Here is a 142,767-nt window from a genome sequence, read left to right as displayed (position 1 = left end):
TCACAATGTGAAAGAAAAGGGGAAAACAACAGCAATAGCAGACAGGAAAAGGAAAATAAATTATAAAATAAATAATAGGAAAAACGGAAAACAGTTTTACATGAGAATGATAAAATATAAGGATTACCAAATTAAATATTGATAATAAGATGCGAGTAAATTTCAGAGTAAGACAATTACAGAGAGCGTCAGTATTCAGCATTAAAATTAACTTTTTAAAATCAGTTTAATAAAAGACAACTGGGAACAACGGGGGAAATTGGTTCAATGTTGGGAGGGGAGATGTGTAGTGATTATCTGGTTTCTTGCTGCATACTTGCCAACACAAACTTGATTGGCTTTGGTCACCCAACTGTCACTTTAAAGCTATAGTCCATCATTTGCAGCCATCCGAAAAAGTAACTGGCGTATTATTGTTGAAAAACATACTTGGTTGAAAGATAGTAAGGGAACTAAACTCCCTGTGAAATTATTCTTTCTGGCAAGCTATCATTTTGAAGTAATCAACGAAAGAAGGCCTCCCCAACGGTGCGTCTTAAGACACACCGTAGGAAAATTTAAATTAGTAGTTCGTTTTGTTATTCAGCGAAGCGCGCGCAAGCATTGGCACGACGCACAGGCTATAATTCGTCGGATCAGTGCGCGACATCGCGTATAGCTGCAATTCAAAACAATTCAAAACATGATTCGGCAACTTTTGATTTAAAATTGAGATCCTAGAATGCTGTTTTTCTCGGAATATGCAGTTGAAGCTGAGCTGAAACTTCATCAGGTTAGTTGTTCAGTATCCTTCATTAGATTTTGAACACTTTTGTTGCTTCAAACGAACAAAATGCACAAATTACAAATGATGGACTATATCTTTAACTGGATGCCAAGGTTTTAGTTACTTTTTTTCTAACTGGAACAAGTTTTTGAAGAGGGATATAGGATTCCGAAAGGAGAACAGGCTAGACAGGACGACTGATTAGAAGAGTGACTTTTTCAACTGCAAAAACATTTTTGTCAACTCAGACATGTTTATCAACATACAAAACAAGGACAATACATTTGTTACAAAACAAGTTCCCACCAGCCCACATCAACAGTGCTGTATTTACGCTCACATTTTACATTTATTTTAATAATTCATCTGGGATTTGTTAGATACGGCATTTTTGTCTCGTTTTATATAATCTCTATATATCAACACCAACGCTTGATTTCTATATTAAGGATATTTAAGAACATATATTAGGGGTAAAGCCTTGGGCACACGATATATCAGTTTAATGCATGTACACTGGGCTAAAAACTGTTTACTCATTAATAAGTCCATACATACATACTTTTACAGTTATAAATTTAGGGGAAGTTAAAAAGCAAAGTAAAAAGAATTTTAACAATTGCTTGAAATTGTTCTTTTAAGTGTCCATTTTTTGTTACCTACATGTATTTTAAAAACAAACAATATTTGGTTGTTCAAAATGTATCAAATCATCATGCAATAGAAAACCTGGATGGAGAACACGTAAAGGCAGATGAAACACATTTATTCAACTGTCCTTCGAACGTCACTAATAAGCCTTAAGAAGTGTTAGATGAAATTCAGGTTGGGAGACCTATGACAGACAAGTAACACAACAGACAGTGATCCTCAAAACGTAGTTCTTGTTTTTGATTTTTCAGATGAACATGTAACTGCACCAGATCAGAGTGAATTAAGCAATGAAGAACGGTGTCTTCACTTCAGAGGCATATAATGATTAAATTAACAAGTGGTGACAGCGACAGGGCAATAAATGGGGGGGGGGGTGGGGTTAAGTCTGCAAAAAGGATTTGATAGTAATTGATAAAGATATGAGGCCCATTTCAATTCGTAACTGGGACGAGTTTCGGATAAGTTACGGGTAGAATCGTTCACTTTGTCGGGCAGAAATTCTGCATCTGTCCCGGCCATGTTCCGAAATTTTTTTGTCAGCAACTGCTTGATTCACCAATACTGATAACTTCATTGCGGGAAGATTGCGGGGAAGTTGTTCAGAATCCTGCAGCTTATACCCGATACAATGTCCGGAACTTGTTGAGAACTCGTCCCAGATATGAATTGAGACAGGCTGTCTATGTCTGCTCAGGTGGTATTTCTCAATTCATAAAAGTGTGGAGATTAGAGTGAAGAGTACAATACTGCAACCTAGGAGAGTTCCTGAATAAGTTGAAGTTGCTTTAATTATTAAAACTCAAATCCCTGCAAAAAACAAAACAATGACTGCTTATGAGCTGTGCAAATGTTTGTCACTTGACAGTTGCAAAAGCACGCTGCACAAAAAGACTTTTTAACAACGCCAAATAAAATAACTTCACTGCCATTTCGTTTCTGATTCCTCAAGTTGCACATGGCCGTTCCTGAGCATACGCAAATCTTAAAACAAAACAAACAAAACAAACAAACAACGGAAAGCACACATTTACAGCAATAACGTAAACCAAACTTATATTGCACTTTTTGGAACTTAAAACTGTTTGCGCAGCATAAAAAGTTAAGAGTATCAAAATAAAAATCATTCACTCAATAAATTTTTGAAAATTTCAAATCACAAAGTAACAAAAATTCTTAAATCTGCTGCAATATTGCTTCTCTGATTAAAATAAGTAAATTCCATTTCAAAAATTCAAATTGTGATTTAACAGAACATTGGTTTGGAAATACATCCTCAAGTTTCTTGACAAAAGCAAAATTTGCTAAAATTTGCTTTTAAAAGAATTTAGAAACTGCATTTATTGTCACCGCTGTAGTTTCCAGGGGTCAATATCAATGAGCAGCTAAGCATGGACAAATTTGCTAGGTACAGATATGTGCTTACCAAAGCAGGTCACCAGCTAAAACACCATGCAATGTACACTGCTTGTGACTGGTATTCCGCTAAGTTTGCTTAGCGTGGACATAATCTGCTTGGCAAGATTTTCTACTTGACTGATAAGCTGATGATTTTGTGGTCACAGCACCTGCGCCCTTTTCAGGATCATTGCATTTTACAAAAGGGTTCTGTTAGCGGACAAATGACACTTGTTCTGTGTGGCTTTTTACTAGTTTTTACAAGCCGTTTCACGTCTGCTTGTACCGTAGCCCAGCTTTATCAACTTCAGTTTAATCCTGTTAAACATCGGCAATGATTCAGTATCCGTTGCATTGAATGGTTTTTCAGTTTGACTGAATTTAACCATCACAAATAGCACTCCATTTGTTATACTTTACAGTTTTAAGCATTCAACTTTGTACTTTATAAGTTAACTCTGACACGCAGACACTTCTGTCGACTAAATCTAAAACACACACTGGCGCGTTTGCATACATTGTTCTTCTGCTATAGCGTAGGGTCTGGCTTACGGGCGCTGTTTAAAGAGGGGAGGTGTCCTGCCAGCATTGATATGGGACTTGTGATCCGTTGGGCTGTGGCTTGCGCGGCCGAACCTTCGTTTTGGCTCTGCCCTTCTTTCTTTTGTTCTCCGATGGGAAGCACAGACGGTCTGGATGCACCGAGTAGTGATGCTAGTCCTACACCGGGTACCAGTGATTGAGATGTTTCTGTTGATTTTGAATAAATAGGCATGACTGACGAACGTGGCCGGCTAGTCGTACTCCCCGATGGTATAAGGGAAGCGCAACCCTGTTGAGCTGATGACAATTGGGCACCAGAGCTCATTACACCTTGACCGTACGTGTGGATTCCAGAAGATCTGGGGTGACTAGAAACAGTGGACTTTTGGCCTGTGCTGCGAGGACCCTGTTGCTTGAGGAGACTAGAAACAGTCTCCGTGGAGCCGAGTGCACCGAGTAAGCCGGCACCATGGGAACCCGGTTGGCTCCTGAGCGCTGAACTGTTGGATTGACTACCCTTATTACTGTATACACTTGTTGATTTGGCCGAACTAGATAAACTTGACATGGAGTTTGAGTGAATTGAGCCTGATAGAACAGTATTAAAGCCCGGCACACTGCAGGTGGTAGAAACAGTTCCCGTGAAGGTCATTTGAAATGGGGGATTAGAAACAGTCACGGTTGGTGCGGGCATGGTGGTACCGAATCCAAGTTCAATTCCCGAGTCGTCAGATAAGAAGAGTTTTCTTGGGACTTTAGAGTCTTTAGAGTCAGTGCTGAGGCCACTGCTACGGTGGACTGTTCCAGTATGCGAGCCGAAGACCCCTGGTGGACTGTAGCCACTGACGGCTCCCTCTATACCCATGCAGGAACTCTCTACAGACAGTGCTGATGATGAGGAGCCAGGTGCGGATGACCTGGGCGTCCGAACGGGACTCATCACGACGTCCCGGGTGCGTACGCTCGGTATGCTGGGCCGGCGTTGCAGCGTCCGCGCCCGATGCTCCGAGGTCTCCTTCTCAGCACGGATCTTCCGGACCTTTTCCATTAAACGAGTCTTGGTCTCCGGGTCCAGTGCATCCGTGATGTTCTTGGAGCGCACCGGTACGGCGAAACGGGAGAAGATCCTGCTGGAGATGCGGTGCATCCGTTGCGGCTCTTCCTCCAAATTCAACGGTGATGCGCCTTCCCTTTTGGCCTCCGAGGCGCTCTTCAATGGTACGTGCGTCGAGGCACCAAACATGTTCAATCCAGCGTTGACCCCAGCTGGGTTGATGGCAGCTGCTTCGACCTTGGTCAGGACCTTGGGCTCGGTGGACTGGTCCACGTCCCGTTCCTTCAAGACCTGGGCTAGGCCCAGCGAGGTGCTGAACGTCTTGGCAGCCACAGGCTTAGGTGTCTTGCTGATGTATTCAGTGTTGGCCATCCTGGGACCTTGGGTACTGTGCAGGGAAAAAGACATAATTGATTGCGATTATCAACTGAAGTTTATGAATGTATTTTAAGGAGGAAGTTTAAATTGAATTATTGAAAAGTTGAAAAAAGAAATTGACTGGAGCGGGGCTTGAACCTGGGTATGCCTAGAATGGGAGCAATCTTACCTGGAGGTGAGCAGCGTGTTATCCAGTAGGCCGATGGTGCTTGTGGTATAGGTGTACGTACTTGAAGAATTGACAAAGCATTTACTGGGAACGCAAGTCCTTTCTGTAAATACAAACAGATTTTTATAACATTCAATATCGATTCATGTCAATTTCATTCTTATTTTCTATTCTATTCTCAATTTTTAAACTAGCTTATTAGCAGTCTTGGCCTATTCACACTCGGCGCCAAAGCACGTGAGTGTGTATTCGTAATGTCAAGTTTGCATGCTGCAAATTCTTACAAGCTACACACGTTTAAACGAGTAGATACTGACGATTTTGTGTCATCAAATGCGAGGTGTTTCGGCAAAATGAGAATTGGGCAGAGTTTGAATTAACGGTTTGTGGGTATTAGGAAAGAAAAGAACATGTTCCTTACATTACTGTTTATTGCACTTCAATTGGACATTCTGTTGACAAGTTATGACTGTTTAAAGTTCACAATTATCGACTTATCAAGAAAGAATAATACTGAGGAAAAGGCCTGTGAAGCTTCGAGTTTTGTATTAGTGAAAATGAAAAATGCCAATTTTGTGATTGATTTGTGATTAACATGTGATTGACTCGTGATTGACTTGTGATTGTCTTGTGATTGACTTGTGATCCACTTGTGATTGACTCGTGATATTTACTTAAGATAGACTTCGGACTGACTTGGGATTGAGTCACGATTGACTTGTGATTGACTCGTGATTGACTTGTGATTGACTTGTGACTGACTTATGATTGTCTTGTGATTGATTTATGATTGTCTTGTGATTGACTTAAGATTGACTTCGGATTGACTTGGGATTGAGTCGTGATTGACTTGTGATTGACTCGTGATGGACTTGTGATTGACTTGTGATTGACTTATGATTGTCTTGTGATTGATTATGATTGTCTTGTGATTGACTTATGATTGTCTTGTGACTGACTTGTGATTGATTTGTGATTGAATTGTGACTGACATGTGATTGACTTGTGACTGACTTGTGATTGACTTGCGATTGACAATTCAAGCCCTCTATGATTCTTACCGATGACTCTACCATCATCCTCCACATCATCCATGGAGTAGATGGAGTTCATGTCTCTCTCCAGCTCACGGAAGCCTTTGACCATGATACCAGGCCGGGAATCTAACATGCTGGCCATGTGAGGCTGAGCTAAACGCTGCCAGTGGTACAACGTCAAGGAACCTGAAATGGACAAGGAGAAAAGTAAGGTCAACGCACCTAGTTAAGGACTGGTTCAACTCCAGCAAATTCCACTACTTATGGTTTGTGACGTCAGATTTGCTTTTCAAACCCTTCAAGATGTAACCAGCCTTATTGGCTGGGAAAACTAGCGACTTTGGGATTTAAAAAATGTCCAATTTGCAGTACAGCACAAAATGTTTCGAATATTTCGATAACTGGGACAAATGAGTGGGAATTGTTCTTGAACTGAGTACCCTCTTTAGTATTAACTGAGAGTCTAAAACACACAGCGGCATGATTGTGAAGACCCAAAATGACACGTAGGGAAGAACCACATTCCCATATTCTGAAATGGGAGGAGAAGATCTCAATTTGCTGATTAGCATATGCTATATTAACAATTGAACAGCTTAAAAAAGTTGTTTCCACTTTTGAATGATGTTCACCTTCCATCGGTTTGACAATCTGCAGTTTCTCCGGCATGTAGGACCTGAAGCCGTGCCCACTCATCGGCGGCAACCCAGCGAAGCTCTCCGTTGACCAGATACTTCCCGGCGACGGGCAGGTAGGGGTCCGGGAGCCCCCTGTCCCCTGGTCCGACTCCTGCAAGAGACGCAGTTTCTCCTCCTCTGCGTACTTGGCTTCCGCGTCTTGGTTCTGCTTGCGGAGGTTCAGGCGACGGAGGGCGGTTTCTAAGTCGTTGGAGCCCGGGATGCCTGCCCGGCCAAGGTGATGCACAGAGCTGGGGATGTGAGATGTGAGGGTAAAAAAAAAAAGGTCAAGAAAAATTAGCAGAAAATTGTAGTTGTGGCTCTTGCGATGGATCACAAGTCTTCACAAGTCTGTTGCAAGTCCTCCAGCCCTGAATCAAGTCACAAGCTATTCAAATGAACTGTGAAAAAAAGCCACTGCTTTGTTCTTGTACATCACATTACTTGTGACTGGACTTGTGACTGGACTTGTGATTTGACTTGTGACTTTACTTGTGATCAATTGTGATTCACTACTTATTGAGTCGATTCCAACTCTGCCAAATCGCACTGCAACTCAAGCACCTATATTGTCAGTGATAATTTTCTATGCACGTTCTTAATTTGATCATGAGTAAAGAGCATGCCTGTCTGGGGCCCATGCTTAAAAGCTCTGCTTCTTAATGGGCCCTTCTGCAGTGTCTTTAAAATATCACTTTCTATGGTATCTGTAGATTGTTATTTATTGATTTGATGCTGTGGAAAATACATAAATGAACATTGAATCCCTCAACAACTACTGCAGGTTTTTCTACAGTTTTCTTTACGTCTCAGTCTACACTTGAGCGGTGTTGTAGTCTATTACACATCCTCATACATGTAAGTCCTTACAAGTCAAACAAAAATCCCTTGCATTTTGTAACCCCACTTGTGATGGACTCGACTACCAGGACTGGACTACTCACCCAGACGGGCTGTTATTAGACTCGTTATCCCCCTCATACTGTTCGCTCAGCGGTGCCTCACTCAGAGTCGACCCCGCCAAAGACATGGTCGAGCTCCCTGGTGACGTGCGACGACTGCTGTAGATGTCCTCGCTGTACTCCGACGGAGCGCGGCTATTGGAGGCACGGTTCAGGTCCTTCACCGACCGCATGATGCTCTTGTTCTGTTCTCTGGATACGGAAGAGGGTCAAAGATTGTCAAAATCTCAATCCTCCAAAAACAAGATTGTCCGATTTTCTCTAACAAATTTCAAGTTTTTGTGATTGTTCACATCATACTTTGTTTTTCCGAATTTTAAAAATATTTGCCTACCATTTTTTTTCAAGAAGTATGATCAAAATTCCAATTCCTTTTTTCGTTTCCAGATTATTCCACAAATATAGAATATCAGCATCCAAAGCAACTTAGTTCCGACTATCTGTTGGCTGATAGATCACATATGCAACTACGAAAAAGATATGCGAAAATGAATTTGCCGATGAGTCATGTACCTTTTATTGCCTCGTCTGCTGAGTTTGGAATTTGATCCGGCTAGCTCCTGCTCCACGGTGTCGATTAGCTCAGCGGCCAAGGAATCCTGGGAAACATTAACAACAACAAAATTAATTATTCATTACCTCATGTGAAACATTGCCAACTTCAGGTGTTAAAGGTAGGGTAGATAATTTGTCATTTGTGCATTTTTTTTTTTTTCGTTTGAAGCAACAAATGTGCTCAAAATCTAAAGACAGGTGCTTAACAACTAACCTGATGAAGTTGTGCCAACGCTTGTGTGCGCACCCATTCACGGATTCGCCCTATTACAAACCAACTACTAACAGAAATTTCCAAAAATGCGTCACTTGACTCATCTTTGGAAATGACCTTCTTTTATTGTTTTCTTCAAAATGACAGCATGCCAGAAGGAATAATTTCACAGGGAGTTTAGTGCCACTACTATCTTTAAAGCAAGTAAGCTTTTTAACAATAACTTGGTCAGTTACTTTTTGGATAGCTGCAAATGATCTACTGTATCTTTAAGCTAGTATTCAGGTGGTAAGCTAGCTGTTTTTCCCAAATTCCCTGAGCTTTCCGCGACTGGAAAAGTGGAAACTCATTTTCAAGGTTTTCCATGATTTCCAGAGTGGCTGGGAACCCTATCCTCCTGGCATGCGCAGCCAATCTGCCAAGGCAGTAGCGGGTTTTGTCAAATTTAACGAATCAAATTTATCCTCAGTCTTGACAATTAAGGCACTCAGACCCCAGAAAAAAATTCTGAGTATACCTCAGACACACTGTATTCATGCCAATGTGCACAACATGAAGTATGCTCAGAATCGGAAAGTGAAAGTGGCTGTGGATTCCATCTTTCTCAATACTCTGAGGGATTTCTGAAGGATCTTGGAGGGTGAAAGACTTACCGCTGGGAAGACTGGTAATGGGTTCATGCAATATTGCTGTAGGTTGCCCTTTGGTAGGGAACGTCGGTGTATCTCCTTAGCCTCGGACCTAGCCTCGTTCAGCATGGTGAAGTATTCATCAGCTTTGTCTCGGGATTCTTGTAACTACATGAAGAAGAAAATGATGGCATAGCTTGGTCGAATTTCATGGTGCCACATATATGGATTTTTGTTGTAAAGAATGTAAGCAGAAAGCACAGCACTAATTTGCTGAAACTAATTACACAAGGCATGTGCATGGGATATGTACCAAGGCCTTGAAATACGCTTGAGGTCATAACTTTTTCCGCTAAACTGACTTTTTTTTTTCTGCTGACCATTAAACATGAAATTGATCCCTGCTCACAAGAAAGGAGTCTAATATTATTGACAATATTACTAACTTTCCAAGAGGAATAGTTTTGGCATGCTTAAAATCTGCTTCGGACCTAACCATTTAACTCTGTGTCTCCCAAAATCCTCAGATAGGTGACCAATTAAACCTGACCGTACCTCTTTGGTGAGTGACTGCTGTGCCTCCCTAGATGCATGATGTTGGTGCTGTAACTCCTCATTCTCAATGGACAACTGTCAATATAGGAACAAGAATCAGACAACTTTGCTGTAAGTCTGACAGACAGAACGTTTTCCAAAGGGTTCAAGTAGCACATGAAATTATTATTTTTTTTACATTTGTAACTATTATTCTTGGTTTCTGATAATGAAACCAAGTACAAGAACGCAATAGGCAATATTGCCTGAAGAAACGTGTGAAGAAATATTTTTAAAAGTGGGAGGAAACGCCCAGATATGTATTGCAAATTTTCTTTTAAAAATGGAATCAATCCACATTTGTGGCCTTGTGATATTCTAACTCAGGTCACAACAGGTGGAAGGCAGGGACAGTACCATTACACCTAACCTCAAACACAGGATGTACTCATACGAACAACCCAATGCTGTCAATGTTTAGAATCTCTCATGCATTATTCACATAAGTGGAACACAATTTAAGTGCATGAACCTTTTTTTCCCCTGGCGGAAATTAATCACATCAACTGAGCAGCGTTTGGAAAGCAATGAGCAGCTGTAAGATTTTGAGACGCTCCCTCTGTTACTGTGGATATGACCCCATGTCAACCTTTTGATTCGGACTGACCTTTTTGACCTTCTGTTGCAGTTCCACCACCTGGGTCAGCAGGCATGTGATCTCATCTTTCTGTTGATAAGTTTCCTCCAACCTCCGGCTCAGCTCCTCAGTAAGCACCCCCTCCCGGCCCTGTGCCTCACCTGTAAATAATGAAGACAAACAAAAAGGACATTTAAGACACAAGACAAGATGACAGAATAGTAGTTGCATAGATCATAAGTCAAATAAAAGTATTTCAGAAGTGACAGGAGATGAACAATTATACAAGACTACCTTCTGTTAAAGGGTCCATGAATGACTTTTTCTTAGGAACACATTTTGTGCAAATTTCTACTCCTCTTAAATGTATGACAACTACCGTATTTTGACATCCCTTATTCGAATCCGGCTGCTGGCGATATGTTGTGTCCTTGGGCAAGCCGCTTTACCTCCACTTGCCTCTCTCCACCCAGGAGTATAAATGGGTACTGGCATTAGCTGGGGAGTAACCTACGATGGACTGGCATCCCATCCAGGGAGAAATGAGAAATATTCTCAGTCGTTTCATATCACTGAAACCGGAGATAAACGCCGGCCTGATGGGCCATATTGGTTCGTGACAGACTTTTTTGTTAGGTTTCCATAGCTGCTTATCTCTGTAGAAATGCCTGTGCATTTTATGTAAATAGTAGAGAGTTTTGGAGGGTCTAGCAGAGCAAGAGCTGGGAAAGGGTATGACTGACCTAGCTGTTTGAAAGCATCCTGGACCAACTGTGCCTCTTTCTCCTCGATGCTGACTGTCTTAGTCTTCATCTCAGCCGTTTCCATCCTGAGCTGGAAGTTCTCCTCCTCCAAGATGCGGACTTTCTTCTGCAGCGCTTCCACGTTGATAAACTTGGACTGGACAGCATGGCTTCTGTCGTGACTAAGGATAACAAGGTGGAGATTTAATAATAATAATAAAAATAATAAACAGCACTTATAAGGCGCACTTTATCTGTAAGACATTCAAAGGCACCGGTCTAGATGGAGTAGAGAAAACTCAAGTTTGTGTTTGGGGTGGAAAGTTCAGTAAGAAATGGTACGCTTGGAGCTGCCACTGAAAGTGTGTAATGCCACGTTCTTGCTTTACATAATCAGAAGTGAGTTTCATAGGCGAGGGGCAATGCTAGAAAAAGCTGTCTCCATAACTGGCGAGTCGAGTCCGAGGAATACCGAGACTATTGCTGGTAGACCTAAGACCCGACCTGACAGAGCGGGGTTGCAGCATGTTCTTGCGATTAAGAGGGGCAGAGCCATGAAGCATCTTGAATGCGAGTTGCAGGATCTTGAACTGAATTCTGTATTTAACCGGTTACCAATGTAGCTTGTTGAGGATGAGAGTGATGTGATCTGATCCTTTTACAGCCCATCATCTGATCTGATCTTTTTTAGCATTCTGTACTAGTTACAAATGATCAAGTATACTGGGATTTGATAAATCCTTAAACTTTTCTTTTAGTATGAACCTTCCTGGATCCTCACAAAAATTTTCCATGTCCCGTTAAACCAACGGCACTTTTTCTTCCTTTCAGATTTTCTCCACCTTCCAAGGAGCTTCAAGCCCAACCTTCAACAATAGATTAGATCTTCCCTTCACATCCTGCAAAGTCTTCCAAAACCGTCCGTTGGATTTTGATAGATCTGGGAGGGTTAGGGTTAATAACAAAACCTGAGCACAATTCCCCAGACAGACAGACAGACAGACAGACAGCCCGACAGACAGACAGCCCGACAGACAGACAGACAGACAGATGCCTTACCATTGAGCTGTGTCGTCTTCCGAGTCACTGTAGCTGACCTCATTTGTGTAGATCCTGAGTAACTGTTCTTTGAGCTTCATATCGTGCTTCAATTGCGTATTCTGAAGAGAAAAAAAAGAGGAATTAAAGATAACTTGACCACAGACATCAGTAAGTCTAAACTGAAGTGTGCTACTCAGGGTCAATGTCCAAATTTTATGTCTAGATGCCCTTTAACCTTTTGTGGGTTAACACAACGATGTCTAAAAAATAACAAATCTATATCTTTCACTGAAATTTCTTCTCATATCTACAAACTAAGGTTAAAAGCATTCTGGGACATCATTATTAAAAGTGTTGAAACACTTTTCTAGAATCTACCCGTGTAATAGGTAGCTGAAGAAAACTTGCACAAACATTCAAGTGTTGTTTATTGTTGTCGCTTTTATCTATCCATTAGTACCTCAGAAACAAAGACTTACATTTGCAATAAATCTGAGAATCTTACCTGGTCAGCAGCTAGCGTGAATTGTTCCTCGATGGCATCAATGCGTTTCTCCAGCTGTTTGTTCTGCTCTAGTAAGGACTGGCCAATCTTGGCGGCAAGCTCCAAGTCTTTCTCTTTCTGGAAGAAGAGAAAAGACGATAACTGAAATCCTGGGAGCGTATTGACTGTGGCTTTCTAGCCAATCAGACCGCTTCATCTGACTTACCGACCAATCAGTACAGTTGCTGACAAGTGTATACATAATGTTTACCAAATATTGGCTTGGTTGCGGGTTCAGCTTTATCAGAAGCCTTGGAAAATATCCTTAAAAATTGTGCTCCAAGGTTTGAGTTATTTGCATTTAATTTTTCATGTCAGGCCACTAACATCACAAGTCAATTGAAATTCCTATTTTGTTTTAACCTGACAACCATCATCAGGTATTTTGAAAATAATGTGCGATTTCAAAAGAGTGTCTTTTTTTAAGTACAGCAGTAATGACATACTGGGTAAACATGCCAGAATTGTGTGTATGTACACAATGTAAGTTCTATAATTTATTCCGGATATGGGACAAAAATCCACTGTCAATACTGTGCTGCATATTATACAAATATTGAGTGGCTCAGCGTGGAATGGGAGGAATATTATCGCAAGGTAAAATCTGGACTTTTCCATTTCACGAGGCGAAGCCGAGTGAACTGGAAAAGTCCAGATTTTACCGAGCGATAATATTCCTCCCATTTCACAATTTAAAGCCACTCAATATTTGTTTTATATAACTGACATATACCGGTAGATTCTTGTCATTTGATATATTTGAACTTTTTTTCAATACAAAACTGGAGGAAAATGTATTTCTCTCTTCCAAACCACCCTTTCACAAAAATGTTTGAACCCAACGCTGTATTGCTGGCTCTTTGGAACAATACACGTTACGCGCAACGCTGAACGCGCACATCAGCATGCATTTGCACACAAATACCGCGTCATGATCCTAACTGTTGAATAGTATTTCCCATTCCCCATGGGCGGATAGTACTTTCTGAGCTGTGGCATGAATGGGAGCAATAATGAATGCCACGTGATGTGAGTTCCACCAATCAAATGACAAGGATCTGTATGTTGGTTATATAATACTAACCAAGACTCCGAACACGGATGGCAATTCAACGTAAAAGTCCTGAACAAAATATCATAGGGATTTTGTTACATGTTTACATGTTAATAGGTTTACATGTAAAACATGGTAGGAGCCTGGTCACCGATAATTGCGGAAGCCCAAAATAACAAAATCCCCGCTTTTTGATAAAAGTATGACTGAAAATAAAGGTAAGAAAACAAGGGACTTTAATGTTTAACAACCCCTCAAAGTTCCTTCTTTCTTTGAGGGTGTTATTTTGGTTTTTTTCACAGGGGAGGGGGTGGGGGTGGGGTGGAAAAACGGCAATCACATTCGCCGTTCATAGAAATGGCCCCCGAACATGGATAGCAATTTAACGTAAGATTCTTGAACAAAACATCGTCGGGATTTTGTTATTTTCTACTTTTTCAAAGTTTTAGACTAAAAAGGTATTTATGAATGGGAATAATAGTATGCTGGAGCAGTATTTAATGTCTGGTTTAAAACCGGGTATGTGCCTAGTTGCCATTATTGGCCGACCAGTCTCCTAACCGATTTTAAAGCAGTTGTTTAAAACTGCCCCACCTCACTACCGTATTATTCCCTTATCAAATAGCATCCACACTCATGTACAGATGGACATCAGCCACACTACTTAGATTATATGCTCACAGAGAGGTCCATTTGTGTACACAATTCATCAGTTGAAGAGCTTGAATAAATAAACATTAACACAACTTTAAAAAAAACCTGGACGTCTATGTGCAAGTGTGCAAATATTAGGAGACATCTGTCTGCATGCATATTTTTAGACTTATCTCGTCCAATATTCAAGTGCATTTATAACAAGCCTTATTCTACATCTCATTTAGTTGAAAATCGTGCTTGATGTTTAAAACTGCAAACTTATTAAATAAAGCAATAATTATGTACCTCTTCCAGAAGTCTGGTTACTGCGTCGATGTCATTGTAGGTCTTGGTCATCTGAACGACACGATCACCACAGAGGGCTGTAAAAAAAAAAGAAACAAAGAAAAAACTAAACGAATATTTTGGTTCCACTGATCCCTTCAAACTCACACAGTCATGTCTACAGATCCATTGCATTATGTACCCGTACATTAGCTTTCAAGCTTGCGAACGTCTAAATCAACGAAGTACCGACACCTCTCGATCGCTCAGACCCTGGGAAAAGTAAATGGACCAATAAGAAGCAATGATGCATTCCTAGAATTGCCATGGCAACCAGAGTTAATTTTAACCAAGATAGGAGAGACTGTATACTGTTCATGGTTTCTTTTCATCCATGTCTTATGTACATACCGTACATGTATGCACACGCATTGCGTGTGCATATACACGTATTGAATTAAGCGTCCTTGTGCCTTTTGTGCCGTTTAAATGAATTTCCAATCAATATTACAGCACACACGTTTATATTTTGACACAACTCTCTACAGGCCAAGAATATGAGTATGCTATACTGTAAACAGTGTTTGAGAATTTTGAAAATGAAACTCTTGGGCCTATTCACCCATTGTTTTGTTTACTTTTTTATGGGGGAAAGGCTACACATTGCCAATTTCATTAAAAAAAACTCGGTATGCACATGCAAACGACTAAATGTACTGCATTAAATGCATCATAATTCACATGATAATAGTGACCGACAATTCTCAAATAATATATTTTCACTTTGGAAGGATTTGCTGCAGCTCAGATGCCATGGCAACCAGTTTATCAGTCACGGATTTGTATGGGTGGAGTCCTTTGTTTATCTTTTTGATGAATTGTGATTCATCACGCATACATGTAACTTCTAGGGGACAAACCCTGCGTTAAGTGCACGTGCCAGATTTACCGGATTTAGTTTTGAATGAAATTACATACATGTGTTTTTTTCCTTCAACTTGTCTGTTAATTAATGTTTCACTTCCAGTTTCATGAACATCTGTGAACCGTGCCAGTTAATAATAATATAATAATAATATAATAATCTGAAAAATTCATTCTGTGCAAATCATTTGCTGAAGGCAACAGTCTTGATGCAAATGTAAGGCTGCTTGTAAATAACGTAATAATTACGCATTATCAAAAATAAATCCCACCCAATTCACAGCTAAGGCCGAGAAAATAAACTGTGTGAGTAACAACCTACATGTAAATAATTACCCAGGTACACGTAGGTGTGTAGGTAGGAAAATAATTAGATATTGTAAATTCTTTTTTTGTCCGTTGGTCTTTTATACTAACTTTACTTACTTTAGAGTACATGTTATCATGTACAGTATTCTGTTTAATTAACATGTTTTGTTATTTAACTGACCAATTACACACACACAAACTTGTATGGGGAAGACTTTTTTTATTTTTGAAATACACAATGACATCATTTTATATTTGCAAAATGTGGCAATGGAAAGATTGAGGTCGGCAATTTGGCCCAAAAAAAATCCAGGCTAGTCAGGTTATACCATAAACACACAATTTTTTCACTAAAAGGGAAGCGCGATTTTAAACCAAAGAATTGGTGAAAATATTCAATGGAACCAAAACTGCAAGTATGCCAACATTTTTTTGGTTCTGTGTAGTCTATTGATCAGTTGATGTATACACTGCAAATCTGAATAGACCATTATTCTAGCATGCCGATACCGGTATATCCTCATGGCCACGCATGCAATGCCATTCATTACCACTCATCTACTCCCTGTAATTTGATTGATTTCTGGGACAAAAAGATTGTGACCCCGTTATTCAATGCAATAGTATATGAAACAGCTTCAAACAATTACAGAATTATCAAGTTAGAGCGTTTATAGATATAAATTTTGTATGGTTTAAAAAAAAATCTGACAGAACAGTGCATGTGTGTACTAAAAGACATGCAGAAAGAGTTCATTTTGAATACGTAAATTCAATGAATAGTTTGATTTCCGAGTTCTTTAATAATAAAAAACTACATAAACAAATATATGAACATGCAGGTAACCAAATGGCATCAGAATCTCAGATTCTTTTCCGTTACATTCCAAGTCAGGCAAGAGCATTTTTGATTTTTGAATTTGAACAGTTGTTGTTGTCATTAAACCGGCTGCATGTTAAAAAAATTGTGCCTTTTGTACTAGTGTAATATTGTTGTAGGCACGGATCAGAAAAAACAAGAAGAGAAGTCTATGATTCATGTAATCAATTTTTGTTTCCAGAAAAATGTGTAAAATTTAGGGCACTTCTTGAAAGGATAAGGAACTGTGTAGAACTCGATCACAGGAGAAAGGTGAGAACTTTACAAAAATAGACGACAATTGGGAATTTTGTTTCATGCGAGCAAAATCTTTTCAAATGTCTTCTGCAGTAAACAACACCACAAAACCAAAACGATACAAATCTTTAGCGGAGGGGTCCTAAATGAAGATCAGGGATATCTAATGTCCCCTCCCAAGAATTACGAGCCAAAACAATATTAAATCTACAATATCAAATGAAGAAACACTGATTCATTACCAATGAAATTTCAACCCTCCTACATGCACCTGCGCATAACAAAATAAAGAATCAGATTTACTAAACTGACACAGTACATGTCTATGCACGTGTACCATACACAGATTTAAATACATGTAAAATAAATTGCCAGGAAATAATTTGTTATTGTTATTTCAAAGACAAAAGAGCTGCAGCCACTCCATTTCCCATCAGGGATTTCTGCAATGAAACCTCTGCTATCAAACCACTGCCGGATGACACAATCCAAGGACACACTCCAATGAAATAAAAATACTGACGTCTGTTTTTAATTTTAAAAATCTGAAAGGCTGTTTCCCATGGGCAAAGATGTCTTTCAATTTGCGCAAATCAATAAACAAGAAGATGTACAGAAAAAAAAGAGTAGTGTACATGTACCGTAGTATCTGGTTAGTTGGTCAATTCGCCTAAAGCTGACAAAATTTAGAAAATGATATATTGAACTTCTTGAAATATAATAATATAACAGCTGCATTAAATTGACCATGGAGGTAAAATTGTGACAATGTTACACGTTTTTTTTTATAATATGCACGAATAAATAAGCAGTTAGTCACACGACTTTGTTGCGTGAATGTGAAAACCTCAAATATGCGCAAATTTGCAAGTAACATTGTTGCATGAGTAATTGGCCATTATATGGGGATTTTTATGAGTGCGGGACGCTGTTTTTAACAAAAAAATGTTAAAATTGGGTTCAATGGATAGTAAAAATATACTATCAAGAACGTACGGTAACGACAAAATATGCACATTTATTATTATTTTTTCATTTCATCAAGAAACCAAAACAACTGTGTTGATGGTGGCATCGTAATGGCATTAGATTCCTACGGGAAAAAAATAAATGAAAATTTGGCAAATTGATTCGGCCTATCGTTGCACATATTGACATAATGAGCCCAGGTTTGGTAACATCAAGTCCTTGCTCACCTCTCTTGACAGCCATGAGTTGACCCCATTCATCGGCCTTTTCATTTCCCATAGTTCAAAACTTTCCACCACAGATATTTTTCCTTTGCAAAATGATTTCCAAAAGAGCCAACTTCACAATGGTATTTTCACTGCTGTAAATTCATCTAAAAAAAAACACGTAGACAAAATTGACCCGAAGAATAACCATCCTTTGAGCTACCCTGATCGTTAAGTGATTGCGAAGTCTCCACTGCTGAAGCAAGAGGGTTCGAATCCCACTCAAGCTGACGTGAGGGGCGATGTGGTGTTCTCACAAATACTCAAAGAAATGAATTCAGCAGGTGTCCTTTTTGGGGTTCCAGGAAAAAAGGCCACTTCTTTAAGAACGGACGCTGAACCGAAACGTTGACGTGATGTGAGCCACGCTATGTGAACTTTGTTGAAGTTGCACCCAACTTGTGTTCCTCGGCATATACGGGGCCTATCTGCTCGCAAGTACATGTATACTACATTTGCAAGTCTCTTGACATACTGGCCAATACTGAACCATGATATCCACTTTATGTATGATATTTTTTGTGGTTCATAGTGCACTGATATGGAATTAAGATCATTACACAACAGACATCCAGAACAGGCCAGGGCCATATTATAGTCTAGCTACCCCAGCCACCACAATATTGAGGACCTCCCCTGGGAACAGACAATAAAGATGTCGACAATAGAAGCTATAACGGAGACTGGGACAACCTAGGCGTATTGTGGGAAACAATCTGGCTACCTTGCAGCGAATCACAATAACCGCTTTGCCTACGTGCGAGTTTGCCCGTACGTTCCTTCCACTGGAGCATATGTTCTAATTCACAAGCCAAGATGTAAACATTTCTTTTTCTAGAGCTATTTTTTGAAATTTCACTGCAATGTGAGCAACAGTTCATATTTCCCTAACAATTTCCCTTTGATTTACATGTATGTTTAAAAAAACTGTTATGTACGCTCTATATAAATTTCCTGCCTGGGTTGTATGGCTTCTGACTAATGCCCCTTAAACGAAAACATTGACGAGAAGGGGAAACCGCAAACATAGGACTGATAGCTCAGTTGGTAGAGCACCGGAACGGCAATCCGGAGGTCACAGGTTCAAACCTGCTCCATTCAATTTCTTAGTTCAACTTTAAAAGTAAAATACAGTGTAGACAGTACCAGTGTGTACCAGGATGCAATATTGTTGTACAATGTTCAAGTACAATCCGTCAAATGGCCGACATTTCACGACAAACATATCACATGAACTTGTCAACCCCAGTGTTAACTTGTGCTCATATGCTATCAAATGTAAACAGCCATCAAATTGAAAAAAAAAAGCCTTAAGACTCTACATCTCCAGTCGAAATACATTGTACTTTGTTTCCCTGTAGATTTGATGTGGGTTATCAAATGGATACTTTTATCATAATGGGGTCATCGTATGTCAATTTTGGTATATTTTTATGATTATGCCTAACTTATCTTATAAATGGAGACAGACATCTGGTTTGCAACATCAACAATACATCTGAGTTCAACTTTGTTAACAAAAAGTTCATGCAATGCAGTTTTTTTCTAAATTCCTCCACCTTTTCATGTGAATACTCATGAAAACCTTTTCATTCACACTGCTTGGCATCCAATTCTAAGAATTAAAAAAACACACACACAAACAAAAATGAGGTCATTTCCAAAAACTGCCTGTTAGTTTTGCAATACTCTGCTTCAGAGAAAGAGAAAAAAAAAGCCCGCAAAACGAAGTGATTTTGAGCAACCTGGGGCAAGTTCGCGCAAGGACTATAGTTAACCATTGGTCGACTAACGCTTGCCCGAACTCTGTCTAGTCGACGATGGTTAACTATGCTAGTCGACTATTTGGAACCAACCTACTGGGGCTGGTTGCATCGCTGGTAACCATAGCTGCGCGCGTTCATAACGTACAGCAGGGAGCCAGGATCCAGACGTTTTGCAATGAAATTTTGACCAGCGTTCGACTAGAGACGTTCGCACTTCGCTATTAGTGCGCAGGCGTAAGGTACGTCACAAATCAACCACTAGTCGACTAATGGTCCTTGCCCGAACTTGGCCTAAACTGATGGTTTCGTAAATTTGAAAACAAAAGGGAATTAAAGCTATGTATTACAACATTCAACCAGGGCCTGATTTTGTTGTACTAATCTTATTATATTGCTAATTTTGTGAGCAACAATCAGAGTGGGAACCAGTCGCAAGCAGTATACATTGCATGACACTTTGGCCGGTAACCCATTTTTGCTTACATTACATGTCTATACATGTATGTACAGCTATAATCGTGGAAAGATGAGCTGAAACGTACTGAACGCACACAAGGCCCTCTTCAATGGAGAAACCATTGTGCACACTATTAAAACGTATATTAACCAATTCCCTGTGAGACAGATCTTAGCAAAAGCCACAATCCTGGCCAAATCTCGCTGGGCCCCCAACCCCCCAGTCAATGTTGTCTCTCATTGCGCGGTGTGTGCTCCATCCCCTGAAGAGAACAACATTGACCAGGGGAGCGGGGGAGTTGGTGACCGTTGGAGGCTACGGTTTTTTCCAAGTGTCCCAACCATTTTGGCCGGGATTGTAGCACAATTGAAGGGGGGCCTTTGTGGTACCGTCGAATTGATAGCAATATACCCAGAATGGGTGCTAATTTTAGGAGAGATATCAGTGAGCGGTACACAGCGAGTTTTTATCAAACTATTTGTAGTCATGTGGCTCAGGCATCATCCATTGATAGACATACGCTTACTGTTAAAGATTCCATAGTCCAGGTATCGGACCATACAATCTAATCAATTTGACTACTGAAGCACAGGTCGATTTCAAGTGTCTTATCTGATGAAATTATTAGAACTCATTTTTTTGTGGTAGGCCCACCCCAAACAAAGACGGGAAAAAAAATTAGGAAAACATAAACATCTGGAGGACCCAAATGCAATACAATGTTATCGTAGATATGAGCGAAATAGAAAATGTTTCGTCATCACCTGGGTTACCTGAATACAGGTCAGAGTACCGGGCAATATGATGTGTCAATGTCTGTATCATGGTAACCATCTCAAACCTTTAGATACTGGTTGTATACTTTGTATGCAGGGACTCTTCAATGCCTGGATGAACCCCATTGTAACCAAATGTCAATTTCAAGAAGATGGCAAACCCAAATTTGGTGACCTTTTTTTTTTTGTAATTTAGTTTTGGTTTAAAGTGCATGCAGGGGTAGTTTTGGACTTCTTATCTTCATCAGTGTCAACCGTAAACATGTAAATAAACACCTGGGTTTTTTTTTCAATTCAAGTAAAATTTGAACACAACCTACGGTATATAATTTATAACTATGTACGTATGTACATGTGGTTTCAAATCCTTTACAAATCTTGTTACTTAATCAATGTGTTGTGTGATGTTCTCACTCTATGTACAATTCACCTGGAAAACTGCAGCAGTTGCATATTCCATGACCCTAGGAGAACTGAAGTACATCTACTTGACGGTTAGTTCAATTTAAAAAAGGCCACTACTGAAACTGTCAAGGTGACTACTCTCTCAGCTTCTATGAACAGCCCCCAAGCCCCGCCCCTCCCCGTCGCTCACCTGCCAGATCAGCAATGCTGAGGTCTTCATACAAATACCACTCCAACTCCTGATCACTGACGTCCTGATCGCCAAATCCGATACCGCCCCTTTTCTCCAACCGACACTTATACATGGTGGCTTCCTTGTTTCAGATCAACCCAACTATCAACAAGGATTGAAAATCCATTGTACGATTCATTGTTGCTGGCTGTCAGTTGTCGTTCAAGAACAAGCAAGTGTACCACCCATTCCTGAAGAAAGTTCTACATTTCTTCCTTCCAAATGGCAATAATTTGACGTTGCTGGCTGGCAGTTGTCATTCCAGAACATGCACATATACCGGTGCTTGTACCATTCATTTCTGAAGAAATTTCTTCCTTCAAAATCACAATTCAAAACGGAACTAAACCTCTTCAAAATTACTCCTCACAAGCATAATGGCCGAGTTAATCAATCCACAACAGTGATGAAGTACAACTGTGAAAGGGTGCTAATTTTAGAAGAGATATCAGCGAGCGGTACACAGCGAACTTTTATCAAACTATTTGTAGTCATGTGGCTCAGGCATCATCCATTGATAGACATACGCTTACTGTTAAAGATTCCATAGTCCAGGTATCGGACCATACAATCTAATCAATTTGACTACTGAAGCACAGGTCAATATCAAGTGTCTTTATCTGATGAAATTATTAGAACTCATTTTTTTTTGTGGTAGGGGTAGGCCCGCCCCAAACAAAGACGGGAAAAAATTAGGAAAACATAAACATCTGGAGGACCCAAATGCAATACAATGTTATCGTAGATATGAGCGAAATAGAAAATGTTTTGTCATCACCTGGGTTACCTGAATACAGGTCAGAGTACCGGGCAATATGATGTGTCAATGTCTGTATCATGGTAACCATCTCAAACCTTTAGAACCTGGTTGTATACTTTGTATGCAAACACTCTTCAATGGCTGGATGAACCCCATTGTAACCAAATGTCAATTTCAAAAAGATGGCAAACCCAAATATGTTGACCATTTTTTTTTTTTTTGTAATTTAGTTTTGGTTTAACGTGCATGCAGGTGTAGTTTTGGACTTCTCATCTTTATCAGTTGTCAACCGTTAACATGTAAATAAACACCTGGGTTTTTTTTTCAATTCAAGTAAAATTTGGACACAACCTACTACGGTATATACATGTATAACTACAGTATGTATGTACATCACAGTACATGTGGTTTCAAATCCTTTACAAAACTGGTTACTTAATCAGTCAATGTGTTGTGTGATGTTCTCACTCTTTGTACAATTCACCTGGAAAACTGCAGCAGCTGCATATTCCATGGACCCTAGCAGAACTGAAGTACATGTAAATTTACGACGGTTAGTTCAATTTTCAAAAGGCCACTACTAAAACTGTCAAGGTGACTACTCTCTCAGCTTCTATGAACAGCCCCCAAACCCCCGCCCCTTCCCATCGCTCACCTGCCAGATCAGCAATGCTGAGGTCGTCATACAAATACCACTCCAACTCCTGATCGCTGACGTCCTGATCGCCAAATCCGATACCGCCCCTTTTCTCCAACCGACACTTATACATGGTGGCTTCCTTGTTTCAGATCAACCCAACAATCAACAATGATTGAAAATCCATTGTACGATTCGCTGTTGCTGGCTGTCCGTTGTCGTTCAAGAACAAGCAAATATACCACCCATTCCTGAAGAAAGTTCTACATTTCTTCCTTCCAAAAGGCAATAATTTGACGTTGCTGGCTGGCAGTTGTCATTCAAGAACATGCACATATACCAGTACTTGTACTATTCATTTCTGAATCTTGAAAGTTCTTCCTTCAAAATCACAATTCAAAACGGAACTAAACCTCTTCAAAATTACTCCTTACAAGCATAATGGCCAAGTTAAACAATCCACAACAGTGACGAAGTACAACTGTGAAAGAAGGAAGCACTGACTAAAAACTGCTGCGCCAATCCCTCCGCTACAATGACAGATTCCGCTACAATGACAGATACCGGATGGGGCGGCTTGGCCAGCATTTCCTGTCAAACTTCCCACAACAACTTCACTGACCCCAAAACCTATGAAATGATGCACGACCAGTCTATTATTCTGATGACGCCCCCTGAAACAACACTTAGCTTCAGGTCACAGACGACGGATCTGAAACTCTAAAAAATTATTGATACTGAATTACAAGTCCAACCCTCACTTTTACTCGACAAACAAAGAAGACAAATGCTTCATAAGTTCTTTTGAATACATTTGTACATTTCAACTGTAAGTTCCTTTCACTTTTCCTGTTTGTTAATACACGGCACATAGTAAATCACCACCTTCCTGGCTGGTGAACTTTAGAAATCTGCGATGACCTTAAATACGATACAACATGCAGTGGTTTTGGTTTTGGGATGGTGTTATGAAAATGAAAATGTATGACTTACAAAACGATTGCCATGCTTGACAACCATGACATTACATGTACAATTTAGCATTAACAGTACAAATTGCTCAATACATTGCCACAGTTTTGGATACTGGGTCAGCAAGTTGTTCTCAAAGTTAAGTTTTAAAAAGTGAACACTGCTCTAATTCCAAAAATGCAGCAATTGAATCTTCTCAATTTTCCACGATTTGAGCGGGTACTGTTGCATGCTGTACATGATGTAGTTTGATATCGGTACCTGTATACATTGCCTAATCACATAATGTCAAACTACAGAACCTCATCTCCAGGATCTTAGTTACAATTTAAAAAGGGATTACTGAAGATTGCCCCCCCCCCCAAAAAAAAACCCAACAACAAAAACACACACAATAATTGCATATATACATGTACATCCTAAAGCCTCACCTTTCATGTTGTCCATCAACTCAGCCCACGTTTCTGCGTCTTCGTATCCCATTGTTAAACCTTGGCTAAACTTGATCAGATTCTATGTTGCAAATCAATCTGAAAATCTCTACGACAAAAATGTTGAAGCCAAGCTTTCTGTTGCAACATGAATGCCTTGTAGCAAATGTAAATCCATGAGCTGGCAAGATATTGGCAACAACCTGAAACGATATGGCGCTTGGCCTAGCAGACGACAAGATATATGCTTTTTTTATAAAGATGATGACAAGACATATGCGGGCATACTCTGTCTATCAAATAGCACTGTCCAAACCATCATTGTACATTCTGGGCATCGATCTGAAGCCTGCAATAATTTGAGGTGGAGAATATTGCGCAAAAGAAGTTCAGGTAGGTCCTTCATGAGTCGACTCCATGCTTGTAGTGACAGTGAACCGATCCCAAGAACCGATCCCCTTGTAATCTAGAAATCCAGGATTATCATCTTTCTTCTGCGCATACTTGCACACATCGTTGTACATGTAAGCACTTGGATGATGCAATCAAGAAACTGCAGCATTGTCTCACACACCTAAAATAGCCTCATAATCATCTCAGAAAACAGAGCAATGTTACGCAAGTCCACACTTTCCACAAGTTGAGACTGCAGTTTATGACGATAATCCTGTTCTCCAGCAAGACACCATCTTGTAAGTAACACACCCAGGAAATCAAGTTCTGCTCTGATTCATTCAGGCCACCTGACCTTAAAAGATCGCAGGAGTGCACTACATGTACATCCTCGCCCCGTATTTTGACTCCTACTCTGTTCACCCCTGTGCGTCCGTCCTGTACTCTGGCTACCTTATCGAGACGCCTATCTTAAAAACAGCCCGGCTCTCTTGGCACAGTGCCAAGCTGGACAAATGAATCACGGTCCCCCTCACAAATGCTCCAAGCACTTTCTGTTTTCCCCAGACAGACAGTACTTTTTAGAAGCCAAAGATTCAGCTGACGTTGAAAATTGTACATGTACCCTCATCCGAACACGTACTGCTATATATTCCCTCCGGTCATCTTGGAATATCAGTGCACTGAAAAGTAGCCGGCAGTAATCAATTTCATGGATAATCTCACTGGCTTTGTAGCATGAATCCAAATTAAAAATCGTGGAGCCGTTGGAGATTTTAAAGCAACTCATGCAGACCGAACAGATAAATGTTCCGCTACAACATTTTGAATGCAATGTCTATTCAAGACGTCTCTGCCATTGCAGACCAGGAATAAACCCGGCGAAAGAGTGACAAGAACAAAGTATGCAACCGCAAAACATGAGAAGTTCACTCATCAACGGTGAGTCAGCCTACCGGTAGTCTTCATTGCAAAACAATGTCCCAACTTCTTTGCCTTAAATACTGTTATCTGCACACTCGGGCTCGAAGACAGAACATCTCAGACTTGGGAACACTCATGTTTAGGCATGCTGATCATTCAAGAAAAGCTAGTGGCTCAATACTGCCTGAAAAAGTTTGAAAAAAAAATACTTGAAGACTGCTTCAGACAGTCCAAAATAAAAATTGGCCAATGGACATGGCTCAACAATGGACGAACTACACCCGCCGGCTAAATCTGTCGCGTCGAAGTGATCCTGAGTCACATTTATTCAATGCTAATTAACCACTTGGGGACAGGAAAGGGTGATGTCATGGAAATTGGAGACCTGTATTAGTGTGTTTTGCTCCAGGGTTAATGACTGGGTGCATTACTGACGCAACAACTTTACCCAGCATTGGAAACGTTGCAGATCCTTCAAAAATCCTTCAAAATTTGGAGGATTTTGTAGGATTGAGGACTGTCAAGCCAAAACACTATTGATAACTTTACTAAGAGCTTGATGCTTAAAAGTACTACAAAGGATATATGCCATCTGTTTCCTGCACATTCACAGACATGTAGTACCATGGAGAAGTATGGAGGATTTAGGACGTTTCTTTCAAAAAACGTCTACAGGGTTTGTGTTAAAGTTGCGGTTCGCATACTTTTTTTGAGTTTCATCCCCCCAAATAAATTCCTTTTCTAAATTGCTATTTTTCTAGCAAGTTATTCACTTTTGAAGGAAAAGGTTTTTTGTTGTTGGAATAAAACATACTGGTTGAAAAGTTATTAATAGACAAAAATCGCAATGGTTGAAGAACACGGGGAATGTAACTTCAATATACCTCAGACATTTCTACAGAGTTCTGCAAAATGACTACTGCAACTTTAACCCTGGAGGATCCCAGGAGATACACTTCTGGCTTTTTAATTGAATCAAAACATCACCAAGTGAGGATGTGCACTCGTCTCCCACCTACACTTAGTGTGCGCCATCCTGGGCTACATGTAGATGATGTTAAGGAAAGCCTTATTAACTTATAATATGAGGGCAATTACATTGAACAGCCCTGAGGTACATGTACATTCAAGCTCTACGATTCAAGAACTTTTGCAGCTGAACTCTGGTTCCTAATGTTGTTCATTGCGATAACTACCTCCCATTGTGTTATAAATAGTAGAGAGCATGTATCATGTGACCCCGTTCAGATAAGGCACATTTTCAAAGTAAACAAAATGGATTATTTTTCCATTCAACTGTTTGTCTTTTTATCAATTTATTTTTTTTAACTAAATTTTTTTGTTTTAAACATGTTCAAAATACTTAAATAGTACCAACTTTGAAAGTCAAGCTAATGTGCTTTTCACTGAGAACATCAGCATGATCAGGTACTTTGCCATACAAAAACTTACAATAATGTTCAGCGTTTATTTATGCGTTGGCAAAAGAGCAAAACCCAGTATAAAATTTTAACTAACTGGGAAAATACAAAACATCTCAGCTCGTCACATAAACCAGTAAAAAGGTTACATCATTCATCATACGATCCTCTTTGCTGAAATTTCCTTCTACATGTCAATTATTTTGTTTTAAAAATGTGGTGTTTTAGAAATGATGGTAGCATGTTGAATGTGCCAAAAAAACCTGTATTGTTTCCGAACAGATTTACAATGTAATTGGCTTTTAAATTGTCAGATTGGAATAGTGAATCAAATTACTGCATGTGCATACATGCATATTATTCCTCTTCAATTTACACAGGGTCATGACTGTTATGTACACAAAACAATTGAAATATGCAATGCAACAGTTATGATGTTAAAGGACCATGCAATGTAAATTTTGCAGTCCTTGCAAATGCACCTTTGTGACCCATTTTACCTTATTTTCAATTTTCGTTTTGCCATTTTCAAGGGCATTTTGTGGCCTTTTTTTGTTTTTATGCTAATGCCAATTTCCATATATATTTAAGAAGTGCACCTTTCAATCAAATTAACTAAGAAGGGATGTCAAATAGTTTTAAGAGGAATAGAAATTAACCCAAAATGTGTTCCTAAGAAAAAAGGGATGGCATGGACCCTTTAAATGATATGCAGGTGTTCTGACTTTTATTTATGAATGAAATGTAGAATGACCTGTTGGCATACAAAGTACCAGTATAATTGTGAACAGGAAGAATTATGAATGTGTACAGTATGCAAATTTTATCAACTGCTATTTGGATTAACATGCAACAACACTGCCAGTGCATTTCTTGATATTTTATAGCTGATTATAGTAACTCAAGGATAAGGTTGTATGTTTTCATAGCTTCATAGGTTTTGAGGTAATACCAGATAGTCACAGTATTTACATGTATTTGAATACTTAACAATACTGAGTGATGTTGCCTCAATACCAAAATATTTCAGTACCCTGGCATTCTCCAAACTGTGGTTTTGAGTTCCATTACCCGATTTTTACATCACACGTGATTTACATCAAAAAGAATAGATAAAAATTGTACAAAACCTGTTTTTTTATAGAAAGGCCTCCATTTCTTAATTTTTTTTGGAGCATACCATTTTTGTTGTCTTCGTTTTCAGAGCAAGGCATCACTTCTTTTCCATCGGTTTTGTTTGCGTTAGCATCGCACCCGCCTGCCTCTAGTTCCCCCATATCGGCGACGGACTCAAAAAACCTATTCCATGATGCACTCCTCTCAACGACGTCCTCTCCTTCCATGGTGCCTTCGGAGTCCGACGAGGGTGTGCCATTGCATAACTGGCCCTCTGTCATCGGTTTCGGCTGGTAACCCACTAGTGGGTACCGGTGATTGAGTACTCAGTCACATGGCGTGTTTCTGCAGTTGCCTCACACACAGTTGAGACACTACAACTACTATCGGCCATACACAAATACTCAGGTGTAATCAAACGGCAAATCATGTGAAATTCAATCGCAGTACTTTGGGTACTGTCGCATTCGCAAGTGTAGCGCCAGTTCCGCCCAAATTCCGTCCGAGTGAAATGCCTACACTTATCCGGATACAGATTTCAACCTTCATAACAGAGCACAACACTCCGAGTCGAAAGTCCAAACTTCATCCACTCAAAATATCTAATATTAGAATAGTCATGGACGTCATTCGGGATCCATAGAACACACAGCACAAATTGGAAATTGCTGGTTCTCTACATACCAAAGCACCACTTGTTCAATATTTGAAGCTGAGAGTAGATGTATATCTTGTCTTCAGTCAATTTTATGTATGTAATTTGAAAGCTCATTTACACACACTACCACATGCACTGGTCAGTACTTCATGTACATGTATTTACTATTTGGTAACACGTGTCAGCTTAACAATGGTATGCAGTGAACGAAAAAATCCTCATTCATAGTGTAATCCCTACACACTTGCACGGCTCTGTTCAGATGGGAATCCTCTATTGACAAGTGGCCGTTCCATGCAAATAGTAGATAACAGGGAACCTAAACACATGACCACACACATTAGTCACTGCAGAACAACAGTCAAAGACGAACATGTAGTTAATAAATGCTGTACATTATCGTGTACAATACTTCTCAACACAGAGCTGTACGTGTTCACTAATCCCAGCTGAACAGTTTTTAAAAAATCACTCTGCAGGAGACAGCCTCATCATAAAATTCCCACTCTTCTCGAATATGCCGTTCTCAACTTTTATTGCCACTCCAGCAAGCACAGAAAGGTCTAGGACGCCATTGCAGATAAAACTCTGGGTGAAATGATTGGAAATGGTAAAGGTGCTTTGTTGGTTGTGGGGTTGCTACAGCAACCACAGAACCTATGCATACACAGCTCAACTGAGGTCGTCACTTTACGCTTTATGCATTTTAGCCAAAATAGATGTACATGTACATACATGTAGAATGGAATTCTGCTGGAAACTGTTGTTGTCCAAACGCTGCCTACAAATTGAACTGAATGCGTCCTTAAAAACCAGACAATGCACAAATCAATAAATCGTAACAATAACTAAAGATTGACTCTCACAAAGGGAAAAATCCCTGAGTGGTTGCCAAATCTACTTATCATAATACATGCATGCTTTGCTGTACAGTACATGTAACTTGCAAACCTGCAAATTTAACAAAGGCAATATTGGTCTACATCAAATGTTTGTAAATTATGAACAGTAAATTGTGTTGCTCTGGAAATAATTTTACCATAATATCATACACTACAGAGATGCTAATACTACAACTTTGCCAACACCCCTATACAGTAATGGAATAGCCATGTGAATACACTAGTAATGGCTTACAATCAGAGTAAAGCCTGCCCTCACAATGCCATTGAAAACCAGGCTAGATCACCTCAACAACATTTATCCTTTGGCAAATTCAGCACAAGTGATTAGTTTTTCATTTTTTTGGAATCTTGATCATTCATTTCATGTGTAACTACCAGTAACGTTTAAAATAAAAATGATGTACTGTACATGTACATGTATGAGTGTTTTAATTTTTAGTTTTCAAATATCCTTACACAGTGGTTTTTAGTTCCCGACCCAAACACCATGAAAATGTACATGTATATATAATAAGTAAAAAAAAAATTCTTGAGTAATTAAAAAAAGTGTGCCATTATCTGTGTAACAGGTACATGTAACTTTTTTTTCACACACTTTCAGAAAACACAAAGTTATGCTGTGCTTCTAAGACATGGGCATATAAGTTATGCAAGTGTAGGGGAAATCTACTCCACAGAACCACATGACACCAACAAAATTAGGTCCTTCCAATCAACCAACCCCCCCCCCCTGTAGCTCATACAGGTAAATTATTACACAACATGGATGTACAATGTACATGTACACAAACCACCTCTACATGTGGTGAACAGAACATGTTTACCAGTATATGTACCAGTACATACATACATTGTACATGTACATGTACACCCATGCATGTGTACACAATGTATGAATGAGTGCAACGGTGCACGTAAAGCCTGCCCCCACAAGGCTATTCACAGCCAAGCTGACTATGCTAATAAGCTAAATGCATATTCATAAGTATCAATCCTGAAGCACATTTAGGGGTTTAGAACTCCCAAAAGAGTGATATTATTCACTTTCCAAAGTTTTTGACAAACAATTTCACAGAGAATGTAGTGTAGAATTAACTTTGTGCATGTAAAATGATACAATTTCTAATACATGATTGATTTGTGGAGAAAATAATATTGTACAATTTGCTACTGTGATTCAAAAAATACCTCAAGAGAACCGGATGGGGTAGGCACATTGTTCAGTACTCTGGTTTCTCTGCATTCGCATAAATCTTTCGCCTTTTACTAAAGATTTCCGTGCAGTGGAACAATTTAATGAGTCTATAGACTAATTTTTTACTGCCCAGTCGAAAGATTGGGCTAATAAACAACCAAAGATAGAACAATGGAAGTAGTAAATAACATGAGAGATAGGAAATTACATGTGTCATTCCACAATTTGGGGTCCAATTTAGAGCGAGTCCCTTTTACATCTGATATTACATTGATGTTGTAAATTCAGGACACGCTTTTTAATGCCATGTAGAGCAAAGTACCTGCCAAAACAATAAAAAAAAATCGCACTCTTGGACCCCTAATTTATGGAATGACCCATGTACAAATGCATTCCCTGTATTGTCAGTACTGTCTTAAAAATTGCAACCCACAAATGAAACAGTACTTTATATTTTAAGATAATTTTTACAAATGTTTTTATTCTTTTCTGTTATTTTTAAAGAAAGTCGTCCAAGGATTGAGACATGTCATCAAAGACTGCGTGTTGAAGACTACAATATACCAGCAAGAGGGTTGAGCTTCAACATCAACCAAGACAAGAATGTGCACATTACTGCATTCCCAATGTGAGAATGACGCTGAGATCTGCCATACCTCCCTACATTAAAATTGGGGCCGTATCACGTTATCTTATATTGCACTCCAAGTGGCATCCCTGATATGGGGACTCATCAATGTCCAACTCATGAGTCAAAGGTATCCCGTACAAGGCTAAGAGCTTAGTCAACAAACTGCTACTTTTCCAATCTGAAGTGGAGATACCGGCAGCCTTGCAGGAATGCACTTTCGCTTATTTTGCTATTTAAGTATAGATTCCTACTACACTAAACGTCAACTAGAGAAGGCCTAGGAATGGTGATCTCGAGGCTCAAACGGGAGCTGAGCCTCAATCTTCACCTAGAAAAGAAAGCGCAACCAAAAGGGCTATTCGATCGAGATGATCAAGAAACACATGCTGAAAAACGACGTAAAATCTGTTATAAGCCATGAAAATGGTGCATCACCTTCAAGAAAACAGTAGCAAAGACGACGAGAGAACTTCTGAGAATCAACGAGAAACCAGTGACAACATCAGAGGGGGAAAGAGCGTTAGCATTTTCGTACAAATCTTTCGCCTTTTACTAAAGATTTCTAAATTTCACGACTGAGTACGCCAAAGACAAAGATGGCTTTCTCGAGGCTCAACCGGGAGCTGAGCCTCAACCTACATCTTGAAGAAAAGACACAGCCGAAAGAAATTTTCGCATTGATAAAGAAGCATGTTGCAGAGAATGAAGTGAAATGCGTGCAACACGTGAATGATGCTAAGTGGTGCGTCACTTTCAAAAAAGACGTCAGCCAAGACAAAGATGACTACAGAACACCTGAAAATCAACGAAAGACCAGAAACAACTTCAGAGGCCGACATAGCGTTGGTGTACGTCAACATGCACAACGCCCCACAGGAGCTGGCGGACAGACCCATCGTCACTACCCTAGCGCAGTATGGGCAGGTGATAGGACACCGACGTGGACATTGGCCGGCAACGCCCGAATGGGAGAATGGCATCCGCCATTTTCGCATGACCCTCTGTTCGCCCATTCCTTCCTACATCAAGGTGGGGCCTTTTCAGCTGTACGTCCAGTACGACGGACAGCAAAAGACCTGCCGACGTTGCGGTAAACCAGGCCACCTGGCAGCCAACTGCGGGACACTAACATGCTTCAACTGCAGGGGGCAAGGGCACCGCAGCGCGGAGTGCCCACTGCCAAAAACGTGCACAATTTGCAGTTCAGAAAACCACACCTCATTTAACTGTCCGACATCGCTCGCTAGACCAACTTCAACCTCAGCAGCAACCAATATGAGACCAGGCACAATGGTTTTCCCGCCATCCCGTGAACTGGTAAGCAAAACCGACTTTCCTCCCCTTTCAACCGGCGACAGCGAAACAGAGGAGATGGAGATCTCTACCAAGGCCCAGGGGTTCTGGGACGAGGCCGTTAAATCTGGCGCGGCAAGCTCCAAACCAACTCCCCGCCCTCGACCTACCACCCGCTCCATAACGGCAAGCTCAGGCAAGCCATCGCCGACCCCAAGCAAGATACCAACCGCAAGCAAACCATCGGCCGAAGGCAAGCCACTGGCCGCAAACAAGCCAACAGCCGCAAGCAAGCCACCATCGACAGTAGGCAGGCCATCAGCCACAAGCAAGCCATCGCCGACAAGCAAGCCATCGCCGGCAAGCAAGCCACCGACCGCCAACAAGGTCTCATTGACCAAGGCCAAACCACCGTCAACCGCAGGCAAGCCACGGTCCGCCAGCAAGGCCCCGGCCCCATCGAAAGTTACCAGCAAGTCTGCATCGACCGCAAGCAAGTCAGCAACAACAAGCAAGGTCCCAACAACTGCGAGCAAGTCATCACTAGAGACCACCATTGAAAACGCCCAAAAAACACCGGACGAAATCATCGAGGGACCCGCAAGCCAGTCTACACAAGATACATGGGACAGTCAAGACACATTCTTCGTCAAGTACTCTTCGGGGAAACATGCCTTAGACTGGGCGGACATCAAGAAAGATAATGAAAAACTAGAGAAATGTCTGGTCCAGGACAGAGACTCAGACGAAGGTTCGACAATATCTACAAGCAGTGTTGCGTCCAAACGAAACTTATCATCCTCATCAACTGATGAGAACTTAGAGGACGAGAAACGTTTTGTTGAGGTACTTGGAAATCGAAAGAAGAAGCAGGCCAGAAAGACTTCTTCCAAATGAATTGGAACTCTTATTTTATGATGATGTTGTGTAAATATTTTGCGTGTATTATTTTTCTTACATGTATGAGTTTTTCAGTTGTAACCCTGAATGCAAATGGTCTGAGGAATTTGTGTAAACGCCGTCAGATTTTCGATTCCTGCAGGAGTCAGGGTGCAGATATCCTACTCCTGCAGGAAACCCACGCTTCTGGCTTCATGGAGGCCAGGGCAGGGAAAGAGAATTTGACGGCAAGGGCTTCTGGTCCTTTGGTTCATCTTCTAGTCGCGGAGTAGCCATCTTGCTTTCAAAATGCCATTCGTGGAAACCAACTGACTATTACCGAGACAATAACGGCCGCCTTGTTTCTGTTACAGTTACTTTACCAAACACGCATTCCAAAGTTCGCATTGTTAATTTGTTACGCCCCGAACGATCCTAAAGAGCGACAAAAGATTTTTAGAGAAAACCTAGCCAATCATTTTAGGGGAACCAGGCACGTTATTTTGGGTAGGGATTTCAATTGTTATTTGGATTAAGTCTTAGATCACAAGCAAAGTAGCGCTTTCAGGTATTACAATGGGACTTTGGGCTCAACAGAACTCGGCAGAATTCTTAAGGATCATGGCTTAATAGACTGTTGGCGAGAACAAAACCCTCGTCTTCAGTGTTTTTCTTGGCACAATAAAAGTAATGGGGGGATATCATGCAAGACAACAAAAAGCTGGAAAACTGTCTGAACAGAGACTAGGAGTAGGAAGAGGGGCACACAATATCGACAGGCAGCATCGCATCAAATTGGAACCTTTCGTCCTCATCGTCTACAGAGAGCTCCGAGGCCAAGGAACGCTATGTCAAGGTAATCCCAAAGAAAACGAAAAAGGCAAGACCAAGAGAGAGTACTTCAAAATGAAAGTGAACTCAAATTTATTTGATGATGATGATTAGTTTTATTCATGTATAATATTTTGAAGGAGCTTTCCAGTAGTCACCCTTAACGCAAATGGTCTGAAGAATGTACATGTAGGTAAATGTCGTCAGATTTTCAATTTCTGCAGGAGTCAAGGTGCAGATATCCTACTCCTGCAGGAAACCCACGATTCTGGCATCATGAAGGCCAGGGCGTGGGAGAAAGAGTTTGATGGTAAGGGCTTTTGGTCTTTTGGTTCATCCTAGTCGTGTAGTAACCATCCAGTTATCTGACTATTACCGAGACAATAATGGCCCTGTAAACTATATGTAATGTCATGTTTTATTTACATGAAAGAAACATCTTTCAAGAACCTTTTAATAAGTCCCATAAATCTTTCACCTTTTTACTAAAGATTCTTCTTGCCCTTGGGATGACTTTAATATTAAAAAACAACAGCAAAAAGATTGTGGCAGACGTCTGGAAACGTATGGAATCCCATTTTATCTGGTTCCCAGACCCGCTGTCTTGAAACTAAATATACCAGTGCTACTTATTATTAGCAACTGATGGGGTCACACTGTAACAATCAAACCTGCAAAGATACCATGTGCAGGATATCAAGTCAGTACAGGTACAATAAATAATTTTCCTTGGGTACTGGTACATGTACATGTGCACCATTAAAGGGAAAATACAACATTTGCAAACATCAAAAAATAAAGTTACTAAATTATTTTGAAATACCTTGCTGGACTGTTAGTGAATGACCGTCTAAATCATCCTGTAAAAGCATGGCACCTGGTATACTGTCATTTTCAAGAAAAGTGGTATTTTCGTATCAATTTCCAACGCTGGTCGGCCGACCAGCGTTGGAAAAAAACTTGCTTTTTTAATACTGGCTCCAATTGACCATATTTAGTTAGTCCGGTTTTGTTTGCAATCGATTACACACCAATGAACGGGTACAAGCAAGCTAGACTGGTTCCCTGACCTTACAATTCCCTAACGTCTATAAATTGCTCCGTTTCATTTTAAATGGAGTCAGGGAACCAGACAACAGGAAAATGACTGTTTTTCTTCGTTTTTATAGCATCTTCGAACCTAAAACGTCAAAAAAGTCGGTGTAACAATATTTACCATATACAGGCAACCCCCAAATCCATCCATTTCTGAAAATTACAGCAAAAGCAAATGATGTGTATTCCCTTTAAGTCCCTGCGTACACGCACACAACCCTGTGTGTACAAAGTGCATGTACATGTACATGTACATGTACATGTACTGTACCTGTACAGGTGAACATGTACTGTATGTAATGTGCTTTAGACATGCTGTATACATTGTGCAGAGTACAAGTACAAATGTATACTGTAGATAGCAGTGCCATTGTTCAGTGAATGAGTGCAACGGTGCACGTAAAGCCTGCCCCCACAAGGCTATTCAAAGCCATGCTGAATATACATTAGGCCAGCTTAATGCATATTCATGAGAAAGGGTCCTGCTGCAAAATCAGCAGTTTAGAACAAAAAGTGGGTGATTTTGTCCACTAATCCACATGTTGATAATTTATTTATTACAAAATTATGTGGGATTTTAATGGGAAATGTAGTGGGATATGTTTTAATTCATTAATTATTAGTTGGGAAGAAAATGAAATTCATGTGTTGCCTACTGTGACCGGAAATGTACCCCAAGGGAAGTGGGTGATTGTCAGTTACTGTGTGCATCACTCTGGTTTCTCTGCATTCGCATAAATCTTTCGCCTTTTACTAAAGATTTCCGTGCAGAGGAACAATTTAATGAGTCTATAGACTAATTTTTTGCTGCCCAGTCGAAAGATTGGGCTAATAAACAACCAAAGATAGAAATAGTACCATAATTACTAACAATAAACTGTGACACCATTAAATTACTGGTATATTTAATGATGACACTATAGGTAATAGCCAATCCCTTCACCCAACACATCATCTGTCTTGTAAAAAGTATGGGGAATTTACTTCCAAAATATTTCTATTTGAGAAAAAGTGAAAAATTTCCAAGATTACAAATCTTTAAAGAATAAAAACAGTAGTGGGGCCTATGACAGCTAAAATTCATTTTTATTGGCTTTATTAATTTAATTTAAAGTTGTACTGAACTACATTACATATAAACCTGTCGACACTGATTTTGGGCAGCCAACGTATTAAAATGGCATTTATCAGTTTTTTTTAAATAAACTCTTCGTACATTAATATTTTTTCCGGTGGACTGTTCAATTTATGCCAGCGGGTTTGATCCCCAATAATCCCAATTCTCTTTCTCTTGACATTTTCAAATGCACTAATATGAAGGCCTCACCTATACTGTAGTTACATTTAGAAAGGTCATATCCTGCACTTACATTTGCAATGGATAATTTCAAGTCTGTCGCCAAAAATCATGAAAAAAAATACTTGTACTTTTGAAATATTCCTATAACCTTCATGCACAGTGTACCTGCTCAGAAATACATCCACCTTAGTTTTTGTACTTTGTATGTAAATGAAATTTATTTTCTTCATTTTTTTTCATGATTTTGGCGACAGACTTTCCATTATCAGTTGCAAATTAGCAAGTGTAGGATATGACACCAATGTTGAGAACAGCTACATAATACATGTGTACTTGTATGCATGCCTGGAGGTAGGCAACGTGTTGTCATGGGTTGCATGATGTAATGTAATCTTTTTTCAGTTTTCAAAACATTGGCTCTGTTGAGTTTCAGATTCGACTCTGGCTTAAGAATAGCTTCTTGTAGAACAAGTTGAGATACTGTAACTTTTTGGCGTCACATTACATAACAAGATAAAATATTCCAAAAGGAAGACATGGACTAGTAGAATTTGGGAGTCTCTCGGAAGGTGCCCAATAATCTCCTGAATATGAAGACGAAGACAAGATTTGGAATACTGATGGCTGTTAGACTTTAGAACTGGTAATTAAACTAAGGGTGGCATGGGTGGCTAGTGGGTAAAGTGCTGCCCTCTCACCACTGTGGCCCCGGGTTCGATTCCCGGCTGCGGACCATATAGAGATTTGTTCATTGATTCTTTCCTGTGCCATGGCTCTCCGGTTTTCCTCCCTCAGCAAAAATCAACGTTTTCAATCTGGCTGTGCTCCGTGATCAGACATGGGTCGAATGGCCTCTGCCTAAGGTGCCTTAACAACTGCCTTCTGCTCAACTACCAGTACGTCGCAGCTTCCATGTACAAATGTACGTCCTTCGCAATTCAGCTTCTCAGCTGTGAGTGAGGATGATTAGCCTCCAAATTGTTATTAATTATTATTCATAAATACCTAAGACAGTTTACCCATTCCCATTGGTTGAGTTTACCCATTCCCAGTGGCCGGTCTTAAACAGATGATAAAGACATGGCTGGCTGGTCTTAAACACTTTTCCAGTGTCACATGACATTTGGACTCCCATGAAATCCAGTGCCTGTTACCGTTTTATTTGTTGAACGTTCACAATCCTCACATAGGCATGCGCAATACTAGTACCAGTGAGTCAGTATTTCATAGTCCTAAATTCACAACGCACTCACCACAGCTGCATCTGTGCGTCATCGCGCAGTACACGCGATGCGCGCGCCAATCTCCATAAAAGGAGTTATTTACATCTTACTCGCGAGCTAGACACTCCACTGTATAGCTAGCCAGGTGGTTCGAAGAACAGAATTTAATTGTTGAACAAAATCTTTGGAAATTTATAATTTTGACTAATTGTTTTGACTTTTGGACTGAAAAGTTTTGATGTCGCCTCGGGTAATTATCAGCATTCCCGATTCCAACCAGTCTTAAACATAGTGTTTAACACCTCCCAAGCACACGTTTATTCCCTTATTATACCACATGTAACTGGTCTGGTTGACAATGCCTGCACAATGTCTGCATGACTATTGCTTCCTCCATGGTGTCTGCCATCTTGGGCCACCTGAATGGGCAGTTACCAGTAGTACATGTATTGGATTTCTTCTTCAGGGCCAAGTCTCACAGGCACTTTTCGCAGGTAGCCTAGAGGCAACCAAATGCACAGTCTTACAAGCCCGGGATGAACAAAGTACACTTTCAAATAGTTTATGGAAAATCCTCCTGATATTTACAGGGAATTATGTAATTTGCCTACTATTTTCTTTTTGAACTTTTCCTTGCTTGTCAATTTCCCTGTGTGACATGGCCCTCAGAGTAAAGGAGGCGAAAATATGATCTGTAGTTTCTGACTGGCTTTTGAGAATATCCGATAAACAATGCCATTTTTAGGACTGACCAACGTCCAAAGAATAATTGATTACACCTATTAAACCTCAATTGCAGGACGTGACATAATAGAGATTCACGCTTGCAGGCGGTTTTAAGGCGCACTGGCCAAACAGAGGTCAGTGGCAAGACTGTAAATGCAGCTTGTGGAGTTTCTGTCTGCCGCCCTCTTGTGACTGAATCTGTCCAGCAGCAATTAATTATTGACATGGATTTTTCCACGCTCAGCGGGGGAGCAAAGGCCGGGTTATTCTTTAATGCAAACACCAAAGTTTCAAGTTAACGGATAACAGTCTTATTCAAAGTGTGAAAGGTTCCACATGCCACTTCGATGAGCAAATACAACAGTAACGGGTTTTAGACTTCTTATCTGATAAATCGACAATTTACACGCACATTAGCAGGACCATGTTCTTCATAACATCCGATTACCGGCAACGACTGTGTAATTGTTTTCTTTAAACCATGTTGGTTTTTGTAGGCGGTAGTTATATTGGTTTCAAGTGGAACAAAGGTTATCACAAATGCAACAACAGATTGACACTCTCTTGAAACTCGAGGATGTATTTTCTATCACGTAGCACACGTAGCAGCATTGCACACATGTTAACGGTTACTAACAACAATATCCAATTATCAAACAAGAATGGGTGTTGAGTAGGGGAAGCTGACAAAAAAATTCCAAACTTTTTTTTTGGGGGGGGGGGTATAATTTGTGAACAAACATATAATTTATTTTAAATACATCATTAAATAAAATGTGGTTTTAATTATTTTTTTTTTAACCAGTTCACATTGGATGACATGCATGTATGCAAAGGTTTTGCGGTATTCGGAACGGATGACAGATAACAGACAATGAACGAGGCCGAAAATTTCTGTCTGTGACCCGCTTGCAGCGAGCGAGGCCAGAAATATCAGGGTTTGCTACCCGCATTGTGTGTACAAAGTAGGTCATGCTGTACATGTACATTGTACTACATGTATGCACAGTATGGGTAACAGTTAAATGTCATAAAGAACTGCTCCCAGGCTTCAAGATTCCAAATTCAAGATGATTTCACACGAATTCAACTGCATCCCCAAAGTGTGAATTTAAAAAACTCTAAAAATTGCACAAATTAAAAATACAAATTTTGAAATTGTTAAATATTTTTTAAGTTACTATATGCCATGTACATGGGCATGTTAATTTAATTTTGACTATAGATTCATCAACATCTGCTCCCTTTCTCTTAACTTTCAATTACAGTTTTTCATGTGCACAATTCTTCTCAGAGTGAGAAGAGACCTTAACCACTGAAAGGTCAAGCATTGGCAAGGCCAGTAACCCCACCATATTATGTAGGGGGGGGGGGGGTACATGTGGATTGGTTCACACATTCCACAGTGTTAGTAGGTGAATGACATTGCAGTTTTCTGCAAGCCAAATTATATTGGAATACACTTATCCTTACAGATAGGATAACAACAAGTTGACTGAATCCAGTTCCGATTTATCCAGACAACATACATGTACTATACCAGCAGTTTAATTTGGTGTTCAATTATTGTGTCTTGGACTTGATCGAATATTTGAATATGCGCTGTTCAAGTTTACTGTACATGCGCCAGCCTAAACAGGCCAGCGATCGGCCAACAAAAAAACTACATCATGTACCGGTATGTATTGATGTATATTTTTTGAGGTACATGTAGCAGCACGGTTGATATTTGACAGATTTTAAAGAAGAATTTCAAGTTAACATTCCTCCTGGAAGCCCTCAAATTATGCATTCAAAGTGCCTTTTGACAAATGTTGCATCATGACAAAATTAAAGCCATGCACCACATAATTAAATTACTATTGCTGAATTTGTCCATCTTCTCCTCGAGATTGCTCACATTTTTTTAATATTTGAATGTAACAAAATGCTATTCTGATATTTGGGGAATGATTGAATATTAAGATATTTAGTATTCAGCACTGTGTTACCAGAAGTTGATATCTTGCCTTTTTTCCCCCACAGGGTACGATAACAAAAACACTTAATTAAAGAAGATTATCATTTATCATGCTTTCATTAAAACAACTTTCGATGGAAAAGAAGGGCCAAATATTGTAAGGGGTTCAGGAAAATGTACATCTAATGACAGCAGGAGATATAAATCTAATGAAGAATGAAAATGAATGAACCGTGTGAGCCAGAGCCTTTTCGAGTCAAGAGTTCATGGGTACCCCCCAAGAATCGTGTGCCAGCCATAGAAACATACGTTCAAGTTATAAATTCCCAAGTCACTAACCCGGACAACTTCCCCCACAGGACTCATGATAATCTCCCCAGAGAGGAGCGCCTGGCTCTCAACTCCTTGCGCTCTCGCACCGACATCATCATCAAGCCAGCAGATAAAGGTTCAGCTGTGGTCATCATGGATCGTCAGCAGTACATTGATGAGGCCCACCGTCAGTTGGATAATCGTACTAACTATACCCGCCTTGACTCTGACCCCACAGGCACTTTCTGTCGAGATATACAACAGGTACTTGACGATATGCGATCACGTGACCAGTTGTCCAAGAAAGCTCACAAATTTCTTTCTCCCTGTGATTGTAGGACTGCCAGATTTTACCTTCTACCCAAGATTCACAAGGCTGGCAATCCCGGTAGACCCATCATCTCCGGTAATGGCTCACCCACGGAACGCATCTCCCTGTTCATTGACAGTTTTCTCAAACCCCTTGTCCCACAGATTTCGTCATACATTCACGACACCCCAGACTTCCTACGCAAGCTTGAAGGAATCAAGGACCAGATTCCCAGCACAGCCATCATTGGGACTTTCGACGTCTCATCTCTGTACACCAACATCCCACATGAGGAGGGTGTTCGTGCTTGCTCCTTGGCTCTGGCCAAGGCAGGACACACGACTCCTCCCATCAGTGATGTTGGCACCCTCATGAGACTTATACTAACGAAGAACAATTTTTCCTTCCTTGGTGAACACTATCTACAGGTACACGGCACTGCAATGGGCACTCGCATGGCCCCATCCATGGCTTGCCTCTTCATGGGTGACCTCGAAGAACGCATTCTTGCCTCGGCCCCATGTCGCCCTTGGATCTGGTGGAGATATATTGATGATGTTTTTTTCATCTGGACCAGCGATGATGACAGTCTCTTGACCTTCACTAACCACATCAATTCCTTCCACAGAACCATCAAATTCACATCGGAGTTCTCGGCTCACCAAACCCACTTTCTGGATGTCACCGTCCGCAAGCAAGGCAACTCACTAACCACTGACCTGTATTCCAAACCCACAGACACCCACCAGTACCTCCACTCCTCCAGCTGTCACCCCAGGCACTGCAAAACTGGCATAGCATTTAGCCAGGCACTCAGACTCAGAAGAATTTGTTCTAATGATTCCGATTTCTCCCGCCATACACAGTTACTGAGGAACAACTTGGTGGCCAGGGGTCACAGCTCTCGCCAAGTTCATCGTGCCATTGCCAGAGCTAAAGCTATCCCCAGAAATCTAGCTCTCACGGGAAAGGCCCCTGATGCCATGGCCAAACCCATGATTCCCTTGGTTACCACGTTTCACCCCAATCTCCCTCCCCTTCGCAAAATCACTAATGACAATCATCATATCCTCCATACTTCAGATCGCCTTGCCCGCGCCATCCCCAACGGCCCCACATTGGCTTACAGGCGTCCTCGAAATCTACGGGACTTGATTGTTCGAGCTGAAGTCCCATCCTTAGATGCATCCCCTCCCATCCAGCATGGTACTTTCAAGTGCAGTTCCAGATGTGTTGTCTGCCAGATTCACATCCAGGAGTCTGACTCCTTTTCTGGCCACTCTTCTGTCACTACCCACAGAACCATTGGTAACATCACTTGTAACACCCCTAATGTCATATATCTCATTTCTTGCAGGGTCTGTGGAGTGCAGTATGTAGGTGAGACTAAGAATACGCTCAAGAAGCGTTTCTATGCCCACCGGTCAACGGTTAACACCAAGAAACTAGACACCCCTGTTGGTCATCACTTCAACCTGCCTAACCACTCCATTTCTGATATGATTTTGCAGGGCATTGAATTTCTTGGCCATCGCAAGGACTCAGTTCGCCTCAGCAGAGAGAAAGTGTGGATGAATCGTCTTCGAACTATTCAACCACATGGTCTCAACATCCAACTTGGAAATGATTAATCTTTTTCTTCCTCCATTGTCTTCTGTTACAGATAATCCACCTGGTCTTCATTGTTTGTGTTTACCCATCTTCCACCATCTTTCATCCCTTTCCACCTCCATACTGTTCCCCCCCCCTGGCATAATCCCCCTTCACTCCCACACTCTTTTGTCCGTTCCCACTCCCTGTGACCTTTGATCCTTCCCCTTTCTGGTCCCTCCCCTGTTCATACCAGACCCCTTGTGGTTTGCCATCTCCCTTTGTTTCTTTGTTCTCTCATCCACCCTCCCCTGCATCTTTCCACACCTTTCCCACCTAATCCTCCTTTTGTGTTTCTTCTTTCATCCCTGCATGTTTGTGTGCACCCCCTTGTTAATGTTTGTTCCTCTGTCATTTCTGTTTTAGCCTCTGAAGAAGAACTTGCTAAGTTCGCAACGTCAGGCCACATTAATTTTTAGATTCTAATGAAGAATGTTAGGAATTTGTAATTTCTACTCTGTGAATATTTTACTACATAGTATACATATACTTTGAGGACTCAATGCAACCCAAGTATGATTGTGTCAACACAAAACACAATTGCATCAGGCAACATCAAAACCATCAGTACAATATTAACATGTAATATGTTAGCAGGTCATGAAGGGTCATTGAGCCTGTACTGTGTGTGACCACATGTACACATAATGTTGCTGGTTGCAATGTTGAGAGCCAACACAATAAACATTTCGCAACCTCATCATCTCTGACTAATTATCATCACAAAGTTCAAGTTTCAAACTTTCCAAATGATACAGTAGCATGCACATGTTCTAGACATATTTTTTTTTTTCGCAACTTAGAATTTTAGTTAGAATTTGTACAGTCCTGTCTTTATACCAAATATGGATTCAGGTTTTTTAGGTTTCAGAGTTTTAGGTGAATGGCAATTTTCTGACAGTCTCGTACGGTAGCTAAGCTGAGTACATTTTCATAAGTATGAAAATAAGTATTTTCCCATGAGTACAACCAGTACAATACAGGTACTTTGCCACACTTGCAAGAATACATTGCTATGAGTACAAACATGTGTACTTTGCCATGAGTACGAGTAGTTTGCTATGAGTACGAGTAAAAGTACATGTACTTCATCATGAGTATGAGAACAAATACTCTGTCATGAGTGTGAGTACTTTGCAATAGGTACCGGTATGAGTGCATACTTTCCACAAGTATGATTGTACTAACACTGCAACATTACATTATTCACATGCATTGTATCCTCCTATTGCACACTGATGCAGACATCATTCCTTACGAAACCACTTAATTGATCTGCAATCACAGCGTTCCTGAAGGCCAGAGAGAGTTTATGCAAGGCAAGATTGTCAGCTTATGTAACTAGACAGTTATGTTAACGACATCTTCATTAACTAATGAAGCTTGAAAGTCAATTTGCACAATTATTTTCACAGCCATAAGGCCGCCATCCTTACCAAATAAATGCCTTCACAAAAGGAATTATTATTTTACAATGGGGCTGAGTGTATACAATTAATGCAAATGGCTTTCAGTACAGAGTGGCAACTTTCAAGTACTGCAATATTTTTGTAGATTCTTAAGGCGAGATATTGGTATTTGTTCAAGTTGAGCAAACGGTTTACAGATTTCAGCAGAAATTAAGATAAAATGGTTCTGAATCAACAATGAATATCTACAGGAGAAATAAAGAATTTGGAGGACTTTATGTTTCAGTAATTTATCCTGAGTAGGGGCAGAAAATATTTCCAGGTGCCACTGCCCCCACCCACAAAAATCATCCAATTCCCAATATGAGTTCAAAGGTAAACCCCCACCATTTTGTTTTAAAAACAAAAGAACGAGTTACTTGACAGATCAGTTAAAGCTGGTTCACACTCCACGCGAAAGCGAAAGCGTGCCGAACGTCATGACATCAACAACTGGAGTTTCATTGTGACATTTGCTGTTTCCCTAACAAATTTGTTTTGCACTGAAATTCACGAGAAGTATGAACTTGCATTAAAGGCACATACCGGGTAGGATCATTTGCTTTTCATGCATCTTGTCTGTTTCCAATAATAACACCACTCAAAATCCAAACAAAAACATTCAAAACAGGTCTAAACTGATGAAGTTTCAGCTCAGGGGATCTTACACTTCTCGAGAAAACAGTGAAAAAACGTGCATAATCACGAAACACAATTTTGTCAATAACACTCTTTATTTCCAAAAATCAGTCAGTTGACTGATCGTTGTAAATCACCTACATTTCCTGATTTCTTCCAAATGACAGCACACCAGATGGAATACTTCAAGGGATGTTTAGTACCAGTGTGATCTTTAATCCAAGTACGCTTTTTGATAATAATTTGGTAGCTTACTTTTGGGATGAATGCAAATGATCCTACATGACTTTACTGTACACCACATTACAACTGAAATGAACTGGAAAAAAAACTTCAAATACTTACTGAAATATTTGAGTGTTTCCTCCATCATGACAGGGGACAGTAGTTCGCAGGGTTCCTCTAACCCCACCCTTGATGATGACCTCAGCCAATCGCTGTGCTCGTAGGTCAAGGCGGACGTGGTGTCAGCTCGTAGCTTGTACATGGGGATCTTCTCCTCCAAGAGACTGAATAACTCCACCTCAGGAATGTTGGAGGAGTTGTGTAGGTCTTGGGAAGAGAACGAAAGGTAGAATAAGGGATCAGAAACTAGAGATGGTTCTAAGATGGGCTCTAAATACATTTAGGTTCAATCTTTGCTGTCTTATTTCACAGATCTATGTCACCTCATTTGGCCCTAACTCCCTGAATCAAGAAAAATCTGACTGACAAAATTTGAGCCTCAAGCTTGATCACATGGCTTAAGTTATAGTGGCAAGGCTGTGCACTTCTCAAAAATCCTTCAAAATACTTGAAAGCAAGTTGTAAGGCTTCGGATAGGATGCGGGGTCATGTTGAAAGGGTTACTGAGGGTTTTAAATGTTAGGTGAATGTCGTTAACCCTTCTGCTGTCTGAACAATCACAGACAGTCACAAAATTTAATCCTCTTCCCTGCCATGCCTTATACGCAGGCTAGTCACCACCAGTCAGATCATATTTCTAGCAAGCACTGTGGCAAGTAGTAGGCTTATCAATCACCTACAGTCAAAAGCATAGCTGTGTCAAGTTACAGAAACAGTCACAGCCAGTCAATCCTTATTTATGTAGGCTGGAAGCTCTGAAGTGTTAAAAACAGTCATTTGATTGATTTTGACTGCAATGACAACTTTGTACAGAATGTATGTTTGCATAGGAAGGTTAAGATACATGTAACTCATAATATAAATTTGTGTTCTTAAGTGAGCCCAGTTTCCAGTGGGTGTGAAGTATCTTGACATCAAAAGCAAATGTCACAAGTACTTGGACTATATGGCAAATCACTAGCTAATTTGCCTGCTGTTGTCCGACTTCCAACAATAGGGGGCTCTCTTGATTGAAAAAACATTACTGATGTAACCATAAAAAGTATAGAACCGTTACCTGTCAAAGTGCCAGCCTCACATTGCGCCTCGCATGCACCCCCCACATCGTCGACGAAGTCTCCGCCCCACTGACTGTCAGAGAACACTTCTTCCCCGGCCGTCACCGATGACGGGGATGGTTGGATCGGCAGAGCCGATGGGGGCGCTGTTGCATGAGCCAGTTTGGCTGTCGTCGCGGGGCCCCACAGCATACATACGCACTGTTGGCGTTCGGTGGGCTTCTAGTTGAGGTGTTTACAGACTATGAGTTGCGGGACGCATTACAGTGAGATAAAGAAAACCTGTAACCAAAATTTAAAAAAAAAGAAAATAAACATATAAAAAATGAAATGGGTAAATAAAAATAATTAGTTGCAGAGACTGGAAAATGAGGTTTTGAAAACCTGAGTTTGTCTCCAGCATTAATTTGAACATCTCTGCTGTAGCTTGAGAACCATTTGGAAGCCTTAGATGTCAACTGAATAAAAACAGTCTAAACTTTGGCCTTATAAGTGGTAGGATTTGTTGTTTTCGAGGCAGAACGTGGGGCATATTGAGCTGGAGTCACCCCAGACAAGGGGCCTATAAGTCTCCTGAACATGCTGAAGCCACAGCTGGAGGTGACGTCAAGGTTTCAAAAAAGTGTGAGGTCAGGAAACTGCCTCACACTCATGTGATTCCATTGGTTGGCATGTGCAGAACACATTTCCTTTCTCCAAGCCTGATTGGCCAAGGGATCTTGGATGACCGTGAATATTCAATTTTACTTGACCCCATACCAAAGGTCACCGAAACCCAAAACTGCCCTGATGTTTTGGCTGATATCCGACTCCTATACAGAGAAGAAAGACAGTGATCTGAGCCTTATTTCATGGCTCAGAAAATTCTGCACTTCTTACACAGGTTTGCATGGAGTTTCAGCTTGTGTTAATGCATACATCGCATAACTAATTGTTTACAGTATTAGCAAAAAATTTCTGCTCGTGCGGTAAGCAAACATTCGTAATAAGCGCAGAATTCTAGTGACTGGTTAACGTGCATGTACATCAGATTCAAACTTTGAAGTTGCTCAGATCATATCAGTACATGTACATGAAGAGTGTAATGCTTATTGACTGGCTAAACCAGGCACTCTGTAAAACAATTTCCTGTTAAAAATTTGAAGAGCAGTACTGAATCGTACAATGCACATGGCAAATGAGTTAAAAGTAGTTTCTAGATTATAGGGAAATGCTTGCATGCCGGTAACAGTTTGCTAACAAAAAAAAGGCTTGATATCGGTATACTTGTACAAATGCATCTTGACTGGGCAAATTTTGGGGTCCAATGAAACAGGAAATGCTAGTTAGCCACACCACAGCCGGTCCCGCCAATTGTACACATATCGGCTGATCTGACCCACATTTTTTAACCGAGCCAAACCACATTGTCCAGTCACTCTATGATTAATACCTGCAGAGGAAATGTACATGCGACGATCAAAATGGTGAGGTTTTACGCAGAATTTGTTTGGTCCATCTGTTTTCATTTAAAACTCTTTTACAAAAGGTTACAATACCTCTTTGCCAGAAATGTAGAATCAATTAAATAAAACATATGGAAATGAAATTTCTCTTTAGTTTTTTTGAACATGAAATGATGAATACATTTTCTATTGCAGCCAAATCTACATTTAGTTCCCTAATAAAGTGCCCGATGTGTCGAAAGACGGGCCCATTAAAACACGAGTTCTTGGAAGAACTTGGAAGAAATGGGTTTCAGTTCACAGAGATTTGCCCAGTTGTAAATTCTTGAAGACAGAAAGTATAACTTCTTGCAAGCTAGTGGAGACTTAAAGGGAATATACATCATTTGCTTTTGCTGTAATTTTCAGAAATGGATGGAATTGGGGGGTTGGAAATATATAGCAAATATAGTTACACTGACTTTTTTGAGGTTTTGGGTTCGAAAATGCTATAAAAAGCAAGAAAAACAATAATTTTCCTGTAGTCTAGTTCCCTGACTCCATTTAAGAAGCAACAGAGCAGTTTACATATATATTGGGGAATTGTAAGGTCAGGGAACCAGTCTAGCTGGCTTGTACCCGTTCAAAGGTGTGTAATCGATTGCAAACAAGTGCGATGGTCAACTGGGGCCAGTATTTGAAAAAAAGCCAGTTTTTGAAAAAAAGCCAGTTTTTTCCAACGCTGATCGGCCGATCAGCGTTGGAAATTGATACAAAAATACCACTTTTCTTGAAAATGACAGTATACCAGGTGCCATGATTTTACAGGATGCTTTACACTGTCATTCACTAACAGTCCAGCAAGGTATTTCAAAATGATTTGGTAGTTTTATTTTTTGATGTTTGTAAATGTTGTATTTCCCCTTTAAACAAACAAATATTTTTGCGAGCTGGAGGATAAATGCCACGAATAAGCACACCAACATGAAAAAAGTGAAAACTATAATCAATAGTCAACATGGTGGTGATATTTGCACAGGGTTATATCATGGTCATAACACTTACCGGTAATTAGCATTTGTGCCAAGCAAATTTGTCACAGCTATTTTACAATTTTCAAAGTTCAAGGTTCTAATCCTGTCAGTGAAATAAAGCAAACACGGTGAGCGTTGCATTTTGTACAATGGGCAATACATTCTATGTGGAGTCCAGAAACACTCACACACACAAAAATGCAAGTTTTTTTCTGCATACAAAATATAAGCAAGAAATTCATTCTATAGACCTTTATCATGCTGCCACCATTTTAGTCATGTTCCCTGTATCCAATAACAGTACTGAATGATAATGTTTTTGTGCAAAAAGGAACCAGACTATTTTTCCTTCCAGCCTCGCTTTGGTTACATTGGTTTGAATGGGAGAAAAGTCAAAATGGCTGCAACATGATAATCGTCTATAGGCCTATCCCATTCATTCATTCTTTCATTCATTCTGTCTCCCATGAGGCCATTGAATCCACTGTTAAAGGGAATATGTATCATTTGCTTTTGCTGTAATTTTCAGAAATGGATGGAATTGGGGGGTTGGAAATATATAGCAAATATAGTTACACTGACTTTTTTGAGGTTTTGGGTTCGAAAATGCTATAAAACCAAGAAAAACAATAATTTTCCTGTAGTCTGGTTCCCTGACTCCATTTAGGAAGAAACAGAGCAGTTTACATACATTGGGGAATTGTAAGGTCAGGGAACCAGTCTAGCTGGCTTGTACCCGTTCATAGGTGTGTAATCAATTGCAAACAAGTGCGATGGTCAACTGGGGCCAGTATTTGAAAAAAAACCCAGTTTTTTCCAACGCTGGTCGGCCGATCAGCATTGGAAATTGATACAAAAATACCACTTTTCTTGAAAATGACAGTATACCAGGTGCAATGATTTTACAGGATGCTTTACACTGTCATTCACTAACAGTCCAGCAATTTCAAAATGATTTGGTAGTTTTATTTTTTGATGTTTGCAAATGTTGTATTTTCCCTTTAAAACAGTATAGACCAATCCCGGCATGTTATCAATTCTATACGAAGGCCCCCTTCAATGGCCAAAACAGTATTGTTTACTGTTTAGATTTACCCATCACTTGGCCTTTGCTTTGTCCTAGAGTGTGCACAGTGGTTTTTTCCATTGAAGGGGGCCTCGTGAGCACCCAGTGATCACATGCGTAAGACTACACACAAGTTTCAAAACAATCCATTCAGAGACCAAAGACAAGTTCTTTTAGAACTTAAAGCAGGATTGTTCTTATCAGAACTAAAACTACTTCGAAAGATGATAATAAGCGGGCCAAGTTCTTTTCGGAACTAAATATCTTCTAAGCAGTAGTTATTACCACATGGTGTTACCGCAAACCGAAATGATAGCGATACTCCACCATGCAAAGCCTCAAATCTTAAATCCATTCATGACAATAATTCACTACTACACTGCACACTGAAATTTTGAATCATCTCATTCAGAGTTAACCAGGAATGTACAGATGATTCCAAATTTCACTGTTTACAAAATGATACTGGATTTCAGTAAACCCCACTCTCCCTACATGTCTGTCCTTCTCCCCTCCTGAACAGACAGTCCGACAAGCTTTGAAGCAGGAAATTCCACGAGGAAGGGGGAGGGGTCACACTGAGGTCACAGGACAAATAAGTCTGTACACATGTGGCAGACAGTAATCGAGTGTTTGTCAAAGGCTGTACACAAAGTGAACACAATTTAAGCTCTGCCTTGTCCAAATTTACAGATTTGACATCAGACGTTTCTTCTGCAAACACTTGTTTCAAGATGCCTAAGAAACAAATGATTTATGGTAAGATCACAAAGAGTTCCATACCTGACATCACTTTATACCCTGTGCTTGTAGTTGTACCCTACCGATATGAGACAGGTCTGAAATATTCCAAGTGTTTTCTTAGTAAATGCTTCAATATTTTCTCTACAAAATTTGACTTTTAAGGACATGTTATTGCTTTCTGATGGCTGATAGTTCGCTGCAGGGAAAAATGAGTGATGTCCATGTATGGAATTCTTCCCGCACAATGAAATTTATTGATCACATTTTTGTCAAGTTTGCACTTAATAATTGGGGCTGTGCATCGGAACCGAGTACCCAAATACCCGACCGCTGATGTCAGGAACCAATTCCATGTTTATGGAATTGAGTACCTGCAACCAACATTACATAATTTCTCATACAATGAAAAAGAAAGGGTTTGAATATTTGTGGAGAATTTTCAAAAATGAAAACCAAGCTAAAGTATGGAAGAACAAAATAGATTCACGTTCATGACGCTTGCGAAAATGCAAGTTACAACGTGAAGCTCTATGTCTTGAGCTCACTATAGGCCTATTATTGACTCACCGATGTAGTAATATTATAGTGCGGACCTTTATAAACCATCTGTACAGCAACTTCCAAGATTTAAATTTTGGGGTTGGGTTTCTTTAACATGTACCTGTGTTTTTTACAATCGGGTACCCGATTCCCACGTACTACCCATAAATGCACACCCCTACTTTAGTACTTCTGATTTGAGGCGTGCGATCGCACCCCCACGCCATCACACGCCTAAAAGCTTCCCGAGAAGTGCTAATACTCGCACGCCTGAATCCGCATACATTTACAGCATAATTATACATCTGTGAGCTCTTGAAATGGCTTTACTGAAAACCAAGATGACTATCATAAAAAAAATACCAGATTGTTCAGTCCCAGTTTGGACCACAGAATCACACGCCTAGAACAATCACACGCCTTGAAAAATCCAGGTGTGCCTTTTTCCAAACGCCTGTGATTTTCAAATCAGAAGGACTGTACTTTAGAGGCACCACTCGGCTGGTTTAAGAGTGCATTGTACATATACATGTGGAATGTACATTATTGTAGATGAGTCCATTGCGTTTACTCATGAATGCTAAAATTATAACATTCTGATTCATGTTTAGATATTGGAGGGTGGTTGGGCTTTGAATCCCCCTCAAACAAAACAAAAAAGCAAGGAAAATAGAAAATGAAAAAGAAAGGAATGTGACCCAATGGCTGTATTACAGGTAAATTCAATAGTAATACTTTACAACAAGAATGGACCTAAAATGCAGGCCTGTACATGTATGTAACTTTATATTTGATGTTCTGAGGTACACATTCTCTATGGGGAGTTGTGAAAAGTTTCTGACAATCTTGGAGATGTTTCTCAGTCATAAAGATATGGCATTTCTAAATACTTTTTTCAACATACATCATTTTTAAATGTTATGGTAAAGAAACATTTTAGTGACACAATACAAAATCAATCTCAACAGCACTCAAATGAAAACTACCAAAAAACGTCGGAAAGAATGTTGCACCTGGATCCACTTTTTTCTATCATTATCAGTCAATGAAAGTCAGTCATTGCAAAAAGTTGAACATGTTAAAAAGACATGAATCCAGGACTGAGTATTTCCTATTTTGTTAAAAAATACTTAGAAAATGCACTTGACTCTCCATAAACTCTGTACACTTGCGTCTACATACTACATTCCAAAATGTCAATGAACTTTATTGTTTGTAAATTGAAAATAGTAAAATGAAAATTTACTGAAAAGGTTCTAATGTCTTGTTTCTCCATGTTCTGACACTCTCTCCATCAAAAATTGAGTACATCCGGTTGTTTGTACTTCCAGAACTGTATATGATCGTACATGTGCAATTTTTCTGGACTAAATTTTACAACTTGAGCCCAACACAACTACTTCCAGAACTGTGAGGTTTTTTACAAACCTTACACAGAAAGACCAATTGAAAGTGCTGTAGAAAAAAATTCTGGATTTTTTTCCGACCTCCAAACTCTCCTGTCACGAAATGTTTGACCTCAATATTTCACAAGTATTATCTTGATGTGGATTAGTACCTCTAGGGTGGGTTGAAATCCCTCAAATGTAAAAAAAAAATGTGAAATTTACCAGAAATTCAGAATTGCGTTCACCAGGATCATTTGAGTCTTGCACTTGGCTGTCTGTCATCGTTTGCCATCGACTGAGGGCACTTTAATTCTCTTGAACAACTACGGCTTTCATTCCGAGAGTGTCTCCGTGCCTCACGCGATGAAATGAAAGCCGCGCTGTGGTTGGTCAAGAGAATTAAAGCGCCCTCAGTCAACAGTAAACGATGAGAGACGGCCAAGTGCGAGACTCCAATGATCCTGGTGAAGGAAATTCTGGTAAATTTCACATTTTTGTTTGACATTTGAGGGATTTCAACCCACCCTAGAGGTACAAATAGTAATGTTGTGCCCATTCTTGAAAATCACGCATTCTCGAGAATGGGCATGCACATTCTTGAGAATGTGCAACTGGATCCTTGCTCAATCTTGGCAAAAAATAACTCTTCCAGATTGAGCACACATTCTCGAGAATGCGCGACAAGATAACGGTCTTGTCGATGCCGAGCACCGGCTGCGCTTGGCAAGTCTAGCTGAATCCTCGTTCACTGATTCTCAATAATTATACTGTTGCAACGCAAGGCGCTGAAAAGTAGAGTGGATATGATAAGTAAAGGCGTATTAATATGGGGGGGGGGGGGACCGGGAAAATATAAGAGACATAATAATACTAGTGCAAAGAATTCTGATTTTTGGAATAATAAAAGGGGGGGGGGGTCGTAAAAATGAAGAATGTGAAGAATGAGAATGAATACTGCGACATCCCATAGTGCTAATGCTATTTCCCATTTAAATTGCCACCAATTTATTGTTCACATCCCACCATAACGTCGCAGAGCTGGATTCTATCTAGTCAAAAGAGCAATTTTGGCAGCTTCTGGACATCATTTTTTTTCGTGGCACGCATATGATACATGCAGGGACTTGTAACTTGTCTAGCCTAAACAAAGCACTTCCCAGACTAGTTCCCAGTCCTCCGTTATTACAAAACTTCCCATAGTGGGCAGAAAAAAGCAATAATAACAGGTTTAATTTGATTCAAATTATCGTAGTTATACGAGTACAGAAGCATAGCACATTTTCTTTCCTCTTTATATGAATTGTTTCCCTTTTAACCGCTATACAATTCATTTAACATAATTATGTCGTGCAATGTTTGTTAAGATTGGGCAAAATTCATAAATTGTGCACGTGATATTCCCACCCAATCTTAAGAATGAGCGCTCATTCTTAAGAACGCGTGCTCGTTCTTAAGAATGGGCGCTCATTCTTAAGAATGCGCGCCCATTCTCGAGAATGTGCATGCCCATTCTCGAGAATGCGTGATTTTCAAGAATGGGCACAACAGTAATACACATCAAGATAATACTTGTGAAATATTGTGGTCAAACATTTTGTGACAGGAGAGTTTGGAGGTCGGAAAAAATCGAGATTTTTTTTTCTGCAGCACTTTCAATTGGTCTTTCTGTAACTGTTTGTAAAAAAAACACAGTTCTGGAAGTAGTTGTGTTGGGCTCAAGTTACATGCAACGTGTACTGTCAGTGCAGAGACCGGTGTGGTGAACCCATACACTATCCTCCGTTGTGACGAGTGTAAAACTGAGTGACAGGTCACCACGGGGGTTTACAACAGGAAAATGTACTTTCTCCTCAAACTGTCTTACCTACTATCTGACCTCAGTAATGAGACGGTTCAAGCTTGAATAATCCAAGGGAAGTTTGAACATGCGGTTTCAGTCGCCATTTTTCCTCGCTGATGAAATCGGGAAATAAAGGGAAATCATGTTAAACTCATCAGTCATCACAGAAAATAAAGGCAGACTTTCCGTACCGTGCATGCGTGATCGGGAGCTTTGTCGATTGGTGGCGCTATACAAGGCTGCCTACAGATATAAAAGTGACCGGGGTTGACGAGTCAGAAGATTTACAAAAGAAGCTCAAAAGCGGGGGAATACTTAAGTTATCTGTTTTGGCTCAAATTATTTGGAACATTCAAATAGAGTGAGCATCATACCATCGTCCATCAAAACATCAAAGTCACGACGGTAACCATCATCCCCCATCAAGTCCTCCAAACTTACCCGGAAGGTTAAAGTTGGTGTAGGCCCTATATATGTGCTTTTTTGGGCGTGGCACCTTGGAAAATAGTTATTCAAATTGAATTGGTAAGTTTCTAGCATTACATTAGTTATGAGCTTTCCAATGAAATATCGCACGAAAAAAATCAGCCCACGACAAGGTATCAGTTAATTAATTTCAACTTCAGTGTGCGCAATTTCTGAACTGGAGCGCGCCATTTAAAATCACTTTTTAAAACTGTATAAAGGCCTAGCCTGCAAAAATAAAAAAAGCAAATTTATTTGTTGCCGGACATTATATTCCTTTAAATATCGTTCGGAAAAGAAAAACGAAATTATGAAAAAGCACGTATTTAGCAACTTTAAGTTACTCTCGCATTAAGTTCGGAGCCGATCGGCACCGTTTCTATGACTACGTCCCTTTTCTATATAATTATGGCCATCACTGGACTAAATCGCGAAGCACGGAGTTCTGTGGCCAGTGAGTGGCCATAGAAGGGGGCTACAATATGACCAGATTGAATCGGGAATCCAATAAGTAGGATGTGACAGTCAAATAGTATGCAATAATCATATTACTTGATTGTATGTATATAAAATGGGATCACACATCATTTTGTGAAACCATTCCGCTAAGCGGGCCTAGACTGTCATTTTCGAGAAAAGAGGAATTACCATCATTTCCTCGCGTTGATTAGGCTAGGACCAACCCATCGCGAGATGATTGAGGGAAAAAAGCTCCTAAATTTACAAAACGGTTCTCAAATTGCCCTAGAATGGGGGACGGGGCATTCCCGGACCCATAGGCCTAGCCTCGGCCGGCACGCCTTCACTCAAAATAGGCTATCAACTCCCGTCTCCATGCGTTTCCTGAAAGCTATTTGCCTAGAGAATAAAACTTATTTCACAAGTGCACTTGTGACATAATTTTCATTCTCTAGGCAAATCTAGGCAAATCTAGATTCCCAGTTCGTCACTTAAGGTTAAAAATATTAGTTTACATAATACTACACTTAAGTGACGAACTGGAAATCACGCCACAAGAGGCCTAAAACGTGGGCCCTGGTTAATGAACATTTTGGAAGGGTGGCAGTCAACGGAAACTTTGCTAGATTAATGTATCACAGTTTTCTTAACAGTTTTAAAAGAACCCATTTTTTAAGAGACGTCGCAATAAAGGCAGGCACTGCGTACACCACCATCTTTTCCTCCAAAAGATTTGGTTAAAGTGCTCAGAAATTGTCTCAGATCGCACCACAGAGCATCTAGAATCAGAGCCCTAGGCTCCGTAACATCAAATAGTTGGGGCGGGGCTAGCTGTTCAAAACGTTTAGCATGGCTACATTAGACGATAACTACAGCTATTCACTTTCCAAGGGACGTTAGAATAAACAGCCACTCGCGAAAAAAAAAAGAGTTTTGGTAAAAAATACGCATACAATCGCAGAAAAGGGGGCTCAAATATTATTTGAGCTAATCATGGTAACTCATATGAATATGTTTTTCCACGGATGCCAAATTTTCAGTGGGGGGGGGGGGGGGCGTCTGGGGGAATGGGGGGGGGGGGACTTTTTAGGGGGGCATGCGCTCCCCCCCCTCACGTAGCTACGCCACTGCCAAAAGGATGAAGACAGCAAATACAAACAAGCAAAAGAACTGCGTACAAAGAGTTGCAAAAAATCACAAGAAGCTAAGGTCACCAAGTCGTTATCAATTTTGCAATGAGTTAATTATCGTGTAAAATACACCTAGTTAGTTCCAAATTGAACTGCTTTTTGTCAGCATTTCGAAGTTACTAACTAAGATATAAAACCCCCATATAAAACAATATGAGACTTGTCAATAGAAGACAAGTAAAATGATCGTTAGATATTTTTAATGTCGGCGCTTTGTATTTTGTTTCGTTAAAAATATTTCCTTTATACCCATGAAATTCTGGAAATCACACAACTAACTTTTTGATATTTCTTTATACCCAAGAAATTCTGGAAATCACACAATTAACTTTTTGTGGGGCGTGGCCGTGCTGTACGTTAAGTTAGTATAGCGCCACCAATAGTTTGATAACGTCCACAAAACAAACATGGCGGCCTCCATGTCTGTTTTCTTGTATCAACCCGCGCTCGCAATCATTTGACAATTTCAAGCCATAAAATGGCTTTCTACATTAAACCTCCAGGCGGGATCGAAAAACTGCAAAACCTGGCCGTCTACGGCAAGAAGAGATTGAGATTTCTGCAGCAAGTATTGAGATGTGACAGCAGCGCAGATTTCCGCGGGTTGTTGGATTGTGCGGACACGGCAGATGATTCCGAGTGTCTTATTGAGGGTACAACGAAAGACCGTGTGTCACACTTTCTTCTGAGGTATTGTTTCAACACAGAGTTTACTTCGTAAAATTGGTCTTCTCAAACCAGGTCAAAAAGCTTCTTTCGAGGAAAGAATATTGCATCCTGACGCCCATTTTTTATCGTATTTTATCTCAATACAATGAACTTATGAAGGTCAGTTATTGTAAAAATGTTGAAAAGACATGAAACTGGGACTGAGAAACATTGCCAATTTGTTAGAAAATACTTTGAAAATGCACTCAACTCTCCATAGACTTTGTACGCAACCAACGAAGTGGCGTGTGGATACTACATTCTTTCCCTGATTTTATTTCATATGCAAGATATTAAAATAAAAATTCAGTGATAAAAACTAGCTGTTTATCAAATTTATTGTGCAAAATTTATGCTGTACTTTTCTTAACATTTTCTGCCGTTTTTGTTAATATAGACTCGCCTGCTGCCAAGACTCAGAGATGGCTTCGTTTTTTGTGAGAGCGGAAACCGAGCTGTTTTGCCATCGTTTTGCAAGCATGAACTTGACTGAACTGGTCCACCTCTTTAAATCCACTCACTGCTTTTTGTGTCGTCTGTGTCGACATCACAGCAAAAACAGTAGGCTGTTTGTCGTTCAGAGTGGACAGTCTAGTAGCAGAACTGTCTGCATTGATCTGCTTAAGATCCTGAAAGGAATGATAGCTGATGGGCTGACCTGGGAAGATGTTGTTAACAGGTACCTGGAAGGGTGTAGGTCAGAGGTCATACAAGTCCCTTTTGAATATGCTTTATCACTCGTTGCCAGTCGATCTGTTGTGCTAGAGCGTGGCGTGGCTATGGTTCCCCCTGCTGACATCCTAAAGGTTTTGGCCTCGCTGTTTGAGGAGCTGATCTCTAATGGCATGGTAGATGCACGTCATTCAGTGCATGATGTAGCTGCCAGTGATGAACGCATGGTGGAGCTGTTTCGTGAGTTAAGGCACTTGTACTACTCTGGTAGCAGATTAACGGGGGTTGATTGGACATTGGACAGTGGCTCTGTGGCCTTGGAGGATATTGATAATTTGTCAGGGTGTTTCCCGCCGTGTATGCAACACTTACATCGAATGCTGAGGCAAAAGCATCGGCTAAGACATTTCTCAAGGGTAAGTTGGGACTTGGCATCTTCCACTGACTTGCTCTTGTTTCTGTCTCTTCTTTGGGGGAAGGGGAAGCTTAGGATGAATAGATTGGCTAACACTATTACAAGTTTGACAATTTGGGCAATAGTAGTCACTTTTTGAATGGTTGATTTCATTAGTGAAAGAAAATATCCTTTATTTCTCGTGACAGATCCAGTACACTCTCTTCCTAAAAGTGGTAGGTCTGCCTGTTTCCGAGGCGGTAAAGTTCTGGCGAAGAGAGTACTCCCAACCAAGCTGTCACCATGGCGACAGTGCCGGATGCACTCACACCTGGCAACGGGACGGAAGGAGATACACATACAGCATTAGGCATCTGTATGGGTTGGAAGGGTCAAGGGTCAACTATAAGGCACACAGTTGCCGCTCAATACAGGTGATGAAATGAAGACTGTTCTGAGCTTAGGCTGCTCCGTAAATACACACAGAATTAGATGAGGAATACTCTAAATTTTAAATGCTCAGTTTCTTTACTCTTAACATATACAGACCATCAAATAAATGGATCGAATCTCCCTTTTTTCAGTATTTGTTTTAGATGAAATCAATAATAGACACAAACAAGAGTAAAAGCAAAAGACAGTTTGTCTGGGATAGTTCAAACTCCAAAGACAATCACATAGGCTTCGTTCCACCGGGGTCCCCTTAAAAAAATACGTTTTTTAAAAAGTTGGGTTCTACTCTGAATACCCATAAGTTTTAAATACAGAAAATACACCTTATCACAGTATGAACATGATTCAGTCATGCATTAAATGAATATCGTCTTTGATAAATTCACCATTTTCACCCAATGAATAAAACAAAACCTTGGATCAATACGATTTTTGTCGACTCTCGTTAATACAAATGCCAGCCGGACCTAGCAAAAATGTTTGTCATATCAGAATTTTGTGTTAAGCTGAGTTCCGGTCTCATTCATTGTGCACATAATATGCACAGTCGGGACCAAGGCTTTGTTTGCTATGACCAGAATTTGTACAAACAGGGTTTGTATTAACGAGAGTCGATATTAATGTCAGCTGACAGTCACATAGAAACTTGGGAGTTCCTTTTCAAGTTAGGATCTGTTTTAAACCCCCAAACAGGAGTGCAGCATAGGACACGGTGAGGAAGGAGGATGTCCGTTCAGTCACTTTGATGATGCGCATCTTAGAAATGTGATGAGTTATGCAGGCATCAGATCGGAGGAAGACACAAGACAAATCATTGATCTTGCCGAGAGAGGAAAAACGCAGGCTGCCTGTCGAGCGTTTTTCAGGAAGTCAGTTGCTGTGAGTTTGGCCCGTCTTTTGAAGTCAAATGTTTCCGAAGGAAACAGTAGCAGTGACCTCGACAAGAGAGAAGTTGATGAAAAAGAAGCTGACGCCGAAGACATTGATCTTCAACCGTGTAATGAGAAGAAGCCAAGTGTTGGAATGGGCGGAGCTGTAGCTTCTACCGCTGATGATGGTAGAGAAAATGCCAATGTTACAAAACAGTCTGAAAATCGCGATGCATCAGGATCTCAATCTCTGAGGGGATCACAAGCCTCCGATAGGGTTCCTAGTTGGAAGGATGCTGATCTTAGAGAGGACGGGTCGTTCTTTTCTGTCACTAATGAAACGACCTCCTCAAAAGATCAGTTGCTGATGCATCAAGTTAGGACAGGCAGTGAAGACTACAGTGATAAACAAAGAGCTGACAGTGATTTAGCAGGGGAAGGGTCTATTCCTTCCTCAGGGAAACATTCAGATATCTTGCCCACTCGCCATCAGCACATAGAAGTTACCTCTGAAACAGTTACTGGAAACTCAAGAGATTCTAAAGCAGCTGAAATATTTGAAGGAGTCCCGCCTCCATCTGCCACAAGGACATCCAACTCGTCAAACAATCATCAACCGATACATCAAATTGGTCAACCAAAGACTGATTCGGGAAGCCGTGGAGACTCGCCTGACGAGACAGCACCTAGCAGCTCATCTATCACCATTCTAAGAGATGTCCAGATCCACAAACCAATTGATTACTACAGGAGCTACGTTCAGCTCCTAGCGAGCCTCCAGCAACTTGAGGAGTCAAATCTCTGACGGAAATCTGAAAATGTTTAATGTACGCAAACCACAACTTAGCTCAAGAGGAGAGGATTGCTTCAATACTTTACACCTTTTTAGACAAGTCTCCACATTAGCCTTTTTGAGGTATTTTGGACACAATAAGAGAGTGCTAAATGGTTTGGGTGAATTTGGGTAAATACACAAGAGTTTCCCGAAAGCAAATAGCGCCCCCTATTGTTTCCACCATATATTAAAACGGCTAGTGCGTGAGCTCACAGCAATCTGCAAAGATAGGTGATAAAAGCGACATTCATAATCCTTTTGCAGTTATATAAGATAATGTACACAATTAACTATTTTAATATTTTTACACCGACCATTTTTAACAATAACACCGTGCAGCTGTTGTGAAAACGCAAAAACTCATAACTTTTAACGAATTTTTGGAGCGTTTTTGTAACTCTTGAATTGAATATACAATGTAATGGCTTTTGATTAAAAGGGCTGCATGGACTTCAGTAGCTACCATTAACCAACTGAAATATTCCATTTTATACAATATAAAGCTAGAAGAATACAAAAATAAAATCAACAATTTCCTTGATCTGAAAGATAACCAAACTTCAAACGAAAAAATAAAATGTTCACATTTTTTTCTTCTAATTTGAGAATGTTTTACGTTATTTGTACATGTACCTGATTTTTTTTTAGTTTTATCTTCCTGTTGGCGTCAAAATCACACATGCGATGTTTTATTATTATTGGCAAAATTAATACATTCAGTGAATATCACTGAATATGATCCTCTTCCACTAATTCCTACGAATTAAAAATTATGTCTTGGAAATGAATGGTCTCTGTAATGTTCTGAAAAATCCCTTTAATTGTTGGCGTGTTAAATAATCCCCCAAGATATGCATTGGCGCTCAGTTTTTCTCTGTATAAGGACATTTGGGGAACTTTGGACAGACAAAATTACCAGTTGTACTTTTTGGGGAATTAATTTTTTTCCGATTAATTTCGGGGAAACTGCCGGGGATTGTTAATGAATACAGGAAACGACGTTGGTGTAAAAAGACAAAAAGATAAGGTCTTTTTTCTTCTTTTAAGACGCGGGGGGGGGGGGGGGGGGCTTAATCCCTTATCCTGGCTCCCAATTAACCGCACCAATAAACTTCAACGAAGAAAAGCGACTTGCACACATGATAAACAACCAGCACCTGATACCATATTCAAATTTCACAAACTATAATGTGTACTTAACATGTGTAAAGGAGCAGAAAATAACTTAAAGATTTCCCTAGTTTCAGATCTGCTACCCGTCTTTTTATAGGAGTACACCCCCCTCTTCTCCCGTGTTTAGTTTAGTAGTGGCCTCCCCCTTCCCCCATTGTTTATTCTGGCCCCAACTTCCTGTGTAGCTTTAGTTCATTGACCTAGAGGCTCATTCAGCAGACCAGCATCACACAGGCAAGACATATAAGCCCTACTCTAGCATTGGTGTACATTTTCATCCCGATCACAAGTGTCTGTTCCATTTTTGGTAAGTTTCATGAGTTTTCATTACTTTCCTTATTATTGTATAGTTCCAGTTTTATATTTGCCTTTATGATACTCATATTATCCAGTTCAGTATCATTTTAGCTCCTTTTAAGATAAGAGTTCTTTTTCCTATACATTAAACTGTTTTTGTCTCCACTTTTCTTGGAAGTCGTTTTAGCTAGCCTTTTTGTTTAGAAACTTTGAATCTTTTGATGACTGTTAAGTTTTGTTTTGTAACTTCTTAAGTCAGTTTTGACTTATTTCTAGACATTTGAGAAGTCCTTTTCTTGGAAAGTCTTGAAAATGTGTGATTTTCTAATAAGTTTTGTAATTTAAGTTTGCCCAGGTTTTAATTGCTTGAGTCTAGGATTATCTGCATTTACGTTTCATGTGTATAATATCCTCAGAGTTTAAGTTCCTTTTTCTTGCATTTTGAGTTGATTTTCATATTATTCTAGGGTTTTTAGTTGCTCTTTTTGACTGCATGTACATAGACCTGTATTCATTTAGCCTAGACCATGCCTTAATCCTTTGTTCCCTCCTTCCTAGAAGTAATAGTTTATTGAGACAGTCCAGAGGATTAGCATACATAATGAGGCCCATTGAACTGTGCAGGATCTTGAAGTTTATATGCGTTAATCCCTTGTGCACACAGTGGTAAACTTGCATTTGGACCTTATGTTGCTTAGAGGATACTTTAGTACATGGACTGTAGTTTCATAGGAGTTTTGTTTTATAAGAACTGTTTTTAAATTGCCATTTGTTTCTTATTTTCTTGTTGCAGGTTTTTAGTTCATTCCTGTGCTTTTAGAGTCATTTCCTTTAGTGCTGTGTGGGTTTTCTTCTGTTTCTCCCTTTTTTCTTCTTTGGGTTTTATTATTTTAACTTAGTTTTTTTGTAATCATCCCTAAATTTTATCAAATTGTTTATTTTTTTTATCTTTGGCAAATTCTTTTGAGTTTTATTTGCTGTTTTGACCCACAGTGAGATTTTGTTTGGAAGTATTTGAGAAACCTAATTTTCGGAAGGATAGACATTGTTAGTTTTTTTATCTGTTTGAATTAAACATTTTTTGAGAAGTCTATTTTCGTTTCCTTGATTCCTTTTCTTTCTTTTTTTTGTCCCAGTTTAAAAACTAAATCGCGACATAATCATTGGAACCAGGTGTTTTTCTTAGTGATCCATTTTTCCACGTTACATTTTTGGTGCCGGAACCCGGGATGATTAATTTTCTTTAGGAATTTAGCCATTTTTGTTTTTTAGCTGGGACATTTTTTTCTTCTTTGAAAGTTTTTTTAAATCGAAACCCACACAGTGCTTTTGGTAAATGAACTCAAGGAGTACAGAATGGCTGAAACACCATCGTCATTGCCAAACCTCACCTTCTATGGTGCAATGGGCACCCCACATCCACAACCGGGCCCCCCTCAACCTCAAGCCTCACCATTGATGACCAGTCCCCACTACCAGATGACAGCAGCCCAGCAAAATCCTCTTCATCTGGCAGACTTTGACCCGCCATCACAGACAACTCCGCAGCCCCAACCAGCACCTCGCATGTACACTGCCCACCAGATGAAGGATGTGCAGACCTTCAGTGGGTATGGTTCAAAGAAGCATGGACTCAAGGTCGAGGACTGGGCGAGGGACATCAGATTCCTACTTGAAGCCAAGGGACCTCAACCGGAGAGCATTCGGTTCCACGAGGTAGTTCGGCACACCAAAGGAGAGGCGCGGGATGTCGTCCTAAATCTCGAGAGTCGGGGAACGGTAACCGCCGAAGAGGCCATCACTGAGCTGCTGGATGAATTTGGAGAGGGCAACATGTCGACAACGCCCATCGCCACCTTCTTTGCCAGAAAACAGCGGCCTGATGAAACTGCCATCGAATATGCTATCGCACTTGAGGCACTACTTAGACACGTCGAGGAACTGCAGAGGCGGCAGGGGAGGAACGTTCATGGTGGGCCTCCACGACAATGCAGTCAGACAACGCTTGGCACCGATGAAACCCCGTGACATGAGCTTTAAGCTGCTTCGTAAGGAGCTCCGCATCATCAGTGAAGAGTTCCACCTGGCACGTGAGTCGAGGCGTCACTGGTATGAGACCCACCAGCAGAATACTGGAGCGCCAGTCCAGGACATCATTACACCATCGGCCAGTAAGGGGGAAACCAAAGCAGGGCCTGCCCAGACAAATCAGCAGTCCACCACAGATGTTACGGATCAGCTTGGGGAACTGACAGCTCTAGTACAGAGGCAGCTTACTACCCTAGACCACGTCATCGAAGGCCAACGATGGATGGGACAGCGAATCCAACACCTTGAGGGCTTCATCAATCAAGGACAGTCGATGTGGAGCCCCAGACAATCAAATCTTCCTGTTCGTGCCCCTGCCTCAAGGCCAGAAAGGAGATGCTACAACTGCGGGGAAGTAGGTCATCTCGAACGGCAATGTAGAGTACCCCGACAAGGACAGCAGCCTTTAAACTAGCCCGACCTGCGGATGCCGGGCAATCGGCAGGTAACTCTGTAAATAAAAGCCCTACTGGATCAAGAGATGAGAGGAGCTCAGGAATGGTTTCTACCCAAGCTTGCCAGGAATCTCAGCAAAAGGAGGGGCCAATGCATATCGCCGGACCAGTCAGCACCACCGAAGTGGTAGTTTCAGGCAAATGCTGTCAGGCTCTCGTGGACACGGGTTCCCAAGTGACCACCATCACTGATGTGTTTGTCAGGGGACATCCACAGCTTAGATGCGAGGCCCTGCGGTCGTCAGATATCTTAATCAAAGGTGCTGGAGGTCAGAGAGTCCCCCACAAGGGATACATCCTGCTTAGTATTGACGCCCTGGGACAAAAGGTAAATAACGTCCCTGCCCTGGTAGTGCCAGACACCCCCTTTCGACGCAACATCCCCCTTCTCCTCGGAACGAATGCGATCCTGGCTCTGCGCAACACCCTGCATGATCAGTATGGCAGAGGACTGATGTCCCAAACCAAGAAAAGATCACAGACCTGGTACACAGCCTTTCAGTGCGTCAACGTAGATGGAGTTGACATCGCCAGAACGAGTGGTGAAATTGGCCTTCTTCGCTTCACAGGCAGACGCCCATTGAAGGTTCAACCGGGAGCAGAAGTTGTCATCACAGCTAGGGCACCGCAAGCAACCAGAGGGCGGACCATCACTGCACTAGTAGAGGGAAACAAGTACCAGAATTTAGGTGTCGGTCGGGCACTGGTAGAAGTCAAAGATGGCAGAGCTCCCATCCGTATGTGCAACTTGTCTCATCAAACAATCACTGTCAGGAAGAACTCAGTCCTCGCCATGCTTTCGTGTGTTCAAGTCCTCCAGTCCTCTACATCTGAAGACGTAGCGGAGATGACATCCTTTGAGCATCTGGTGTCCCATGACAATCCTGTACCAGATATCAACCTTTGTGATGCAGACCTGTCGCCATCTGAGAAGACTGCCGTTGAAGAGCTGCTGAGGAAGAATGCTGATGTTTTCTCCCAAGATCCAATGGACATCGGCCACACACCAGCAGTCGAGCACGAAATTCCCCTCATCGACCCTACCCCTTTCCGACTGCCTTATCGGAGGATACCACAAGCGGAGTTTCAAGAAGTGAGAAAACACATAGATGACCTCAAGAATGCTGGAGTCGTTAAGCCCAGTCAGTCCCCATTTGCCTCACCAGTCGTGGTTGTGAGGAAGACAGACGGTAGCATCAGACTTTGCATTGACTACCGTAAGCTGAACTCCCGCACGGTCCGAGATGCTTTTCCCCTTCCACGAATTGAAGAAACGCTGGACGCTTTGGGAAAAGCAAAATACTTCACATGCCTGGACCTCACCTCTGGCTATTTCCAAGTCAAGGTAGCAGAAAAGGACCAATCCAAGACTGCCTTCACGACACCCATGGGCCTGTTCGAGTTTACACGGATGCCCTTTGGCCTCGTGAACGCCCCAGCAACCTTCCAACGGCTGATGTCCACAGTCTTTGCCGGAATGCACTTTGAGAGTGTTCTCCTGTATCTCGACGATGTTATCGTTTTCAGTGAAACGATCGAGGAACACATCGCCAGACTAGACGAAGTTTTCGAACGGTTCAGAGAACACAATCTGAAACTGAAACCCTCAAAGTGCCATCTTCTGAAGCGAAGCGTGAAGTACCTCGGCCACATCGTTTCATCAGAGGGTATAGAGACAAACCCAGACAAGCTATCTGCAATAGAAGAGTGGCCAGTTCCAACATCTAAGAAGGAGGTGAGAGGTTTCCTAGGAATCACAGGGTACTACCGAAAGTTCGTCCAGGACTATGCGAAAATAGCCAGTCCCCTCTTCTCACTTATAGGAGGGAAACGAGGCACCAAGGACCCTCCATTTGTTTGGACCAAAGCATGCGAAACCGCCTTCCGGACCCTCAAGAGCAAGCTGGTGTCCTCACCTATCCTCGCCTATGCCGATTACAAACTGCCGTTTGTAGTACAGACCGATGCGTCCCTGGATGGCCTTGGAGCTGTACTGACTCAGGTGCAAGAAGGTCGCGAACGAGTGGTGGCCTATGCCAGTCGAAGCCTGTCTACAGCGGAAAAGAGATACCCGGCGCACAAACTGGAGTTTCGTGCACTACACTGGGCTCTGACTGACAAGTTTAGGGACTATCTCTACGGTCACCATGTAACAGCTATCACGGACAACAATCCCTTAACATATGTCCTGAAGAGGGCGAAGTTGGATGCCAACGGCCAACGCTGGGTGAATGACCTCTCTCTCTTCAATCTTGATATTCGGTACCGACCAGGAAAGGCCAACAGCAATGCCGATGCCCTATCAAGAATACCACGGGAGGAGGTAGCTCGCATCCTAGACTCCACAGAAGGAGGAGAACCTGCAGGCCAGAGCCCTGTGAAAGAGGCCACCGTGACGGCAGAGGTACATGTGGGTGTAACAGCAGCAGCAGCAAGAGCAGAAGACACCCGCCGGATGGATGATGCACATCGAAGCAGCCCTAGCACAAAATCCAGCGAAGAACCCTCTGGATCTGAGCAGGACCACCATCAACTTCCTGACACAAGCCTGATGGAGAATGGCATCGACCTTCTTGAGGCCCAACAGAATGATGCAACAATAAGAAGAGTCACACACCTTAGGTCAACCCGGCAAAGTAAGCCCAGCATGAGGCAGTGCAGACGGGAAGAAAAAGCAGTACAGCGTCTCCTTCGATCCTGGGACCAACTTCATGTCAGCGAGGGTCTGCTTACCTACGACAGAGGTGAAGATAGACAGATGCGTCATATCCCTGTTCTTCCTGAAGCTCTGAAGTCAGAGGTATTGAGGAGGTTGCATGACACGATGGGCCACCTAGGGTTCCAGAAAACACTTCAGCTGGTGAGGAGCCGTTTCTTCTGGACAGGGCTACACACCGATGTAAAGAGGTATGTGGAGGCCTGCAAGCGGTGTGCACTGAGGAAGCTCCCAGACACCAGGAGAAGTGCTGGCTTGCAGAACATCCGGACAGAGCGACCCCTGCAACTCATCTGCATCGACTTCTTAAGCCTAGAAAGATCATCAGGTGGATACGAGAATGTTCTGGTCCTCACTGACCACTTCACGCGCTACGCACAAGCCTACCCCACGAAGGACCAGAAGGCGACAACGGTGGCGAAAATCTTGTGGCAGAAATTCATTGTCAACTATGGTATCCCCGAACAGATTCACTCTGACCAGGGGAGATGTTTTGAGTCGGGGATCGTGAAAGAGCTGTGTCGCCTCCTAGGAGTGCAGAAGTCAAAGACAACTCCGTATCACCCCCAAGGCAACGGCATGACGGAACGATTTAATCGTACACTCCTGTCGATGTTGGGCACCCTTGAGGAGACCGAGAAGAGGAACTGGGCGATGTACACCGAGACATTGACTCATGCTTACAACAGCACACAACACGAGTCAACTGGCCACTCACCTTTCTTCTTAATGTTCCTGAGGGAGCCCAAGCTTGCTGTCGATGTCCAGTTTCCATCCCTGACCCAACGACATGCTGAAGGAGATGCAGATGCTGAACTTCCTATCTTTGTCGAGAATCTTCAGCGACAACTTCATCGAGCCTATCAAGAGGTTGAGGCCAAAGCAGAGAGATCTCGCCAGAAGCAGAAAGAAAACTACGACAAGACAGTCAAGGAAACCACCTTCAATCCTGGGGACAAGGTGCTTCTGGCCAACAAGTCGCTTCGAGGAAAGCACAAGCTGAAAGACAAGTGGGAGGAGACCCCCTACATTGTGGTCAGACGACATCTCCAAGGTCCAGTGTATGTTGTCAGGCAACTTGACTCCATGAAGACGAAGTCTGTCCACAGGAACCTGTTGACAAGATGTCCCTTCCCAGTAGATACACCAGAACACGAGGCTGTACCACTTCTCTCTTCAGATGAGACGTCCTGTGTCATCCGTCCGTCGCCCAAGTATGACGACGCGGCATCTTCATCCATCGATGAACCCCAGCCTAGAGACCAGACATCAGGCTCTAACTCAAGTTCCGATCCTGACGATTCAGCGGATGAAGACTGCCCCTCCAGCTCTGACGAGTCTGTGGAGATTTTCAGCAGACCTAGACGTGTGACCCAGCTACCACTCCGTTTTCGAGACTAGATAATTTTGTGTACTGTATATAACTATTTTTTTTTTATAAGTAATTTTTGTTGTTGTCAGGAGCCAACATTTTAAAGATGGGGAGAGTGTAAAGGAGCAGAAAATAACTTAAAGATTTCCCTAGTTTCAGATCTGCTACCCGTCTTTTTATAGGAGTACACCCCCCTCTTCTCCCGTGTTTAGTTTAGTAGTGGCCTCCCCCTTCCCCCATTGTTTATTCTGGCCCCAACTTCCTGTGTAGCTTTAGTTCATTGACCTAGAGGCTCATTCAGCAGACCAGCATCACACAGGCAAGACATATAAGCCCTACTCTAGCATTGGTGTACATTTTCATCCCGATCACAAGTGTCTGTTCCATTTTTGGTAAGTTTCATGAGTTTTCATTACTTTCCTTATTATTGTATAGTTCCAGTTTTATATTTGCCTTTATGATACTCATATTATCCAGTTCAGTATCATTTTAGCTCCTTTTAAGATAAGAGTTCTTTTTCCTATACATTAAACTGTTTTTGTCTCCACTCTTTTCTTGGAAGTCGTTTTAGCTAGCCTTTTTGTTTAGAAACTTTGAATCTTTTGATGACTGTTAAGTTTTGTTTTGTAACTTCTTAAGTCAGTTTTGACTTATTTCTAGACATTTGAGAAGTCCTTTTCTTGGAAAGTATTGAAAATGTGTGATTTTCTAATAAGTTTTGTAATATAAGTTTGCCCAGGTTTTAATTGCTTGAGTCTAGGATTATCTGCATTTACGTTTCATGTGTATAATATCCTCAGAGTTTAAGTTCCTTTTTCTTGCATTTTGAGTTGATTTTCATATTATTCTAGGGTTTTTAGTTGCTCTTTTTGACTGCATGTACATAGACCTGTATTCATTTAGCCTAGACCATGCCTTAATCCTTTGTTCCCTCCTTCCTAGAAGTAATAGTTTATTGAGACAGTCCAGAGGATTAGCATACATAATGAGGCCCATTGAACTGTGCAGGATCTTGAAGTTTATATGCGTTAATCCCTTGTGCACACAGTGGTAAACTTGCATTTGGACCTTATGTTGCTTAGAGGATACTTTAGTACATGGACTGTAGTTTCATAGGAGTTTTGTTTTATAAGAACTGTTTTTAAATTGCCATTTGTTTCTTATTTTCTTGTTGCAGGTTTTTAGTTCATTCCTGTGCTTTTAGAGTCATTTCCTTTAGTGCTGTGTGGGTTTTCTTCTGTTTCTCCCTTTTTTCTTCTTTGGGTTTTATTATTTTAACTTAGTTTTTTTGTAATCATCCCTAAATTTTATCAAATTGTTTATTTTTTTTATCTTTGGCAAATTCTTTTGAGTTTTATTTGCTGTTTTGACCCACAGTGAGATTTTGTTTGGAAGTATTTGAGAAACCTAATTTTCGGAAGGATAGACATTGTTAGTTTTTTTATCTGTTTGAATTAAACATTTTTTGAGAAGTCTATTTTCGTTTCCTTGATTCCTTTTCTTTCTTTTTTTTGTCCCAGTTTAAAAACTAAATCGCGACATAATCATTGGAACCAGGTGTTTTTCTTAGTGATCCATTTTTCCACGTTACACATGCATTCTTCTTAGTACGAACAAACTTAAGCCAACATAGATAAGCCAATAAACAAGTTTAACACTACAGCCAAAGAGGAAGGAGTCGAATTACAAGAATGACCTCGGTGGAATGTGGTCTGATCATACGTGCACAATAAACTACATGTAGTGCTCTATGTTTCGATCAGGTTGAAGTTGTGTGCTTCTGTTTCTACGTACGCATGCTGAAAGCTTATCACGCTTAATAGTAATTGTTCCCGAGTAAAGTAAAGCCAACTGGAATGAATTGGGAATTTACACATGTCGACATCGATTCTCTCCATGACCAGATGTACGAGCACTGACACGCATGTTTCCAGACCTTCGTAGTCGCTACACGTGTGCTACATGGTGTAAAAACGTTTGTGTCGTAAACTTGTGCATGCGTTTCATATGGTATATCAGGGAGAACATTGAGAGACTGTGAGTTTGGAATTGAATCGGACATGTTTCGCTTTCGATAATGATCAAGCATGACAAACTGAATAAAACCTAATGAACCTCGCACATCGACGCAGTGGATGGGACTGATCTGAATTTCAGACGAATTCAGGATTGAGAGCCTGCGGGACTGACAAGTCGTTCGCTCGAATCACGGACTTCGCTTCATTGATAGACCTAAACTTTGAACTCTGTGCTCTGTGCCGAACATGGCGTCCCAGTCTGAGTTTCCCTCAAGAAGACCCTTGTGGAGTACGTATTGGTGTCAGACCCCTCGCCTGCCATGCTTGCTGTTGTTCTTTGGGTTCTTGTTAGTTGGCGGACTCTTTTTACACGTATATGGTAAGTCAGGCTGGATAGAGGTATACGATTTGTTCATGCTGAGGCTTGTAATGACCGTTTCTCGGTGGAGGGGGTGTGGTAGTGAGCTATTGTCATGATTGTGATGTGGGGTTGGAGGGGGTGTATGTTCCTCTCCACGAATTTTCCACAACCCTTCAATCTTTGTATTTGTCCCTCAAATTAAAATCTCCCCCATTTTTTAAATACACGTCAGGATTAATAATTGTTGTTTTAGCCCCACTAGAAATCAGCCTTTTCGAGACCGGATGCTGGTTCAATTATATCTTTATTGATGTTGGGAAAACCCAACCCTTTATGCCCATTGAAAGGTACAATAATTGTTTGTCTCTTCATAGAAGCCAAGTAGATTTCACAAGGTATTCAGTAAAAATACCAATATGTTACTGATGTATCAATTTTGAAAGTAAATTGGCACATTGCAAAATGTTGTTTTTTCCCCCTGTATGTGCAAATTAGACTGGTTCTGGGTCCCTCCATAACTCTCACTCTAATTCAGGAACAAGTCCATATGCCCCCCTTTTTTTTTGGCGGGGGGGGGGGGGGGGCGCTGAAAAGGAACTTAAGAGATTGATATCTGGTTGTTTTTTTTAATGATTAATTCGATTGTGTGTAATTTTAAGCATTTCATGCAGTGTGTTTCGGGAATGACTGGTGCATGGCATTTAGTGAGTTATGATCTCGACTGGTTGTGATACGGGTTAAAAATAGGCAAAAGTTTGACTGAAACATGCTAAAAAGTGTACCTCCCATATTTATAATGTACATTCCACGCCCCCCCCCGCTCCAATAGTTGAATTTCCAATGAACATTAGAGCTGAGTATTCCCAAGCTATAATTGCACACTAGTGTTAAATTCACAGGGTGAAACAAACTGAGCTGCGCGCGGTACTGCGGTAACACCTGGAATAATGTATTGACCATCGTGAGTCGATATGAACTGTTAACTGGCCCAAAAATCAATACATGTACTATAAAGAGTGGATACAATTAAATCGATCATGGGTAGGCTTATTTTATGTTCGTATTTTTATGATGTGCTGCTCGTCTAAAAACCACTCCTTTTATAGCCTAATTATGTGTATTCATGACACTGGGGAAACAGTATACACTAGACCATTATCATGTTGCGGCCGTCATGATTTTTTCCCATTCAATTCAACGTATCCAAAGCGAGGCTGGAAGGAAAAATAGTCTGGTTCCTTTTTGCGCAAAAACATTATCATCCAGTACTGTTATTGGATATAGGGAACATGATTGAAATGGTGACAGCATGATAAAGGTCTATTGGACGATGGGAAGTCAAACCAATGGTATTTCCGGCGATGGCCAAGATAAAGACTTAAAATATTCACCAAACTGTTTTGTCCTTCACATCAGGAAATTTGAGCTACACCTGGGGCGACCTCTAAGCAAAACTACATCAAAGTATTGGGACTAGCCCCCCCCCCCCACCCACACACACAATATTGTGTTAATCAAACATTTTGATTAACAAAAAACCCTGTGTATTATAAGCTTTTGTACAGTTTTGAAAAGCTTGGGAAAATGAAAAAGGAAATCTATACACACTGTATAAGAATTACTGAATGAACAGGGCAGTTTTACTTTTTGTTGTCAAAAGGTTTTACATGGTTAAAATGAGTCTGCAGACGCTATGGACAGACATACAAATATTTCTGGAGAATGTCGACACATGCAGTCGCGTTTGTTAACACAATCTTGCTGTTTAGGCCTAAAACTACGTGAAATATTCAGTCAATTGAAATTTCGGAAACGTTTTGGTGACTATCCGGCTTTCATGGCTGTCGACCGCTTTTAAATGTCTCTCGAGACGTCCCAATCAAAATCTCGCGTGACCACCGAATCTCGCGAGACTGATCTTTGGTACCACGGCCAAGTGGCTCGCGTTCATTGATGCGTGAGTACGTCCTCAGCTGTGCTCAGCGTTCCTTGGTGTGAAGGCGCCAGAAAGATGTGAAATAATTCCGACAAGCGTATGGGCATCTGTCAACTCAATTATTGGCAAAAACATGCAAGGACTTGTTATTTTATAATGCTGATAAAACGGGGGATCTTTGCAGTGCTTGTAAAGGGATGCACCGAGTTTTGGTTAGGTGGCTAATTAGTCTTTGCCCAAGACGTCAGTGATCAAGAGCGATAGTTGCATTGTTGTGTAGCGCCCTTGGTTGGTTTGTTACTTTCTCTCACTAACGTCTTGGTCATTTCGTAGCAATGGGGGCGGGGCCATTTTATGTAAATAAGACCGTCTCTATAAATTCGAGCATTTACAGTTCCTTTTTATAGCTCCATGCTTGATCACCGCACGTATAGTGCGTGTATATTGACAACCGTCGGGCGAGCCATTGAACCTTTTCTTGATCACTGATTGGTTCCCTAGGAAAGCGATGATGCTTGACCACGTACCGCACGTAGCGCGTATGTTTACAACCGTTGGGCGAGCCATTGAACCTTTTCTCGATTGCTGATTGGTTCCCTAGGAAAGCCTAGGGAGAAAATAAAGAAAAAGTTAAACCGCTGAAACGAAATGGCCAAGACGTTAGTGCGAGTGGGTCCGCTGGTATTCGCTCGTACCCCCCGCCCTGCAAACAGGTACGTGCGAAACGCTGGCACTGTGTGTGCCATTAGGGGGCGCACTATGCACCGTCCACTATCAATCACTAGCGTCTTGGGCCAAGACTAGTGGCTAATGGGCTTCAAGGTAATGCATGATGTTAGTTATTGGTTGGGGCATGGTTGGAAATAATAACTTACATTAAGACACGATTTACATAAATACATCCTTATAAATAAATTTGATTAGAATAATATATAATTTATATAGGTACATGTACACTCCAAAAATATATATTTGTTTGGAAAACAAAACTTTTCGCTGTTACTTAAACTGAATATTGAAAACAGCTCTCTTTTGTAAACTGTAATTGTGTTATTTATTAAAAACCTCATGTGGACCTTCGTCAGTCAACCTCTCGAGTGTACATGTATGTCTCTTGGTTCAAGCTAAGACAATTTTGTTTTCCCGCCCGTTTTGCATCAATAATTCATTATAATTACACGAGGTTATGCCTTGCGCAGATGTCTCTAAAGACGAGTCATATAAACGCAAAGGCCAGTCAGCACACGGTTGGGCGCGCGCGAGGCACCGGTGTGTGACGACTGATGATTTTCAGCCGCTCGCCAAGATTACCGCTAGTTTCAAGTATACAATCCATTACTAAGTGCAATGAGACAAAAAGGGCTCATTCATTTATTTTCCAACCATTATGTATGCTTCATGTATTTGAAATTGCCATTAAATTCACTTCGCTTGATCCGAGTGCTTAACCGGAACGGAAGTGTGCTGTTATTTTTGGCCGAAGAGAACACAAAAATGGTCGACATGAATAATTGTCTTCGAAAAAAAACAACCATCTTTGTCCCAAGCAGTAAATCAAATTCGACGAATCTGTAGCAGCGATGGTAAAACCTATAAAGTGAAGAGAGCAATGTTTTTGGTTGAAACAGAAAAGAAGAATATGTTTTGCAGATGCTCGTGATATAGATGGTGCACATAGCGGAATGCGAAGCCACGGATATCTCACATTTTGATGTGTTCGTGAACATTGGACTAGCAAACCAAACATCTAGGCCAAAAGGCAATTGCAAAATGGTGAAAAACAAAGTTTAAGGCAAAAAAATTACATGGATTGTTATACAGGGTGGTGCAAAAAGAAGGCAACCCACATTTGACAGCAATTTTCACCTACTTGATGAGCATTTAAAAAAAAATCAATTAAATGGTAGTAAAATAATGATCTTTAAATTATTGCAAATGCAAATTATTGCAATTTTCATGTGTCAAACCTGTTTGTCCACGGACGGCTTTATTCCATCTGCTTGACTGAGCTCCGGAGCTTCATTTGAAGACAAAAACACTACACTAGACTTACATGCGGACAACAGTGATTTTGGTTATTTGCACTCAAATTAGCATAATAACACTGGTATTGTGATTTTTTAGAAGATTTTTTTCACCACGTATGGTTGAAGAGATATACTTCACTACATAATAAAAAACAACAGTTAAAATAACTTAAGTAAGTTGGTTAAAAATCCTATCAAAAGTGGCTTTCCTTCTTTTTGGTATGGTTCAGACATGGCCACTGACTAGAGAACCTGTTAAACAGTGCAGCGAATGGCTACATGTACTAAGAAATATGTTTTTATTATTTTGTCTGCTTTGCCATAGAATGTCTGCCAAGATAACTGACATAATTAATACCCGAACAGTTGAGACCATGTTTCATGATGTTGTCTTGCTGCAAATACAACGGAATTGGCTCGTAAAACATCAAAATGAAAACATGTCACATCTTGTTGACTTCACAATTATGTTGATTGATAAAATGTATATTGTTAAGTTTTGACCATAATTATTATTATTTGTTTAATCTGTATAGGACCTGTGGCAGTGAATTTAGAGTGGAGTGCGGATAGAACGTACCAGTATACCAACTCACATCTGTATCCACGGGTGACACGGGTAAGATACATTACAGGGCAAAAATGTAGGAAAAGAAAGTGGTTTTGATGAAAGGATTTCCTGTAGATCGGGCAAAATATAATTAATGGTTGCAGGGTTTGTATACACGACGAAGGAGATTTAAATGCATTAAACAAAAGCGAACATGATTATCAACGCAACTTGATCCAAAACCAAATGTGCAAATGTATACCAAATTTATGAGTACCATCAACATCCTTCTCTATTTTACAGGCTCCATGTAACGCAACGTGTAGATGGCTCCGTGAACAACAAAGGAGGAAGCAACGCGTCTCATCTACATGCAACTCCTACAGAAACTCGTCAACTGCGGATCTCAGTTACACTTTGACCTCCAAACTCTTGAAGACGATGAAGCATTTCTTGGTGCTCGACTCGCACAAGTTAATCTACTGCTACATCCCTAAAGTTGGTTGCACCAACTGGAAGCGAATCTTTCTGGTTCTAAGCGGTGCCATGGATCACACCAACATGACCACGCAGTATGAGACGCACCTCAGTGCTCAGAAGAACATCCGAACGCTGGCCGAGTATTCCCTGGAGGAGGCTAAACAGCGTTTGGCCAATTACACAAAATTCATGTTCGCGCGGCACCCGTTCGAGCGGCTCTTGTCGGGGTACCGGGACAAGTTCCTGATGGACTACCCTTCAAGCACGATCTTCAGAAAGAACTACGGGCCGAAGATTTCGTCTTACGGGGACCCGAGACAGAGACGACCCACATTGCGATCCGATGGAACGTTGAACGTGTCCTTCGCTCAGTTTGCACAGTACCTGGCGGACCCTGCCAACAAGTTCCGCGGTAACGATCCCACGGAACATTGGAACGAAATGTACCGCATGTGTCACCCATGCGCGGTCACTTACGATATCTTAGGGAATTTCTCCACTCTTCACGAGGATGCAGACTTCTTCTTACACCTTCAAGGACTAGACGGCAAGGTGTCTTACCCGAAGTCCACCAATCCAACCAACAGCTCCGACGAGCAGTACCTGGCCAAATATTTCGCGAAATTACTGCCGGCTGATATCGAGGCTTTACTTGCTCGGTACTCCGTTGACTTTGAATTATTCGGCTATACCGCTCCGTCTTCAGTACAAACAATTCTTCAAGGACGAAGTAACCTTCCACGATGGGCTGATGTAGCTTAAGTGGACTTCCATGATCGGATGAGAACAATGCAACACGGCTTAATCACTTGACGATGTGGCCGGTAACATATGCATCGTAAAAACTGTTGCTATACATGTATTGACCTTTATCATGCTGCCACCATTCCAGTCATGTTCTCTGTATCCAATAACAGTACTGAATGATAATGTTTTTTTTGTGCAAAAAGGAACCAGACTATTTTCCCTTTCAGCCTCGCTTTGGTTACGTTGATTTGAATGGGGGAAAAATCAAGATGGCCGCAACATGATTAATGGTCTTCAAGAGAAATTTTGCCTGTTTTGGTAGCCTCCTTTCTCAAAATGCTCACAAAAAGTCATGTTTAGTCGTAGCTGTCGCAAGGCGATCCCTATAGCGCCGCCCTATAGACTGACATACAATGGACAACTCAACACGTAAACCAAAAGACTAAAACTCAGATTTTACTATAGAATAATCTAACATAATTTAATAGCAAATAATCAAAAATAAGAAAATACAACAAATGAAGAATTTAATACAATAAATAAAACAAGCCGGCGCTAGAATGGATGCTGACTGCGTGGCTTGAACCGGCCCCTCAATTGGTTGAACCCTGGGTTGAGTTGAAGAGTAATCCGCATGAAAAGACCCTCATGAATGATGACCCCGAATATGACTGTGGAGCTGAACACCACACCCCGTATAACTGGATACAGGAACCCCCTGAAAGTATGAATTAACATTCGATTGTTTTAACAAAAACTCGACCCTATTATTTTGTCAATTCAGTTCCTGACACAAACATTAAAAACCTCAGCTTACAAATTGGTTTTCCTGAGAGAAACACATTCAAAATTTTACTTGATTATCACTTTGTCTCACTCAGTTTGATCATGGAAAACTTTATCTTCTTTACTTTGTTTATTTTGTTATTTTTATTTGTCTTTTTTGGTCGAATCGGCACCGCAATGAATACACAGGAAATAGATCACGTGCGCGGTGCGCCCTCACTGAGGCTAGGCTTTGTCATATTCACTGACAATGAAAGTACATGTACAAAGGGTTTACTCGTTTGTAAAGAGGATCAAAGACCTGCCCTCTGATGATGCGCCCAATGCAAGGGTGTTTGCAAAACAATTCCTTACATGATTAATTTCGCACTCTGCCTTAAGGTGGTTCTTATTTCTACCAAAGAAAGATTTGACATCACTAAAGTCTCGTCACACTTCATGTTCGACGTGACATCGGAATCCCTCTTTGAGGACAAGTGACAACTCGGATTATCACGTGACCGTATTCGGGAGGGGGTTGCAAACACTCTGGGAACGACATCGTCAGAGTGGCCAAGTCCGTATTTTGTATGTTACGCGGCTCTGTTATGCAGCTGCTGCACAGCCTATGCACAAATGCTAGTCCATTTTGGGGGGGGGGGGGGGCAACACACGTTTTAAAGGTTATGTACACACACTTCCGGTTTTGATGGTCCCTGAGGGCCAGCCTAGCGGCCTCTTTCTACCTGAAATCTATCGGGCTCCAATCAACTGTATGCAGCAATCAACTTACTGACGTTTTATGTCCCGCAGTCGTGAATTTCCATGTATCATTGGCAGGCCGATACTCGTAGATCGAGACATTTTAATGACTCTTACGTTCTGTACCCTTGGCAGGATATGGTTTACTTTTATTTATTGTGATGAGGTTTTAATGTGTTGGACTGTTGATGTACAGGGAGTTTGGATGATAACATAATTTTAAGACATTTGCGAATTGAATTGTGTTATTTGCTTTCATTAAAAGGCTACTTGATTGTCAATATACATATACAAAGAGTAAACTTGATAAATTAATATTCTCATCAAGTGCACTATACCAGTTCATCGCCCGTAATTGCGGTGACCAGTCAGATCAAGGGGAATCAGATCTCCCAGGGTCTGTACTGTTAAGATCAAGGTTGAAAAACAGACCCTTTCTGCGAGGCCGACTCGACCAGAATCTGTTCACGTTTCACCACAACCCTGTGCATGACATGCATAGTGTATCAGCCTGTTCTTATAAACTGTGCTTTTCCGACACAAGGGAACGAGAGAACCTTTGCCCCTCTTGCCGGATGTGAATCATCAGTCAATAAACCCCTTCCTCCTATGCATCAGCCGCCATTTTGAACTACAGAAAGAGAGAAATACAGTGTTCAGATTTTGGCTAGTTTAGTATGTTTTGGCTTCGAATCGGAACGCCATGGGCTCAAACTAAAAGCAACAAAGTATTGAAACCAGCTCAGCCCAAACTAACATCAAATCACAGTGACAAGACGTCGCTTTTGGAGCGAACAGAGGCGGTACAATGTTCATCTCTGAAATCAGTTCTTTGAAAGCCAACTCTCTAGTCTTGCACGAAAATATCGAACGATTTTGCAGTTTAAGTGATGTTTTTAATTAAAAGGGACCTAGATCGGAGTCTGGTAGGTCAATGGCAGTATGCATGCAGCCAGCACGGCGACTTGGCAGGATGATCGGAAACAAACGAATCTTCGTCTGCTGTGTGTTCCTGACGCTGGCTGCGGTTGTATACTTCGTCGTCAAGCAACCTCATGGTTATCCCATGTATTCAGGTATGTGCAATATGTTTCCCTTTTGTTGGAAAACCATTTCTAAAGCTTTGACACCCTTTTATTAAATCCTAACATATTGTATTCTGAGCCTCATACGGACAGGCAACAACGGGAATTCTCTCTTAAAATCTCTTTTGATGTATGTTTTGGGCAAGTGAACCTCTTTAAGTGTTTTCCGTTACGAAATGTCCAAATTTGGGATCCTTTATACCCAAAGCTCTGTCAAAAGGGGGCTGGTACCATCTGTCGGGGGAGGGGGGGGGCCTAGTACCATGGGGGCGCTGTTCAAAACCGACCATTATGGGGCTATTCACGGCGATACGTGCGTCAAATTAAAAAAAAGGCACCCAAACGGCCGCTGGCACAAAAAGGGCGCCAATTCTTTTAAAAAAGGGCACTGGTGCAAAAAAAAGGGCACTTCTTAATAAAAAGGGGCACTCCTACAAAGATATTGGGGCGGGGGGGGGGGGGGGTAAGCGCCAGTGAAAAGGGCATTTCAATGGAAAAAGGTGGGGGGTTCAATACCCCCTTACCCCCCTCCCCCCCCGCTGGCTACGCCTATGCTATGACATGTATTTGGTTTGGAAATCGTAGGCCTGATACCAATTCAGAAGCAAGAGATGACACCGAACCGCAGACAAGGCCGCAGTTGAACCCCTGATTGACTCCGCGTAAGGTTAGCTTACACGATAGCCGATAAAGGACACTATGCGCGAACACTTTACCATAATCGCGTTTTGTCTGACACAACGGACGGACCTGCCATATTGTGCAATTTGTCACTGACCTCTAACTGGAATTGATGGCAATGTGCGGGTATTAAAGCAGCGTCCGCAATCGTGGGTCACCCATGACGCACGCGCCTTAATTGCGAATATTTTATTGGTATTTCTGCTCCTGTGAGAGATACAAGGCTGCAAAAATAAGAACTGTATTTTTGGACCTGAATTTGAGATTTAAACTATTCCACTATTAGTAATGGCCAACATCAAAAGAATAATTGAGTGTTATGTGAATTGTTTTAAATTGTTTTAAGTGGGGGGATCTGTTGCTTTAAGGCGCACTGGCCATTTACCGAGTGGCTTCCTGTCCAGTTAGTCTAAAGTTCAGTGCATTTTATCTTCTGATGGCATGAATACAAAAAAAAATACCTCATGCTATAAAGTCATGCTATTATCATTCATTTATCTGATTGACATGACTAATGTTTCAGTGGTATGATTCTTTTCACTGTCACAGGCAGAATACTGCAGATGTCAGGAAAGGGATTGGACCTTCAGGATACAAGACAACTGTTCACCTTGAATGTGAGTACAGAATCACCCACGCACGGCACAAACCTTTTGATATTCGCATGGCATTCTTCATTAATGTTTGAATAACAAGGCAAGTAATGTACAAACAAGTAAATTGGAAGACACGTTTTCTAGTTTTTAGACCATGGTATTCAAAACGTACGGGACTGAATTTCCATGCGAACGTGAACAGAAGATGGTCATGTATCATTATCCTCGATGTTCCTGACTTTACTTTTTTTGCAGCCTCCAGACACCAATCATTCAAGAAGCTGGGAAGACGAGCAGGTACACCGTAGAAAGCTCATATCAGACACCTGTCGTGCTGCGAAAAAAAGATCCAAAGACATCTACCCACGACTGGAATACGATTTCAGCAAGGTCCACAGTGAACGGTGGCTGAAGTTCTTGTTAGTCGTAGACTCCCTCAAGATGGTCTACTGCTATGTCCCTAAAGTAGGAACGACGAGCTGGAAAAGACTACTACTCGTCCTGGAGGGGAGGGTTAACTCAACGGAGGAACTGGGTCAGAAGAAGACCCATAACTTGACCGTCTCTTTCATGCGGAACCTTAACTCGTACACGCCGGAGGAGGCAAAGTGGGTCCTGACCAACTACAAGAAGTTCCTCTTTGTCCGGAACCCTTTCGAGAGGATCCTGTCTGCCTACCAGGATAAGTTCCAGAACGACTACCCGGCCAGCAAGATCTTCCGCACTGTGTGGAGCGAGATGATTATACGGTACAGCGGAGGAGATTTGAGTGAGGCAAGGCAGCGAAGGCAGGACGGCACGCTCAACGTCACCTTCCCGCAGTTCGCTCGCTTCGTGGCGGACTCGAATTCATTAGTCTCAGGAGGTCGAGTTTACAATCAGCGAAACGAACACTGGATGGAAGCTTACAGGGTATGCCACCCGTGTGCCATCGACTATGACTGGGTCGGTCACTACGACTCCATGCATACTGATGCTGACAGGATACTCCGTGCAGTAGGGGTGGATACAGCGGTCAGGTTCCCTAATTTTACCACTAATCCCACGGGTAGCTCCAGCTACGACACGCTGCGACGTTACTACTCGCAGTTGTCTACGGAGGAGATTGTGGCCATCTACCGCAATTATATTCTGGACTTCACCATGTTCGGCTTTGATATACCGGAACCCATCAAGGCAATTCTCGGTTAAAACAGATTTACAACATGTATATAATTACACTTGCTCTGGATTTCTTTTAAATTTGATTTTCAAAGATTAAAATGGTGTATTACGTACGCAGACACATAGTGTTATGTATAATGGTAAATGGTTGAGCTTGAACATTATGGGGAAATGCTGTCTTCAATGATTTCTAACATGTCTTCTGGCAATTTATCTTAAAAAAAAGAAAAAAAAACCCAATTATCTGATGTGCGCAGGTCCAAGCCATAATCGCAGGATTTTAGAAGGGTTAGGGGCGTAAAGGCCCATGGAGTGTTTTATGATGTACAAACATCTGGCTGGAGGCTCATTTTCTTGTAGGGGCACTCGGTGTTTTTTTTTTTTTTTTTTTTTTTTACAATGAAAAGCTCGTTTTGGCCTTCCCTAAATGCTGAGCGGGGGGGGGGGGGGGGGGGGGGGGTGGGGGGGTGGATGTGCTCGCATAAATTCCCTCCTCGTATAGATTATCAAAATAAATGAAGGACCCCTTCTCACAGTCAGGGCATTGCTAGAGTTCTTGGCCTCCGTGCCAAAGTACGTACCCCCTCAACGGTGGCAGAACGGATGGAAGGACACCTCGGTGTCTTTTGCCGGCGTGAGACACGGGTATACATGTACAGGTAACGCCACTGATGTGGCACGCATGTAAATATGGTACTTTTGGGGCATGATGTTGATATGGTGAAAAGTTCAGTGTTTGTTTGTATGTGATACATGTACAGGAGTGTTGTCAAAGTCCGACTTGAGTGAAGTCTAATTAGCCGAGTACAACACAAAACAAAAACGGATAACTTAAACGAAGACCGTCGTTTTCGTTCAATGTCTCATTGGATAGCACTTAATATTCAATTGTTCAATATTCAATGCACGGGGACACTCCGCTCTTTAATAAACTACTTTGGTGCGCATGTCGGCCTCAGGGCACACACATCAGCTTGATTCGTTTATACACTGTTCATTTGATGAAGTGCGTAGCTCTCCCAGTAGTTCAGCCAGACGCCAGCGAAGGACGCCCAAGGAAATCCAATTAAGTTCCCAACCAGCATATGACAGGATTATTACGTATGCCGTCCATGACGACTGGCGAAGCCCCCCGAGACGAGATCCGATCCGAAGCGACGTCCGTGAATCGTGTTATTTTTCCAGCATAATCTTCTTCCCGTCCCACGCTACTACACTTTTTTTTCTGGGATGCTGTTAATTTATGTAGAGGCAATATAGTGCGCTGACCATGATTTCACTGTTGTGTGTCAAATTGGTGACGCGAAGGTCAGGCTGACAAAATTATGAATGAAACTTTTGATCGGGCAAAAGCAAATTGTAGATTGCGAACTCAGGGCAAAGCCTGCAAGCCATTTGTGTTAACATAGAGGCTGTAATTACTGTAATGTACACACTGTACAGAAAGGTTGAATTATAAAAGGGGGGAAAAGGGTTTTCTGGGAACTTTAGGAGCTCAAACTGTGACCGTTAATTCGCGACCGACCCCCTTCTTTCAAAATCGTCGATCGTACCACGATCTGACCTATCTGAATTTTTGACGAATTTGGGTTTTTAGCATATTCTGGTTATGCATGATGAAATCTTTATTTTCTGAAAATTTCAAATTCATAAGTGGCCTAATTAGCTCATTAAGCTGATTCGTGAAACGCGTAAACAACACTGTCAGTTTTCCACGAAGTGACTTATAGAGTCTGGTACCTGGATTTAATGTGGTCCCCATCACTTTCTTATGAAATTGAGTTACTAGGGGCCAGTCTTTAGCGTTATCAGAAACAATGGCGGCGTACACATGTCGTTTGATGGCTGAACGAAACTAGCAAGTTTCAACCGAGTTTCTGATTCTGTAAACGTCTGTAAGTATATTCCTTCTGTATTTTGATTACTCGTATTGCAATATGTTCGTGTTGGGCTTTGTCTAAATACATGTTTTGCAGAGACTCGTGTGTATGATAGCACAACATCCTACACTAATTAGTCCATTGGCGTACTGTAGTGTAGACGGTAGTGGGTAGTCATAATCAGTCAGAATAACACTTGAGTGGGGTTCGATTCCGAACTAATGCTTTTTAATGACATCTCGGTTGATATTTACGTTGATTCACTGACTGTCCTTTCGGGAAAATATTTATGAAATAAAAGGGCCAAACTAAGGTTGCTTTTTTAATATTATGATTCGTGATTGGTTTGGTTTGTTTGTGTTACAGAATGTGGATGTCTCAGTGGTTAATTGCAGCCAAAAGTTTATACAGAGCACCATTCGTCTACATAATTGAATGAAGTTTTGAAAAAGCTTCGTTGAAAGGAAAGTGATCGATTCCTGGAGCATGAATGTAAGCAATTTTTTTTTAACATAAAGGTTATTATTTAACCTTTCATACTTTTGCTGCTTATTATTTTGGTTTTATACTGCCCGGCTCAGATCAAAAAGAGCATTGCGTCTGTTCTTCGTTTTCACGTTTCGTGCTTCGTTTCTCTCTTTTTAAATGTTGATTTAGTACTCCAGTCTTGCTACAATTCTAAAGTCAATGCAGATAAGAATATTAATGGGGTGAACTGCAAAAAAGTTGAATTCAGTTGCTATGATTTGTTTTAGTTAATATTGCAAAACATGTGAAAATCAAAAAAAGACACAGACTGCAAGGATAGTGACACCAGACATTAAACACATTCTGAATGATTTATCAATGATTCCCTTTGACAAACTGTAATTGTTTTATATTGATTTTCCATGTCGACTATATTAAAAGAAAAAAATCCAAATAAATGTTCATGTAGATTCTAAATTTAAATTTAATTACTGAATGCATGAACCACCTGCCACAGTCTGCCTCGGAATGTAACGGAAAAAATGCTCAGCCTTAAAACATAGGGCGACTACTGATTGCCGATAAAATGTTGAGTGAATGTATTTCTATTCTTTTTTGTGTGCATTTCTCCAGATTTTCGATGTTTTGTGCTTGTTACTCCACAATCTTTGAACCAGGAGCTGTTCCTTAGCCGTCACTGGTTTCACCTTTGATCTACATCCTTCACTAATGCCAGACTTATCTTGAAATATTAAGAGTTACCTCTTTTATTGTCAGTTCTCGCACTATTTCATTTATGCACCTAAAGTTTGAAGTAAAACTAAAAACTAAAAACAGTAATTAAGAACAAATAAAGGAAATCCATTGCTAAGAACGTTTCAAGTAAAGTCTTTATTTTTAAATTTGAAAGATTGCTGAGAACAACTCTTTGCACTGCCTCTCTGTTGAACTCCTTACATCAGACCTGCATCATGATGGTCATTCCCAGTTCAAACATCAAGGCAGTACTTGTCTTTCTACATAATGAATTTGTTTCTTAGATTTACTTTTCTATCCCTTGAGTGGCCCTTAAATATGGCCTGTTCTGATAGTCGACTCTCAAAAAAAACAAAAACTTCATTGTATTAACGCCAGTGTTGGAGGTCTCGAGGCCGGCCTCGGCCTCGAGGCCGGCCTCGAGGCCGATTTTCATGGCCTTGGCCTCGGCCTTGGCCTCGGAGGTGCAAGGCCTCGGCCTTGGCCTTGGCCTCGGAGCCTTCCGGCCTCGGCGAATCGTTCGAGGCCGGCTCGAGGCCGCCCATTTTAATGAGTTTTCTATTCTAATTAATTTTAATTTTTTACCGTATCAAACCCTCGAGATTCTGCCGCAGTGGGTTCCGTGAAACGAACGCATATACAATGTACGCACGAATGAACTGGAAATGGTTGCATTGAACGTACTCACGTACGTGTACGTAGCATCTTCGCCTAGCCTGCGCTTCAGCTTTCTACGTGCGTGCAAACGTTATAACTGTTACCGCGTGCCAGACTACATAAGTCTGGCACCAATTCCATCTGCGTACAATAACATGTGGTAGTAGACTAGTCTGGTTGCAGTATTGTACAACATTTTCTCGTTTCGCCTCTGTACCCCGACCTTTAAAAATGATTTGCGGCAAGGTGCGGCAAGCTTAATTATTTTTTTTTTTTTATAGGCCACTGTTTTAAGTAAAAGTCTGAACTTTCTGGGTACGATCGAGTGTACTGGTCTGTACCATTTTTTTTTCATAAAGATATGAAAAACGGTTTCGATTCATCAAGTAGATTTTATTTTTACACGGTGATTTAAATGAAAGTTCCGGCTCACACGGTAATGTTTGGCGCAAATGGTCGATATGGAAAGCGCGATTTCAGAATTCGTTTTTCCATCCAAATGAATGCGAAGTTCTGAATGAATGTTTTAATAATAGGAGTCAGTATTCCTCGTGGTACCAGGATACTTTTTTTGTATTTTTAGAGCCATGTTGATACTTATTACATGTATAAGCACGGTTTAAAATTGACTAATTTTGCGTGGTTACAGAAATACGGCCAAAACATCTGGACTCCCTACCTCTTGCCATGATCTTAAAATTCTTCGAAGCCATTGGATTCAAATCGGATGATCCGAGAATTCATGGTCATTTGATGAACTGAGTGATTTCATGCACGCATGTTCCGTGTTGCCGTGTTGTTTGGAGTGGGATTGGTCATTGCCAGACTTTGTCTGGTACCGCGGTATTTATAACAGTGATAATGCGTGGACACTTATCCCATTGTGTGGAGCGGGATTGGAACTATGCTTTGCCCGTGCGTAACGGCGGGCCGTCTGGCATTGTCTGGTCGCATCGCGGTGTTTCCTCGGCGCGCGCCTGGACAGTGCGAAGGTCGGGGGGGGGGGGTCGAAACTTTTTGGTTATGAGTGGTAAAAACCTGATTCAAAAATCAAGTTGTTGTTTATTTAATGGGGATTCCTATGATATTAAGCATTTTGATAGGTTTTGAAAATAAGATTTATAAAACATGCTAAAAGTAAATAATGTAAATCTGACAGAATAAAAACTCAAAATTTGGCCATTTAAATTGTTGTATCTCCAAAGGGCAAACACCTATGAGCCTGATTCAAACGCCATTGATTTTGTTGTGCAATTTGCTTTCAGTGATACAAAACTTGAGATTTCTTACTTTAAAAAATAAAATTCGCGGGACTCCCTACAAGAGGAAATTACCCTATGCAAGCTGTAAATTTGTAAGCCAGGCACTCCAAAACTCAGTGAATTCAAATAAAAATATGTTAAAACTCCAACATAATCTTAGCCTTGTTTTAGTGATTTATATTTTATTACATGTTTTGACAGCCGGCCTCGGCCTCGGCCTTGGCCTTGGAGGTGGTGGCCTCGGCCTTGGCCTTGCGGTTGCGGCCTTGGCCTCGGCCTCGGCCTTGGCCTCGGAGGTTGTGGCCTCGGCCTTGGCCTCGGCCTCGGAGGTTGTGGCCTCGACTACAACACTGATTAACGCGACTAAACATCCCATTTATATTCAGTTTTGAAGTTTTTGAGCATTGTTAATTAAAGGGAAGATACAACATTTGCAAACATCACAAAACGAAATGATCAAATTATCACAAAATACCCTACTGGATTGTTAGGGAATAACAGTCTAAAGCATCCTGTAAAATCGTGGCTCCTGGTGTGCTGACATTTTCAAGAAAATGGTATTTTTGTATCAATTTCCAACGCTGGTCGGCCGACCAGCGTTGGAGAAAACTGGCTTTTTTTCAAAAACTGCTCCAAATTTTTCATAATTAGTTATTCCTCGTTTTCTTTGCAATTGATTACACAAATGTGAAGAGGTACAAGCCTCCTAGACTGATTCTCCGATCTTACAGTTCCCCAAAGTCTATAAATTGCTCCGTTTCATCTTAAGTGGGGTCAGGGAACCAGACTACAAGCAAATGATTGGTTTTCTTCGTTTTACCAGCATCTACAAGCCCAAAACGTGAAACAAGTCATTTTAACAATATCTGCTATAACATACTAATCCTCCAAATCCATTTGTTTCTGAAAACTGCAGCAAAGGCAAATGTTGTACATCCCCTTTAAAATGCAGCCGATTTTTTTGTTTTGAATGTATGTCATTGAGATATATCATTATTTTTTTTTAAGGGGGAGGCTTACAAAGTATCTGCAGAAAATTGCTGTTTTTAGGGAATAATAGGTTTAAATAATGAGAAAGTACACTGTAAAGAATAAACAAAATAGAAAACAAAGATTTGAAGATTATGAGAGTGTACATGTACGTTTATCGTTCTGTTTCAGTGTAACTTGAACTTGTGAGTCTTGTTTAAAAAAAATACCTGTTTTGTCCACGGATTTTATTTCTCGATTTTTTTTTACAGATAAATGGAATAAAATAATGGAAAATAATGGAATAAAAGTACACCTTTACAATGAATTCGTTCAAGAATTATTACTAAGAGGTATACACAATGTATTCAACACGTTTCTATGCACCCCGTTTATATTGAAATTCATTTTCTAATTTCCTTCACTATAACAGCGTTTTAATTTGTAAGAGCTTATTAATCTCTAATAACAATAATATTCAAAACAACAGATTGCAACGAACCTCCATATGACTTAACGTGAAGAGGTCCGCGCGCGCGCATGCGCATATGACGTAAGTCACTATCAGCCACAGAGCTAGAGAAATCGAAATTGTTCGTTTCACAAAGTGACCTATCTGGATAGGTCGCCGTTCGCGCGCATGAAAAATGAAAATTAAATTTTCACGAAGTGACCTATCTAGATAGGTCGCCGTTCGCGCACATGAAATATGAAAATGAAATTTTCACGAAGTGACTTATGGATTTGGCGCCAATCTTTCACCTGGTTATGATGAGTTTTTGCCTTAGAAACAATTTAAAATCATAATTCAACTATCCAACTTTATTATATATAAAAACTGAGTCAACAAAAATTAGTGTTCTGGGTGAAAGAGTGGATGCAAAATAGGCCCAACTTCAAACGCGTTTTTCTCGAAATGGCAAAACTGAGATAGGTCAGATCGTGGTACGATCGACGAAATCTTAACACGGAACTCGTCATGAGCATGAAGGCCACCAAACACCGTCAGAAAAATCGACAGAAAATGCAAGTTCTGGAATCAATCACGACATTAAAATATGATCAGGGAAAATATGGGACACCCTGGTTTTGTTGGAACCTAAAACGGTTTGATATGGGGAATTCTATTCAACTTGAATTGTTGATCTGCACGTGCCCTCTGTCCTGGCATGATTAAAAAGTCAGTATCATTACATTTTTTTTAAAAAATAATTACGTCCGACAGATGGTTCAAAGATATCCTAAATTAAAAGAGCCGCTATAAATTTAAATAGGTTTTGAACACACAGGAATATTGTTGCGGAAACATGAAACACCTCACATCACGGTCTATTGGAAGCACTCGGAGGGCGTAATTAACCTCTGCCAAGGCTTAACAATTCCCCGCCATATGTTTAGTACATCCAACCATAGAGCAAAGGAAATGCTCACTCAGGTTCCGCAACACTTTGTATTACGCTTGTTGAATACAGAATTATCAAGTGCTAGCAGAATTGTGCCATTTCCATATACTGTGTACATTAGGGTCTTAAAGGTAGAGTCCATCATTTGTAATTTGTGCATTTTGTTCGTTTGAAGCAACAAAAGAGTTCAAAATCTAATGAAGGATACTGAGCAACTAACCTGATGAAGTTTCAGCTAAGCTTCAGCTGTACATTCCGAGAAAAACAGCATTCTAAGATCTCAATTTCAAATCAAAAGTTGCTGAATCATGTTTTGAATTGTTTTGAATTGCAACTATACGCGACGTCGCGCACTGATCCGACGAATTATAACAACCGCGCGCGCGTGTGCGTCGATCGAATACTTGTGCGCGCTGCGCTGAATAACAAAACGAACTACTAATTTAAATTTTCCTACGGTGCTTCTTAAGAATCACCGTTGGAAATGCCTTCTTTCGTTGATTACTTCAAAATGACAGCTTCCCAGAAAGAATAATTTCACAGGGAGTTTAGTCTCCTTACTATCTTTCAACCAAGTTAGTTTTTCAACAATAATTACGCCAGTTACTTTTCGGATGGCTGCAAATGATGGACTCTACCTTTAAACGGGGCGTCAATCGCCCGGCAGACGGGCATAATGCGCGTATATGCCCTTAAGCGCGAACGCGTAATCACCTAGCTGTTCCTAGTCTTTAGTCAAGTCCCACGCGCTTACCCGGACACGTGACGCACCCCGGATGCTGACACGTAAAAAGACTACGCTCGTGCTAGTCTTTTTACGTGCCAGCATCCAGGGTGCGTTACGTGTCCGGATGGTTCGGTATAGGCGCGTGGGACTTGACTAAAGGCTAAGCTGTTCCCAGCAAAAGGGCATATGCAAAAAAAAATGGGCGGGTCCATTAGTTTTTTCCTTGGGGGGGGGGGGGGGGGGGGAGGGTTGTCGCAATTTCATGGCCTATGGCACATTTGCACATACAAAATGGTGAAGAATCCTGCATCCAAAATCTAATGGTTCCAATTAGGACCACCCTACACAAATGTTCATAAAAATCTGCCCGCAACTATCCAGTTCACAGCCAAACCATAACCTCCTTGGCGGAGGTAATTATTAAATACTATTTGAAAGGGTACAGCAAGGTCATCTCCTTTTCCCGTGATATGGCGTTAGTAACACCCATAGTATCGCCATCAAAGGGGGTTCCCATTAACTGTGACCTTTTACGAGTGTTTTCAGTGTGTAATGTCATACAGACCGGACCGTGACCTATGACGAAGCCTCATGTATACTTGTACATGTGGTTGAACTAGACGTACGTAAGAACTCGCACGTATAGTAGCCATGTACATGTACATGTACCTAACCTGTGCAATAAAACATTATAAGCACTTGCAAGGCCGTTTGCTCAATATTCCCAAGGACTTAGCGCGCGCTGCGAGACGTCCTGTTTGGCAATGCTGACCGCGTCTGTGCTTGCGGCCGTTCACAACTTGGGAATTCGTTACACGTGTTCAACCCTAAACTACAGGGGCACTATACAAGACAGTGACATGCTACAGTGCATGCAGTCTAGTCGCGAATAAATAGTGAACTTGGGGATGTTTATATGGCTTGACCATGCAGTACGTTGTGTGAATTGAGTGAAGACAACGCACAGCATGTTTGCTACTGGACGAGGAAGTTAGATTCAAACAGCAATGCTGCTCTCCGCTTCAAACAGCAACGCTGACGCAATTTCTACCAAGTCCATGTCTTTATAACAGCACAGCAGATATCAACGCCGTACGGTGTGCATCACATGACATGTACATGTACATGTGCGCCCTCCGTGATCTTTAAAACTGTAGCCCATGGTACAAGTACATGTAGTAAGTGTACAGACTGCAGTTCATTATGAGCAATGTCTCGGGCCGGGCGATGTATGCTCTGCTGTATGGCCGTTGTGGCCGTGACCGTGCTGGTTAGTATTCAACGCTTGGGTCTTCCGGCTAGTATAAAAGGTAGGCAAAAAAAATAACCATTCTTGCAGTTTATTGCTTGCACTTCCGCATTGGACATAATGCCCATTGGAAAGTAATGACATAAACAGGAAACTTAGAGCTACTCTCGATTCGAAAACGTAATGTTATAGTTTATGTTGACACTGCAAAAGCAGCACAATATTATTAATATTATCAAGCAAAACTCCAATGACTAGAATTCACAACTAAGTCACTGCTAGACCGTGGGCCAGAAATCCTATCTTGCCTAGAAAATGAAGTCCGTTCAAGATTTTTGGTGGCAACAAAAAATGCTTGTTCTTTGTCAATTCGAGGGTGCTGAATTCAATTCTTTCTGTTGCCAATCTATCAGGTGGCAGGTTTAAGCACAATCTTCGTTCGAAGTGTTATAACCAAAAACATCCTCTTTTGGGGGCCTCTGACAATACATCGCCTTAAGGATCTCGGCAATGGCCCCTCCGATTTCAATGCAGATTGTCACCAACTTGGAATACTTAATGATAAATAACTGTCAGAGTGTACGCTCATAGCCAAAGGGATTTCAAAATAACGATACTAATGCAAAAACAATGCTTTGACATGCTGTGTATCTATAATTATGTGCAATGTTTTATTACATGTACCACCTGGTTTTCTAGGCATTACTGATTTTATATCCATAAGGCAAACCACACTGTTTCCATAAATGTAAATGACTGAATTGCATGTCACTAAATAGTCTTTGATGCAAAACAAATATCATAATTAAAGTTTATTGTTGTTTTGTTAATTAAGTAGGAAATAATTATTCAGCAAATACATGTAACGCTTTGGTCATATTCAGTGTTGTATGCTTACACAGTATTTTTCCAAAGTATCACTGAAATGTTCCATGTGATGCTGAAAAATAACTTAATTATGTCGTTTATCCAAATTAAACAAACTGTCTAAAACTTGAATTTCAAAAGATTGTAAATCGATGGGAAATAATTACAAATGTATGTAATAATACAGTATTTTTTTCTAGGCATTATTTATTCTCAAATGCAGAGCTGAAAATGCTTTTTGTAGATGACCGAATTACATCATAACCCAACATGAAGTATTTTGATGCCAAAAGTTTCATAATTGTAACGGTTTCACGGTAAATAAAGCATCAAATTATGCAAAACTTAACGCTTGGCTATATTATGCCTTGTTTGTATGCGGACAAATTGTTTTTTCAAGTCATCACTGAACTTCCTTTTAATTCCACAAATGTGAATCTGAAAGACTATTGCAGATACTAAATTATGTCATTAACCTAAAATGAACCGAAAGATTTCACGGTAATTAATTAAGCAGGTATGTACGTGTAATGCTTTTTCAAGACATTATTTAGTTTTTTCTCTTACATTTAGAGCCAGACAGACTATTTGTAGATGATTGGATTGCCATTAGCCTAAAATAAACTCTTTAAAACTGGAACTTGGGTGCTTCATGCGACAGTTTCGACGAAATGTTCTTCAGATCAAATCTTAATAGTCAATGTATACAATTAGTGTTCAGTAATATTACAAAATAAAATGTGACGAAATACAAAGCCGATTTGCACTCAGCACAGTTTGAAATACAAGTTACCTAGCAGCTATCAGTGAAATTTAGTTATCTCTGTTAATTTCAACTTGCAGTTTCAATTGAGAGACTGTACTTCCATATGCAAACTTTCATGCCGAGCTTGTTTGTTTAACTATAAGCTCGACCGAGCTGAAGATAGACTGTTTGCTAGCACTGCAATGTCAGAAACATATGCGTGGCAGAAGTTTCGTGTTTGGTCTGTGAACGAATCATTGTTTGATCTTGGGGTGTACCAAATAAAATGTACTAACTTAACTACAAACACTTGGTTGCAGTGTTACGTAATCCTGAATGTAGGACGCCAACAACATACATCATTCGTCAGAGCTATTTAAGCAACGAAATCATGTACAGGGAGATGGTCCCGTATACTGTTTATTGATCAGTACATATTTTTATGTTATCAAAAAAAAATCTTTCGTTTTTCAGTAAAATCTCCTGCATCAGCAAATTAATTTTGGATCTTCAATTCTGCTTCCGTGTACACAATGTTCCTGTCTTATATGGACGGACGGGTGACTTATTTAAAGCAACGTGCAAGTGTTTTGTGATAAACATTTGTATTTACATTGTAAAAGGAGTTGGGCAAATGTGGGTTGGTCATTCGACCAATGCTGGTCGAATTATCAACTGCCAACAACCTTGGGCAAATTATTCCCAATTTTGACAGTTTTTACCCAATTCAACCCAATATGACTTGAGGTTATTTCATACCAATGCTGGGTAAATTACATTGCCCAATCGTGTTTTATCCAACATTTTTTTTTACAGTGTATCAGTAGGCTATTATAGACCGATGCCAAGTCTAAAAAAGCATAATCAGCTCAGTATTTTCGTTACCTTTCTAATTTCTTCCCGTTTGCAGAGCCCATTTCAATGAACAAGCTACTAGCTAAGCGAGGGAAGGACCTGTCACAGGAACACAAAGGAACTCGTGTAAGTTATAAGCAAGATGTGAGTTACTGCCGCTGAAGTATACTCCTCTTTTAAAGAAAAACCACCAACCTTGCTATAGTTCGATTGAATAATTATCAAACTCGCAAATGATGGTGGCTACAAAGAAAGAACCACAATGTTTGGGGTCGTCATGTTGTATTTCGCTTGCATGACCTGATATGATAAGGAGTATTTGGATTCTGGCAAGGAGTTCAAAGAATTTTGGTGACAATTTTAACGGGAGATTATGATGTTAAAACAATTATTGCCATTTCCTCCGAGTTGCAATGATCGATTCGAGGCTGACACTGCAGTCGCAATTAACATATACTGGCGGTATCACCCGTTATCCACGGAGCCAAGTCTCCTGTATAACGTCTGACATGTCAAAGCATGCAGATTTGTGCGATCTCGCGCCTCGGCCAATCGGAGTCGACTTAACTAAGTCGTGACGTCATTTCATTCCCAAATCAGGACTAAACGTTTGATTGTTCAATTCGAATGCAGCGTTTTGTAAGTACAACAACAGCCGGATGCGTATCGCGTAACATAATACATAGCGTGTGCCACAGTTTGTTGCTGTGTCTAAGGGTATATATATATGTTTTTATCCATGTTACGTCTATGACGCGACAACGGTAAATCGCCAAAGACCCGATATAGAAAGCACCCACTGATTGGTCAAAGCCTAGAGGTCAAGATGCGGTTGTCTTGCATAATTAATCAGCGAATCTGCTCAAATGTAATAGACCAGGAAGGGGGAAGGGGGGGGGGGGAGGGAATTGCTGCTCTGCGACTTTTTCTTTTTCTTTTTGGGGGGATGAAGGCACAAGCACCTCACAATCGCCACAACTATAGTGATGATATTAAACGTGTTTATTGTGTCCACGTTTTCGGATTTAAAACTGGGAAATAATATTCATAGGCCTAAGTAGAATATTGAACCCTTTAAGTTATAAATAACAGCACGGGGAGCATTATAAATAGAAACCAAATTGATACGGTGATCTATAAAACATCTAACACCACTTATACATGTATCTCGTTTTCTGTTTTTTTTTTTTGTAATGTAGGAATCGTGCAATAACCGGACTTGCTTATGGGAAAAAGAGCAGTTGTACCGCAAGGGTTTGGCGTGGGATATGTGCAGTGCGCTCCATGCCCATGGGGCGGACACCCACCACCACCATCCGCCATTACGGTACCGTCTGGACGAGTCAAGGAACAAGACCAAACTGGCTTCCATGCTCGAGCACTTCCTAGTCATAGACTCTCTCAAGTTGATTTATTGCTTTATACCAAAGGTGGGCTGTACGAGCTGGAAGCGTCTGTTCCTTGTCATGAGCGGCAAATACGATTCCATGGAAGATATAGGGCAGAGGGAAACACACATTCTCGCGTTGAGAACGTTCCGTACGCTGGCCAGCTACACCGTCGCTGAAGCGGAGGAACTGTTAGCAACTTACAGGAAATTCGTCATCGTGCGGAACCCTTACGAGAGGGTACTTTCGGCGTACCAGGATAAATTTCAGGAGGACTACCCTGCGAGTCGAGTAACCAGGAAGCAGTACAGCGAGAAGATCCTTCGAATGACCGGTGGCTCGCCTGAAAATGTCCAGAAACTGTTGCAATCCCAGCGCAGGAAAGACGGCACGCTAAACGTCACTTTCTCGCAGTTCGTGAGATTCTTGTCGCGTCTCGGCGGTCCGAAGACCCGGCAGTATATGAACGATCACTGGAAACCGATGAATCTGATTTGTCATCCGTGCCTCGTCGACTACGACTGGATCGGACACTACGACTCTTTACGGACCGACGCCGATTTCATTCTAACAGCCGTCGGGGCCGACCCCCAATTCCGATTCCCGAATTTCACTACAAACCCCACGGGAAGTTCCAATGGGGACACGCTGCTTCGATACTATTCCACTCTTACCACCGCGGAAATAGAGGACCTGTACAAATACTTGGAGTTAGATTTTAGTCTCTTCGGATTTGATATACCGCCGAGTATACGGAGCTTACTCAACAACAGAGGGCGTGCTAACGATTACACCACCAATGATCAGACACATCTTCCGGTAACTTAAAGCTAGTTTACTGTCATAATTTATATTTAATTCCATGAAGTGCTTCCTTTTATAGCTTGATGGTCTTTTACTGCTACCGAGTGCATCTCCGACTCCGAAGTGATGATTGTAAAACAAAATTATAATACTGATTTTTTTTTTTTACATTAGACTGCGCCTTCAATTGAGCTCAAAAACATTTTGACTTGATCGTTTCCATTAAGTATAAGGTGTGTCCATGGAGGTAGAATGGGCTGACGTGGAATGACCCATATACATTGAAGGGGAGCACTAAGGGACAAATTCCTTAAAGGGGTAAACAAACTTGTTTTGTCCAACCATATAAATTCTGATTGTAGATTGCGAACTTGGGCAAAGCATGCATGCATCCATTGTTAACATCTAGGCTGTTATGTACTGACAGTTCCTGGTCGACAGTTCGGAAGTTTGATCTTCAAGGTACAAGGTACAACACGGTCTATGAAATCCTATAACAAATCTGTATTGAAAGGGCACGGCAAGGTCATTTCCCTTCCCTAGTCGCGAATAAACAGTGACTGTGAGCTTGGGCGGGTTGTGTGATCAAGTGAATACAAGCATGTTTGCTATTGGATGAGGAAGTTCGATTCAAACAGCAATGCTGACGCAATTTCTACCCAAGTTCATGTCTTGAAATCAGCCCAGCAGATATCAACTCCGTATGGTGTGCATTACAGTTTCATGTCAGTATGTGCGCCATCCGTGATCTTCAAAACTGTACAAGTGCTGAGTGTACAGACTGCAGTTCATAATGAGCAATGTCTCGGGCCGGACGATGTATGCTCTGCTGTGTGGTCGTTGTGGCCGTGACCGTGCTGGCTAGTATTCAACGCTTGGGTCTTCCGGCAAGTATAATAAGAGGTAGGCAAAAACAAATCCTTGCAGTTTAGTTCTTGCACTTCCGCAACGGGACATAGTAGGCCTAATGACACATGAACAGGAAAAGATATACTTTCGATTCGAAAACAGAACTGCAAAAGCAGTACAATAATCCAGCACGCAGAGTTAAACCGTTTCGACGAAATTCTTCTTCAGATAAAATCTTAATAGTCAATGTATATTGCAGTGCCTAATTAATTGGTGTTCAGAAATACTACAAAACAAAATATGACGATAAACAAAGCAGATTTGCACTCAGTCGCCTCATTACAAACGCTCATGCCGAGCTTGTTTAACTATAAGCTCGACCGAACCGAAGAGGCAAAGTTTGGGCTGTGAACGAATCAGAGTTTGACTTTTGTGTGCACCAAATAAAAATGTACTAACTACAAACGCTTTGTTGCAGTGTTACGTAATCCTAAGTGTGGTATTCCAAAAACATACATAATTCGTTAGAGGTAATAGAAGCAACGAAATGATGTCCAGGCAGATGAGTTTGTCTCTGCATTCAATAGGGGACGTCAGTGAACAAAAGAGGACAATAGGGTTCCCGAAGGTCCCCAATTTGGATTCGTGTACAAAACATGATGGTCTTCCTAAAAAGTTCAAGTACAAACAAAAGAGGGACAATAGCGGGTCCCCGATTGCAGGCAAACACACACTTGTAGCGGCTTGTAGTATAATGTAGATGACTCCACCCAGCTGGTGGGAATCCCGCTATAGTTGATCCACATTTTTTTTAAATCACAAAATTAAATCTTCCGATTTTTCGTAAAATGTCTTGCATCAGCAAATTAATTCTGAAATCTTATTTATACGTTCCTGTTCTGCTTCCATGCATACAGTGCTCCAGTCTATGTTAATGAACAGACGGGTGACTTATTCAAAGCAACGTGCAAATTTTTTTGTGATAAAAGTGTGTCGTGAGCAGGCTTTCATAAAGACCGGTGCGAAGTTAAAAAAAATAAAGCATAATCAGCTCAGTATTTTCGTTACCTTTCTAATTTCTTCCCGTTTGCAGAGCCCATTTCAATGAACAAGCTACTAGCTAAGCGAGGGAAGGATCAGTCGCAGGAACATAAAGGAACTCGTGTAAGTTATAAGCAAGACGTGAGTTTCTGCCGCTAAAGTATACTCCCCTTGAAAGAATAACTACTAACCTTGCTATAGTTCAATTTACTGATTATGCAATTCGCAAAGGACACTAGAAAATTATGGGGGCAACAACGAAAGAACCATAGCTTTATTAGGACATGTTTGTATTTCGCTTGATCTGAAATGATAAGGAGTAATTGGATCCCGGCAATGCGTATGTTGACAATTTTAACAGGGTATGTTAAAAACTATTATTGCCAGTTCCTCCGAGTTGTAGGCCTAACGATCGATTCGTTGCCGACTCAATAGTCGCAATGTGGGGTCGAAGGGGGGGGGGGGGGTGTAAAGTGATAACCTTCAATGTGTTTATTGTGACCACGTTTTCAGAAAAGAAAAAAAATCTATCAGAAACACTAATCCCAAAACCTGGATAACACAACTGGGGAAGAATATTCATAAGTAGAACATTGAACTCTTCAAGTTGTAAATAACATAACGGGGAGCATTATTAAAAAAACAAAAAACCAAAATTGACAGTACGGTGATCTATAAAGCACCTAACATAACTTGGATGTTGTTTTCTGTTCCTTTTTTTGTAATGCAGGAATCGTGCAATAACCGGACTTGCTTATGGGAAAAGCAGCAGTTGTACCGCAAGGGTTTGGCGTGGGATATGTGCAGTGCGCTCCATGCCCATGGGGCGGACACCCACCACCATCCCCCACGGTACCGTCTGGACGAGTCAAGGAACAAAACCAGACTGGCTTCCATGTTCAACTTTTTCCTAGTCATAGACTCTCTCAAGTTGATTTATTGCTTTATACCAAAGGTGGGCTCTACGAGCTGGGAGCGTCTGTTCCTTGTCATGAGCGGAATATATGATTCCATGGAAGAGATAGGGCAGAGTGAAACACACATTATCACGTGGAGAACGTTCCGTACGCTGGCCAGCTACACCGTCGCTGAAGCGGAGAAACTATTAGCAACTTACAGGAAATTCGTCGTCGTGCGGAACCCTTACGAGAGGGTACTGTCGGCGTACCAGGATAAATTTCAGGAGGACTACCCTGCGAGTCGAGTAACCAGGAAGCAGTACAGCGAGAAGATCATTCGAATGACCGGTGGCTCGCCTGAAAATGTCCAGAGACTGTTGCAATCCCAGCGCAGGAAAGACGGCACGCTAAACGTCACTTTCTCGCAGTTCGTGAGATTCTTGTCGCATCTCGGCGGTCCGAAGACCCGGCAGTATATGAACGATCACTGGAAACCGATGAATCTGATTTGTCATCCGTGCCTCGTCGACTACGACTGGATCGGACACTACGACTCTTTACGGACCGACGCCGATTTCATTCTAACAGCCGTCGGGGCCGACCCCAAATTCCGATTTCCGAATTTCACTACAAACCCCACGGGAAGTTCCAATGGGGACACGCTGCTTCGATACTATTCCACTCTTACCACCGCAGAAATAGAGGACCTGTACAAATACTACGAGTTAGATTTTAGTCTCTTCGGATTTGATATACCGCCGAGTATACGGAGCTTACTCAACAACAGAGGGCGTGCTAACGATTACACCACCATTGATCAGACACGTCTTCCGGTAACTTAAAGTTAGTTTACTGTCATAACTTAATTCCATGAAGTGCTTCCTTTTTATAGCTTGATGGTCTTGTACTGCTACCGAGGGCGTCTCCGACTCCCAAGTGAATGAATTGATGATTGTAAGACGAAATTATAATACTGATTTTTTTTTAACATTAGACTGCGCCTTTAATTGAGCTCAAAACATTTGACTTGATCGATCATTTCAAGTAGGACTCTTGAGGGCGTAGTATACACAAAACAGATCCATCGTGCTGCAGCCATCTTTGGGTGTGTGCTTTTGTTCCACAGGGATACGAATGATTTGACCTCTTACAATTGTGTATTCATTTCTTTTTTTAATGAATTAAATCACACATTAAAGATGGCTTCTGAATGCCAGGGCCTGTGGGTGCACATCCCATTTAAAAAAATCTAATACACACCAGTTATTAATGGCCATACTCTAAAATTCTTTGAAGAATATACTCGGATCTCTCACAGGTGTACAGGATGCACAGAAATATGATGATCAACATGTCATCTTTCATTTTCTTTTCAATGTTTGGGTGGGTTGACCATTGACTAAGTTCCAGAAATTCTCACCAAAGCAGACCACCCCTAAAACAACGGGCCCAATTGCATCCAAAATCTTGCTCCGAATTGGAAGCCCAAGTCCAGGCCAGAGGTGCACTGCCATATCTCTTCAATTCCCAAATTCCATGGCTCTCAGAACTCTCTCATAATTAGTATGTACACGAATTTGGGCTTGAGGATCATTGTACAATCATCAGCGAAGCAGCAAAATGTTCTGTCAACCGCCATTTTGTGACGGCAAAAACTGCTCGGTTTCCCATCGATTGCTTTAATTAGCATGTGTACCCAGATGTGTATTCGAGGCGAATCTGATGAACACTGCCATTTTGAAATTAAACTTTGAACAGGTCCAGGGATAATTTAATAGGTTTGCCAAAACAAGTTTTCAATGATCTATGTGAATTGTTCAATAGTCGAATAAACTAAAATTGGACACAGAGATGGACAATAAAGTGGCTTTTATTTAAACAAAATGAAAAGTTCGAATCACATTACGGTTAATATTACAGTCTTTAAAATAAATTAAAAATGCAGGGTGGCAACAAATGAACAATAAAAAATTGCAACCTGCTCACATTTTTAAACGAATACGTATATAGGCTGTCTCCAAAAAAGTTGTGCAAGCAGATATCCTTTAATACATGTAGCTCAAAAACTACTTAACATAAGTATTTCATCTTGATGGAGCATATTAATTATACTCTTGTGTATGTATAATCAGTAAAAATGCTAACAGATTGTAAAAGGCTGTGAGTTTTTTTTTTACCGATTCCAGTGGGATTCACACAGTTAGAGATATAAGTGTATCAGATTGTCATGGGATTTTTCACTCTGATGTATTAAAATGAAGTTAACAGCCCATCCCATCGGAATGTGTGAAATACCCATAGACTGTTATAATGTTATAGATATCTGGTTTGCATGAACGGATTTCCAGGATATTTTCACTAATTATACACAAGAGTATAATTAATATGCCTCATCAACATGAAATACTCACGTTCAGTTGTTTTTTGAGAAATTAATTAAAGGTTATCTGCTTGTACACGTTTTTGGGACCTTTTGAACATCATTTATGCCGAGGTGAGACTAGGGAAAGTGAAATTGTACCCTCGAAATAATCAACGGGGTCTGAGAGTCACCAAGGGCCCAGAGCAACAAAGGATTTTTGGTATATGTTTGTACTTGCCTGAAGGTATCCCGCCAAATACCCACTTCTTTGGTTCTAGAAAATTTTCTAAATAACATAACATTTAAGGTATAAAAAACCTCAATAATTCCAGATTTCAAAGATTTTTCTTTTATTTTAATCCTGAAATCTGGAAAAACTCCGGACGAACCTCACCCCTACTTAGGCCAAAAAACTTCTGCTTCCGATTACTTGGCATTTGAAAATAGGGTAGGTAGGGTGTTCTTTTTTTGCATTTTTTTCGGTGTTGTTCATTATGTAGGTGTTTACGTGTAGTCAAAGGTAAAGGGCACCGTAGTAATTGATGTTTTTCCCCCCTCATTCCCCCCCCCCCTAAAAAAAGAAGGGTAGGGCTGTCAAAATAGGGTAGGTAGGATCAGCGGAAGGAGAAATATATATATATTTTTGCCTTATGATTATAAATTTCACAAACTCCTCTGATAAGTAAAGAAACTATAACATTTGTTTTAAAGATGTGTATGCGTCACATGAACGATCAGGCTTGAAAATGACATAAATGACAAATTTTTGTTTAAATTCCCTGAAAGGGCCTTAAGGGTCCTTTGCTTGCAAATCATTATACCACATATTTCAATTAATCACATTATTTGAATGTTCCTTTGACGATATGTTGATTTTGTTCTTTTATATTTAGCATATTACATGTATATATAATTTCGATAGTTATGCAAAGTTATAAACTAACATGGAATAAATGACAGATTGCAAGGTTTTCTTAACATTGTTAAGCATTATCATAATGGAATAAACCACAACTCCTTTTTTTCTTACAAAATGATTTTCTGTGTTTATCATTGTAATCGTAACTTTGACCAAATTAAAATGTAAAAAAAACCCCAAGAAATCATAGTCAAATTAATAATTATTCGAAATGCTGGAACATCGAATTTGAGGGAAATTCGGGATTAAAGGAGGCGTGGAATTGTCAGCCTCAAATTCATAATCATCATTGTACAGTCGAATGAATGTTAAAGAAATTGGTATTAAAGATAATCTTTTCCCAGAGACGGCCAAACATAATTGTTTTACTAGATAGTTATACCTATCGCATCGCGAAGGTCTGGATCAAAGGAAAACCACATAATGTCCTACTTTCGGGAGAAAATGTAGAAAAACACTGTTAGTTTGCAAAATACAGCCATCCAATTGTGAGCCGAAGCTATCAACTCCAGACTAGTGCCGCGAATAATGCTGACTGATTCAGGCAACAATTTGTTAGTGGGAAAATCCCATAGCAATGACAGCAGGTGGGTTTTCGAAAAAGATATATGCGTGACTTAAATAAAGTCTAGCACTCCAAAGGGTCGATTTTCGAGGACGCGTGCCCCGAAATTCCTCGGAGCGATAATTACACGAAAACCGTAATATATAGACACGATCATAATCTTCTTTAGAGTGATCTCCCAACAACATGCATTATCACTTGTCAGTAAACGCGTTTTGGAGCCCAAAGGACGCATTCAGGACGTCCTTATACTCTTTATGTTGATACGCATTAATGGGTAGGCTACTAATTTTATTCTGTGACTACGGTGAAACGTTAATAGTATATAAATCAAGCGAACAACAGCCATCACCCACAATTCCTGAATTGTGAACGCCAGAATATGATACAGGTATGACCTATGCATAGCCTAACCTACTGTACTGTCATGTGACATAATGTAAAGTACAAACCATTTCAAATCTCAAACAAGGAGAATAATGCAAAAAAAACAGCAATGTCCTAAAATAACCATGAATTGCATCGACGTTTGGCTTCAGAAACTACATTGTATAGTACGGATTGCTTGGTCTATGGCCATGAAACTAAAGAGCTAAATCAGATGGCAGCTCAGTTGCATTAGTTTATGACAGTGTTATCAAAGACCACCGCCGTTTTTCTGTAGCGTTTGAAACGCTGGCATATTTTTTTTTTGGAAAAATGTAGGCATGCCGAGTACCCGCAGCAGTTTAAAGTGGACAGTCTTATTAAACATCGTGTCCCCCAAAGAATGACACGTTATCTTGTCATATGCTTTAATAGGAAGTCTCTCTAAACTTCATTAGCAACATGAATCGCACCCGGAACGGCAAAAGAAGGTTTTGGGAATCTTCATCATACAACCGGCGCTTTTATGATTACTTGTGCTATTCACTAGCAGTGTGGGAACAAACTGAACCGACATGTGTATAGTGGTGTTCAAGAAAAGGCACCCAAAGATGTTTTATTCTTTAGACCTATTCTTATATTTAAGTATCCATCCAAGGGAGAGAAGAGCAACTGGAAGAAGCTCCTCAGTCAAGCAAGCTTTGGAGGATGCAGTGCACCATGGCACTTGGGAGGACAGATCACCCTACTTGGGAGAACGGACACCGCCATGTAAGAATGGAACTAGCAAAGGTGGTCCCCTCATATGTACGTATCGGCGGGTTTTTTACTGACTGTAAAATACAGCGGTCAAGAGGAGACATGCCGTCGTTGTGGAGAGCCGGGCCACAAAGCCGCAGAGTGCCCGACCATCGTATGTTTCAACTGTCAGCAACCGGGCCACATGAGCGGCGAATGTCCGCAACCAAGACGCTGCCGAACATGTGGCGCGGAAGGTCACACATCCAGAGAATGTCGCCAGTCCTACGCCAACCAACTGAGAGGACACCGCCTGAGTATGTCAGACTTGTCCGACTCGGGAGTCAGACATGGAAATGGCCCCCAGAAGACGCCCAGCCACCATGACTTTCAGTGTTGGAGGTCTCGAGGCCGGCCTCGGCCTCGAGGCCGGCCTCGAGGCCGATTTTCATGGCCTTGGCCTCGGCCTTGGCCTCGGAGGTGCAAGGCCTCGGCCTTGGCCTTGGCCTCGGAGCCTTCCGGCCTCGGCGAATCGTTCGAGGCCGGCTCGAGGCCGCCCATTTTAATGAGTTTTCTATTCTAATTAATTTTAATTTTTTACCGTATCAAACCCTCGAGATTCTGCCGCAGTGGGTTCCGTGAAACGAACGCATATACAATGTACGCACGAATGAACTGGAAATGGTTGCATTGAACGTACTCACGTACGTGTACGTAGCATCTTCGCCTAGCCTGCGCTTCAGCTTTCTACGTGCGTGCAAACGTTATAACTGTTACCGCGTGCCAGACTACATAAGTCTGGCACCAATTCCATCTGCGTACAATAACATGTGGTAGTAGACTAGTCTGGTTGCAGTATTGTACAACATTTTCTCGTTTCGCCTCTGTACCCCGACCTTTAAAAATGATTTGCGGCAAGGTGCGGCAAGCTTAATTATTTTTTTTTTTTATAGGCCACTGTTTTAAGTAAAAGTCTGAACTTTCTGGGTACGATCGAGTGTACTGGTCTGTACCATTTTTTTTTCATAAAGATATGAAAAACGGTTTCGATTCATCAAGTAGATTTTATTTTTACACGGTGATTTAAATGAAAGTTCCGGCTCACACGGTAATGTTTGGCGCAAATGGTCGATATGGAAAGCGCGATTTCAGAATTCGTTTTTCCATCCAAATGAATGCGAAGTTCTGAATGAATGTTTTAATAATAGGAGTCAGTATTCCTCGTGGTACCAGGATACTTTTTTTGTATTTTTAGAGCCATGTTGATACTTATTACATGTATAAGCACGGTTTAAAATTGACTAATTTTGCGTGGTTACAGAAATACGGCCAAAACATCTGGACTCCCTACCTCTTGCCATGATCTTAAAATTCTTCGAAGCCATTGGATTCAAATCGGATGATCCGAGAATTCATGGTCATTTGATGAACTGAGTGATTTCATGCACGCATGTTCCGTGTTGCCGTGTTGTTTGGAGTGGGATTGGTCATTGCCAGACTTTGTCTGGTACCGCGGTATTTATAACAGTGATAATGCGTGGACACTTATCCCATTGTGTGGAGCGGGATTGGAACTATGCTTTGCCCGTGCGTAACGGCGGGCCGTCTGGCATTGTCTGGTCGCATCGCGGTGTTTCCTCGGCGCGCGCCTGGACAGTGCGAAGGTCGGGGGGGGGGGGTCGAAACTTTTTGGTTATGAGTGGTAAAAACCTGATTCAAAAATCAAGTTGTTGTTTATTTAATGGGGATTCCTATGATATTAAGCATTTTGATAGGTTTTGAAAATAAGATTTATAAAACATGCTAAAAGTAAATAATGTAAATCTGACAGAATAAAAACTCAAAATTTGGCCATTTAAATTGTTGTATCTCCAAAGGGCAAACACCTATGAGCCTGATTCAAACGCCATTGATTTTGTTGTGCAATTTGCTTTCAGTGATACAAAACTTGAGATTTCTTACTTTAAAAAATAAAATTCGCGGGACTCCCTACAAGAGGAAATTACCCTATGCAAGCTGTAAATTTGTAAGCCAGGCACTCCAAAACTCAGTGAATTCAAATAAAAATATGTTAAAACTCCAACATAATCTTAGCCTTGTTTTAGTGATTTATATTTTATTACATGTTTTGACAGCCGGCCTCGGCCTCGGCCTTGGCCTTGGAGGTGGTGGCCTCGGCCTTGGCCTTGCGGTTGCGGCCTTGGCCTCGGCCTCGGCCTTGGCCTCGGAGGTTGTGGCCTCGGCCTTGGCCTCGGAGGTTGTGGCCTCGACTACAACACTGATGACTTTCCCCCCAACCGCCAGAGGGAAGACCAAGCAGAACCGACAGACCCCCCAGAGCGGAGCCCACAACCACAACCAAGCCGGCCAAGCAAACCACAGCCGGGCCAGCCACGGCCGAACCAGCCGGGCCACCCACGGCCACACTTGCCAAGCAGACCAAACCCAAGAAAGCCCCACAGACAACAACCGAACAACCGAGACGCATAAAAATGATCCCACCACCCCCCCAAACGACTGGGGAAACTACAACCACGACGGAGAATACAACCACCACTGAAGACACCACTGACTCAGAGGCGTTTTATCAACAGAACGCCTCCGGGAAAGTAGCCCTACCCACCGGAAGCGAGGACCCCATCGCCCGGACCAAGTCATGGAAAACACAGGTGGCCGAGGCAACCCGCTCATCCTCCGAAGGTTCTACCATTTCCGTCATCCCATCCAAACGGGGACACTCCTCGTCCCCCCAGGAACCAAACGGGGACGAGGGCTGGTGGGCTATCGATCGCCCGAGGCGCAACAGATGAGGGGCGAGATCGACCAAGAAAGGACGCTAGGGAGTAATTCCGTGTATTGGAATGAACTGTACATTTTTCATGATGTGTATTGTAAAATGTTGCCTTTTAATTTTGATAATGTGTTCTCTTAAAATAGGTAGTTTAAATGTTAACGGTCTAAGGAATAGGGCGAGACGCCACCAAATTTTCGACTCCTGCAATGAGCGAGGTATTGATATCTTGCTCTTGCAGGAGACCCACGCCTCTGGTTTCCACGAAGCCAGGGCGTGGGCCAGAGAATTTGGCGGCGTCGGGTTTTGGTCCTTCGGCACATCATCCAGCCGTGGTGTGGCCATTCTGCTTTCAAAACGCCACACGTGGGGGCCGACGGACTTTTCACGAGACAATGCAGGTCGAGTGGTCGACATTACTATACAACTTCCAAATTCCAAGACTAAAATTCGTGTGGTCAATGTTTACAGCCCTAATGTCCCCGGGGACAGAAAGACTTTTTTCTAACGAACTGCCGCTCCATTGCTAAGACTTGAGGCACCATGTTCTGGGGGTGATTTTAACAGTGTCGAAAACCTTGAGCTCGATAATATAAAAGGGGATAATGATTTATATAAAAATACCACTGGCACCAAAGAATTACGTAAGATAGTTGGACCACTCGGCCTGGTAGATGCGTGGCGCGAACAAAACCCAAACAACAAAAGATTTACTTGGCGTAATAAGCGAATTACCAGAGCTACACGGATTGACCGCTTTTATTTGTCTCGTGAATTGGCGTCCGGCTCCCAAAATGCAATCACCGCCTTTCCACTTTCAGATCACGATATAGTCACTTGCAGTATAACTGGGAAAATTGGCAACACGGGAAATAGACCAAGATGCATGGCCGATTATCTTGCAGTTTGTTGACGCATATCACAGATCTAAATAAATTGTACTTTAAACTACTCAGGAAGCTGTTGGGATGCTCACATATAAAATCCACCGTTGATCCGTGACCCAAAATGGTACCAAAATCGCGATTTAAAGTTCAGATTTCCACCGTTTCGGCGCAAAAAATGCCGAGTGAAGAATTACGTCATTATTTTCAACGACCAATCAGCGAGGCCCTTCTGTCGTGGTGCGGTGAATGGACCAATAGCGGGCGCCGTAAGTACGAGCGTGCGCATGCGCGCAGGCACTACCAGGCAGCAAGATGGCGGACGCCATGAGCTCCTCAGACGACGGCGATTCTGACGGGAAAAAGTGCATAATACATGTTTCAAATGGCCGATCAACCGTTTCATCGTTTTCAGAGAAAAGCTGGACAAAATTCATAGCTTGTGCAGGTAGATGGAAGAATGCGGGGGAATCCGAAATCGAAGAAATCGTGAAAAAAGCGGAGGAAAACATCGGCATGCCAATAGCACTCGTGGAAGGAGATGTACCGGAATCATTGTCAAAGGTAGGCATTGTAGGGCATACCGTACGCGGCCTTAGGCCTATAAACGATAGTTCGTATTAATTCGGGAAAAATGTTGCAACCTTACGCCACTTTTTTCTTCATATATCATCTCAATGAAGGTTATTCATTGCAAAAAATATGATAATGAGACATGAATCTGGGACTGAGAAATATTTGCAATTTTGTTAGGAAATTATTAGGTCTACATAAAATATTTAATGTACTATTAAGTAGGCCTACATTAATTACTAGACAATTTTCTTGACTGTCCATATCCTATTTTGTACACAATCGCGGAAGTGGCGTCAGGTTGCAACATTTTTTTCCTTTTTTTCCCCCCTCGAATGTAGGATTTTAAGAGCCGGAAGGAAATCATTCCATATACGTACGCCACGACACCCTGTGTACAAACCTATTGAGACTACGAAGTACGAAGTGGTTAAAACCAAAATTTATTTTGCCATTCTTGAAGCTGGTGCTCATAGCGTCCTCATTTATGTAGGCCCTAACTGTACTTTTATTTCCTTACTATTTTTAAGGATGCCTTGCACCTGCATGTAAAGAGGGCCAATTACCGGGCAGCCATTTACAAGCGGGCCCTGGATGCACGTCCTGAAGTGCCGTCTCCACACAGAAGAGGGTGGAAGGTCATCGGCGATGACATCAGTATCCACTGGATGGATCTACCCCCTGCCCCAGACAGTGTCGTGGAATTTGCCCATTGTTCTTGTAAAAAAAGTCAATGTACAAAAGGCAAGTGTAGCTGTCTCGAAAAGAAACTGCCATGCACAGACTGGTGCAAGTGCACAAACTGTGAAAACATTCCAGGTGAAGAGCAGCGCACTTCACCCGAAAGTAATGATTCAGATATTGAGGATTAAATTAACCATCATGAACATGTTTGGCTATCTAAATATGGAATAAGATTGTCACTTCAGAAGCGTTAAATCACACATTCTGCTTCCAATCCCACTTAAATATTTCCAAATATGAATCAAAAGGACTCGTTTTTAAATAACTTACATTGTTATAGGGACATACTCAACTAAAAACCCCCCAAATTTTTGTCTTACGGTTGAAATGACACCGTTGATTTTGTGACGGACGTTTTCCAGTTGCAGGTTCAGCAAGGGGATTGGAAATAATTTTACCGTGTTTTCTTTTTCGACAATGTTTTTTGTGTGTGGTAATTTGTAAGGGCTTAAAACAGTTTATTCCTCTTCGCTAATGTTCATGCTTACAGTCTTATTTGTTGTTAATCAAATAGACTCTATTAAGACGTCCTTGAGAGCTTCTTGTTACTGTAATTCCTTTTTGGGGGGGGGGGGAGGTGGGTGCAGAAGATGTCGTATACTAAGAATTGTCCTCCAAGATGCTATGCAAAAGGCCCATTCTCTAGGTTGATGCCTTTGTGCAGAGAGAATTGTTTCATATCTTATACTAGATGTATTCACCAATCCTCTTATACATTGAACTATGTTCTCAACTGCAGTTCTGGTTTCTTTGAAGGTTTATGACATTTTTCGTCCTTCGACCCTTCAAATGATTTGAAATTTAGACAACGGAACTCACTGTAGATAACGGATGTAGTTTCCAGATGCCAATGGATTCGCCATTGAAAGATTCAAGTCTGTTTACCATTTTTGTAATGACTAACCTTTATTGAGATACAAAGTTCTGGTCTTACCTTGTTCCGGTCTTACCTTGTTCCGGTCTTACCTTCATGGAAGGACACAGTAACTAAAATTGGGAATGTCTTATCGAACAAATCCGATTCTTTCAATTTTGGAGTCCCACAAGGAACTATCTTGGGGCCATTAATATTTTCTATATTTATTAATGATATCACGTCAGTGACTGAGCATACTAAAATTGTCCTTTGTGCTGATGACACTTCTATTTTTTACTCAAGTAAAGATATTCATCAGATCAACTTGTATCCAGAAAATGTCAAACTGGCTCAATGACAATAGATTAAAATTGAATACTACCAAGTCCAAAAGCATGTTGATTTGATCATTCCAAAAACTTGCCAGATGTGAACATCCTAATATTGATATTTATTTTTTTTGTATTATAATTTTTGCCAATCACAGTTATTATTTCTCAAGTATTTTTAATTACCATTTACCGTATTGTTTTTTGTACGAATAAATATGCATCAAAGGCTGAAATTATAAACCCTGTGGTCATTTTTATTTTATTATATTCAGATAAATTCATTTGTATTTGTGTCGGACCCTCCGTTTAATTTTATTACATCGTAAGTCAGAAATACTCTGTAATTTTAACCAAAAAGAAAATTATAATCATATGATCAATAATACCCTATTTAGAAGTTCAGTAAAGAACAATATATGTGTTCTAAATGAAAATATAAAACAAAAGGAGGAAACATTTGCACTGAGGCTGGGAAAGGGCTTTTAGAATCTTCCATGAATTTCAATGGGCTGGAAAATTTGATATTTAAATTAATTATTGGAACATTAAAAGTCTATTGGAACATTGAAAGTCACCCCAAGTCCCCTTTATCGAGTCTTGGCTCTGTAGAGACCCTTTTTAGCAAGCAACAGCAATTAAAACAATCTTTCCCATTGAAAATGTGCACAGTTTTCCATTCCTGGTCAATAGAGGGCGCCCTTTTTTGAACTGCTCATTAAAATGCAAATATTTAAATGATTGGTCACTTTGGGATTGTGGATTTTGTTTTTTTGTGATCCATATGGTCTCAGCTAATAACCTGCAAAAATTCACTTAGTTCTGAGAGGTGCGCCAAGAGAATCACTTTCTGAGCACATTTTGCAGCCATGCCCCGTGGTCTAAAAAGGAAATTGGAAAATGAACACTTCTCACCTTGAAGACGAAGAATTTTGCATGATTACTAAATAGACATGGGAAAATTGGGAGAAAAACAAAAGTTCGTTTGATAATTTAATAGAGTGGTGGGAACAAGGGAAAAATAAAATTCAAACGGGCGGTGAATGCATTTTCTGCCGATAAGGCAAGACGACGTAATGCTGAACATAAGGAACTCATGAGACAAGTCAATTTCCTCCAAACTCAAGTAGACAGCGATAAAAGTTATCTTATGCCCCAACTAGACGAAATCTGTACCCAAATCAAAAACAGTAACATTCTCAAAACCAAGCCTAGCCAAAACCATAAATGCCCCAAGATCAATGGTGAAACCGATTGTGCATACCCCGTCATAAACAACCCCGACATAAAACGCATGCCAAGGATGCTACTTGTTTACTAAGCTCCGATTAATTTTTCTTTTAGATTAATTGTAAGGGGATAGCGCGAACGCAGTCCCCACTATCAGAAATTGTACTCCACAAGTGCAGTATGCATGGCTGATCAAGGAACTAAAACTACACGGTCAGGCAATCCCAAAGGTGCTCATCTTTTGCCAGTCGCATAGGCACTGCAGAGAGCTACATGCTGCCTTCGAGGATGGCATCGAGGAGCATTTGAGCGGACATGTTGCTATGTTCCACTCCAGTACAGAGGACACACGTTAAGAGTTTGTATTAAACGAGTTTACTAAGGCCAGTGGTTCAACCAGAATTTTGATTGCAACAGTGGCCTTTGGAATGGGCATCAATGTTCAAGAATTATATCACGTCATTCATCATGGGCCATCTCGAGACATAGACGACTATTTCCAAGAAACTGGCCGTGTTGGAAGAGACGGACTGACCTTGCCGCGCGGTGTACGTGTATGTACATCGTACATGTACATGACTTTTGCATGAATGGTTGTAGCGCTCACGTTGCGTGAACGGCGGTGGCATGGCCGGTATGCGGATTCTGGCGCTGATGACGGACATAAACCACTATAGTCTAACGACTTGCCATCAAGTCTAATACGCACGAGGGTAACGAACGGTGTGGTGTGTGCCGCATGCAGTAAAAATGTGAAAATAACACCTATCCAGTACCTAGCTACATTGCCATCAGCGTTTATTATAGGGCAAACCGTAGAGAGATCCTCATTCAAGAGACACTAAAATGCGAATTTTAACCCATACCAAGATTCTGATATCGACTCCATTACGTGAGACAGAGCGCTTGAGGGTGAAGCACCACAGCAACACTAGCAGTAAATGTTTGACAATACCGGTCCCATGAATTCTATTTTTGGTTTGATTGTACGGGGATAGCGCGAACGCAGTCCCCACTATCAGAAATTGTACTCCCGAGTTCCCCACGTTTGGGGGAATCGCATCAGTCAGCCCACCGAAGTGCAATGGTAAGGCCTCGCAATGGGAGAACCGCCTGCTTGATCACGGTATCTCCTGAGCCAGGTAAGTATGATTGTCAGACAATGTTCCTGGGTCCTTTCTGGGTACGTGAAACGTGGTAGTCACTGCTTGCTGAAGCAGGGAAATGCGGGCGTAGCAACCACAGTTTTGTCTCTCGCCTTGCGCACGCGCGAATCCATTGGTATGTAAACTATTGTTAACGCGTCAGTAACTACAGTACAGTTGCTGTTTGGTCAATTGGTCACGCTCCGGTCGGCTCGGTGAATGTTTAGTACCATCAGCATGAATGAATGAAGGACAATTTCATGCAACCCACCTTGATTAGGAAAGAAAACCAGTGAATGGAAAATGAACAACGAATATCTTTGACTGGAAATAATCAAAGTATGAACTTGCACCTCACAAAAGCCAATCATTAAGAAAGATTGCTAAAAGTATATGTTGCCAAGAATCAATTCACCAATCCTATTTTTTATTTTAAATACATGTACATGTAAAAATCAACAACAGCGATCTGTTAGAAAAAGCAATGGTCGAGGAAAGATCCACAGAAGAGTGAGCCACCAAGAGGTTTCAAAGGCCTTATGGATCAGTTTGTATCAGTTTTTGGTCGAAAAGGTTCGAAAGAATATGTTCATCCATATTGAAAGGTACATCTTCAACTTTAAACAATATACAGACAACATTACAGCAAGAACTTTGTCACAGGTTTTACAAGCCACTTGATTGGTAGTTCAGCAGCAGAACTAAGGAGTGCGAATCCCAAGTATTCAAGAGCTTCCGTAACTAGCACACAGAAGAACAAAACATCACTGAGGGCGAAGTCATGAGAATGACCAAGTTACTACACCTCTTGAGAATGTCTGAAGAAGCTGGAGCAGAACCATTCCTATCCTCCACAACAATCCTACGGGAAAACTAAAGAAACGGAATATCAACAATTAAAACTTTTTTCGAGCGGCCATTATGAAGAACATCATCAGGCCCCAGAGATAACAATTTGTGAAGCTCTGGTAATTGTTTAAAGAGTTGACAGGGCTTTGGTGGAACTTGGCTTTGGATTTGTTGCCGAAACAGCCACACAAAAAAATTAAATGAAGAAGATATCGTCGCGTGGGTCCTCGCATTTTGGCAGCGTGGGGCAAGGAAACATTCACAAGACACAGCCGAAGACGTCAAAACAACCCGCCGGAGTGCAATGGCTGGGTCATGCCTTGGAAGAACCGCCTGCTAGATCACGGTATCTCCCGAGTTAAATATGTTGCCCACAGGGGCAAAGACAAGGCTTCACGCTTTCATATCCTTTTGCTACCTTATATAGCAAGATGGTAGCGGAAACGCAGTCCCCACCATTAGAAAGTATACCTCCGAGTTCTTCACGCTTGGAAGTAAACAACATTCGCTGGGGACGGCTCAGGATATCACAAGGTGCAGCAACTGAAGTACGTGTAATGATTTCATAAATTATATTTTTGGACTGATTCACGAAATCCTTTAGTACGATCAAAAAACCTTACCTATAACAAATGTATAGGAATTTGTTAGGTAGCAAGAAAAAACCCATCATTTGATTATATCAGTTAGTTCACTGTCTTGCATAATACTACCTTAATAAAATATGTATTTTCTGTCATTCAAATCTTGCTTTGCTCATGTGTGATTACTAACAGGTGAAGTAGCCACTTTGTCATCTGTGAAGAGGTTAAGAGAGATAGTACAAGGTCGCAGATCAAAACCTCATCCAGTTAAGAAGGAGAGTGCTACTCTACGAGTGTCTGTTGGCTGGAAACATACTAGAGACAAACATGACAAAAGTCCAAAACAATTCATGTCAGATCGTGGAGGAGGCACTCATATATTAGATATTGACAGGAATGCGACTCTGAAGCTGGTGGAGAAGTTCACTACTTTGATTTTTCCGAATGGGAAAAATGTTGTTCAGGATCTACAACTCAAGAATCTTCATCAACGTATATCAACCTTCAGCGGTGAAGTTGTGAGTGATGTCCTGTTATCTGGAGCTAAGTTCACTCTTGAAGAAATCTTCAAACAGCTGAAAACACATCCAGTTAGACTATATCTGGAGACATCATACCTGAGGTTGATGAAACTCAAACCAAGGCATCAGAGATCTCCTATGAAGGCTTGTGCAAATCATGGGAGAGTGATGGTCCTGGAGGTATTCCAGCTACCGACCGTAAGTGGCTAAAGAGTGATTCGGAAGGGGAATGTTTGGGCCCATTCAGGTCTACAAAGATATTGAGGGGGAGTACAGACGACGACATGCACGTCCCCCAGAATGCCCGGGAGTTGTACACGGTACCATACCTATTTTTTCCATGGACAATTTTTTTCTGGCGCCAGGCCACATGAACGGTGAGTGCCTAAAACCAAGGTGTTGCCGAACATGCGGGGCCATAGGCCGCATATCGTAGGAGTGTCGCCAATCGTATGCTAACCAGCTACGATTAATTTAAATTTTAAGAAACACAAGTTGTCAACAGGGTCTGCTGAGAGCGCACTTGTTAACAGGCGTGTATATGTTCATAAGAGAGTCTTATTTTTAGCTATGCACCATGTGCCTTCGAGAGAACGTTAGGTTGATGCGAGAGAATGTAAGGTTTTAAAACTTGTACCCGCCATGCATCTTCTTTTGCTTGTTAGACAAAGCTTATGAAAACTGCAGGTTTAGAAAACAAGTCTTTTATTCTGTAATAACAATCGTTTACTATGTATGTTTATAGTTATAAGACCTGATGCAAGAAAACTTCCAAGCTATCATCGCAGATATATTAATGCCTTCAGGAGAACATTGTTTTGTAACTACATGTATTTCTTTTTTACTGGGCCTCAAAAATGAAACCAAGGTTTCCACAATTTCTGTATGAGATACTCCACTAACAGAACTGTCATTTTTGTTAATCATTAAAATGTTTGTGTGTCCTGGAAAAAAGTTTCAGTTAAGACCTAGACTATACTGATGGATCATTTTGTGAGATACGTAGATTTCGTCCACCAGGTCTCAACTCTTCTAGAAAAGAACGTTGACACTTGTCTGTAGAAACAGGCTGTTCAAAATGTGGCCAGCCCAGATGGACCACGACTTCTATTTGCAACAGAGGCATACAGCATGGGCACTGATGCTTCTGATATATAAAAGAGTGGTACACATTGGCCCCATCTATACCCTTGAAATTGAGTAAATTTCACTAAGGACGGCAGGAAGGGCGCATGCCCGATAAATATTGATATGTTTAGTAACTACTGTTAAAGTGTTAACGCCTGATTATGCATGAACTATACAATAGCTACAAGAAAGTATGCGACCTAGTCGCGAGTAAGTTGAAAGAATCAAATGTGGCATACGTACGACAACTGAGCCAAACAAGATGGAGCGTGACCGCAACAAATCAGACAGCAAGAGCCAAGCTGCTGAATGCGAACAATCGACCATCAGAAAAGTAAAAGCCTATCCCACGTCGAACAAAACAACTTATGTGACCGTCAGGTATGCACCTTTTAAACTTGACGACCGCGCCGTGACCACTGCGCTTTTCCCATACTGGGAAGTATTGGGAATACGACTTGGACTTCGGCAAATTTACCTAGCCTGGGAAAGAGGCCACCGCCATGTTAGAATGGAGCTAAAAACAGCAGTACCTATTATGTTCGCAAGGGGGGGGGGCCTCTGCTCACATTCAAATACAACGTCAAGAAGAAACATGCGGACGCTGTGGAAAAGTGCACAAAGCTGCAGAATATCAGACAAATTTCTGTTATATACATTTACAACTTTCAGCAACCAGACCACATGAGCGGCGAGTGCCCGCAAACGAGGTGTTGCCGAACATGAGGGGAGACCGAACACACCTAGAGTCAACAACTGTATGCTTACCACCTACGACTAATGTTTCTTTAAAGAAAGGAAAGTTGTCAACATGGTGTGCTGAGAGTGCACTTGATCAAGAAAGAATCTGACCTAGCCACCAGTAACTTGAAGAAGTCGGGCGTCGTCTGCGTACAGGAATCGAGTGAAACACGATGGAGCGTGACAATATTTCTAGTCGGTCGGTGTGTCATGCTTACAGAAATTCTCAGCTTTGACCCTTGCAACAAGGCAGCAAGTAAAAGCTCTAACAAAAAGGCGAAATAGGGGTGGTTCTTGACATAAGCGCATAATGCTCCCTTTCTACTGATAAATTAATACATAACCATCATGTTTCACACAACAACTGTTAATAGTCAGGTTGCATACGGTTGGAATCGTGACCGACTGGTCCAAAGCACTAAACTTGGCAGATAGATTCTTATGGCCCCAGAGAAGATATTTAGAAGGGGTGACACCTGAAATTCGTTTGGGAAGGGTGCCTAATTTGCATAAAGCGTTAATCCCTGCCGTGTAATATATTTATTCCCATATTTGGTTAGATGTTAATTTTTTTATTTTTTGAAAAGTATATTTTGGGGATTTTACTTACATATCCTTACTTAAATAACATTTTCTAAAGCATATCAGAGACTTGAAGATTTTGAGGACATAATAAAGATCCAAAATGGCTGCCATTATACCCTAAAGTTGCGCGCATTTCCTTTTCTCTCTTATATCACCAAGTAGTCTTGCCAAACCTCAGTATTGACGAGCTTCAAATTCACAAAGATACTTACTGGCACAGTTACCCCAACAAAAATAAATGGGAAATCATGTGAAAATTATATCATCTTAATATTTAGCCCACAAAAGCAAAGAGAGGGGAAATGAGGTGTCCGTAAATAGGGCTAAACATTAGGCGAAGCCTGCCTAACGTGAGGGACTTGATCAAGTTCCCCGTTTTTGTTTTCTGGGCTAAATATCACAATTTTATCATTGTTCACATGAAGTTTTAATCGAGTTAATGTGCCAGTAAGCAACTTGGTGAATTTGAAGCTCATCAATACTAAGGTTTGGTAAGACAACTTGATGATATCTGGAGACAAGATAAATGCGCGCAACTTTATGGTACAATAGTAGCCATTTTGGATCGTTACTTTGTCCTCATAATTATTCAGTCAGTCTTATATGCTTTAGAAAATGTTAGTGAAGTAAGGATGTGTAAGTGGAATCACCCAAAAAAAAAATTCAAAAAAAAAAAAAAAAAAAAATATACTCAAATATGGGAGTAAATAATACACGGAAGGGATTAATGATTTATACAAATTAGGCACCCTTCCCAAAAGAATTTCATGTGTCACCCCTTCTAAATATCTTCTCCAAGGCTATAACAATATATCTGCCAAGTTTGGTGCTTTGGACCAGTCGGTCACGATCTTGTCAAAAATTGGGCCTAAGCCACCTGACTATAATTACAGATTCTACTTTTAAATTGATTGCTCGGGGATAGCGCGAACGCAGTCCCCACTATCAGAAATTGTACTCCCGAGTTCCCCACGTTTGGGGGAATCGCATCAGTCAGCCCACCGAAGTGCAATGGTAAGGCCTCGCAATGGGAGAACCGCCTACTTGATCACGGTATCTCCTGAGCCAGGTAAGTATGAAGCACATAAAATGTTCATGGGTGGTCTTTAGCGACGTGTAACGTTGTAGTCACTGCTTGTTGAAGGAGGAAAACCCGAGCATGGAAACCACAGCTTTGTCTCTCACTTTGCGCATGCGCAATATCTATTGATATGCAAACTCTTGTTAACGAGTTAACGCCTCAATAAATACACGAACATACAATAGCCGTTGTTCGGTCGAATTTTGAAGTGCCAACTGAGTGAGTCAATCAAGAAGATAAAAAGATATAATTCACTGACGGTGCAAATCCTTTAATACCTGCATGAAAGAATACAAGCAAGAAACGTCATCATTCAACCTTTTTTGTCGCTCTAGGCGCGTTTTCTCTACGGATTTGTCAGTAAAAATATTTTCTGCGGAACTAACAATAGTCTCTCCCAGCGACCCACATGGCTGCATTTTGGCAACAGCTTTCCGTGTCTCACATTAAACCACAAGCAACGGCCAGCACCGAAAAGAGTAGCGAGTGCCCTCAAGACTGCATCTACTTACGGATTTGACCTCAAAAGGTACATGTATACTTCCCGAAAGTGGTCATTCTTTCGTTAAATAATGATGCCATGTTAAAGTTTCTCAACTGTGTTTATACGGCAACCACTCATATGCATCGCGGTGCAATTCACAAAACTAAAAGATGTGGTAAATATTTGTTTCAACCTCAGCTCGTCCCTCATCTGGTGCGGCAGGGTCTGACCTCTCGCTAGGTGCCAGGACATTGTTACACCCCAGCACAGGTCATTGATGTAAAACTAAATAGGCTTATGTACTGCGTTGTGAAGCACAACTGGCTGCGTGCTGGTGACGTCACATCACCTGAGAAGTCTAAGATCACTGAGCTGTACGAACGCATGCAGCAAAGGGTTATGGTAGAAGATCCCATCTTAAGAGGTCAATTAACAAATCTATTCAAAAGTGAATCAGTAGGTAGGCAGGTTTTGCGTTGCTCGGAGGTTTGCAAAGTGAATCAATTTCAAATGTGAAAATCAAACATTATTTTGCAATACAGAACACCACTTTAACGAACCCAATGAGGCTCTTTAATGGTGGTTGTTTTATTGATAGTTTGCTATAGCGATTGTGCTTTATTTAAAAAAAATTCAGCGCCATTTGATTGCATCAGCTAGGATTCCGGCAGTCATTACTGAGTTTTGTTGCAAGTTAATTAATTTTATTTTACTTTTTTTCACCACTATTTCATTGCAGGAAGATGTTTGTGGCATGAATCCACTCCCGGGGTTTGCGAAAGTGGAAAAACTCAGTCAGCTACTCACAAACATCGCCACAGATGAGGGCAAGCTTGCCCTGTCTGCTGAGACAAGACGCTTGGTGATCGAGGCATGGAATCAGCTAGAAGAACATGACAAGAGTCCCCAGAAGTTCCAGTCCCGCTATAAGACCCATTGGGGGAACACATTGTACGGTCGGACAAAAGGGGATCCAGAGGATGCAGCCATAACACAGCGGGTCAAATTTCGAAATCGTTACACCCCAGCACAGGTAATTGATGTAAAACGAAATAGGCTTATGTACTGCGTTGTGAAGCTCATCTGGCTGCGTGCTGGTGACGTCACATCACCTGAGAAGTCTAAGATCACTGAGCTGTACGAACGCATGCAGCAAAGGGTTATGGTAGAAGATCCCATCTTAAGAGCTGGGTATCCCGCTCCCCAAAGTGAACACAAAATGTGTCCGGGAGTTCCTTCGCCGACAAGAGGCCCTCGCAAGCACAAACGCAACAAGCCATGGGAACACCATAATCCGGCGTTGGCAAAGTGTATCTGGTGCAAAACTACCCGATGCTCCAGAGATGCCCCAGAAGAGAGGTCAAACCGACTGGCCAGAGACCACATACGCAGAGATACCCAGTATGGCTGGAACGAAGGTGATGAAAGCAAGACATGATGTAGAAATGTTTGAAGGACATTTTGTGAGATACGTTGAACTTGAATTCTACCACCAGGTCTCAACTCATCTGGAAAAGAACGTTGACAAGTGCCTGTATCATGTTCCAGAATTCCGGAGGACCTTCTCCGAGATGTGGTACAAAACAGTCTGCAAAATGACCCACAAGCTACATATCCACATATTACAGCACTTGGAAGGAAGGCATAATGACTCCGTGGGACATGATAGCAACAGCGTCCTTTGTTGTCAGGAAAAGCATGAAACATTTCAAATGTTTAAAAAAAGTGCACTTCACAAAACTTGAAACAAAAAGGCGATTTCTCATAATTGTCATATATTTCAAAACATGCAATTCCTTGTAAAATTTACCTCATGGTCCATATAGAAAAAAAATCACGTAACGACATGCAACATCAATAACTGTTAGGAATTAGCCTGGAAATGGCCTTTAGTTTGCCCCCAAATGGAAATTGATATCTAAAAATAAAACTCACAAGGTAAAAACCAACAGGTAAATCTTCAGGGTGTAGAATGTGATGACCTTTTTTCACTTTTGTGCCAAAGTGAATAGGCCTATATCATTTCAAATCAAACTCTTTTCATCTCCCAGTTCACTGCTGGCACTTCAGAAAGTAAAAGGACAGCCTACATCCCCAAAGCCGAATTCAGTTAATCAGTCATCCAACTCAAGACTTCTTGTCAGTGGCTGAGAGCACACCTCATACGACATCAGTGTGCCGTCCACCCCGGGCAGACGGCATATCAACGCCAGACAAATCTGGGACATTCCTGGGTGGTATTCCATGCTAACTGAAGTCCTCAGCTGTGGCCCATGCAACAAGGCAGCAGGAAAAAGCACCGATAAAAAGGCAAAATGGGGGAGGTTCTTGACATGCGTGGGACACGGACATCATCTCACAGTTGAGCGAAGCCCATCTACCATTATTTCCGGCAGTTTTAACTGCTCGATAAGTTTTTAATTTTGTAGCAGCGCGATATATTTTTATTCAAAGAAAAACAAGTATGGCACTGTTAAATGTATTTTATGTGAACTCCATTTTAGGTTCCTAATTTAGTCAGAACATTTCTGATCTGCACATGCACATGATTTCTGAACGTTTAAATCACAACTACGCGGCATCCTCAGTTGTCACAACAATAACGTGACGAAAACGAGCAGTTTCAAACCCACACAAAGATTATGTCGTTTAAATTCATGAAAACCAGAGGCATGGACAGCAGGGAAATCCATTTCACAGTTATTTTGTCTTGTCTAACAATATTGTAAGTGTATTGCGAATAATAGATATATATGTTATACAAAAACATTTGATTATTTTGTTTGTTTTTTTATTCAGACGTGGCGTAGATAAGAAGTTGGTGCAGCTCATCGGAGACAGAACCGAAGGAAACACCATGACCAAAGTCTGGCGGCAAATCCAAGAGAATCACTACGAGGAGTACCTCTACAGAAAGGACCTGTACACAACACCCCCCCCCCCCCAAAAAAAGAAAAAAAAATCCGAGATAAACAAGCTTATTTCATGCTTAAGTTAACCAAGAATGTGTCAAGCGAGAAACATTGCACCACACTCCTTGCAATGGGGTGCGGGGCTGAGGGCGTGGTCGTCATTGAAAGCAGGGTTGAAAGCAAACTTCCAAATAAAAAAAACCTAAAATGTTCCTGGCGACAGACATAATTTTTTTTCTCGAACGAACTATTGCTCCATTGCCGAGACACGAGGCATATTCTGGACGCCTGGCCATAGCTTTTGCACGTTGTCGTGCGTGCTTCACGCGCGCGAAACAATACAGTACGCGCATGCTCTCAAAAGATGATGGCATGATGCGCCCTCTTTGTTGGCGCACGGAACCCATACCCATGTCTGCACGCCCACACTATAGCCATAGTCACGACACAGACATGTGAAATGGCAAACGGGGATTACTCAGAGATTATATGGCTGTGGTGGTGTGGTGTCATTTCAGGAAGATACGGCAATTCAGTTTAGGGGTTTTCTGTTCAAATTGTAAACCCAAACAATTGCTTACTGTTTTTTTTTTGTGAGGAAAAGTTTGCTCATTGGAAGTTGCTGCCAGTATACTGACACTACAAATCAGCGAAATGTCCAATTTCTGGTGTAGACAAGTTTAAAGAGAGTTTAATTTTAATATCAATAATTGCTTTGAATTAATCTTCCATCTCTTGAAAATGGTTACGGAAAAGTTGAACAGAGAAATTGACTTGGGCGGGGTTTGAATCTGTGACCTCCGGGTGACTGTTCCAGTGCTCTACCAACTGAGCTATACAGCCCTGTGTTGGCGGTTCCCCAATACGTCCGGTTTGTCTATGTTCAAAGGAGACTAGCCAGATGCCATATACGTGTACCCATATACATGTATGCCATAAACAGTCTGGGCTCACGCCCACATTATAGCCATAGTCACGACACAGACCTGTGAAATGGCAAACGGGGACCACTCAGAGATTATTTGGATTTTCTACTTATCACATATTCTGATATACAATAATTGTACATATTAAATCTAGCTGGTTACATTAAATGTTTGAAATACTAAAAAAAATAACGAGTCTACGGTCTACAATAACTACTCTACATCTGATTGGCCGAAACGCGTTAGTGAGTTAGAGGTCAACTCGTGCACTGATATTTTCACAGCGCTGCATGTGTGTACATTATATCGCTTGCCTGGCATTTAGGCAAGCGATATAATGTACACACATGCAGCGCTGTGAAAATAATGAAATGTGAAAATATGTGAAAATAACACCCATCCGGTACCTAGCTACATTGCCATCAGCGTTTATTATAGGGCAACCGGTAGAGAGATCCTCATTCAAGAGACACTAAATGCGGATTTTAACCCATACCAAGATTCCGATATTTACTCCATTACGTGAGACAGAGCGCCTGAAGCACCACGGCGACACTAGTAGTAAATGTTTGACATTGCCGGTTGCATGAATTCTATTTTTGGTTTGATTGTACGGGGATAGCGCGAACGCAGTCCCCACTATCAGAAATTGTACTCCCGAGTTCCCCACGTTTGGGGGAATCGCATCAGTCAGCCCACCGAAGTGCAATGGTAAGGCCTCGCAATGGGAGAACCGCCTACTTGATCACGGTATCTCCTGAGCCAGGTAAGTATGATCGTCTTCAAAAGTTTCCAAGTACGCAATAGAGACGTGTAACGTTGTGCTCACTGCTTGCTTAAGGAGGGAAAAGCGAGCATGGAACCACAGTTTTGTCTCTCACCTTGCGCATGCGCGATATCTATTGGTATGCAAACTATTGTTAACGAGTTAACGCCTCAATAATTATGTGGACAATATAGCCGTTGTTCGGTCGACTTGCCACATGTTCATTCCTTTGTGCAGGAGAGTGGATGAATGAAGATATATGATTTACTGATAGTGCCAAACCTTACCAACATGACGAATACAAACGAAGAAGCATCATCGATAATGGTTTTCATATAAGCCATTGTGAATCAATTTTGCTTTATTTCAAGTGTAAAAATTACCAGTACATTAATTGTGTTCATTATTATTTTACATGCATATTGTAATGCAAAAAAAAGAAGTCCTGCATTTTTGACATCACGTCTGACAAGATAGAGAAAAAAAAGCGACTTCAAGAGAGAAAGGTATAACAATATTAACAATATTCTTAGCGATGCGTCTACTGAAAATAATGACAACGACGGATGCTCAAAAAAGTAAACAACTCTCCAATGCGAAGCTGGGTTGACTTCACCTAAATATGTTTAGTTATATGTTTATTGTACAAGTGTCCCCGCTTTAATAACTAAATAACACTAGATCTAGTAGATACAGCCGATGTTGGAATCCATTACAGGTGTGAGATTCTGCAAAATATGGAGGAAAAGTTGCTCAATCAAGTGATGCGATTAATACCTGTCAGGGAGACGTCATCAGTATGTATATTAAAGGTTGCAGTTATCAACTAATATAGGCATGTAAATATTCCGAGATTTGGGCGAGGTTGTCCCACCCTTAAACAGACAAAACAAACGAAATCCACAGGCTTATACTTTCATTTTGGAAACGAATAGAATGTGTTAACAAGACACAATGTACCGCCCTCCTTACACAGGGGCTGAGCGTGGTCGACACTGAAAGAAGGTTTGCTGCAATGTAAAACGAAAACTAGCCCAGCGACGTCAAATCGTTTATCGCATTCCACTTCATAGTTGCATTGCCTGGTGATAGCGCAAATGCAGTAATCATTTTAAGAAATGGTATTTCGTTCGGTTGAGCGGGGCGAATTAGAACGAAATGCAGTTCTCAATAAGTGTAAATGTCACTCCGCCATACGCGGATGAAGATTGGAGTAAAAAGGGGGAGTATATAAGGCGGTGCTTAGTCAGCATGGACCATCTGAGCACCGGCAGGCTCGACTTCTTTCAAGTTTATAGTTCATGATCATTATTATTATAATATCTCATTAATAGATTAGATTTTGAAATCGGGCACTATGACCATAAAGTCATGCAATGTCGCAACTCTCAATACGGGAAAAGTACTGTTTAGAGAAATTAGTGGAAACCATACTACTATTAGTCTTGTTCGTCTAGCGGGGGTTTCCAGAGAATTTTCTCGCAAGAGTTTTTCTCTCTGGTTTTTCACTCCGCAGGCGTGCAGGATCAACATACAAATCACAACTTAATTGATTTTATATGATGGCACAAGTCACAGAGAAGTGCATCAGAGGCGTTGAAGTTATTTGTAAAGATTGTCGTTGTGTATGTATCCACAATCTGGGATCTCTATAAAAATTGGATCCATAGTTGACTATTATTATTTAGCATATCATCGTATAAATGTAAATATTAATTTCATGAAGAAGAAGAAAAAAGAAGAAGAAAGAATAAACGGGTAACACTGCAAGGCCTGTCGGTGGCCAACCCAATGTTGTAAAATTGGTGTGACATGTGGGTTATTGAGAAATTGTACTCCCGAGTTCCCCACATTCGGGAGAATACATCATTCAGAGACAGCCTATAAGAATAAGAAGTCACGTAATACTACGATTGGATTGATAGGGCTAGCACGAACGCAGTCCCCACGATCGGAATACGCCATGTGTAACCATGGCAAACTATTTCAATTCCTGAGCTGGAATGGATAGATAATTTTAAATGGTTCTCTCACATTTGTCCTGGCAAAATAAAACAGGTGCTGATTTTCTCGGAGTCCGACTTTCTGGTTCTTGCTAGAGAGCGCCCTCCTTATATGACACTACCTGACCTCTGTCAACCATTTGTCAAAAATTTGACGCATATTTTATCAATCAGAAATTACAGTTCCCACAAAATATCAATTTTTGGAAGATACGTTGGCCAAAATGTTTACTTTTCTGATTGGCCATACTCAATGAATCGGACTGACATACTTGGGTCATCAAATATAAATGGCCATAAACAAAACCCTTTGTCGAAAACAAATTGCAACTTCACAGATGTATAATGGATAGTACATGCATACCAATTACAAGATTTGCCATCAGACAGCCAACATTTTGAGGGAGAGTTTTCTGCGAGTAAAAATATATGATACTGTATTTCAAGACAAGTTAAGACAATCAAGACAAGTTATAAATTTCTCTATTTTCTGATCATCTACATGTACAGGTTTATCCAGTGTTGTGTTCTAACCGAACTTCATTTCAAAACTGTGTTATTCAGGTCCTCACTGTGATCCCAGACCATTTCAGGTCTATCTCCTGAGATGGAATGCTGACCGTGAGGCCAGTGCAGTATTCGGCAGAAAAGGGTGCAAGCACAGGACCTACTCTGGCCCACTGATCAATCGCCTGAACACCCGATGCAGAGCGCTCTTCGGTGAAGAAGAGATTGAGGAAGAAAACTTCAGGATACCAGCAGAATCGAATGATGAACTTCTTGGGCTCGAGTACCTGTTTATGCAGAGCACAGGCAGCACAGATGAGATGCACATCACCTCCTCTACAGCTCTGCGAGACGAGGGCCCCACTGAGGAAGAAGAGGTGATGACCAACGAGGAGAGTGACGAGGGTCTCGATGATGGTTACGACAGTGAGGCTGACCTTACTCAAGGTACTGCTGTCACCCCTGTCTACATTCCCTATTCCATCCTTTGTGGCAAACCAGTGCAAGGCCACGTGAAATATCGAAAGAAGTCGTAAGGACACAAAACAGTATATACCTCTGCAAGTCTCAAGAACAAGGAATTTCTTAACTTTGATCATTTTTAAACAGTTGTTGATGAGCTGTTGGGATGTTAAAGATTGACAAAAGGATAGAAAGAAGGAGATATAGGAGGAATTCGTATTACAATTGAGTGATACGCGACAGAGCGTGACATCGACAAGAAGAACTCGAGACGGGATTTTCTGTTGAGTTTGCTGCTGATCTAACTGGATACTAAAATTCTAGATGTCGCAATAAGGAAGAAGTCATATCACATTTTTGTTTAAAATTGTGCTGAGCCTTCTAAAGGTTTTCTTCTAAGTTGACGCATATTTTATCAACAGACATACAGTTCCCACAAAATATCAATTTCTGAAAGATACATTGGCCAACACTCATTGACCATACTCAATGAATCGGACTGACATACTTGGGTCATCAAATATAAAATGGCCATAAACAAAACCCTTTGTCGAAAACAAATTGCAACTGCACAGATGTACTTATAATGATTAGTACATGTATGCATACCAATTACAAGATTTGCAATATATCTTGCACATCTATTTTCATTTTGTTTGTTTCCAACAAAATTGTTGCCAAGGGATAACGTGCCTTTACACACTATGAAAAAAAACCCCATCCATCTTGAAAAATCCACCATCTTGACAATAAAACAAATGTTTTGAAGACAGAAGAGTCACAATTGTCGCTTTTAAAGTACTGGGTGACAATGTAGAGCTTACTTCATCTGAAGATGGCTTCCCAACCTACGCTGTTGTTGTTCCACTCCTTATGGAAGCACTTGATGATGGTGATGCAGATGTCTCCGACGTGCTAACGAAAAGAGTCCCTTTCGACTGCACACTTGCGCCCAAAGAAGACGATACACTGTCGCTTACTTTGTAAATGGTATACACAGTCGACAGACATATCATGGCATTTCCATACACATGTTTCAACAGGGGCTAAATTCACAGCATTTACCAAACGTTGATTTACTTACCTGCTCGCCCCATCTTCACATACGTACTTAAAATTGCACATGTAAAAGCACGAGTTTTGCATCTAATGAAACGTTCAGATGTCTTGTGTCAAATTACCTTTGAGCCATGTTTACACGTTACTTTTGTTGTATTTTTTTCCAGCCAATTTATGTCTAATTTTTGTTCCGTTTCATTTCACTGTTTGTATTTGCTCTGTTGAGGTCAAATGAATATAATAATCTTAAGTATTTGGGCTCTTGTTAGCTGTTCATTTCTATATTTTGTCATTTTAATGTTTGATACTCATTTTAATGTATATATTTTACTTGTAATTGCTTTATCTTTGGGCTCCTTCAGAATAAACTACTTTCGTTCAAGGTTTTGAAAACAAAAACCTAAGCATGACAAAGAAGGTGTCCAGTCAAAATCTGGCCCCATGAATATCTGTTGTATCCTCTGCTGGTCCTTTTTCCGGGGAATAAATCCACCTCTTTAATATTTTTCAATAACAGGAATATGTCTGTGACCGTTCTTCTCTCTGAAGGGAAAGTAGAGAAGCAGTCAGCTCGTGACAGACATCGCCGCAGAAGAGGGAAAGCCGTCTCCGTCTGCTCAAACAAGAAATGCCATGATTGAGGCTTATATTGTCAGGTGGAAGAATACAACATGAGTCCTAATCAGTTTCATGGTTGGACATAAGGGGACCATGCACGCAAGACAGCCATTACATGTACACATAGAGTTCAATTCAAACATCACATCGAAATGCAAGTCAATGTACAAGCTGAACATCAGAAATTGGTGTTCTATCCGTAACTAAATGAAAACGAGCGGAACAGGCTCGTTTGATTTGACTGCAGACGATAAAATCGTCACTTATAGATACATGTACTGTGAACCCTCAAGATTTTAATCAATCAAGAGGTGTTGGAAAAGTAGCTACATGGAAAAGAATCGCAAAATTACAAGGACGAAAGTAGCAGAGAATAAAAGTGGAGTATTTTCTTTTTTAAACTGGTACAATGATCAGCATGAATGAAACAGGTTTTCAATGTTGCCGTACACGGCCATTAACAAGGCAAAGGAAATTGCTATTGCCCAATACTCACGAGAAATATTCCACAATTTTTAACGCAATGTCCAACAACCTGGCTTTAAACATTACAAGTTCTATTCAAAACGACATAGTCCCAGAAGATTGAAATAGTTTATTGTGCGATTCTTGTTAAGAGTAAACGCATGTAGATACGTTGACGTATTCACTAATTTTAATACTAATCAGTCTTGACTCTTGAGACATGTTTAGATCAGGTTAATTTCATTCCAGCTTCAAATTCTACTTTTTAATTATTGCACGGGGAGAGCGCGAACGCAGTCCCCACTATCAGAAATTGTACTCCCGAGTTCCCCACATTTGGGGGAATCGCAGACGTCATGTCTACAGTAGTGCAATCCTACAGTCTACAGTCTACAATTTGGCACCTCCTCATTGGACATCAGTCTACAGTCTACAATAATGACGTTTCTACAGTCTACGATAACTGCCCTTCTGATTGGCCGAGACGGTTACTGAGGTCAGAGGTCAACTCGTGCACTGATTTTTACACAGCGCTTTCGTGTGCGAGCGTCTGCTGCGTGTATGGCATGCATGCATGCCACGTACGTACGTACGTGTAGATGCAAATACGTGTACATGTACATGGCGTGTTAGGCCTGTCACGTACAGCCAAAATGTAAGGGTCAGATAAAAAAAAAAGTTGCTTTCAAGTCGGCTTCGGGAGTGTTCTTTCAGTGAAAAATGAACCGCAAATAGGTGAGTAAAGTTTAGTAGATACTGTTACATTTCCTTTCATTTTATTTCATTGCAAAAATTACCGATGCAACGCTAAAACTTTCAGCCAAGGTCCCAACACGCTCCGAGGATATGATTTTGCCTGCGGAAATCGAGCCACGACCGCTTTCCCCCCCCAGAAAAAAAAAGAAAAAAAAAATGAAATCGACGACTTTGGTGCCAAAATGTACCCAATTTCTCTAATAATTAATACCGAGGTTAAAAAAAGGATTTTCAATTTCTGATTGGGGCTTTTGCGGTTGGATTATTATTATTATTATCATGAGAGGCGGCGATTTCCGACAATAATTTCGGATCTTAGGACTGATGTTGGGCATGTTGGGAGAGGGGCTGACCAGGGCCCAGAAGTCCAGTCTTCTACCCTTGTGACCTCAAAAAACTTCACATTATGTGGGAACTCGAATAAAATAGCCTCTGTGGGGATCAACTAACCAAAAATTTAACCATGGTAAACTCAGCGGGATCTTCAAAGGGAACTTTTGAGGAAATTGGCCTAGAGAGCCTGTACCAAATATTAGATTTCAAACCAACCATGTTTAATACTAGGCTGAACAAAAAAATTTATACCCTAGGCATATTTAATAAAACTAGTATAAAGACTAAAAAAAATAGGGTTACTAGTCCTTCATTATCTTAACTAAAGCCAGGACTGTACTGAAAGTAATAAAAGTTAGATCAAACCATGATCAAACCAAAGTAGAAACTAAACATCAAACCAGAAATTTAAATCCAACATAAAATGATTTCAAAACCCTAATGACGAACCATGGTGAGAACAAATTCAATGTAAAAGTAAACCACATGGCCCACTTTTGACACATGTAATGTCAACATATGCAAAATGAGAAAATGAAAAATAACCTCCAAAAACTTCAATGAAGTCAAGAAGTAAGGCAAAGTCTGTCAAGGCTTAAGAAACTCGATGACAACAATACTGAACAATTTTTTTTAGAACTTGAAAAGAGACTTACCCCAAAACCCCGACCTCTTCATTAAAAGGTGGATAAAATCCACCATTATCTGGAAGTAAAATGAATAGCATCTTCAGCAAAATAATTTAGGGGGAAAAAACAAAGTAAATATGCAAACAGTCTATCAAAACTTCACAACTGAAAGTTCTCAAACTTTCTCAAACTTTAACCTGAATCAAAGCCAACAGAAATCCACACATCGAAACTAAAATAAAATGATTTTCTTTTAACTAGGGGGCACTACTCCAAACAGTGTCAACAATATTTGCTTTATACAATTAATTCAGTACAAGGTGATTATAAAAGTTTGAGAAGTTCCTTTTTGGTTAATATGGTGTTTTTTTTTATAAAAATGACTTGGGCAACCTTGAACAGTCTCTTTTTATTACATTGAGAATTTAGTTTTCAATAAAACAGAAACTTCTGTAAAATGTCATTGGAGATTTTTAAGAAACTATTTGAAAAGTACAGTGAGTACTAGTACACAGATTCCATAGCTACAAATGGGGTCAAGTTCTTTGTACACACATACTGTACTGCTTAATCCCATTGGACCTCAAAAGTATGCCCATGGTTTCCTCTAGGGTGTCTGAGAAACTCTTGATTCAGGGAACAAAGAACAAAGAGACAAAAGAAGCAAACAACACAAATTGACAAAATATGATATTAATACATGTTTTTAAGATGATTCTAAACACAAAAGATGATTTTTATTCTTCAATAGGAACAGGGCCATAACAAACTTATAAAAAAGTTCCTGGGAAGGGGGGGGGGTTAACATGTTTTCTAAAAAGGGAGGGGGATATTTGCAAACTGTTCTTTAAGGGGGAGGTAAAATACAATCTGTTCTTTAAAAGCGGGGGGGGGGGGGGGGGGGGGTTGTGAAATTGCAATCTGTTCTTTAAGGGGGGGGGGGGGGGAATCAATCAAAATTCTTTTTTGGATCCTTCCTGGTAAACATGTACTTGTACAATGATGGTATTTGTTGGTAAACCACTTATAAATATTATGTTATCCAATGTCTTATTTGCAGACCAACACCATGGCATCAGGAAATCCCGACAAGCTCTTGCCCAAGTTTCGAATCAATGACTCTTCAGTCAGGCCAGATCGACAGCAGTGCGTGCTCAAGTGTACAAGAGCTGCAGTTGAGTACCAGAGAAAGAAGAGAGACCCCACCCCTAGTGCTGCTGATAGCATTCTTTGGGATGAGAGAACGGCACTAGTAGGAGCAAGGCGCCGAGCGAATGCACGAGGTGTGCCAAATCCAACCGAGCAACAATATCTTGGGCAGTTGGTCATTACCTTTGGAAAATACACCCACTGCACATTCCAGTGGCTGTTGGAGAATGATGTAGGCTATGTTAAATAGTGAGTACGCTCTTCCTTTCTTTTGCCTTGAGGTGAAAAAAATCTCATCATGTCACACATAAAGTCCCTCTCTTTTGGATGGCAGATAATTTTAGATATAAAGTTGTTCAAGATGCATTATTCTTGCTAATTTCAAGTTTCACAATTGAGAATTGATTTGTTTGTAAGTAAATATATGCAATTTGTTTGTTGAGTGATGAAATAGTCACCAAAGTTTAGTTGAGGAATGATGTCTTCACGAAAATTAAGTTATTGGCTGCCAAACAATAATTGGGTTCTTGCAGGATGGGTTCATTTGAGGGCAAAATGATACAGTTCAGGCTTTAAAGGGCAGATGTCCATAATTGGATTTAAGTTGCTTCGTTTGTAATGCACAAATTAAAAGTCCGTTTTTGAATAGCATGGCATTTGCACAGTGTGTGAAATGGTAAAAAATCAACTTTGAAGGCTTCACCCAAACTCCATATAAGAAATGATAAATATAAATAAAACGAGTACATATGGAGGAGTTCAGCTTTTTAACTGTTAAGTATTGAACACAATAAAAAAAAATGCAATTTATGAAAATGAGGAAAGAAACTTGACATTAAAGCAACTTCCATAAATTAGTTTCATTTCAGATTGATCCCTGATATTGGCATTGCATTGGCTGTGGTTTGGAATCAATTAAGGTTCATATAACTTTCATTTGTTTTTATAATTTTCTTTCAGCTTGGTGGACAAACATATTAAGGAGACACACAATCGGGCCAGAGAAGTACCGATTCGGGATGGATGGGTGAAAGATCTTCTTTGGAGATATGCCGAATCCTTCCGCCAGGTGTCAACGCATTTGGAAAAAAACATAGACGAGTGCGTGTATCCAGTGCCAGCATTTCGCAGCCGCACATTCTCTGAGATGTGGGACATGTACAATATGTACAGAACCGTCTACCAAAACGACCCACAAGCTGCCTCCCAAGACACTGTACAACTTTGTAAAAAGGCGTACTGCTCGGTGAGATACTGGCTGGAGATATCGGTGAAAGCAATTTCAAGTCAGCAACTGAAGCGGTTTCGCCAGTACATATCTGATAAGGATGCCAAGGTGAGTTTTGGTCTATATCAGGCATGGAACTTTTCCTCAGATCAGCTGAATTCCTCTTTAACTAAACCAATATATTTTAATAAACAGTGGAAACTGTCTTGGACAGATATCAATTAATTCACTCCCTTTTGTCAGAATTCCCAGTTGCATGCCTGCCCTATAAAAAAAAAAAGAATTAAGTAAGGTCATGCAACAGAAATTCAAACATTCCTCTTCCTCCTTTATTCTAGGTATTTTTAAAATGATTAAAAAAGATCCAAATACTGCCTGGAATTAACTCGGAAAAGGTGCTTAGTTTGCCCCTTCATCTGTTCAACAAGAATCACACTGTAATACTAAACATATCTTGATTGAAAATGTCAAATGTAATGGTGCTGGTGCTGACCATTTTTTTTCTGTTTTGTGTCAAAATTTAACATAAAACCTTTCCATTTTCAAGGTCACAACTGCAACTCCAAATACCAAAGATGAATGCAGTACATCATCCATCCCCTTAAAGAAGCGGAAGATGGCTTCTGAATCGGAAAGCAGCCCATCCCCAGTGGCATCCACATCCCGTGCTCCCCAGATGGCATCCAGCCCCCGCCCATCCCCAGTGGCATCCACATCTCGCGCTCTCCCGATGGCATCCAGCCCCCGCCCATCCCCAGTGGCATCCACATCTCGCGCTCTCCCGATGGCATCCAGCCCCCGCCCATCAGCAGTGGCATCCACATCTCGTGCTCCCCCGATGGCATCCAGCCCCCGCCCATCAACAGTGGCATCCACATCTCGCGCTCTCCCGATGGCATCCAGCCCCCGCCCATCAACAGTGGCATCCACATCTCGTGCTCCCCCGATGGCATCCAGCCACCGCTCATCCCCAGTAGCATCACCCGAGGTACAAGAAATTCAAGTTCAAGCATCAGAGATCTCCTATGAAGGCTGGTGCAAATCATGGGAGATTGATGGTTCGGGAGGTATCCCAGCTACTGATCGTAAGTGGCTGAAGTGTGATTCGGAGCGGGGGATGTTTGGGCCCATTCAGGTCTACAAAGATGTTAAGGGGGAGTACAGGCGACGCCACGTCCTGAAGAGCGACAGAATGTGGTTCCATCCCCCAGAATGCCCGGGACTTGCACAGGGTTCCATACCTGCACCAGAGCATTTTTTCCACGCACGGGTTTTTTTCTGGCGCCCCCTTGGTGTCTGGCAGTACAGTATCCGGTGTCCACGTCTTAACTGTCCTGGCCGCGAAGACAGCAACATCTTCCTCTATCGGTCTGGATATCACTCAAAGGTCAGGCAAATCTGCGACATTTCTGGGTGGTATTCCATGTTGACCGAAGTCCTCAGCTGTGGGCCATGCAACAAGGCAGCAAGCAAAAGTGGAGATAAAAGGGTAAAATGGGGGAGATTCTTGGCATGGGACATGGACATCATCAAGCAGTTGAGTGAAGCTCATCAGGCATTTTTTCCAGCAGTTCTAACAGCTCGGTAAGTACAGATGGTTTTCGTGCATTTTTATTGATATTTATTCAAGAACAACAAATATGATAAACCAACATTATCGTATGAAAATCGGACTCTTCTTCCTTTTTATTGGTTAAACCCTCTCACGTGACCGGTCCCTCTCCTAATTATCTGTGCATGAGCATGCGCAATACCACCAATGAGTCCGTATTTCATAAAACCTAAATTCATGCTACACCGGCAAGCTCTGTGGTCCAGTGGTAAAACATCTGCACTAGAACAGCAGGAAGCTGTGAGTTCGAGTCCCACCATAGAGATTTTCTGAGACTTGGAGGCAGTGGGGGGTGTCAACAGCGTTTATTTACCCGTGAAGGGCAAAACCTTTTATGGTCTCATAAAAAAATGTCTCGTTACGTTTCTGAAAAGCAGAGCCATGGATAGCTGGGAATTCAATTTCAATGTAATGTGACCCATATACAATTCTTCAATATTCGTAATTGTAAAGATTGTCAGGGCTCTTCTGATCTAACAACAGCAAGTATAGTGATTTGGGAATTCATTTTTGGTGTGTTTCATCCGTGTTCTCGGGAGTACAATTTCTGATTGTGGTACAATTTCTGATTGTGGGGACTGCGTTCACGCTATCCCCTTACATATCCCCGCATTGGTCACCTGTTCCGCCCACGTTTCTGTTTGATGATTATTTTTATCGCATTTATTGTTTTTCAGACGTGGTGTAGATAAAAATGTAGTTCAGCTCCTCCGAGACCGAACAGAAGGGAACACGATGTCCAAAGTTTGGAGGCAAATACAGGAGAACCACTGTGAGGACTACCTAAACAGGAAGGATATGTACACCACCCTTCTCTACACCCTGGCCAAACCTGGAGGGATAGTCTCTGCTTTGGGTCACCAGTTCAAACGACCACCCGAGAGACATGAGCTTCCTTCACCTCGCCTACTGCGACATGCATTTCTGCTCGAAGAGGCTAACCACGTGCAAGACTATCGCACTCAGGTTCTGTCCATCTTCGGCAGAGTTTTGAAGTTTGACTCTACAAAAAAGGTAGTCTATAAATTGTATTCCTGATGACAACTTTTTTCCTGCAGAAATTTATCATCTCTGATCCTGCATTCTGATCTCTTCAATTATAGGGATTTTTTTGGGAAAGGATGACCAAAGTTGTGTTGAAACACATTAAAACAAAGTTAGGTTACATGCCACTGTACCACAGTGTGGATTTACCTGTTACGTAAACGATTACGTGACATTAGAATTCACTTGACAAACACTTTGATGCAGTTTAAATGGGAATGTCAGTCATGCAACTTTTCCTCGAATCTGCTGATATCCTCATCATTTTCAGTCAGTTCTCATAAATGCCATTACAAATTGCGTAAATTCAAATTTCCTTGTTTTATCTTTTAATTCCAAGTTGCTTGCCAGGAATTTATGACAATAACAAACAATTTGGTGTGTGTTTTGTTCAGTATCTTTTTTGGGGGGGGGGGGGGCTTACGGATTTCTTTTTTATGTATGTGTATTTATAGTATGCCTGTTTTCTTCTTTTTCGTCAGATCTGCAAAAAGTTGTCTGGAGCAAGTCGTGGCACAGCTGAATGGTTCACCAGTGTTGGCAATGAAAAGAACCAGATTGTCACCTTTGTGCTGACATGCGAGGAGTCAACAGACAAGCTGACACCTATGGCAGAGGGACTCATGACCAGGTATGAGAAAGCTGGCCAACCACCTCCAGAAGTCATGTACGTTGACCGTGGTTGCTGTAGGGGTCATGGTGCAACAGCTGTGGAGACGCTCTTCCATACTTGGGTAGATTCCGGGATGGTTATCCGGCTTGATGCTTGGCACTGGATGCATCGGTTTCATTGTGCTGTTCGCACGGACAGTCACCCTAAGTATGCTCTCTTCAAGTCTGCCCTGTCAGGTGCAGTGTTTGCATACAACCGTCAAGACCTTGACCTGCTCATCCAGGCAGTTCGTGATGGCTCCCCAGCAAAGTACAGTTCCCTGTCAGATGAAGAAGTAGTGCACTTCCACATTACGCATGACGTCATGAAGCACTACGTGAGAAGGATCACTCTTGGTGTTCAAGAAGGTTTCAGGCGTGTCAGCGACACTATTGAGGCATTGAAGGGAGATGCTGGCCTGGATGAGAATGGCATCTCACTGTTCAAATCTCCTGAGGCCATAGATGAGGTGTGGGCTGCCCAGCAGAAACATCTTGAATGTTTACAAGATCCGCCTGAGATGAGTATGTACAGTGTGGCAAAACTCGCCGTCAAGAATGGTGTTCAGCTACCATACTATGCCTGTGTACGTGGTAACAACAGCCTTGAGGGATTTCACGTTCATCTGCCTAAAATGATACCAGGTATGTTGAGATAAACCGACAGACTGGCTTGTCATTTGTATATATTTGTTTGTTTATTTTCTTTGCCACCAAGTGCCACATGCTTTCAAGGGATTATCTTTCCCCCCTGTTTGGCTCCGTTTGGCTGCAGTTGTAACTTAAAAACTTGATTTATTTGGGCTCGAATTGGTTTTATTGCAACGACTGGAGTGTCAACTACCAATTCCAGAAATCGTGAACTTACTTTTGGGAAATTCATAACGTATGGCTAATCAAGACAAGTTATAAATTTCTCTAATTTCTGATCATCTACATGTACAGCTTTATCCAGTGTTGTGTTCTAACCAAACTTCATTTCAAAACTGTGTTATTCAGGTCCTCACTGTGACCCAAGACCATTTCAGGTCTATCTCCTGAGTGGCATCGCTCGATGGAATGCTGACCGTGAGGCCAGTGCAGTATTCGGCAGAAAGGGGCGCAAGCACAGGATCTACTCTGGCCCACTGATCAATCGTCTGAACACCCGATGCAGAGCGCTCTTCGGTGAAGAAGAGATTGAGGAAGAAAACTTCAGGATACCGGCAGAATCAAATGATGAACTTCTTGGGCTTGAGTACCTGTTTATGCAGAGCACAGGCAGCACAGATGAGATGCACATCACCTCCTCTACAGCTCTGCGAGACGAGGGCCCCACTGAGGAAGAAGAGGTGATGACCAACGAGGAGAGTGACGAGGGTCTCGATGATGGTTACAACAGTGAGGCTGACCTTACTCAAGGTACTGCTGTCACCCCTGTCCACATGGTAGTGACAACTAATGAGACGGCTGAAGCTCTGGATCCTGCCTGTGTGAGTTTTTGTCAGTAGTAATAATTTATGTTAAGGATTTAGGATGTTTACTTTTGTAGACTGAAAAGTATGGAACAAAAAATGGTGACTGACCGACTGGTGACTGACCTTGTTTGAGAGAATTTTGCCCTCTAATTTGAAACGTCACAATGAAATATCACACATGAAGTGTACAGTTAAATTTCAAACTGGTCAGTTAACAAATCTATTCAAAAGTGAATCAGTAGGTTGGCAGGTTTTGCGTTGCTCGGAGGTTTGCAAAGTGAATCAATTTCAAATGTGAAAATCAAACATTATTTTGCAATACAGAACACCACTTTAATGAACCCAATGAGGCTCTTAAATGGTGGTTGTTATATTGATCGTTTGCTATAGCGATTGTGCTTTATTTATAAAAATGCCCTTTTTAGACAAAATGTCATTTCAGCGCCATTCGATTGCATCAGCTAGGATTCCGGCAGTCATTACTGAGTTTTGTTGCAAGTTAATTCACTAAATTTTACTTTTTTTCACCACTCTTTCATTGCAGGAAGATGTTTGTGGCATGAATCCACTCCCGGGGTTTGCAAAAGTGGAAAAACTCAGTCAGCTACTGACAAACATCGCCACCGATGAGGGCAAGCTTGCCCTGTCTGCTGAGACAAGACGCTTGGTGATCGAGGCATGGAATCAGCTGGACGAACATGACAAGAGTCCCCAGAAGTTCCAGTCCCGCTATAAGACTCATTGGGGGAACACATTGTATGGTCGGACAAAAGGGGATCCAGAGGATGCAGCCATAACACAGCGGGTCAAATTTCGAAATCGTTACACCCCAGCACAGGTAATTGATGTAAAACGAAATAGGCTTATGTACTGCGTTGTGAAGCACATTTGGCTGCGTGCCGGTGGCGTCGCATCGCCTGAGAAGTGTAAGATCACTAAGCTGTACGAACGCATGCAGCAAAGGGTTATGGTAGAAGATCCCATCTTAAGCAAGCTGGGTATCCCCCTCCCCAAAGTTAACACAAAATGTGTCCGGGAGTTCCTTCGCCGACAAGAGGCACTTGCCAGCACAAACGCAACAAGCCATGGGAACACCATAATCCGGCGTTGGCAAAGTGTATCTGGTGCAAAACTACCCGATGCTCCAGAGATGCCCCAGAAGAGAGGTCAAACCGACTGGCCAGAGACGACATACGCAGACATACCCAGCATGGCTGGAACGAAGGTGGTGAAAGCGAGACATGATGTTGTAGAAATTTTGTCTACTCCCTTACCCTCTCTGGGCATTTCCAGCAGTCCCGTTTCTGGCGCCGCAGGGTCTCACTTCATGACTGGCTCTTTGCCGCCACAGTTTTCCTCCCATGGTCCCTCTCCTGTTGCCCCAAGAGCACTATTCACTACAACAGGCACTTCCCCTCCAAGAGTTGTCACCTCAGCTGGTCCCTCATCTGGTGCTGCAGGGTCTGACCTCTCGCTAGGTGCCAGACCATTGTCGTCGGTTTATACTGGACGCTCTCCTGGTGCCTCAAGAGCACAGTTCAATTTGGCAGGAACCTTGACTCGTCCCGCAACTTGTTCTTCGCCATTTGTCTCCTCGGCTGGTCGGCACTCTGGTGTCTTAGTGTCTGACTCCTCGACTACTTCTTCAAAGTTGTCGTTGCCATCCGTTGCTGCTGGACCTTCTTCTGGTTTGTCAACTGACCCCTCAACCAGTTCCTCCCAAGTTGTTGCCTCCGCTGATTCCTCTCCTACCTGGGCACGATCAACAACCTACTCCAGGGCTCAGAAGGAAAGGAGATCAAACAAATTGATGCCTAAAAAAACAAGAAAGGAAAGTAATCCTACTTGCATTCTTTGTGGCAAGCCAATGCAAGGCCACAAGAAATACAGAAAGAAGTCATTTTGTGAAGACACAAAGCGATCTACCTCAGCAGGATTCCAGAACAGAGAATTTATTCACTTTGAGCACTTTAAGATTGTTGTTGATGAAATGTTGGGATAAGTTCTTCGTCATGTACTTGCGAACCATTTTTTCACACATCTGACCCAAAGTGACTTGTAGTTTTCGCAAGATTACTTGGGTATATCCTTTTACAGTTGTTAACCCTAAAAGGGCCGGGGGGGGGGGGGGGGGAGTATCCCCCCCCCTCGACTTTTTCCGCGATAGCCTTTAAAAAAAGTTTTTTCGCAACCCGAGCTGTTGTGACTTTTTAGCCTCAAGCCTTGCGCATCTTTTGACACCAAAATATAAAAATTGAACCGGGGGTTGTCACGCAGTGAAAAATGTTTACCATATACGTCGTATATACAGACCAGAATTTCCATTCGTACATATGAATAATTAATTAGCCACAAATTCCAAAACAATTTGACCTGTAGTCATGAAATGTCTTGGGTATGTTCATGAAGAGTTGCTCTATGCATGTACTGAGTTTCAAAATATTTAGTCACTCGATGGCTGAGATCTTCGCAACAAGCCATGGGAACACCATAATCCGGCGTTGGCAAAGTGTATCTGATGTACAACTACCCGATGCTCCAGAGATGCCCCAGAAGAGAGGTCAAACCGACTGGCCAGAGACGACATACGCAGAGATACCCAGCATGGCTGGAACGAAGGTGTTGAAAGCGAGACATGATGTTGCAGAAATTTTGTCTACTCTCTTACCCTCTCTGGGCATTTCCAGCAGTCCCGTTTCTTGTCTCTTGTGTGCCTCGAGCCAATGCTTGCGCGCACTGAATAACAAAACAAACTACTAATTTAAATTTTCCTAAGGTGCGTCTTAAGAAAGGCCTTCTTTCGGTGATTAATTCAAAATTACAGCTTGCCAGAAAGAATAATTTCTTAGGGAGTTTCGCCCCCTTAATATCTTTCAACCAAGTATGTTTTTCAACAAAAATTACACCAGTTATTTTTCGAACGGCTGCAAATGATGGACTCTGGCTTTAAATGTTCATAACTGACCTCTTGACTGATCAGCTCTTTCATCGACTGTTTCAGATAAATCATAATCTCTTCGTTTTATCAATGTTCATATGACAGGTCCCCCCCCCCCAAAAAAAATAACAATTCCGGAACTACATAGCAAAAGGTTACATGTGCAAGTGAAGTCGGGCATGTAACCTAGTTTCAGTGTCCTTACATCATTTTGATGTAAGTCATGTCATATGCTACAGTAACAATTATTAAACAAAATATTTCCAGCACATTTCGCTTACTCAAATTAAAGAGGTTTAAACAAAACAGAAACCAAACAATCTATTCAATAACATTTTTTGTATACTGACATTTTTGTGCCTTAACAAAGAACAAAAGCTCATGATAGCACTCGCATTTGCATGTAAAAACAAGATGCCATAAGGACTCTCATAATTTTAACCCCCCTCCTCTAATACCTTTTTTTCACATGCTCTGTATTTCTTTGGAACTCCTTGCCTAGTGCATGTTTCCTTCCACTGGTAGCCTGTTTTAAGAGGAATATATCTCTAACGTGCCTGATTGTTTTTCGTCGTTTTTTCCAGATGTTATTTCCTTTGTTGTTCGTCATGGTGGCCCATTACTTGGATCGTTTTCGAAAACAAAATTAAACAAAATTTGTCTGACAAACAGGAACTCCCGGACACATTTTAAGCAAAAACAACTTCTACACCCTGGACTAAAGTACAGTAGATGCATGCGTTTACTTAATTTAATTGGTTTTTGGAGGGGTGAAACATTTATTTTTGTCTTTTTTGTCTTCTATATTAGCAGGATATGCTTCACAACACAGTACATGGGCCTATATTATTTCAAATAAAAGAACTGTGCTGGGGTAACTTCTTTTTGTTGTCTTTGAGTGTATTATATCACCTCATTTAACCTGTGGCCTTTCGGCTGAACAGAATTTGTGATCTCTGTCATGTACCGATGCGATCAAGCTACATGAGTCGTTTGTCGACCCCGGTCATATTGTTTTTGTTACAAATTTGAAAACAGCACAAGATCAGCATTAGTGCTGTGAAAACTGCATGCTGATACCATCTTTAATTCAAAAAGTATGGAAGTCAGAACATCAAGAGATGTGGTTAAATGATGTAATGAAGTGGCCCTATTTTGGCCTGTATCTACAAATGAAAAGTCCTGACAAACGACTCATGTAGCTTAATCGCATCACATATATATATTGACATGGGTCTTTACTAAAAACCTCTAATTGTTGATCATACTCAAGATGTGTGTAAAGATCATGAACAAAAAATGAACAAAAAACCTAGCACGTACACACATGCTATTGTAATTGTAAAGTTGCGAGACAATTTAGCAGATTATCCTTGAAAGTGGCAAATACTGATTGTAAAACACTCCCACATGTAGCCCATAATCTCAAAAGCTGCAGGAAAATTTTAAGTGAAGGGCTCTGTACGAAAGTTTGACTGGAGTGCCACGCAGTTGCAGCTGGCTTGTGTAAAAGTTAAGTAATTTTCAATATCCAAAAATTTGGTCAAATGCAGTTGACAGTTTCCGGTAATCAAATACTAATTATTTAAAGATAAATAGCCATTTTTGAAGGGGGGGGGGGGGGTTGGAAAAACTTGTTAGTCTTTGGGAACTTCGGGGTCCCTATTGTACTCTCCCTTCATGATTAAATTGAAGACTATTCTAGAACTTGGAGTTTTTCAATGCAGTGTTTAAAAACACACACTTATTGGTCAGAGAAGTGCTACTTGTGTACATGAAGTATGGAAGAACCATGTATCTAGATTATCTTAACGCTTGATGTTTTTATTCATATTGAAAGGAAACTATTGACAGGCTGTGAAGAAACACTTTGTTCACACATGACACTGAATAAACCGTGAAATTGTAAAGTTGCGGTGCTTTGACAATTTAGCAGATTATCCTTGAAAGTGGCAAATACTGATTGTAAAACACTCCCACATGTAGCACATAATCTCAAAAGCTGCAGGCAAATTTTAGGTGAAGGGCTCTGTACGAAAGTTTGACTGGAGTGCCACGCAGTTGCAGCTGGCTGGTGTAAAAGTTAAGTAATTTTCTATATCCAAAAATTTGGTCAAATGCAGTTGACAGTTTCCGGTAATCAAATACTAATTAGTTAAAGATAGATAGCCTTTTTAGAGGGGGGGGGGGGGGGGGTTGAAATAACTTTTTAGTCTTTGGGAACTTCGGGGTCCCTATTGTACTCTCCCTCTATGATTAAATTGAAGACTATTCCAGAACTTGGAGTTTTTCAATGCAGTGTTTAAAAACACACACTTATTGGTCAGAGAAGTGGTACTTGTGTACATGAAGTATGGTAGAACCCTGTATCTAGATTATCTTAACGCTTGATGTCTTTATTCATATTGAAAAGGAACTATTTACAGGCTGTGGAGAAACACCTATTGAAGTGTTTAGTTGTGTAACTATAAGCGTTCTTGTAACGTTAGCATGCACAGATAATCTTGTAGGAAGCAATTTAGTTCAATTTGTTTTGATTTCATTGTAATACTAATAGTGGCTCTAAAACACTGCTTTTTTAAAGTTAAGTAAACTTTGAGTAGCTTATAGCTAGAAGTGTGCACAGGGTCCAGTCACTGAATTTCTACAAAAAGAACATCATTTATAAAATTTTTATTAGTGTTGTGTACTTTGCTTTTTAACAGTGTTGTTGCACTAAACCTGTACAAGGGCGGATCCAGGGATTTTCGGGGGGGGGGGGGGG

General features: G+C 41.2%; 10 protein-coding genes, 1 long non-coding RNA gene and 6 other non-coding genes across 21 annotated transcripts; 12 read left to right on the top strand and 5 right to left on the bottom strand.

Annotated features, from left to right (window-relative positions):
- Positions 1 to 898: 898 nt before the first annotated feature.
- LOC119740688 (trafficking kinesin-binding protein 1-like) lies at positions 899 to 47,118 on the bottom strand. Of its 4 annotated transcripts, XM_038216062.1 has the most exons (15): positions 46,840 to 47,118; positions 45,783 to 45,989; positions 14,529 to 14,605; positions 12,494 to 12,610; positions 12,007 to 12,107; positions 10,948 to 11,129; positions 10,235 to 10,365; positions 9,589 to 9,663; positions 9,058 to 9,201; positions 8,149 to 8,234; positions 7,618 to 7,827; positions 6,629 to 6,924; positions 6,021 to 6,182; positions 4,960 to 5,062; positions 899 to 4,800 (listed from the first exon to the last, which is right to left on the bottom strand). In XM_038216062.1, exons 1-15 carry the CDS (start codon positions 47,030 to 47,032, stop codon positions 3,345 to 3,347), a joined length of 3,540 nt encoding a protein of 1,179 aa, XP_038071990.1. In that variant the 5' UTR covers positions 47,033 to 47,118; the 3' UTR covers positions 899 to 3,344. The 4 variants fall into 4 exon arrangements, with proteins under 4 accessions (XP_038071990.1, XP_038071992.1, XP_038071994.1 ...); XM_038216064.1 differs by lacking the exons at positions 45,783 to 45,989; positions 46,840 to 47,118 and adding an exon at positions 28,447 to 29,159; XM_038216066.1 differs by lacking the exons at positions 45,783 to 45,989; positions 46,840 to 47,118 and adding an exon at positions 24,529 to 24,747.
- Positions 31,169 to 31,288, top strand: LOC119742212. The gene has a single exon (XR_005272835.1). It is a non-coding gene; the product is annotated as a U5 spliceosomal RNA (small nuclear RNA).
- Positions 32,238 to 34,166, top strand: LOC119740689 (mucin-5AC-like). Its single transcript, XM_038216067.1, has one exon. The coding sequence runs from the start codon at positions 32,501 to 32,503 to the stop codon at positions 33,959 to 33,961; it is 1,461 nt and encodes a 486-aa protein (XP_038071995.1). The 5' UTR covers positions 32,238 to 32,500; the 3' UTR covers positions 33,962 to 34,166.
- On the top strand, positions 36,580 to 36,699 carry LOC119742211. Its single transcript, XR_005272834.1, has one exon. It is a non-coding gene; the product is annotated as a U5 spliceosomal RNA (small nuclear RNA).
- Positions 47,119 to 57,385: 10,267 nt separating the features above from the next.
- Positions 57,386 to 61,709, top strand: LOC119740422 (probable DNA primase large subunit). Its single transcript, XM_038215722.1, has 4 exons — positions 57,386 to 57,680; positions 58,096 to 58,786; positions 58,974 to 59,198; positions 59,911 to 61,709. Exons 1-4 carry the CDS (start codon positions 57,469 to 57,471, stop codon positions 60,889 to 60,891), a joined length of 2,109 nt encoding a protein of 702 aa, XP_038071650.1. The 5' UTR covers positions 57,386 to 57,468; the 3' UTR covers positions 60,892 to 61,709.
- Positions 61,710 to 70,621: 8,912 nt separating this feature from the next.
- LOC119740423 (carbohydrate sulfotransferase 11-like) lies at positions 70,622 to 78,953 on the top strand. Its single transcript, XM_038215723.1, has 3 exons — positions 70,622 to 71,419; positions 75,901 to 75,983; positions 76,218 to 78,953. Exons 1-3 carry the CDS (start codon positions 71,287 to 71,289, stop codon positions 77,154 to 77,156), a joined length of 1,155 nt encoding a protein of 384 aa, XP_038071651.1. The 5' UTR covers positions 70,622 to 71,286; the 3' UTR covers positions 77,157 to 78,953.
- Positions 78,954 to 79,056: 103 nt separating this feature from the next.
- LOC119740424 (carbohydrate sulfotransferase 11-like) lies at positions 79,057 to 82,581 on the top strand. Its single transcript, XM_038215724.1, has 3 exons — positions 79,057 to 79,744; positions 80,984 to 81,051; positions 81,286 to 82,581. The coding sequence occupies exons 1-3, from the start codon at positions 79,603 to 79,605 to the stop codon at positions 82,219 to 82,221; spliced, it is 1,146 nt and encodes a 381-aa protein (XP_038071652.1). The 5' UTR covers positions 79,057 to 79,602; the 3' UTR covers positions 82,222 to 82,581.
- A 94-nt stretch (positions 82,582 to 82,675) lies between these two features.
- Positions 82,676 to 85,654, top strand: LOC119740361. The gene is made up of 3 exons (XR_005272674.1): positions 82,676 to 84,089; positions 84,441 to 84,566; positions 85,176 to 85,654. It is a non-coding gene; the product is annotated as an uncharacterized LOC119740361 (long non-coding RNA).
- A 5,224-nt stretch (positions 85,655 to 90,878) lies between these two features.
- LOC119741675 (carbohydrate sulfotransferase 11-like) lies at positions 90,879 to 96,262 on the top strand. Its single transcript, XM_038217516.1, has 3 exons — positions 90,879 to 91,626; positions 94,088 to 94,158; positions 95,232 to 96,262. The coding sequence occupies exons 1-3, from the start codon at positions 91,527 to 91,529 to the stop codon at positions 96,246 to 96,248; spliced, it is 1,188 nt and encodes a 395-aa protein (XP_038073444.1). The 5' UTR covers positions 90,879 to 91,526; the 3' UTR covers positions 96,249 to 96,262.
- A 747-nt stretch (positions 96,263 to 97,009) lies between these two features.
- Positions 97,010 to 100,466, top strand: LOC119741674 (carbohydrate sulfotransferase 11-like). Of its 2 annotated transcripts, none has more exons than XM_038217515.1 (3): positions 97,010 to 97,127; positions 98,167 to 98,237; positions 98,845 to 100,466. In XM_038217515.1, the coding sequence occupies exons 1-3, from the start codon at positions 97,025 to 97,027 to the stop codon at positions 99,853 to 99,855; spliced, it is 1,185 nt and encodes a 394-aa protein (XP_038073443.1). In that variant the 5' UTR covers positions 97,010 to 97,024; the 3' UTR covers positions 99,856 to 100,466. The 2 variants fall into 2 exon arrangements, with proteins under 2 accessions (XP_038073443.1, XP_038073442.1); XM_038217514.1 differs by having other exon boundaries at positions 98,167 to 98,255.
- A 3,564-nt stretch (positions 100,467 to 104,030) lies between these two features.
- LOC119740582 (branchpoint-bridging protein-like) lies at positions 104,031 to 106,773 on the top strand. Its single transcript, XM_038215928.1, has 2 exons — positions 104,031 to 104,280; positions 106,268 to 106,773. The coding sequence occupies exons 1-2, from the start codon at positions 104,031 to 104,033 to the stop codon at positions 106,771 to 106,773; spliced, it is 756 nt and encodes a 251-aa protein (XP_038071856.1).
- A 1,074-nt stretch (positions 106,774 to 107,847) lies between these two features.
- On the top strand, positions 107,848 to 109,242 carry LOC119741635. Its single transcript, XM_038217468.1, has 2 exons — positions 107,848 to 108,202; positions 108,742 to 109,242. The coding sequence occupies exons 1-2, from the start codon at positions 107,954 to 107,956 to the stop codon at positions 109,081 to 109,083; spliced, it is 591 nt and encodes a 196-aa protein (XP_038073396.1). The 5' UTR covers positions 107,848 to 107,953; the 3' UTR covers positions 109,084 to 109,242.
- Positions 109,243 to 112,358: 3,116 nt separating this feature from the next.
- Positions 112,359 to 112,520, bottom strand: LOC119742216. The gene has a single exon (XR_005272839.1). It is a non-coding gene; the product is annotated as a U1 spliceosomal RNA (small nuclear RNA).
- Positions 112,521 to 117,838: 5,318 nt separating this feature from the next.
- On the bottom strand, positions 117,839 to 118,000 carry LOC119742215. The gene has a single exon (XR_005272838.1). It is a non-coding gene; the product is annotated as a U1 spliceosomal RNA (small nuclear RNA).
- A 4,938-nt stretch (positions 118,001 to 122,938) lies between these two features.
- Positions 122,939 to 123,100, bottom strand: LOC119742210. Its single transcript, XR_005272833.1, has one exon. It is a non-coding gene; the product is annotated as a U1 spliceosomal RNA (small nuclear RNA).
- Positions 123,101 to 128,482: 5,382 nt separating this feature from the next.
- Positions 128,483 to 128,638, bottom strand: LOC119742218. The gene has a single exon (XR_005272841.1). It is a non-coding gene; the product is annotated as a U1 spliceosomal RNA (small nuclear RNA).
- Positions 128,639 to 130,993: 2,355 nt separating this feature from the next.
- LOC119740580 lies at positions 130,994 to 139,160 on the top strand. The gene is made up of 7 exons (XM_038215925.1): positions 130,994 to 131,322; positions 132,034 to 132,409; positions 132,849 to 133,885; positions 134,591 to 134,927; positions 135,413 to 136,253; positions 136,608 to 137,080; positions 137,610 to 139,160. Exons 1-7 carry the CDS (start codon positions 130,994 to 130,996, stop codon positions 139,065 to 139,067), a joined length of 4,851 nt encoding a protein of 1,616 aa, XP_038071853.1. The 3' UTR covers positions 139,068 to 139,160.
- Positions 139,161 to 142,767: the final 3,607 nt, after the last annotated feature.

The sequence above is a fragment of the Patiria miniata genome, unplaced genomic scaffold (assembly GCF_015706575.1).
Source record: "Patiria miniata isolate m_02_andy unplaced genomic scaffold, ASM1570657v1 HiC_scaffold_5, whole genome shotgun sequence".
NCBI classification, from domain to species: Eukaryota; Metazoa; Echinodermata; class Asteroidea; order Valvatida; family Asterinidae; genus Patiria; species Patiria miniata.
The sequence above is the reverse complement of the archived record's forward strand: the minus strand, read 5'-3'. Positions and strand labels throughout refer to the sequence as shown.

Bases quoted from the DNA above. Each gene is read 5' to 3' on its own strand.
- LOC119740424 (XM_038215724.1), top strand. From the start codon at position 79,603: ATGGCAGTATGCATGCAGCCAGCACGGCGACTTGGCAGGATGATCGGA. The intron at 79,745-80,983 runs GTATGTGCAATA...TCACTGTCACAG, and splicing joins TGGTTATCCCATGTATTCAG to GCAGAATACTGCAGATGTCA. The intron at 81,052-81,285 runs GTGAGTACAGAA...CTTTTTTTGCAG, and splicing joins GACAACTGTTCACCTTGAAT to CCTCCAGACACCAATCATTC.
- LOC119740688 (XM_038216062.1), bottom strand. From the start codon at position 47,032: ATGCTGTGGGGCCCCGCGACGACAGCCAAACTGGCTCATGCAACAGCG. The intron at 12,108-12,493 runs GTAAGATTCTCA...TTTTCTCTTCAG, and splicing joins TCACGCTAGCTGCTGACCAG to AATACGCAATTGAAGCACGA. The intron at 9,202-9,588 runs GTACGGTCAGGT...TTCTTCATGTAG, and splicing joins AGCAGTCACTCACCAAAGAG to TTACAAGAATCCCGAGACAA.
- LOC119740689 (XM_038216067.1), top strand. From the start codon at position 32,501: ATGATGCTAAGTGGTGCGTCACTTTCAAAAAAGACGTCAGCCAAGACA.
- LOC119741675 (XM_038217516.1), top strand. From the start codon at position 91,527: ATGTCTCGGGCCGGGCGATGTATGCTCTGCTGTATGGCCGTTGTGGCC. The intron at 91,627-94,087 runs GTAGGCAAAAAA...TCCCGTTTGCAG, and splicing joins TCTTCCGGCTAGTATAAAAG to AGCCCATTTCAATGAACAAG. The intron at 94,159-95,231 runs GTAAGTTATAAG...TTTGTAATGTAG, and splicing joins AGGAACACAAAGGAACTCGT to GAATCGTGCAATAACCGGAC.
- LOC119740580 (XM_038215925.1), top strand. From the start codon at position 130,994: ATGGCATCAGGAAATCCCGACAAGCTCTTGCCCAAGTTTCGAATCAAT. The intron at 132,410-132,848 runs GTGAGTTTTGGT...TCCATTTTCAAG, and splicing joins TATCTGATAAGGATGCCAAG to GTCACAACTGCAACTCCAAA. The intron at 136,254-136,607 runs GTATGTTGAGAT...TGTGTTATTCAG, and splicing joins TCTGCCTAAAATGATACCAG to GTCCTCACTGTGACCCAAGA.
- LOC119740422 (XM_038215722.1), top strand. From the start codon at position 57,469: ATGGCTTTCTACATTAAACCTCCAGGCGGGATCGAAAAACTGCAAAAC. The intron at 57,681-58,095 runs GTATTGTTTCAA...TTGTTAATATAG, and splicing joins GTGTCACACTTTCTTCTGAG to ACTCGCCTGCTGCCAAGACT. The intron at 58,787-58,973 runs GTAAGTTGGGAC...TTCTCGTGACAG, and splicing joins GGCTAAGACATTTCTCAAGG to ATCCAGTACACTCTCTTCCT.
- LOC119741674 (XM_038217514.1), top strand. From the start codon at position 97,025: ATGTCTCGGGCCGGACGATGTATGCTCTGCTGTGTGGTCGTTGTGGCC. The intron at 97,128-98,166 runs GTAGGCAAAAAC...TCCCGTTTGCAG, and splicing joins TCCGGCAAGTATAATAAGAG to AGCCCATTTCAATGAACAAG. The intron at 98,256-98,844 runs GTGAGTTTCTGC...TTTGTAATGCAG, and splicing joins GTGTAAGTTATAAGCAAGAC to GAATCGTGCAATAACCGGAC.
- LOC119740582 (XM_038215928.1), top strand. From the start codon at position 104,031: ATGTACGTATCGGCGGGTTTTTTACTGACTGTAAAATACAGCGGTCAA. The intron at 104,281-106,267 runs GTATGTCAGACT...CCCAACCGCCAG, and splicing joins ACTGAGAGGACACCGCCTGA to AGGGAAGACCAAGCAGAACC.
- LOC119740423 (XM_038215723.1), top strand. From the start codon at position 71,287: ATGGCGTCCCAGTCTGAGTTTCCCTCAAGAAGACCCTTGTGGAGTACG. The intron at 71,420-75,900 runs GTAAGTCAGGCT...TAATCTGTATAG, and splicing joins ACTCTTTTTACACGTATATG to GACCTGTGGCAGTGAATTTA. The intron at 75,984-76,217 runs GTAAGATACATT...TCTATTTTACAG, and splicing joins TGTATCCACGGGTGACACGG to GCTCCATGTAACGCAACGTG.
- LOC119741635 (XM_038217468.1), top strand. From the start codon at position 107,954: ATGGCGGACGCCATGAGCTCCTCAGACGACGGCGATTCTGACGGGAAA. The intron at 108,203-108,741 runs GTAGGCATTGTA...ACTATTTTTAAG, and splicing joins TACCGGAATCATTGTCAAAG to GATGCCTTGCACCTGCATGT.